General features: G+C 42.6%; 2 protein-coding genes, 1 long non-coding RNA gene and 2 pseudogenes across 13 annotated transcripts in view; 2 read left to right on the forward strand and 3 right to left on the reverse strand.

The window, feature by feature from the left end:
• The window catches only part of RARRES1 (retinoic acid receptor responder 1), a 41,655-nt gene extending 39,970 nt beyond the window's left edge, over positions 1 to 1,685 (reverse strand). Inside the window, exon 1 of one of the 2 annotated variants that reach the window (XM_019946077.3) lies at positions 1,351 to 1,674. In XM_019946077.3, coding sequence (XP_019801636.1) covers positions 1,351 to 1,629 — 279 coding nt within the window. In that variant the 5' untranslated portion in view covers positions 1,630 to 1,674. Of the gene's footprint in view, positions 1 to 1,350 lie in introns of both variants that reach the window. The other variant, XM_033855418.2, reaches the window with a different exon arrangement.
• Positions 1,686 to 18,775: 17,090 nt separating this feature from the next.
• On the reverse strand, positions 18,776 to 66,929 carry LOC141278547 (uncharacterized). Of its 2 annotated transcripts, XR_012331362.1 has the most exons (3): positions 62,901 to 66,909; positions 49,704 to 49,793; positions 18,776 to 19,045 (listed from the first exon to the last, which is right to left on the reverse strand). It is a non-coding gene; the product is annotated as an uncharacterized lncRNA (long non-coding RNA). The 2 variants fall into 2 exon arrangements; XR_012331361.1 differs by lacking the exon at positions 49,704 to 49,793 and having other exon boundaries at positions 62,901 to 66,929.
• LOC101315876 (large ribosomal subunit protein eL33 pseudogene) lies at positions 36,001 to 36,716 on the forward strand (annotated as a pseudogene).
• Positions 66,930 to 66,985: 56 nt separating the features above from the next.
• Positions 66,986 to 90,611, forward strand: MFSD1 (major facilitator superfamily domain containing 1). 9 transcript variants are annotated; one of them, XR_012331359.1, is made up of 16 exons: positions 66,987 to 67,243; positions 69,398 to 69,450; positions 70,389 to 70,501; positions 72,279 to 72,321; positions 72,637 to 72,704; positions 74,172 to 74,280; positions 79,077 to 79,179; positions 81,338 to 81,436; positions 81,956 to 82,067; positions 82,991 to 83,047; positions 83,404 to 83,560; positions 84,848 to 84,945; positions 85,560 to 85,672; positions 86,517 to 87,405; positions 88,668 to 88,725; positions 89,884 to 89,926. XR_012331359.1 is itself a non-coding variant. In XM_033855413.2 (16 exons), exons 1-16 carry the CDS (start codon positions 67,072 to 67,074, stop codon positions 89,885 to 89,887), a joined length of 1,407 nt encoding a protein of 468 aa, XP_033711304.1. In that variant the 5' UTR covers positions 66,987 to 67,071; the 3' UTR covers positions 89,888 to 90,611. The 9 variants fall into 9 exon arrangements, 7 of the variants coding, with proteins under 7 accessions (XP_073659951.1, XP_033711308.1, XP_073659952.1 ...); XR_012331360.1 differs by lacking the exon at positions 89,884 to 89,926 and having other exon boundaries at positions 86,517 to 86,540; positions 87,358 to 87,405; XM_033855413.2 differs by having other exon boundaries at positions 87,358 to 87,405; positions 89,884 to 90,611.
• Positions 90,612 to 101,592: 10,981 nt separating this feature from the next.
• Positions 101,593 to 106,325, reverse strand: LOC117312086 (uncharacterized; annotated as a pseudogene).
• Positions 106,326 to 144,179: the final 37,854 nt, after the last annotated feature.

Consider the following 144,179-nt stretch of genomic DNA (forward strand, 5'->3'; position numbering starts at 1 on the left):
TGCCAAGTATTTTATTTTTTCAATAAGGGGTTAACTAAATGCATGAAAATGCAAATTATTTTATTATTTATTTTTATGGTCTTACAAGCAAGAGAAAAAAATTCCTAGGACCTGAAAAATTCCTGGTGCACTTTAGAAATCGGAGCTTGGTGTTCTGTAGGGAATCCTTGCCACTGATAACCAGGGAGGAAATATTCAGGGGGGCCCCTCTTTGGGCTCTGGAAGGTGGCGACTCACTTACTTTGATAGAAAGTTCTCAAGCTCTGTTCCCTCACTTCTCTGTTGGGCTGGTAAACTGAACTTTTTCCTCCCTGACACAGCAAAGATCTGTTAGAACAGGTGACAAGCACAGGTTGCCTTTTTTTAGGAAAAATTTTATTTCATCATTCAATAAATCTAGACAAGCTGGGTGTAGGGTTAAGTCTTTGAAGAACCAAGGCCGAACTTCCAAATGGCTTTCTCACACCCTTAACACCACGTCTAGAACAGTCTTAAAGAAAAATCCTACAGCCACTCTTTAAAATTCTATTTACACTATTTACTAAACTCTAGATTCCTTAAGGCTGAGTCTACAGGCTTCGTGGAATATTGGAGGATTACTGGAAAAAGCATCGTCACTTTTGGGACAGGCTAAGTGTAGTTCTGTAACTTTCGTAATCTTCTACTTGATGAAGAAAACAACGTAGCTCCACAGGCACAAAATGGTACCTACAGCCAGTGCCTTGAAATCAGCAACCGAACGAGCTGCCACGTTCTTATTCACTCCGTTCACAAAGAAAACAGCCCTGGTTCACTCACTCCCATTAGATTAAAGCAGACGCCAGGATTACGAAGGTTCTCGCCCAGGCCAACGCGTAAATTTGCAATATTATCCTGAAGCCCTTGCAGGATGGCCTGCAATTAACCAGGGAACGTCAGCGGTTCGGCCTGGAAACTGGCTTAGATTTTGGAAATTCCGCCCTGAACTAATGCTCCGTGACCACCCCATAGCAACCAACTCTGGGTAGTCGCATAAAAGATCTAAGCCTTGCCTTTTGGGCCTGCTCCTCAGTTTCCCCATGCACCTCTTTCCCAGGTATGGGAGCTGCCCTGTAAAAAATCTTTATGGCCTCGTAAATGCCAGAAAGAACGAGCCAGCTTTCTACTGACTCCGCGCACTGACTGGCCTTTCCACGCCTAAACAATTCCCAGCGCCGAGGCGCGAGCCGGGATCCCAGCAGGGGCCTGGCGCATCACAGTCTCCCTCGCGGATCCGCCGCCGGGCGCACTGGCGCGCGTACCCAGGCGTCACCACCCACGCGGCTCGCGGCCTGTCCCCGCGCGCGCCCACTGTGTCGCTCTGGTACTCACCCACGCGCGGCCCTCCTGCACCTCAGCCAGCACTCGAAGGGCGCTGGGCGAGCTCGCGCGGAAGTTGAAGAAGTGGAGCGCCGCGCGCGCCGCCTGCGACAGGAGCCCGCGCGGGGGCTCCGCGTCCTGACGCCACCCGGAGTCCTCGGGCTCCCCGGACCCCGCGGGCGCCGCCGCCGCCCCCTGGAGGGCGAGCAGCAGGAGCAGCGCGAGCAGCGGGGCGGCGGGGTACGGGTCCCCCGGCCGTGGCGCGGGAAGCGGTTGCCGGCGGAGCTGCATGGGCGCGAGCTGGCGCGACGCTCGACGGGTCGGGCTTCGAGCGGGCTGCGCCGGCGCTCGAGTCAATAAGGCCGCGCGGGCCCCTCCCCTCCGCCCCCGGGGCGGCGGCTGGAAGGAGTCCGGGTCCCGCTCGGCCGCACCCTCTCGGCGCTTCCCGCAGCCCCTGGGCCCCTCCGCCCCGCCCCACTACGCTTGGGCTCCCAATGCCCCGTCTCCTTACGCGGCGGACGCGGCGGCGCCTCCGCGGCGCGGGGCCCGGGTATCTGGCTGGGGCCGCGCGGGCAAGGGGACGAGGGGAGCAGTGGACGCTCCTCCCCCAAGGGAGAGCGGCCGGGTTGGCGCCACCCCGCGCCCCCAACCCAGCTTGGGGACCTCGTTTCTCTCCCCGGAGGCTGCTGTGATTTCGAAGCCCTTAGGGTTTTAGAGCAAACCTGCTTCAGTTCTCCAAGGCTTGGAGCTCATTTCCCAGAAGATGAAATTGGAAACAGGTGGAGAAGGGGGCGGGACGCAGCCGGCGTTGTTGGGGGTCCTTATAGCACAATGACCTTGGAAGTGGGACAGGTCGCCAGAGAACTGGGGCTGGAGAGGAGGCTGCGGTGGCCAGCAGGGCAGAGCCAGATAAGGCCCCAGAGGCCCCAGTGGACTTAGAAACATTGATAACCCTGGTGCGGCACAGATGGGCGTGGAAGCCAGATTCCAGAGAAGTGAGGCATGGATTGGGCTGTAGGGCAGTGGAAGCAGTGAGGGTTGACGACTCTTTTTAGACGCTTGGCAGTGAAGGGATGAGATGGCCATTGTTTTTAGGCCACAGAGAGAAAGCCCAGGAGAACCAGGAAGTAGATGCATTCCCCTCATCCTTTTTCCTACCTCTCTTTATTTTGTTCAGGGGTCCACCTCTCCCCAACACCCGCTGACCCCAGCCCCACTGTGGAGCTAAAGGAAGTCTCTTCTCCTTGCCAGTGACTGGTTGAGGCCCCACATGTGCGATTCTGGATGAGATATGCCGGGGGAAGCCTGGGGAGGGGGTGATGCGATGGGGTCACCATCTCTGAAAACATCCTCCCTCCCCCACTTCTCCCTCTGGATGTTGTCCAGCTCTTGTCTGTCTTTTCTTCTACAGAAATTTATGGAACACATACTCTGCTAGGCCCTGGGGGAAGTGAAGAGAGGGTAATCAGATAAGCATCTCCGTACCCCTGGAGCACACCTTTTGGGCAAGGGGAGCCCAGACAATCAGAGAGGCAAAGGAATGATGGATGCAGTTACATGCTGGAGAAAAATTAAGCCTGAAAGGGGATGGGGAGTTGGTTGTAATTTTAAATAGTGTGGTCAAGGCAGGCCTCACTGGGAAGGTGATACTTAGGACCTGAAGGAGATGAGGAAGCCGGATGGACATGTATGGGAAGAGCACTGTAGGTGGAGGGAACAGCGAGTGCAGAGGTCCTGAGGCAGGAGTCCACCGGCATGTTTAAAGAAGAGCAAGCAAATGCAGCTGGAGGGAGAGAGCAAGGAGGAAAGTATCAGGATGCGAAGTCTGAGGGATAATGGAGAGGAGGCAGAGCATGCAGGACTTGGTAGACCCTTGTTGTGTCTGGGTGTGCCGCGTGGAAGTATGCCCCTATCTTTTTTTTTTTTGCGGTACACGGGCCTCTCACTCTTGTGGCCTCTCCCGTTGCGGAGCACAGGCTCTTGACGCACAGGCTCAGCGGCCATGGCTCACGGGCCCAGCCGCTCCACGGCATGTGGGATCTTCCCGGACCGGGGCACGAACCCGCGTCCCCTGCACCGGCAGGCGGACTCCGTATGCCCCTATCTTGCTAACAGCCTGGGGATGAAGCCCATCTGAAGAATGGCTGAGCAGAGAGAGGGGAGGAGACTGGGTTCCTGATGACACTGTTGAGCACCCAGATCAGCTGATCCTGGAGCTTATTTATTATGTTCCTTGAAGCTGGAGGTTCTGTTTCTTGCCTTCAGAGGCAGTCTAACGCAGATAATTATCTTCCCAGAACTCAGTCATCTTCCCCTCCAAGGGGTAATAGTAGTAGGTTTCTTGAGAATTATCACCTCTAGGTCTTATAAAGACTAAGTATTCCTTACTCTATTTCAGTGCTTCAGCCCCAGTGGGTGTTGGGCTGCTTTCAGCTGCAAACAACAGGAAAACTGATTAACGTTGTGGACTCTGCAGTGGTGTGGAGTGGGAGGTCTCGGGGATGGCTGGAAGGGTTCAGGCTCTCTCCATCCTTCTACACAGCTCTCCTCAGCTGTTTGGCTTTTTGTCCATAGACTGACCAGTAGTTCCATAATTTTAGAATAGCTGTCACAGCTACAGACACCACATCGTCACATGCTGCAACCAAAGGCAGGTAGCACAGAGTAGGTTGCCGGGGTAGCAAGAGAGCTCTACATCATGCACCTGTTTTGGTTTTTGTTTTGTTTTTTCATCAGAGAAGAAAATTTTTTTTTCTGGAACCTCTTCCCCCCACCCTTCTCCCCACCCGACCTTCTCATACATCTCGTTGGCCAGAACTGGGTCACACTAGCAAACCCTAGCTGCAAGGGAGGCTGGAAAAGCAAGCATCTGCCTTTTTTTTTTTTTTTTTTTTGCGGTACGCGGGCCTCTCACTGTTGTGGCCTCTCCTGCTGCGGAGCACAGGCTCTGGATGCGCAGGCTCAGCGGCCATGGCTCATGGGCCCAGCCACTCCGCAGCATGTGGGATCTTCCCGGACCGGGGCACGAACCCGTGTCCCCTGCATCGGCAGGCGGACCCTCAACCACTGCGCCACCAGGGAAGCTCGCATCTGCCTTTTTTCAGCCTCTATCACAGTGGTCTGGTCTATAAGTTAGGATTTAGGCTTGGCCACATAGGACGAAGAAAACAAATGACATTGGCTTAAACAGGAGAGAAACTTACCTCACATAAAAGAAGTTGTAGGCAATCTGTGGTTAGTTTTGGCAGGTCCATGACATTGTTAGGGGCCCAGGGTTTTTCCAGATCTTTGCTCCCACATCTGAGGGTGTGGCCCCCATCCTCAGAGTACAGGACAAGCTCTAGCCATCAGCAGGAGTGCCCTTTTACAGGCTTCTGAGAAGTCCTATAGGGCACTTCCACTTATATCTCATTGTTAAGAACTTAGTCATAGCCTTAGTTGAGAAGGAGGCTGGGAAAGGTAGCCTTTTTTTGGCAGAAGTTGCATGCCAGAATAAAAAAAAAGAAATCAGGATTTTGTTACTAAGGAAGAAGACTTTGTTTTACATCGCATTTAGAGCCTGCTGCTGGCACACCCAAGGATTATGTGAGAGTGGTTTATGAAGGAAACACTCCTAGGAGAAACCAGTAAGGACCTAGAAAAAGGGTAGCAAGCAAGGATCTCAGACAAAGTTACAAGAAGGGTAACTTCACCTGGTCAGCAGAGGAGCTCCGGAATATGAATTCCTCTCCCCGCAGGGGATCTGGGCTTCCATATCTATGCCTGTGGGTTATTGGCTAGGGGCCACCCTGGTTAACATAATGCAGGCACTCAGGCTCTCTATCTGGGTACAAAGGGGCAGTCGTACAGGACAGCCCTCCTGAGAAGTGTTGCGGGTACCTCAGATTGGAAGCAAAAGCATACTTAGTGGTAGGGGCAGAATCAGGGAAAGGGATCCTGGGGATCTGGGCAGAGCCCCCACGGGGTCCCTGCAGGGAGAGTGGATAGAAGCAGGCAAGTGGGAATCTGTCACCGAGGCCGGGAGGGGAGGGTGGGAATGGCTGATGGCAGCATCAGTGCTTATGAGATGGTGAGTCACAGAAAGTCTTACACAGGAAGAAAGACAGACACAGAAAGGGCCAGGGGAACAAGTGTGGCTGGCTGAGTGCAGAGGACCCCTCTGAGGCCAGCTGTTTTTAATAGTGGTAATGACTACACTTGGGGCAGATTGATGTTAATCAGAAACACACATTTTAAAAGTTTTTAATTAACAGCATTCATTTTATTAGCAGATTTTCTGGAACACAGGAGAACACTTCCTTCGTTGAGAACTGTGTTTGTCCTTTGTCCATTTATCTGTGGGGTTGTTGGAGTTCTAATTGATTTGTAGAAGTTCTTTAAATACTAAGGAAATCAGGCCTAGGTCATAGGTATCACTAATATTTTTTTCCTCAGTTCCTACTGTGTGTGTGTGTGTGTGTGTGTGTGTGTGTGTGTGTGTATTCCTCCTTGTCAGATAGCGTGTGCATGGGCGATTCTGTTAACTGCACACCATGTTCTCCAAAGGGCCTGTCCTCTTGGGTCACATGTACCACCTCCCACCCCCGTGTTTCCTTCTTGGCATTGCAGGAGGCAGGGAGGAAAATCTTAGTCAGCAGTGTCTGGCCCCCCCCACCAAGAGTGTCCCATATGTCATGTTTCCTAGTTCCTTAGCCATTGCTCAAGTGATTGTGAGCATTTTTATATGCAGAATTTAGTTTAAGAAATATAAAAAATTATAGTGACTTTTAATCGCATGAAAATATTCAGAACAGAGAGTGAGAGGAAATTGATACAACATTTTCTTGGGCTATTTGCAATATCTATCAAAATTAGCAATGCATGTACCTTTTCACTCAGCAATTCTACCTCTATAGTTTATAGAAAGGATACATTCACACATGTACACAGAGAATGTTCCTCTCTGTATGTGGATTGTAAATTCCTCAAATATCTTATTTTCTGCTCTCCATCCCTAGAGCAGTGCCTGGCACATCTTGGGCATCAGTACAAACTTTAGGAAAGAATGAAGAGTAAGAGGCTGGAAAAAAATCTAACTCCCACGGCTGAATAATTACGGTACTTCCATCTAGCGGGATACTGTACAACTATTAAGGAGTGAGATCCAGGCGTGTAGATATTGAACTATCTCTAAGGTATAATGTTAACAGACAGCAAGGTGTAGAGTAGGGCAAATTGTGCGCTACTGTTTAAAACGAAACAAATGACATACACATATGAGTACATAAATGTGGAAACGTGCAAAGATGTCTGAAAAGTTTCATAAGAAATTAGCAATTATAAGATGGGAGACAGGGGTGTGAGAAACTTTACTATATACCCTTTCGCAGTATTTTTCTAACGTGCATTACCCATTCTAAATAACTACATAAATGAAATGCTGTGTATGGATGCACTTCGTATCAGTTTCTTCGTCACCATTTCTACAGGGACGTTACAATTCTATCACTCAGCATAGTCTGAGCAAGCCTGACCTCACCTTATACATACAGTTCAGGCTTGTCTTCCTGCCTCTGCACCCCACCCTTCCAACACCCTTCTTTTGCCTCAGGCCCAGTCATGTTTCCCCTTTTGCCTCAGGCCCAGTCATTTTAATAGGGTCCAAGTCTTGAGCCCAAGAGACCTGAGCTCTGATTGAACAGATTGCAGGCACTGGCAGCTCTTCAGTGTGCGAAGTAGAGGCATTTAGCAGCCCTGAGCATCTGCACCTGCCCCTTCCTATGCCTTTGAGTAATAACAGGCCAGAGCGCTGAATGGGAGGGTTTCGAGAGGCATTGACTGTTGGCTTCCCTCCTCCAGGAAGGAGGGGCTGGGATGCATCTTCCCTGGACGTGGCTCAACACAGGCTTGCTGAAGTACCCTCACCAGCGGCCTGACGGGACTCGGTCATGATGTGCAGAGAAAGAAAGGCATGGTGACATGACTGTCATGGCTATTCCCAGCTCTGCTGGCTTTTAGAGAGTGTGGATGAGGACTCAGAGGCCAGTTCCCTGACCTGCAGCCCCATGTTCCTTATCCAAGCCCTGAGAATACACCTGAGAACAGGTGGCGTCGAGTGGGCATTCGGCTCATCTGAGGTTACAGAAGTTGGAAGAGCTGAAAAGTTTATCTCTGCACAGATCCAGCCCAGAGCACTGTCCAGATTCTCCACCCTGGGACTCCTTTGGACAACTGGGGGGGGGGGAGGTCTTGTAAATTAATTTTTTTTTTTTTTTTTTTTTTTGTGCAGTACGCGGGCCTCCCACCGCTGTGGCCTCTCCCGCCGCGGAGCACAGGCTCCGGACACGCAGGCTCAGTGGCCATGGCCCATGGGCCCAGCCGCTCCGCGGCATGTGGGATCCTCCCAGACCGGGGCACGAGCCTGCGTCCCCTGCATCGGCAGGCGGACTCCCAACCACTGTGCCACCAGGGAAGCCCTTGTAAATTAATTTTTGATGAAAGTTTCAGTTTAAGGTTTTTTACCAGCAGTCTCTTGTGGACATATTTGTAAACACTATCATGTTTCTGTGAAAATGCGTTATCAAATAAAATGGGAGGAAAACACCTTTTCTAGCAAAGGAAAGCAAAAGAGCAAAAAAAAAAAAAAAAAAAGCTGGGGCCTCCCAGCAGTGTCCCCTCTTCCTCTGGGTGATGCAGCTCTGATTTTCATCACTGCCTGCCCCTCTCCAATGCTGCTGAATACACCTCACTCCAGGGGCCCTGACTTGGCTCCTCCTCCACCCTTACACCCCTGGTCGTTGTAGGGGGCTTAGGCATAGGCTCGGGACCTATTTGGGCAAGTGTTGGGCTGCACCCAACAGGCCAGCAAGTCTTGGAGTTGCCCAGCCATGAGACGGAAGAAAGAGCCCAGATACAGCTACAGAGACATCAACAGTTTATCAGATAGGGGAAACTTACAAGTCTGAAGCGAAAGGTCCTGGAGTGACACCCCACTGTGTACAGTAGGCAAGACACCGGCTGCAATCTTCACTGCTCTGGGGAGAAGGAGGCTACCGTTTATAGGGGGAATTAACATCAAGTTGACTCATCAGTTACCAGGGAGACCAGTGTCTGGGACAGGAGGCAAGCATGTAGGCAGTTTCTGATTAAGCCCTATAATTAAGAGGACTGGTTGGTGATGTGAGTGAAGCAGGGACTGGTCGAGCAGGGGATGTACAGAGAGCACGAGAACAGCCATCTTGAATGGCCTGACCGTACAGCGAGTGAGTCACGAGGAGCTGTTGGTGGGGTCTTGGAGAGAAGCTCCCTCGCCCTTCTGAGACAGCATGTTCCTCCCTCCCTTGCTGGGACTTTGAGAGGAAGCCGTGGCCCCAGCAGTTGCTGATGCCATCTTGCCGTCCTCGGGGGAGCGGGCCTCAGGATGAAGGCTGAGGTGAGGCACAGAAGGAAGCCAGGTCCTTGGGGATATTACTGACCTGCTGGCTCCCGGCCTACCTGAAGCCTGCCCTATCCAGGCCTTTCCATTATAGGAGCCAATATGCCAACTTTATTGTTTAAGCCAACTGAAGCATGCTTTTGCTGCCCCAGTTGAAAAATTCCTAACGGATTGCTGAGGCAGGTACTACTGCAGGAACCAAAGAGCTATAAGGCTGCCCTTGGGGGTCTGCTTGTGCCAGGGACAGGGAACACCTCCGCTGCCTCTAACCTGAGGAGACCATATTGGCAGCTTCCACCAGCATCAGGCTGAACCAGGTGGTGAAGGGACACCCTTCCCCCAACGACTCCCAGCCTGGCTGTGGACCTTCTCCAGCCACAGGGGCCAAGCCAGGCCGTGAGCCCAGATGCGAAGTGACCTGCCCAGGCTGGAGAGCTGTCAGCTGCACTCGCTCAGGCTCTACTCTAAGAAGAGCAGACTCAGGAGGAGTGCGACGGAGAAAAGACCCTGCTAGAGGAGAAGGAATCCCTAAGATAGAGACTGGAACCCAGGCCATGGCTCAGAGGAGGGTCCAGGGCAGCACCACCGGGGTGGATGGGATCTCTCGCAAAGGCCCGAGTACCCTTATTGACAACGTTTTCTCCCGCCGTGGAGGCTTGGAGAGCAAAGTCTATGTCAGTAACTAGAAAAAAATGAAGACGTCCCCTATTTGTACGCGAGTGAGTTTATGTGCCATTACACGTGATGTAATGCCACAACTTCTCCTTTCTGGATACTGATGTTGGCACAGAACATCTCTAAGAAGGACAGTCAGAAGCTGCTAACAGTGGAAGGGAGCTGGGGGCAGGAGGGGCTAACTCAAACTGTAACTCTTCGGTTCCTTTCTGTTTTCCTTTGCAGATGGCGCAGCGGCTCAGAGCTCAGACTTGGAGCCAGGCTGCCTGGTTTGAAGCGCAGCTGCACCAGTGTGAGCTGAGGCCAGTTGCTTCACCCCCAGCCTGTGCCTTGGGGGTACATCCTCCCTCACAGAGTCGTTGGTGAGGCTCACGTGCCCTAATATCTACACATAAGTAAAGCACTTCACAGTAATGGCTATGACTGAGATTACTGTTATTAACTTTAAAAATTTAGGTGTAATCTTTTTTTTTAAATTCATTTGTTTGGCTGTGCCGGGTCTTAGTTGCAGTATGCGGGATTTTCAGTTGCGGCATGTGGGCTCTTGGTTGTTGCATGCGGACCTAGTTCCCTGACCAGGGATCGAACCTGGGCCCCCTGAATTGGGAGCGCAGAGTCTTAACCACTGGACTGCCAGGGAAGTCCCTGGGTGTTATCCTGAAAGGAATGCAATCAGCTGTGGACTTCTTTTCACAAATGATGAGAAGAGATAGTAGGGACTAAAAACTGCTGGGTCATTATATAAAATCTTAGCTATTACTTTTAGCCTTCTTAATCTCATCTTTTATGGGAGCTATTGGCAAGTCAGAAAATGTGACTCTCTATTGTTTTTTTATTCTTTACCGACCTAGGTGAAGGTCGGTGGAATTGGGAGAATATGGATAATCAATCCTTGACTATTGAAAGCTGCTTAACTGTAGCTCAGGTGTGACGGAGATGATCTTTATCTCCAAGCCGCGGAACTAGAAACGCTTGTGGAGAAAAGCGTTGTGCAGCTCACCTGGTTCTTTGGGTTTGCATCTAGCATGCTCGAAGTGACCTCTTGTCTTCTGTTTTGGTTCACCCTGCAAACCTGCACATTTTCCATGCTGTATCCATGGCCCACAACGTCTCTCCTGAAACCCCTGGAGGGAGACACTTTACTGGTGATGGAAAGAACAGAAGCCCTGCTCACTCCATCTGCTGTCCTAGACATTTGGCTTCTTTATCTCTCCTTTGAGGGTGCTTGGAACTCGTGGGGGAATTCCCCGTGTCCTCAACGCAGGGTCCATAAGCTCCCTGAGGCTCACACTGGCTGCAGCAAGTCCCCAAAGATGGCCTTTTGCTTTGGGAAGACCACCAGTGGAGCTTTCAGTGTCATGCCCACACCCCACCAGATGCTCAAGGGCAAGGCAGAGGCTTCAGTGCCAAGGGCACTAGATGTAGGTCTAGGTTGCGGTGCGACAGCTGACAATTGTTTTCTGAATCTGTGAGGGCCAAGGAGAGAGCATTTCTAGCTGAATCTAGTGAGACTCACACAACTGGAGACAAGGTTCTTTCTAAAAGAGATCTGAGGGACTTCCTTAGCAGTCCAGTGGTTAAGACCTCACTTCCAATGCAGGGGGTGTGGGTTTGATTCCTGGTCAGGGAGTTAAGATCCCACATGCCTCACAGCCAAAAAACCAAAACAGAAGCAGGGGACTTCCCTGGTGGCGCAGTGGTTAAGGATCCGCCTGCCAATGGAGGGGACATGGGTTCGAGACCTGGTCCGGGAAGATCCCACATGCCGCGGAGCAACTAAGCCCGCATGCCACAACTACTGCGCCCGCGCACCTAGAGCCCGTGCTCCGCAACAAAGAGAAGCCACCCCAATGAGAAGCCCGCGCAGCTCAACGAAGAGTAGCCCCCGCTCGCCGCAACTAGAGAAAGCCCGCGCACAGCAACAAAGACCCAACGCAGCCAAAATAAATTAAAAAACAAACAAAAAAACAGAAGCAGTATTGTAACAAATTCAATAAAGACTTTAAACATTTTCCACATCAAAATAAATTTTAAAAAAAGGAGATGTGATAGGAAACAAAGTGGTTGCATTTATTCCTGTTAACCGAGGGAAGATTTTGTAAGGCCAACTGGCCCGAGGCAGGGGAACACAATCAGATTCACAGGTTGCATCAGACCAAAATTCTCCGGACCACCCAGTTCCAGAAACTGCCCTGGAGACATTCCGGACCACCCAGTTCCAGGAACTGACCTGGGGACTTTGAACCCAGCCCAGCCTTCCCGCTTTTCGAGGGGCGGGACTAACGGTCCCCCAGGATACCCGAAGAGACCACCAAATAAGGAATACCCTGCGCCCTCCCAGATTCACCACACCCCTTTCCCTTCTTCCCCTATAAAATCCTGCCCAACCCTTGCCCGGGTGCGACTTCTCTGGCCCCTTTCTCTCGGTCCAGTGAACCTCGCCCAGGAGCGCTCCCTAATAAAGCTCACTTGAAGCTTTCCTCTGTTTCGCGGTGCCGTTTGTTAAGATCCGACCTTACAGATTTCACATGACACAGTTTAGGTAGAGACTGACATGGATGTGTTTGGAAGCCTTGAAATCCAAGTGAATACGGTAACCAGCACAATCCAATAGAACTTTCTGATGAAAATGTTCTACATCCACACAGTCCAACATGGTAGCCACTAGCTACAAGTGACTACTTAATGCTTGAGATCTGGTTAGTGCAAAGAACTGAATCTTAAACCATATTTAATCTTAATTGATTTAAATATACACAGCCACTTGTGGGTAGTGATGATCACGTTAGACACGCAGTTATAGACAACTGACTTTCACTACAATAATGATTTGGGGAAAGAAAGAAAGTAGTATTTTGGGGAGCTGCATTTCAGACACAATGCTGGATACTTTCCGTAACGGAATTATCTCATCTAATCCCCACAATTTAGAGGGGTCAACTGGGGAACAGAGAGAGGTAAGTGACTTGCCAACGGTTGTATCCCTAGAGGGGTCAGGGAAGGGGTTCACACTTAGGTCTGGCCCCTTCTTTCTCCAAGCACCATTTTGTATGTGCCACAACCAGAGAGACTCAGGATGGACTGGAGGGGTTTAGGTTACAGCAACAAAGCTAATTAAGGCCGGAAAATATGACTTTGTGGTTAGGGAAGTTGGGATTATCTTATTTCAAGAGAAGAATACTGAAGGAAGCACTCAATCTTTAGTACTAAATTGAAAGATTTAATTTTTGCAAGAGAGTGGCAGGCTGCCTCTGGCACCACTAGTGAAAGCGGCACTTAATTCTGGTTAACATGGGGGCCATGGGAGAATGTAATAAAGTCTTAGTTGTATTGTGGGGGGCACTCTCTCCACATCTCAATGAGCCTGAGTGGACTTAGGTCCCCGTGGGCCAACTCTGGTGCAGGAGGAACTCGACAGCCTTAGGACACTGTGAGTAGCATTTAGGCTAACCAGAAACTGGTGGCTTCTAAAAGCAGAAGCCTGTACTCAGATTACACGTAGATCTCAACACTGGTGTTAGCAAAAGCACACAGTGTGGACAGCCTCTCTGCTGGGCCACTCTTGATGCGGAGTTATTGCCAAGCTTGAGCAGATGAATAGAACTGTTATGCAATTCTCTGCTCCACTTACCTGTGGGCATGAAACAATTCTTTAAAAATCTACCATGTTTCACATTTGAAACAAAGTAATTTAGATTGTGTAGCTTTGAGGAAAAAAAAAAAAACTCCTTCTCTTGCAAAGATTTGACAAGCCCATTTTGACACACAATTGCCAACAGATAGTTTTATAAAATGTAATGAAATGAACACAGTCAGTATTGCATGTATAGGATTTTGCAATTTTCCAAAGTAAGCCCTCATTTTTGGCATGTCACGCTAGTTAAGAACACAACATCACTGTAGACCAGTTAAACATATTATGGTTAACTTGGCATGGCCTTTTGTTTTTCCATCACTCCCTTAAGACAGGATGTTTGCCATTCTGAGAATGAATTAACATTCTATTCGGCGATCTGTAAACTGTGATGTGAAATAAATTATAAATTGGGACCGTTTTAATTTCCCAAGCAAAAAATATTTAAACTTGAAATTATAAAGTTTACTCCTTCCTATTTGAGAATATGCATTACAGAGTGAAATAAAGGAATTTAAAGTGTTTTTTTCCTGGCAATAATCGTAGAATTTTACAGTCTTCTAAGAAAAATCTCCAGTAGTTGTTAATATTTGTATACCATAAACTTCCTGGAGCAACTGACTTATGAAACTGTTAATGACACTACTGTTCACCAATCAAACTTGCATAGAGTATGTTATCAGGGAAACCAAAACCAACTTCACACACCACAGAGGAAGGCATCTGCCCACATATGGCAGCCTAGATAACACAACAATATGTCAGAAAACCCACATTCCATTCTGCTTTTCTTTCCCTCCTTACCATTCTTTCCACAGGTACATTACAGGGCATGCATCTAATAGTGAGAATAAAGTGCTGATAAGTAAATCATCTGAGTAATACATAGATAACACAATTGCCTAGACAATTTATATACATACAGAGGTTGGTTGTGTTTCTTAGAATGTAATGATGCAGTGGGTGGATCTTCAAGGCAGGAAACTATTCAAGACAGGCTGGATTTGTGGTGGGTTTAGAAGAGACAGCAAGTTGGGAGAATATCAAGGGGCAGGCTGTTTCAGGCAGAAGGGGTTACTGAGCAAGCAAACATGGGGCTGCAGTGAGGCTGGCTGGAGTGGCGCCAGGGGCTACCTGGGGTAAAGCCAAAAGGTGGAAGACCTGGTAGCCCAGAAATGGGATTTGTTCTTAGAGGGTCCTCAGAAGTTCTACACACCTAGGCTGAAAAAAGCATACAAGTTGGATCATAGGAATATTCATTTTTGGAAACAAATGTTTGTGCAAAACAGTTTTCATTGGTAATAGAATTATGACCAGGTTTTAGGATAAGGAGCTGCTACTGCTGGCTAGAGTGAGATTCTTGTCTTTTTATTCTTTTTTTTTTTTAATGTTGAGTCTTCTTTTAATTAATTTATTTTTTTTTAAATTTTTGGCTGTGTTGGGTCTTCGTTTCTGTACGAGGGCTTTCTCTAGTGGCAAGTGGGGGCCACTCTTCATCGCGGTGCGCCGGCCTCTCACTGTTGTGGCCTCTCTTGTCGTGGAGCACAGGCTCCAGACGCGCAGCCTCAGTAATTGTGGCTCACGGGCCTAGTTGCTCCACGGCATGTGGGATCTCCCCAGACCAGGGCTCGAACCCGTGTCCCCTGCATTGGCAGGCGGATTCTCAACCACTGCACCACCAGGGAGGCCCTGTCTTTTGATTCTTAAAGGACAAACAAGTACAGTCTAGTGCAAAGGGCTCTTGTTTGAGAGGCAGGAGGAATGAGGTCTAGTCCCAGCTCAGCCACCCAAACTGGCTTCAGTCTCTTCTGTGTAAAACGCCAGGTGTGGGATGAATGCGATGATAATCAGAGGGAACTGCCAGTTTGGAGCACGTTGGTTGTACCCTCCTTTAGCTGTGCCTACCCAGTGCAGGGAGACTTGCGAAATTGTCTTTTCTTGGGACTAACCTCAGTGACATCTTCCCACCTTCTGTAAGAAGCCCTGTGCCCTCTTACTAGCATGCAAGTATCACGTATTTTAGATTTAAAAAAATCCATTGCCCCCCCATCAATGGTTTAATGGATAGGCCTATCATCTGAATTCAACAAAACAATTGAATGTTTGAGATTGGGTAAATGAGATGACTCAGATCTGAAATGGTGAGTAAACTGATGTAGCGGTCAGGAGAGTCTGGGTTCCCTGCAATAATGAATATGCCAAAATCTCAGGGCTTAAAATAGCAAAAGTTTACTTGCCATTCTCACTGTGAGTCCATTACTGGGTTGGCTGGGGGCCAACCGGGGCCAAGCTGATGGAATAGCTTCCTCAGGAGACTGTTCCCTGCTGTGGCTGAGGGGAAAGAGAGCAGACACAACTGTCCGCAGGCTCGTGAAGTTCCTGCCGGAAGTGATGTCACTTCTGCTCACCTTTTATAGGCCAAAGCACATCACATGACCATGCCTAACTTCTTCAGAGGGTGGGAAGGTACAGTATCATGACGTTCCCCAGGAGGTAGGGAGCCGAAAGTATTTGGAACAGCACAAATGCCTACCACCACATAAGTGCCAGGAGAGGCCCAACTTCATCATGAGTCTTTTGTATAACGTTATTCGTCTGCTAGGCCTGCCCTAACAAAATGCCACAGACTGGGTAGATCACATAGAAAAATTTTTCTCGCAATTCTGAAGGCTAGAAGTCTGAGATCAAGGCTTGGCAGTACTGGTTTCTGCTGAAGCCTCTCTTCTTGGTTTGTGGATGGCCGTTTTCTCCCTGTGTCCTCACATGGCCTTCCCTCTGTGCCTGTCTGTGTCCTAATCTCCTCCTCTTATAAGGACGCCAGTCGTATTGGACTAGGGCCCACCTTAATGACTTCATTGTACCTTGTCACCTCTTTAAAGTCTGGGGGTTAGGACTGAATTTGGGGTGAGGGGTGGGTGGAGCACAATTTATCCCATAACAGATATCATGTTAAAATTGGGGCCTGTCTCGTTAATTGGGGCTATGACAATGCTAGGAGTATGCAGAACTTTTGGATACATCTTATCCCTATACTTGGTGCCAAAACTCTAATGAAATAAACTTCTGCAAACAAATCATTTCTTGCTATGACCTTTAAGACAGATGCTGTGATTAGAATTAAAAAAAAAAATTTTTTTAAGAAATGTAAATTCAATGGCAGGCCCATAGAGAAAGTTTCCCTAATTCATCAAACACCCTAAACTCTTTCTGAACTTATTAGATAGTACTGATTTCACTTTTTACTGGCTTAGTAATTCTCTTGTGATAGCTATATGGTAGAAAACCACAGACCAGTTAACTCTTATTGAATACTTCCCTGCTATTAGACACTGACCTAGGCTAGGGATTCTCAAACTTGCCTGTATATCAGAATCCCAGTAGGTCTGGGATGGGCCTGAGGTTTTGCATTTCTACCGAGTTCCCAGGTGCTGCTGGCGATGCTGCTTTGGGTCCAGGGACCAGGCTTCAAGCAGGGTTGGATTAGGAAGCTGTGGCTGGGGTGATGCAAAACCAGCTTCACGTGCCTTCTCATCTGGGTGCCTGTGTGTGGGGGTGCTGGGAGCTACCAGGTTAATGTAGGTACGCACACTGGCACCTTCCAGGCACTGGCAGACAACAAGCCAGGGAGAACCATCTAACCAGGACTAGCTCTTCTGTGTTTCTTCATCACTGCACAAACCATGTAACTAATCTTCCTCACTCTGCACAAGGCCTGCCTCCTCTTGACTCACTTTTCAGTCATTCTGGTTTTGTTTTCAGAACAGAGGGTCCTGGTAGAACATTCTTTTGAACAGTTATGCCAATTCCACCAGTCTTGAGAAAAAAAAAGACTAACCCAAATCCTTTTACCATTTCCAACCGTGCTGTTGTCACAAACAAAAATTCCCTGGGCCCAGGGTTAACTTCGACCAGTTCTGCTTTGGGTGTCACGGAGCTCCCTGCCGAGACACAGCATGGCAGCCTGTACTCACTCTCTTCTTGACATCCTCGCCCTCCTATTGGGGCTGCAGACTCCAGCCCTGCCATTAGGACTGGTGGTTTTTTAGTTCCCCAAGGAGCAGGGACAGCCAGGGAGGTGACAAGTGTATATGCCCAGAGGTGGCTGAGGCAGACATTGTTCTCTGCCTATCCAATATCCGTTCTCCTTTTCTTCCTTACTAAGCAGATCCCAGTGTCGTGCAGGGTGGCAATGTGTCCCCTAAATGCCGTGGCAATGCCCTTGCAGCCAGCAGTAGCTGTGTGACCCAGTACTGACCAATGACATCCAAGGAATTTCTGCATGGGGCTGCCAGGAATGGCTTTTAAAAGGGGTCTGGCTCAGCTGGGGTGCTCTTATGGCCTTCCCTTTCCCTTTTTTTTTTTTTTTTTGCGGTACGTGGGCCTCTCACTGTTGTGGCCTCTCCCGTTGCGGAGCACAGGCTCCAGACGTGCAGGCTCAGCGGCCATGGCTCACAGGCCCAGCCCCTCCGCGGCATGTGGGATCTTCCCGGACCGGGGCACGAACCCGTGTCCCCTGCATCAGCAGGCGGACTCTCAACCACTGCGCCACCAGGGAAGCCCCCCTTTCCCTTTTTTTCCTTCCTGGAATTCAGGTGCAAGGCTTGGAGTTGCAGCAGCCACTTTGCTACAAGAGCTGCACACTGAGGAAGTTGGAGCAGGAAGAAAGAAGGAGCCTGTCTCTTGAATGACTTCCCTGTAGCTGCTGATCTCCAAACTTCCTCTTCTGTGAGAAAACAAACCCCTTACTCAGCGAGGCCTCTGTCAGGTTTTTGGTTACTCAGTTACCCACGCGGGCTCTGCCTCAGGCAGCATGGTGTCTGGGAAGGAAAAGAAGTGATTGCGAAAGGACATGAGCATGCTCCCTGCCACTGATGATGATGATGATAAGTGGTAACCACCATTTCCCGAGCACTTACTGTAGCTCAAGCACGATGCCAAGCCCAGGACACACAGAACCCTGGAGTTGAAAGGAATCTCAGGCAACATCCAGCCTCACCCTATCCCCTGTGGATGGCAAACTCGGAAGTGGCGAGGGGGTTGGAGGACTTGCATGGGAGCTGGGAGCAGAGCATTCTGTATAGAAAGGTTAAATCATGTCTCCCAGTTTCCAAATGTATCAAGACACTGTTGTGATTAATGTAATAAAATAATATATATAATAGAATAATATATATATTATGTAGAATGATATATAATCTATATTAATATAATAAAAGCATCACTGAATGCAGAGGTTGTGACCATGATGAATTTTCTGGTGCGTGTGTATTTAAAGGGTTTTCATACCCCAGGAGTCATGACCACCTCCTCATGCAGACCTGCCCTGTGCTGTTCCTTCTCCTGAGAAAGTTCCCTGGGAATCTCAGAGTCTTTCTTACCTGGAGTTCAGCTCTGCCTCTGGGTAAGTTCTACCACTGATCTGGTCCACATAAGGGCCGTTGAGAATAAGCCCCTCCAAATATTTGGAAATCAGCAGTCGTATGTCCTGGTACCTCTTACCCCATTGTCACCTCGACCTAGGGTGACAGCTTGTCCTGGTTTGCCTAGGATTATCCCAGCTTTAAAACTGAAAGCTCTGGGACTTCCCTGGTGGGCCAGTGGTTAAGACTTCAGCTTCCAATGCAGGGGATGTGGGTTCGAACCCTGGTCGGGGAGCCAAGATCCTACACGCCTTGTGGTCAAAAACCAAAACATAAAACAGAAGCAATACTGTAACAAATTCAACGAAGACTTTAAAAATGGTCCACATCAAAAAAATCTTTTAAACAGAACAAAACAAAACCCTGAAAGCTCTGTGTCTGGAAACCTTCTCAGTCCTGGGCAAATCAGGATGGTTAAGGGCCTAACCCGTACCTGTCTACCCTTTTTCAGGCTAAGCAATATGTTTCCTAAAATGTTGGTAGTAGAATGAGGTGTCTCCTCCCACCCTGTCCCTCCTCTCTGGCACACTCCAGCTTGTCAACGTCACTCGTAAAATGCAGCACCTGGAACCAGAGACAATAGTGTTGAGTTCAGCAGACCTGTCAATGCAGTCAATCTGTAACCAACTGTACAACCATTGGCTCATAAGTGTACACGTGGTCAATTAAAACCATAGGGCTTATTTCCCTCAAGTCTGGTTTCCCCGCTCTCACCCTGGATTTGGCAATTGGCTTTTTCAAACTAATGGCAGTTTGTTTTTTAATTTATTCTAGTTTAACATTTTGGCTTGGGCCCAGGCATCATTCTTGTCCAGGTGATGTGAATGGTGAGCATGTAGCATCTCTTACTGGTGGTCTCACGCCTGCGTGTGACTTCTGAATATTTGGTAAACACTTCTTCTATGCCCTCATCCAAATTGTTGATTATGTTTGACAAAGAGCCCTGGGGCACACCACCGAGACATCCTTTTAGAGTAACAACAAGCTGTCAGTCAATAATCTGTAGTTTTCTTGTTCAGCCACCTAGGAATCCATCTCACTGTGTTTTGGCCCTTGGGGGTAAACCACAATGACTTTGAGCATATGCTCCTGAAAAATAAAGATACTTTAGGGGCTGAAGCCTTTCCCAAAGAGGTGAGGGTGTCACCAGGTCAACTCCACCTGAATGAGCACAGATAGTTGAGGCACTGACCCTATAATTACGTGGGCGGTTTACTCCCTGCAAAGCCCTAATGGTCAATTGACTCCCTTTGGTCGCTCACAGGTCTCTGAGTCTCCTCCTCTCACCAGAAATTAGTTAGTAAACCCCTGGGGAGTTCAGATCGATTTGCTTAGTATTCCAAGATTTCATTCTGTCACATAAAGAAATTGGTACCGTGGGATATATTATACTTTCAAATGTATCCTCTTAGAACTTGTGTTTTAACTTTTCTATTCCTCTACCTGTTCCTATAACCTCGATTACAGCTGAGCTATGGCCTACGGAGAAACGCCCAGGTCTTCAGTGTGCAGTTCCAAGAGTTTTGACAAAAGTATGCGTCCATATAATGAGCACCCCAATCAAGGTACAGAGCATGTCCATCACCCTAGGAAGGTCCCTCCTTTACCCTTCACACGGTCTAAGGCTCTAACATGGCAACAGATCTTAGACACCATGCAGATATAATTAGGGTGGAGTAAATAAGCTCTAAGAATAAAATTAAGAGATATACATGATTTGAATGTCCCTCCTACATTCAACTGTCCCTCCAGTTTAGAATGTCCCTCCCTCTCCACGGGGCAAGGTAACCAAGTGTTTACTACATTGTTTCCCCACAATTCCCATTGCATAATTTTTTTCAAATACCTCAACATGTCATAACAATTAAAAAGTGTTTCTTCTGTGTTGTAACTTGTAGTATTTAACAAATATGTATATAAAATTGAATCTGTCTGGACATAAGTGTCATTAGGTACGTAAGGACCAATGTCATGGTCATTGGTTGGCAGAATTGACCCATGAAGCCTGCAGCCAGCAGAGGTGCAGGAGTGGGTGCCGGCTGGCCTCCATCACTGGTTTGTGTTGGCTGCTAGTTAAGGAGCCCTGCATTTGCAAATGCATCGCTGACTGCTGTGGCTGACACACCTGCAGGTGTCCGGTGAATGTGAGTGATTGGTGGGGCCTGGCTTTGCAAATAGTGAAGACTTCTTTTGTTGCCAGAGAGGAACTGGACTGGCCCATTCATCATAAGTGGACAGAAGATAACTCTCTGTAATACTACCTCGTAAAGAGTGTGGAAATAGTAAATCGTGAAACATTTATTATGATGGTGACGTTAGGAAAACTCTGGGAAGTTCTTTAAGTCAGATAGCAAATTATGTTTTAGGAATCCTGTCTCAGGTTCAGCTTTGGTGTTTTTGCCCAGCTATGGTTAGGTCCTACTTACATCACTGGGTAGCAATGAAGAAGTATTAGCGGTAACATCAGTAATAACCACCACCATTATGACAGCAATAGCAACCGTTACTGTCTGCTCATGTGCTGGATGCTGTGCTGCGGAGCTTATGTAAGTCATACTAACTAATTCCCACGGCTGCACCATTTATAGATGAAGTAATTGGAGTCAGACAGGTTAAGTAACTTGCCTAACAGGGCTACACCACATTAGCAGCAGCATTTGTACCAGGTTTACTAGTCAGTGTCCCAGGGGAGAACAGATGGCCGACGTAAATTAGGCGATCAGAAGTGAGTATACCTAAGGTGTGGGCAGGGTTTAAGGAAACCATAAGGGCTATTAACAGTGGGGCCCTTGGACCCCTAAGCCAGTGGAGCAGAGGAGAAAGCTGGGGACAGTGAGGCTGTGTGGAGAGGGCTCTTTCAGGAGCTGCGGTCTTTGGTTGAGAGTCACAGTCAGTCATGGGGACATCCACGGATACGGGGAGGATAGATGCTCTGACCTCAGAGCACTTGCCTGCCTCCACTCCACTGGGCTCTCCATTGATAAACCCAGTGGAAGCAAGCGGTGGAGCCCCGTTGACGTAGTCGAGTATGGGTATTGAAAACTTCTTTCAGTCTATGGATTGCTTTTTTCACTTCATGTATGCTGACTTTTGTTCTACATATGTTTTACACTTTAATGTAATCAGAGTTAGATTTTCTTTCATGGTTCGTGCTTTTATCTCATTAAAGAAATTCCTTTCCTACTCAGATGTCGTAAGAATAGGCTCTTATTTTCTTCTACCTGTGTTAAGATGTTGTTTTCTGCATTGGTCCCTAGTATCTATAATTTTGTATGTGCGGGTGAAAAAGTGACTTTTCCCCCCAATAAACAGCCAGTTGTCCCAGCATCATTCACTGGTCTAAACTGTAATGCCACCCTTGCCATGAATGGGGTTTTCACACGTGTGGGGACCTGTATGTAAATGTGTTCCTTGGCTGATTTGTCTATCTGGGCTTGTTATTTTACAGACACCTGGCACTCGTTATTTTAGTGTCTCCTTCTTAGCGAGTTGTATTATCCAGAAGTGTGAGTCCCCATCTCCTTCTCTTCCTCCTCCTTCTTCAATTTTTTTCTTAGCTGTACTTTTCCTTTTGTTACTTGCTATTAATCTGAGAATGAACTTGACAAGTTCCATGAAAAAAATTTGTTGGGGTTTTGTCTGGAATTGCATGGCATTTATTGATTAATTTGGAGAGAAATGACTTATTTAAAATAAGAAGTTTTGGGGAATTCCCTGGTGGTCCAGTGGTTAAGACTTGGCGCTTTCACTGCTGTGGGCCTGGTTTCCATCCCTGGTCGGGGAACTAAGTTCCCACAAGCCGCATGGCCCGGCCAAAAATAACCCAACAGAACAAACAGACAAAAATATTAAGTTTTGCCATTTGTGACTGTGGTACATATGTCTACTTGTTTAGGTGTACTTCATTTTCATGTCCTTCATTATAATTTGATAATTTCCCCTGGATCATGTACTATTTTTGTTAGAATTTTTTTCCTAGTTTAATACCTGGTGGTTTTGTTTTGTTTTGTATTAAGATTGGAAACTTCTTTTTTATTACAATTTTTATTAGTTGACTCTTGTCTAAATACTTTTGTTTTTTCATCTGTTGATCTTTTATATTTAGCAACCTGTTAAAATGTCATATTAGGTATAATAGTTTTAAAGGATCTCTTAGATTTTCTGTGTTGTGGTAGGCAAAAGTCTAAGAAAGTCCTCAAGATTTTCACCTTCTGATATACACCCCCATGTAATCTCCTCCACTGAGTGTGGCAAGATCTGTGAATATGGTGGAATAGTCACTCCCTTGAATAGGTTATTTTACATGGTAAAGATGATGGGATAGTCACTCCCATTACTGTTATATCATACAAGACTCAGTCTTAGCACATGGAAAGGAAAGACTCTCCTGGAGGCTTTGAGTAAGTACACTGTCATAGGGCGGGGCATGTGGCAAGGGACTGCAGGCGGCTTCTGGGAGCTGAGAGCAGCTCCCAGACGATCAAGGAGATGGACACCTCAGTGCTACAACCACAGGAATTTAATTCTGCCAACAACTGCATGAGCTTGGACGAGGACCCTGAGCTCCAACTGAGAATAGAAACAGGGAGCCACTTTGATTTCTGCCTTCTGAGACCTTGAGCAGAGAACAAAATTCTACTGAACTATGAGGTAATAAGTGTGTACTGTTTGAAGCTGCTATACTTGTGATAATTTATTACCCTGAAACAGAAAACAAATACATACATAAACAATTATATTGTCTGCAATTAATGGTAAGATTTTTTTCTTCCTTTCCAACCATTAAACATTTTATATTCACCTCTGGTCTTACTGTGGGTGCTGAAACCTTGGGTTAAATAGAAGAGCTGATATTGAAAATCCTTGAATTTTTCTTGATTGTGAGGAAACACTTCCAATGTTTCATCATTTGGTATAATGTTTGCTGTGATTTCTTGGAGGACATCTTTTATGAGGTCATGAGCTTTCCCTTCTATTCCTACTTTGCTAAGAGTTTATTTTCTAATTATAAATGGGTTTTAAGTTGTTAAATGAGTTTTCCAGATCTATGGAAATAATTATGTATTTTTCCTTTTTTAACATGCTAACTGGCCCCTACATTGATAGATTTTCTGAAACTAAACCACTGTTTCATTCTGGCAATGAACCTCACTTTATTTTTTATTTTTTAGGTTTTAATACATTGCTGGATTTAGTTTGCTAAAATCTTATTTAAGATTTTTGTTATCTTTCTTCAAATATTTGGAAAACTATCAAGGATTGTTGCTTTTTTTTCTTTTCTTTTTTTTTTTGAGTTTAGAACTCAAACTTTTATTCATGCTGGAAAGGGGAAGAAAAATGATTAGCAGTCACATACATGGTGTAACAAGACTGATTCTTCCCATACAGAGCAACATAAAAGTACTTTTTCCTCCTATTTTTACAGTTTCAATTTCACAACAGCTTACCATCTCCCCATACATGCATGACTAGTATTCTTTAAATACCAATGACAGTTACTGCATCATGCCCAAATCACAGGTTAAGAACTGAACTATCATGTCAACATATTTTTAAACATTAAAAAGAGAACCTAGAAAGATCCCAAGTGTATAAATATTGGAGATTTAAAATTTTCAAAGTGAAGTTCAATGGGAAGAGGGACATGATAAAAAAGCCACTGGTATTACTTTATCACAAAGGATTCCGATCTTTCCCTGAATTTTCACAAACACACCATAATCTAGTAATAAAGCACCTCCCCATCCCCAGTTTTGCTTATTTTCCAAACTGATTTTGGCTGATAGCTTCCTCTCTAATACGGTTATCACTTAAAAAACACAAACATTCAAACTAAAGATACAGTGGATTACTAACTGGAACCTTAGCAAGCCTACATGGATTGTTTGCTCCCAAATATTACAGTAATTTTACAGTGATCACAAAAAGTCATTAGGTTCTCCTTGTTACAATGACGACGAAAAGTAAAAACTCTTGCTGTTTCTAATACTCATCACAAAGAAGAGATGTGCTTATAAGGCAGGAAGTAACACAAAATTCCTTTAGAAATCATTGCATTTTCACTTTGCTCAAGTTTTCAACTGCAAAACCTCAGTGGAAAAAAATGTTGCAAACCCATAAGAGTACATCTCACCCTCTTAAGTGCACTCCAAAATCTCAAGCTTACTTTAAAAGCCCACAATATGGGTATTTAAAGTCTTTTCGAAGACCTCTCCCAAATACCACACATCTCCAGATAAACCATGTAAGAAGCTTGAAAGCAGTGAAGGATGTTAACCTGCTGATGCAAGTTTCGGACACCAATCTTTCAAGCCACCAATAACCAGGTCTTCAGTTATCTTTTCAGTCTTCCCCATCTTGCAGCAAAGCAATTTTGCTTTTTCCCCTGCACTTAGCAGAGTTCTAAGCATTTTAGAAAGTTTCCAAGCAACTTTTTTTGTGTGCTTCCAAGCGATAATTTAACTAGCATTAACAATTTACTATTAACTAGTACTTTATTTGCCCATGAGCTCTATATAATTCCCCAGAGCTCTGCCTACTGATCTTTTCTCCAGAGAATTCCCTTCAACCCACATTCCCTACCACTCCCACCCTCTACAACCCACACCTAACCACAACCCTCCCCCCTTCTCCCTTTCTTCAGGCCCACCCCTCCCACCCCTCCCAGCACCTGCCGCAGGCTTTTCCCTCCCCACCACCCCTCACCTCAGGGTCCTCTCATTTGAACACTAAGATTGCTCTGAAATCTGATCAAGTAAAATCGAAGTTAAAAAACACATAGAGCAAGATGAATCAAAGATCACTATCGGTACCCTGACCACTCCCTTCTTAGTAGGAATGCCCAAACTAGACCTGCCATTTCTATCACAATTTGGGCATGACCAACTCGTACCTCCAGCACAGTACAATGACCCCCTCAATTTGCCAGTTGCTCATTTAAGTATTTGCCTAAGACATTTCAATCTTGAACACTTTCCCAACACACAGATTATATCATCACACTAAGAATTCCTCCGACCAATGCACAGGAAGGCGGGCGGGTAGATGAGAGGGTCACGGAGATGCATCTGCAAGCTCCGCCTACAAGGCAGCACTCTGCGTTGTGGCATCGCGTTAAAACGTTCTACAGCTTCAGAGTCCTCTGGGAGCAAGGTGCGTAGCACAGAACTAGTACAACAGGAGGCTGAATTTAGAAGATGCAGCATCTGAAAACCTCCACCCCGGAACAGGACAGGTGCCTGCTGGCATTCACGTGCCCAGAGATCGCTGCTCCCGGATTACACACTCAAAGCAACACATCTGATGAAGGCCCCGGATGCATCTGCTTTGGACTTTTAAAGATTGCCCCCTCATAAGCTCATCGGAAAACCTTAAAGGATGGTCTCCTGAATGAATACAGGGCTTCCTGAGCAAGGCCTGGAAACAGGACATTGAAGAACTCCTCCTCCTAAGCCTCTGGAAATTCAATCTGTAGACATCAATTTTGGCGGGCTCTCTCCTTCTCCAGGGTCTCCCCTCCTGCACTGCTACGACTCACACTGGCCAGGGGCTCCATTTCTCCTGGTGCCACCAGCTTGCCATGATGAACACTACAGTAACAAACCACGGTCTACGAAGCATTTTTGTAGCTTTCAGCTGGTACCATCGCTGTGGGCCCACCCAAGGGTGCACCTTCAATCCCCACCCTCTCCACCGGCAAGCAAGACCAACCCGCCCACCCAGAGTCTCCGCTGGGGACGCCTCTCCTCCTTCGGGATTACCGACGATACCGACTCCGGCAGGGACTCCAGCAACTTTCCCGGCTTACCAGATTACCAGAAGCAACGTTTTAAGTGAAGGAGTAACCTCGAGAGAGTTAGAGGGAGGAGGAGGGGCAGAGTGAGGTCACAGAAGAGGTAAGCATGGGACCTAGAGGAAAAGTCCAAAGGGGTGCACTGCCACCTGGAAAATAAAGTGGGCGTCAATTTTGTCTGCCTACAGCTCCCGCCTGTCAGATACACCAGGTGCCATATCAGTAACCGCTCAGGGTGGCACCTGACCTCCATCACTCCCTAGACCACCCTCACACCCAGACCTGGGTTCCACCCAGCTGGGCCTGGCTGGACCCTGTCCCAGGCCGAGCCAGAATTACATACCGCCCTGGGCCAGAACTGTCAGCCCCGCGAAGCTAAGTTCAGTTTCCACAACGCCAGGCGGGTTCACAACCCTCTGTCTGGAAAAAAGGGGGCTGCTGGTATTGACAAGTTCAAGTTCTGCCCTCCCTGCCCATCTGCATCCCTGTACCCCACTGCCTTCCTTCCTGCAAATTTAGAGGGCGTCGACTGCCCAAGTGTGTCTCCAGCAAGGGCCGCGAGACCATCAGCCTCTTCCTCCTGTCTCTCTGCCTTCCTCCTTCCATACAAACCAGGGCACTGGGGGCCGCTCAGCCTACACAGGAGCGGCGCCCTCCTAGAGGTCAGGCTCCCCTTCTCCAGCAGGCAGCTGCGACAGCCAGGACTGGGGTGTTGTCCTCCCCACGGGTTACTGTGGGCACTTCCGACGCAGCTCTTCCCAGCACAGTTCCCCCAACATCAAGTCTCTCCTTCAACCTTCCTTCTCCTGGCACCCCCACCCCCCCAGTCCCATCGAACTCTGCCATCTCCCCCACCTGTCTCCTGAGACCCTAAACTGGCCACCTCCTCCCCCAAAACTAAGCCCAGACCCCCTGCCCTCCCTGTCGCTAGCTCCTCGCTTTTTTTTCTTTTTAAATAGAATTTTTCTTTAAGAGCAGTTTTACATTCACAGCCAAGTTGAACAGAAAGTACAGAGTGTTCTCATAAACTCCATCTCTCCCCAGGCTCCCAGACTCCCTCGTTATCAACATCCTTCACAGAGTGGTACATTTGTTAACAACTGATGAATCTACGTTGACACATCCTTATCACCAAAAGTCCATAGTTCACATTAGGTTTCACTCTTGGTGTTGTACATTCTATGGGTTTTAACAAATGCATAAGGACACGTATCCACCATTATAGTATCATACAGAGTACTTTTACTGCTCTACAGATCCTCTGCAATCTGCTAATTCATCCCTCCCTCCCTCCAACCCCTGGCAACCAATGAACAGTTTATCTGTTCACCTACTGAAGGGCATCTTGGTTGCTTCCAGGTTTTCGTAATTATGAATAAAGCTGCTATAAACATCCATGTGCAGGTTTTTGTGTGGACATAAGTTTTCAAGTCCTTTGGGTAAATACTAAGGAGTGTGATTGCTGGATCATAGGTAAGAGTATGTTTAGTTTTGCAAGAGACTGCCAAATTGTCTTCCCAAGTTGCTGAACCATTTTGAAAGATCATTGCCATTTTTTAGCTGTTGAATTTTTTTTTATTACTGATTTGACTTATTTTTTAAAGTTTATAGATCTTTTCAGGCTTTTAAAGTTCTTGTTTGATTTTTTAATGTTTTTCTAGAAAATTGTCTACTGCATCTAATTATTAATTGTTCTATTGTTCACAGCTTTCATGAAATTAAAAAATTTTTTCCCATATCAATATTTAATTTTCATATTTAGTATTATTTATTTGTGCCTTTTCTTGTTTATTACTGACTAATTTTGGAGAGTTTTATCCATTTTACAGGTCTGTAAAGAGTCAGCTTTTGATTTTTATTAAACCTAGTTAGTTAGCTTCCCATTCACTTCTGTTCTTACATTTATTAGTTTCTACTTTGTTTTACTATTATTTTTATGTCTTCAACTGAATGCTTTAGAGCATTAGCTTTTAATTCTTCTTTTCTATTGTACCTAAGTTCTTCTCTAAGCACTGTTGCCTTCCACATGTAGAATGGTACCCATTTCTAAATATTTTGTAATCTTTATAATGGTTTATTCTTTAACACATGAAATACTTAGAAAACTATTTCTTATTGTTCAAATACATTTGATTCATTTAAAAAATCTGTTTTTGATTGTATTTTCTTGGTGGTACTGAGTTTTTGTACTTACTGAGATTCTTTTTGTTGTTGTTCAGGGATCAATTTTTGTAAATATTCAACTTTGATAAATGTTTTAAGTGTGACAGGAAAAAAAATATGTTCCTAACATTGGGCACATGGTCAGATTATTCCAAATTTTTGAAACACTAATTCTTTCTGGTATCCTTACAGGGTAGTCTGCCTTTTCTTAGATCGAAGGGCTTTTGGAGTCCCAGGCTAGCTCTCAGTTTAATTTTTTGTTTTTTTGTGTGTTTTTGGTTTTTTTGAACATCTTTATTTTTTTATACAGCAGGTTCTCATTTGTTATCTATTTTATACATATTAGTGTATATATGTCAATCCCAATCTCCCAATTCATCATCCCCCCCCAATATTCCCCCTTGGTGTCCATACGTTTGTTCTCTACATCCATGTCTCTATTTCTGCCTTGCACTGTTTAATTTTTTGGATTAGGATTCCTGTGCTCTGGGAATAACGTACACGTGGCTCCTATTTCTGTGAGTGAGTAAGCCTGGGGATTTGATTTCATGTGAAAGACTTACTCTTCTTTATCCATAGCAGCAGACAGATGACAAACTCGCTGGACACCCATAGTCCTGGGGGAATCACTTATATTTATGTGTATAGTTTTTCTAGCCCCCTTTTCATGGAAGGGTTCACAGAGAGTTACAAAACTTGTGCTACATTTATTAGAAATTTGAGAGGTGACTCTCTCAATGAACACTTGATCAAATGATACAGAAGTGCCAATTACAAGGGGAAAAAATATATAACAGTATAAGCTTAGGTTTTCATTGTAGTGTTTATTCTAGCATGTATTTCCAACACTACTTTTGAGCTTGATAGAAAGACTTCAGTCATATATAATATTTTAAAATTATCTTTTTAAAACTTCTACTGAGTTGGCTGAAGCTACTAATTAGGTTGCTCAGCTATCTTAGCCAACTTATTCTGTATTTGAGAAATTAGGAACTAAAAGGAATTATTTATTATCTATTTGTACCACTGTCTACAGAAAATGAGATCAGCTTTGACTAAGATTTGCTGTGTACCAGTGGTTTGAGGACTTTCCTTCTGCTTTTACACAAAATAACTTTTATAATATGTGGGACAGGGACTTTCCAAATTTCTCACCTACTTATTACTACATCCTACTGAGCTGATTACAGTATTTTTGATCCAGCAGCCCTACAGATGGAAGGCCACTGAAGACTTTAGTAGACCCCCATTTGGGACTATAATCACTCTGAATGAAGAAACCTAAGTTTTCTTTTTAGACTGTGGTATTCACATTTTATTTTTTATTTTTTTAATTAAAAAATTTTTTTAACATCTTTATTGGAGTATAATTGCTTTACAGTGGTGTGTTAGTTTCTGCTTTATAACAAAGTGAATCAGTTATACATATACATATGTCCCCATATCTCTTCCCTCTTGCATCTCCCTCCCTCCCACTCTCCCTATCCCACCCCTCTAGGCGGTCACAAAGCACCGAACTGATCTCCCTGTGCTATGCGGCTGCTTCCCACTAGCTATCTATTTAACGTTTGGTAGTGTATATATGTCCATGCCACTCTCTCACTTTGTCCCAGCTTACCCTTCCCCCTCCCCCTATCCTCAAGTCCATTCTCTAGTAGGTCTTCATCTTTATTCCTGTCTTGCCCCTAGGTTCTTCATGACCATTTTTTTTTTTTAGATTCCATATATATGTATTAGCATACGGTATTTGTTTTTCTCTTTCTGACTTACTTCACTCTGCATGACAGACTCTAGGTCCATCCACCTCACTACAAATAACTCAATTTCGAAGAAACCTAAGTATTAATAACTAAAGTATTAGTTATACTTTAGTGTGACATATTTGGAGAAAGTAGGATTGGGGTGAGATAAAGTCTTTTTTAGGTCTAAAAACAAGATTGCCCTTTGACTTCTTGATGAAGGCAAGACATCTTAAATGCTTAAACCACCTGACTTAATATTTAATAAAGATGTACCTTTAGTCTATGTTAATCCACCACAGTTCTGAGCTCAGTTATTTTTGACTCATTTATTTTTCTCAGGCTGTGAAAGAGGACGGGTGGAAGGGTACCACTGAAGCATGGCAAGTGTCTCCCATCACTCTGAGCTGGCTCACCCCCACCTGCTGCCAGCCCGTCTTCTTCCTCTGACTCAAAACAGCACCTTGTGACTTTTATAAACATTTTTATCAGCAACATTAATTCTTGAAATCATTATTTTAATTATGTGATAGGCAGGATTGTTTTGTTTATACTAACCCCCAGACTGAATCATAATACTGTACATATTGTAGGTGTTCCAAAAGCTGGTTGGTTCAGAAAGAAGTAACTCTACTAATGGTCGATAATATTTTTTGAGCACTTGCTCTATGCCAGGTGCTGGGATAAGAGCTTTAAATGGGCTGATTTTTGATCATCAGGCCAATTGTATAAGGAGGAAGCAAGTCGTTTATTGTGAAATTTAGGGCTCAGCGAGATTTGAATCCTCATTAACTATCCTTCTGCTGGCTTGCACTGTCCAGGTTATTTCTTTTGTTGTTCATGTATACTCTACTCTTTATCCTGACCTTGACCTTGAAACATAAGGTAATTTTATCGCCTTGAGAGAATAGTTCTTAAAGGTATAAAAATAATTTTAAAAAGAACTCTTTCTCATTTTGATGAAATCACAGGAACCGTTTTTTCTCTTCCTCATTGGTAGTGTGTCCAGAATGGATCACCTTATAACACTTGACAGAGGATGGAGAAAGAAGACAAGTCCTAAGCTATATGGAAGGACTGATTGATGGAATAAATGAACAAAGGACTAGGACCATAGCTTCTGGTTCACAAAGTGCTGTGTAACAGAGAGAATATGAGCTTTAGGATTCGACCAGGTTTGAAATACCGTCTGCTGCTTACTGATGATGTCACCTGGGACCCATTACATAAGCTCTCTCAGCCACAGTTGCCTTGAGGAAAGAAAGAGTAGAAAAGAAAATAACGTGGTGGTGAATGAATCTCACACTATAAGTAGGTTACAAACCATAATTCAAAAAGACACATGCACCTCAGTGTTCACTGCAGCATTATTTACAATAGCCAGGTCACGGAAGCAATCTAAATGCCCATTGACAGACAAATGGATAAAGAAGATGTGGTACATATATACAATGGAATATTACACAGCCCTAAAAAGGAACAAAACTGGGTCATTTGTAGAAATATGGATGGTCCTAGAGACTGTCATATAGAGTGAAGTAAGTCAGAAGGAGAAAAACAAATATCATATATTAACGCATATATGTGGAATCTAGAAAAATGGTACAGATGAACAGGTTTGCAAGGCAGAAATAGAGGCACAGACATAGAGAACAAAAGTATGGACACCAAGTGGGGAAAGGGAGGGTGGGATGAACTGGGAGATTGGGATTGACATATATACACTAATATGTATAAAACAGATAACTAATGAGAACCTGTTGTATAGCACAGGGAACTCTATTCAGTGCTCTGTGGTGACCTAAATGTGAAGGAAGTCCAAAGAAGAGGGGATATATGTATACATATGACTGATTCACTTTGCTGTACAGTAAAAACTAACAAAATATTTTAAAACAACTGTACTCCAATTAAAAAAATAATAAATGGTAACAATTACAAGACAGAAAAAGAAAAGAGAAAAGTGGGTTACAACAATATCTGTTAAATCAGAGCACCTTATTGTAATGCAAATCCTTAAAGACACTTCCTGCTAGCACTCCTAATGATGGAGAAAAGCAGTGGAGGCACTTTTCCCCACACTCACTCTCTTGTGCACCCCTCTACCCAGAATTGGTCTCTACAAGGAAACAGGACTCCCAGAGGGTAGCTGAGTCCATGTCCAGGGCAGAGAAACCCTCAGGATATATGTGGAGCAAAGCAAGAATGATTTCCAGGACTTCCAGAGTTGTGCTGGAAGGACACAGGAATTGACCTGGGGAGGTTCCCACCTGCCTTTGACCATCACAAAGGGAATGGTAATTATAGTTGGAATTGTTGTATTTGTACAAAGTTAATAACATTTAAAAGAAAAGTTAGGGCTTCCCTGGTGGCGCAGTGGTTGAGAGTCCGCCTGCCGATGCAGGGGACGTGGGTTCGTGCCCCGGTCCGGGAAGATCCCACATGCCGCGGAGCGGCTGCGCCCGTGAGCCATGGCCGCTGAGCCTGAGCGTCCGGAGCCTGTGCTCCGCAACGGGAGAGGCCACAACAGTGAGAGGCCCGCGTACCGAAAAAAAAAAAAAAAAAAAAGAAAATATAAGATGAATGAAGAGGAGGTCATAGTAGAAGAATGAATGCGATGACACGTGTTTAACTTTGGGTTGATTGTAACAAGTAGAACAGTAACACACACCCACTTATTTCTTCTGTTGGGCCATGATTACAGCTGGCTTTCCAAAAACAGTGGGTTCAACAAATCTTGGACCAAAATTTCCATAATACTAGAAAGGTATTGTAGTAAATAGTACTAGATTTTGTATAACTTAGAGAAGGCTTAGAAAGTATAGAAAAAATTAGGAAATGAATTGGGTTGATAATTTAGAGTAGTTTGAAGGGTTCCGTAGTCATTGTGTTCGTGTGTGAAGTGTTCAAAAATGAGTCATGCTAAAATTTTAATTGTAGCTTAGGTAATTTATGGTAATATAAGTATATGATCATTGCTTGAATGTATAAGAAAATTTGACTTTCAAAGTTTTATTAAAATTGAAGGTTTAGTAAATTGAACATTAAACAAAATACAAATTACAATGAGTGTTCTTTCCAAGGGGAGTTTTTTAAATATAAAAAAATGTAATCACTTTTTTGTGTGTGTATGTTGGAGATATTTGTGAGTATTAAATGGATTATAGTCTGAAAAGCAGAATATAAACTTTCTCTTTAAATGAATATTCAACTTTCATTGTCTTTTTCTTTGTGGATGGTAGAGCTTGGTCCATTCTGGGTGTGAGGTCCAATTTCTCTAGGGCTGAGAGGTAACACCTCTCTTCTCTCCTTGGAGTAAAGATGAGACTTATCAGGTGTGATGAAGAATGGGCACCACTTGCCCTTGAGGATTGATTGTCAGTTTATGACAAGTGGGGCTTATCACTGAAAGGGCAATTGAGGGTCTTCCCAATAAGCTAACCGCAGATATTGTAAGGGAAGAGAAGAGAGCAGGGCTTTCACTCAGAGGATAAAAGGGATAGCGACCGGAAAACAAGCGAGGCCGGGAAAGCCAGGAGAAGCTAGGCACTCTCAGGCTGAAACTGTGATCCTTAAGTGGGTGCCTTGGCCTAGAGGTAGCCTCAAGTGGGTCAAGTGGGGAACCCCCTGAGGAGCCATGAGGGATCACAGCCCTGGCCAGCACTGTCCGGGATTTCCAGCGCTTTAGTTACTCTGGTGCCCGAAGGACATGGCTACTGAAGCAGAAATCCTGGCGCTCATCTCATCAGTTATCGTAGCCTTATAATGTATTTAATATTTGGCAGAGCTGGTTCCTCCTTACAATTCTTTCCAAAGTTGCCTTTTCCATGGCACCTACACAGAAGTTAAGAAGAAAAACCACTTTAAATAAAGGAATGAAGCTAGAAATGTTTCAGAGAACGGAGGGCATAGCATCCGTCAGCTACTCAGAGAGCTCATGAAGGATGAGGAAGATGCTGCAACTACATCTGGTTGATCTTCCCTTCCCAGACCATCAGTCAGAGGGAGGGTACATGAAAAGCAAAGAGAAATTTTCCTTGTCTATTAGGGTGCATGAAGATTTAAGTGGCATTTGACTAGACTTCCAGGGCAGGAGATAATCTCTAACAGTAGAAAAATTTAGGAAGCTCAGTTAACTAGACTAGACTGCTTAACATTTGCCTAATATTTAAACTACCCAGTCAAAATAACGATGTCCCCTTCACCGTTATGAGTCTGTCATTTTCTTTGTCTTTAAAGGACAGAGATACACGAATTGAAGTAATCAAAATACAATTAAATCCTAGAGGATAAGATACGAGGCAACCTTCACTGTATTTGTGATAGAAATTTGCATGCTGATTATACCCTGTGCTGGAGTGCTGGGGAGTGAACCCCAATCTTACATTTATAAAGGATGGGACAGCACTCTACCATTTATTCATGCATGAAGCATTTATTGAGAGCCTATGAGGTACCTGTGCCAGGCATTAGGAAATAACATGGTGAGCGAAACAGACATGGGCCTTGACCTTGTGGAGATCACTGCCTAAGTGGAGGAGGAAGACATAAAATAATCATGCACATGCCTGCATAATTGCATATTGTGATAAATCCTTTTTTTTAAATAAATAAATTTATTTATTTTTGGCTGCATTGGGTCTTCGTTGCCGCATGCGGGCTTTCTCAGTTGCAGTGAGCGGGGGCTACTCTTCGTTATGGTGCGTGGGCCTCTCACTGCAGTGGCTTCTCTTGTCGCGGAGCACAGGCTCTTGGCGCGCGGGCTTCAGTAGTTGTGGCTCGCGGTCTCTAGAGCACAGGCTCAGTAGCTGTGGCACACAGGCTTAGTTGCTCCATGGCATGTGGGATCTTCCTGGAGCAGGGCTCGAACCAGTGTCCCCTGCATTGGCAGGCAGATTCTTAACCACTGCACCACAAGGGAAGTCCTATTGTGATAAATTCTTGAGGGAAAGACACTTGGTGCTGGGAGAGGCAATCTAGCCTGGGGCAGGAAGTTTATGGAGGAACTGACTTTTAGGCTGAGATCTGAAGCACAAGTGTGAGACAAGGCAGAGGAAAGGCGAGGGGAGAGAGTTCCCGGCAGAGGGAACAGCCTGTACAGAGCTCCAGGGCAGCAAAATGCCCTCATGGAATGCTTGAGGAGCTTACAGAAGGCTGGTGCGTGGGAGCAGGAAGTAGACGATGAAGGTGGAGAGGCGGGCCTGAAGACCCTAGGAGGATGTGGTCCTTGTTCTAAGAGTGACATGAGGCCTGAATGTTTAAGCAGAGGCCTGACACGATCAGAAGTGTCTGGAAAGGGTCACTCTGGCTGCCCTGCTGTGAACATACAGGAACAGGCACAGGAGGATGCTGGCAGCTCAGTGAAGAGGGTGTTACTGTAACACCCACTCAGTGTTGGCGTCTCCTTCCCCCCAGTCTGTCCACCAAGACCTCAGGTTACACAATATTTGTAGCGGTGACCTTTCTCAGCAACTCGGTGCCCTGGGCCTACGGTGGGGCTTTGAGGAGCTTCTAAGGTTTCAAAAGCACCCCAGGAGGGCTAAATATTTTTGTCGCTGACCCAACGGGCCTGAGGCTTCCTAAATCATAACTGCCGCATCCTGCTAGACCCCAGGGTGCTTTTTGGTGGTGTCCTGCTTGTGTTCTCTCCTACCCCAACCCCACTTTGCCTGAGGACACCATCCTACAGAGCCTGAGAGGGCATGGCTTCAGGCCATAGTTGGAGCAATCGTAATTCTTAATGAAATTCATTTCTATTTTCCTCCTTACTGACCTGCAAAACTTTCACTTACATCATTTGAGGATTAATTATGAATTTTGAGGCAATGTCCGTGTAAACTGATATGCTGTCTTTCAAATCTTAAAAAAGTGAAGTGAGTTTTCTCTGGCAGAACTATTAATGGAGCTATTACATTTTTGTAGTGTTAATTTTTTGACACAAAATAATAAATGGTACCAACAAAATAATATGGTATCAACCTTCTGGAAATTAAAGCTGGTTTTAGGGAATCTGAGTAAGATTTAGGACTACATGTATCACTGCATCTTGGATTCAGCAATCAAAATAGTTTATTTTGCGACAAATTACATTTAAAAGGTACTTTGTTCTTCTCTAATTAGAACAGAGGGATTCTTACCCTATCAAAAGAGATCAAATCCACTCTGTTCACCATCCTGGCACCTGTGGAAGCCTGCCAGCAACGGGACTTCTACAGCAGTAACCGCTGGGGAGGCTGGGGCCTAGGGCCACTTCTGCTGGCTCTAAGTGAGGTCTCTGCAACCAGGAGCACACAGCTCTTCTTAAAACTGAAAGTGTTTATGCCCCCAGATGAAACCGAACTCTATTTGGGCAAGAGGCGTGTGCATAAAGCGCAACAGAGTGACTTCTGGCGGCAAACCAAACAAAACCAGAGGAATCTGGAGAAAGGTAACTCGTGCCCATGGAAACAGTGGCAGTTCCTGCCGAACTGCTAAGAACGGTCTTCCTGCTAGGGCCATTGCACGTAGAATCTGTGCAATGCTGTACCCCCTCAAGGTTTAAACTTATTGAAAAGTAACTAAATAAAATCACGGATTGGTTCTCTTGAAAAACAAAAGATATCCAATTCTGACATGTTGCAAGGGCCAAGCAATGGAATGTCGAATTTTGAAATGAGGGCAACACCTAGGGTCCTTCCACCCGACCTGCCCTTGAGGCGTGCAGGCAGCCATCCACTCCTCGAGTCACTGACGGGCTGCTCTCCCCTCCCCAAGGGGCCTTTCGTGGGACCTCAGGGGTGTCCTCTCTAAGGTGATCACCCTAGCAAAGGTCAGAGCCATTCTTGGAGAGAAAACTAATTAGACAAAAATGTTAAGCAGCTTAAGGTCAGGACAGTGAGAGTAGATCATGAATTTTACGAAGATTCATTAAAAGAGCTGCCATCAGAAACTAACACAACACTGTAAAGCAATTATACTCCAATAGGGATGTTAAAAAAAAAAAAAAAAGATCTGCCATCTACAAGCTGGAGACCCAGGAGAGCTGGTAGTGTGGTTCCAGTCCAAGTATTCAAGAAGATGGATGTTCTAGCTGAAGACAGGCAGAGGGAGCAAATTCTCTCTTACCTCACACTTTGTTCTGCACAGGCCTCCAATGGACTGGATGAGGCCCACCCACACTGGGGAGGGCAATCTGCTTGACTCAGTCAACAGATTCGAATGCTAATCTCATCCAGAAACACCTTCACAGGCACACCCAGAAATAATGTCTAACCAAATATCTGGGCACCCCGTGGCCCAGTCAAGTTGGCACATAAAATTAACCCATCACACTGTGATACCTTTAAAAGGTTAAAAAAAAAAAGTAAGTGTATCTTACTGTATCTTACTTATACAGAAAGCATATGAGGTAAGCTTTCATTTGTGTAAAATATATACATAGGTTCATATAGACACACCCCACAGGTGAACGCACTAGCTCTTATTAGCTGAGAGCCCACGACATGGGGGGGAGATCACAACGTAGGAGTGAACTGTGCGTATTCACACATACACATATATATTTTTAAAATACAAAATTTATGAGATTTATTGTGTCTTCCTGATCAGTTTGCAGGTGGTATAAAATAGGGTGTGTGAGGAAGTGAATAGAAAATTTCCATGAGGATACACAGGTCAACTGTGTTTCTCTCCTGATGGTAGAATTCTGGGGATTGAGAAGCAGTGGAAAGAGATTTACTTTTCACTTTATATACTTCTATACTGTTTGAACGTTTTAACCGTGGTCACATTCCTCTTTTAAATGATAACTTCTTTAAAACGTGTGTGTGTGTGTGTGTGTGTGTGTGTGGTTTTGCTGGCCACTAGTGTAATAGGTCCCTTTAGAGTGATGGGCTGCAGCAAACCCTACTGACAGCTTAAGCTCAGGTAACCCTGGACTGGTCAGCTTTGTGGTCAGTTTTGGATGGACATATTTACACTAGAGTATTCCAAAAAAGTGCCAGGAGAAACACCTCACGCCCATTAGGATGGCTACTATCAAAAAGATAGGAAACAACAAGTGTTGGTGAGGATGTGGAGAAATTGGAACACTTGTGCACTGTTGGTGGGAATGTAAAATGGTGCGGCCACTATGGAAAACAGTATGGAGGTTCCTCAAAAAATTAAAAATAAAATTACTATATGACCCAGCAATTCCACTTCTGGGTACATACCCAAAAGAATTGAAAGCAGGGTCTTGAAGAGATATTTGTATACCCGTGTTCATAGCAACATTATTTACAATAGCTAAAAAGTGGAAGCAACCCAAGTGTCCATCAGTGGGTGAATGGATAAGCAAAATGTGGTCTATACATACAGTGGGATATTATTCAGTCTTAAAGAGTACAGAAATTCTGCAATATGCTAGAACATAGATGAACCTTGAAGATATCACACTATGTGAAATAAGACAGTCACAAAAAGACAAATACTGTATGCTTCCACTTATATGGAGTAGTCATAATCATAAAGATGGAAAGTATAATGATGGTTGCCAGGGGCTGGGGGAGGAGAGAATGAGAAGTTATTGTTGACTGGTATAGCTGCAGTATTACAAGATGAAAAGAGTTACGGGGATAGATGGTGGTGATGGCTACACAACAAGATGAATATATTTAATACCACTGAACTGTATACTTAAAAATGGTTAAGATGGTAAATTTTTATGTTATGTGTATTTTTTTTTTCTTTTTTGCAGTACACGGGCCTCCCACTGTTGTGGCCTCTCCCGTTGCGGAGCACAGGCTCTGGACGCGCAGGCCCAGCGGCCATGGCTCACAGGCCCAGCCGCTCCGCGGCATGTGGGATCTTCTCGGACCGGGGGACGAACCCGTGTACCCTGCATCCGCAGGCAGAGTCTCAACCACTGCGCCACCAGGGAAGCCCTATGTTATGTGTATTTCAACACAACAAAAAAAAAAAAAAAAAAGGAAAGAAAAAAGATGCAGTCAAACATGGCTGTATCTTAAAAAATGAAAAGCAACAAATACATCCATTTTAATAACAGCAGCAAAAAACAGTACCAGTAGAATGGTTAAAGAAAAGTAACCCATTTCATCCTTTCTAGCACCAGAGACAGTGCCTGGAAATTCTAGGAAGGACAATCCAAGCTGCTGACACAGAGGTCCTTCCCTGGGACTCCCATGGCTCAGCTTCACTCCTGGCCCCTAGGAGAGGGGCCCCTGCTCAGCTGGCAGGAAGTTCATCTCCACTATCAGGCCTCCTGACCATAAAAGTCATACCATCGGTCAGGTTCTACTGCCTGGTCTCAAATCTCAAAGTCCATAGCAAAAGGGAGAGCCAAGGAGACTCTCTCTCCTGGAGCACAAGCCAGGCTGTGTCCAGCTGTGCCTGGTCTGAGCCAGCATATCTTTCTTTCTTTTTTTTTAAACATCTTTATTGGAGTATAATTGCTTTACATTGTTGTGCTAGTTCCTGCTGTATAAGAAGTGAATCAGCTATACATATACATATATCCTTATATCCCCTCCCTCTTGTGTCTCCCTCCCACCCTCCCTATCCCACCCCTCTAGGTGGTCACAAAGCACCGAGCTGATCTCCCTGTGCTATGCAGCTGCTTCCCACTAGCTATCTATTTTACATTGGGTAGTGTATATATGTCAATGCTACTCTCTCACTTCGTCTCAGCTTACCCTTCCCCCTCCATGTGTCCTCAAGTCCATTCTCTACGTCTGCGTCTTTATTCCTGTCCTGCCCCTAGGTTCTTCAGAACCATATATTTTTTTTTAGATTCCATATATAGGTGCTAGTATATGGTATTTGTTTTTCTCTTTCTGACTTACTTCACTCTGTATGACAGTCTCTAGGTCCATCCACCTCACTACAAATAACTCAATTTCGTTTCTTTTCATGGCTGAGTAATATTCCATTGAATATATGTGCCACATCTTCTTTATCATCTGTTGATGGACACTTAGGTTGCTTCCATGTCCTGGCTATTGTAAATAGGAGCATATCTTTCTTGAATGACAAGTGGCTTGGGATCGACATACATTCTCTTGCTGACCCTCCCCTATTCATTTAAGCTGTACCATGTGACATGGTGGAGTCTGCGCCAGCTCTTCACTTGACGATAGTATAAATTCTGGGGCAGCACTGACCAGCATTGACCATTGTGACGATGGAAATGTTCTATATCCTCTGTGCTGCCTAATATGCCATATGCGGCCATTGAGCACCTGAAAGGTGGCAAGTGTGACTGAGGAACTGAATTTTAAATTTTATTCAATTGTAATTAATTTAAATTGCAATAAGTACGTGCTGCCAGCGGCTGCTCTATTGGAGAGTGCCACTCTAGAACCCTGACCTGAATGGGTGTTAGCTTGGTCTTGGTTAAATTCTAGCCTTGGAATGTTAAAAGTGACCTAGAGGGGTGGGATTAAGGAGGGTGGGAGGGAGATGCAAGAGGGAGGGGATATGGGCATATACATATGCATATAGCTGATTCACTTTGTTATACAGCAGAAACTAACACAACACCGTAAAGCAATTATACTCCAATAAAGATGTTAAAAAAATACCATTTACACTAGCACAACATATACTTTTTAGAAATAAAATTTATAAAACATGTAAAAAACAAAGTGACCTTCTTGAAATGAATCTTCAGTGGCAGAGCTATTAATAACTAGCTGTTTCACTTTTAAACCAACTAACTAATCCAGCAACTAACTAGTCAACTCCCCTCCATTGACCCCACAGCTTCCTCCGGGTACCATCTGTGTCTTCTCCTTCCCTTCACAGACAGGGTTTGGGAAAACATTTTCTACGATCGTTGACATGTCCTCATTCCTGCTCACTCCTCACTCCCTGCCACCTGGCTTCCCCTCATGCTGCTTTCAAAGCTGCCTCTCTTGTCAAAGTCACCACTACTGCTGAGTTAGTCTTCGAGGGCTGCCACCACAAAGTGCCACAGACTGGGTGGCTTACACAACAGAAATTCATTTTCTCACAGTTCTGGAGGTTGGAAGTCTGAGATCAAGGTGTCAGATGGATGGTTTCTTCTGAGGCCTCTCTCCTTGGCTTGTAGATGGCTGCCTTCTCCCTGTGTCTTCACATGCTCTTCTCTCTGTGTGGTCTGTGTCCTAATATCTTCTTTTTATAAGGATACCAGTCATGTTGGATTAGGGTCCACCCATATGTCCTCACTTTAACTTAATTACTTTTATTTTTTCCTTTGGCTGCACGGCATGTGGGACTTTAGTTCCCAGACCAGGGACCGAACCCGTGGCCCCTGCAGTGGAAGTGCAGTCTTAACCACTGGACCGCCAGGGAAGTCCCTTAATTATTTCTTTAAAGATTCTATTTCCAAATATAGTCACATTCTGAAGTACTGGGGGTTAAGACTTCCACATATGAATTTGGAATGGGGGACACAATTCAACTCAAAACATCTGCTTTGCTGCTAAATCCAACATACGCTTTTCCACCCTTGTTTTGCTTAATCCTTCAGCATCACTGGACAAAGATATCCACCTCCCCCTACAACTCTCTCCTCTCTTCCTTCCCTGTCTCCATACTCCTGGTTTTTCTCCCATCTCTCTGGCTGCTTCCCCTCAGTCTCCGCCACAGACTCCTCTTCGTTTGTCTTGCCTTTAAATGTTGGGGCTCCTCAAGGCTTTGTCCTTGTTTTCTCTTCTTCTCTGACACACTCTCATCCACTTCCACGGCTTTCCTTACCATCTTTGTGCTGATGCTATCTAAGTCCCTGTTTTCAGCCCAGCTTCTCTGCTGAGCTCTAGACCCAAATACACAGTGTCCATCTAATGGACATTTATCTATGCTTGGATTTCCTGCAGGTAAGTCAAATTCAACAGGTTAAAACTGAATCAGCTGTCTTCCCACCTTCTCCAAACCTGCTTTTCCTCTGTGGGCTCTAGCTCAGGGAATGGCGCCTCGTTCACCCACTTGCTTATTTTAGAAGCCTGCAGCTTCATCTTGACTTCTCCTCCTCCGTCATCCCCCATATCCTTTTCCCTCCTACATATAAATTCTGTCTCCTAAAAGACTCTTAATATTCTGCTGCTTCTCTTCATCTCCATTGTCACTCTGCTTGTTCAAATCACCATCTGATATTTCTAAAATGCAAATGTGATTATGCCCCCCTTGCCCTGCACTTAAGATACTTCAGTGACTTCCCATTTCTCTCAGGATAAAGCCCAAATCTCCTAATATGATGCCTCTGTGATCCTCCCCCTGTTTCCCTCACCCTCCCTCATCTGCAGCTTCTTGCACTCTGTGCATTCTCTGTTCCAGGTTTAGCCCAAATATATCGCAGCATCTCTCACCTACGGGCTGTTCCCCTGCTGGGAACTCTCCTTGCCCACCTGCTCTGGCCTGGTTTCAGCTCTTAGAGATCACTCTCTGGGTATCTGGGCCATGTGTCCCTTTATGTAGCCTTATAAGACTCTACAACTTCCAGCTCCTCCACGAGACTTCGAGTTCCCTGAAAGCAGAAACGTGTCTGTCTTGTTTACCACTGACACGTAGTAGGTGCTCAGCACCCCCAAGAGAACCATTAAATGGAGCACGGTCAGGACACAGAGTATGGGGACCTTCTTCCTATGCCTTCTAAGGGGAGACCTGCTTTCTGTCCACACAGATTTTCCTACACCATAAACCACTCTAGAGAGCCTGTGTGATTCATGGAAAATGGCAGATTGAGCCCCAGCCTCCAGGAGCTGGACTCACAAAGGAGATGATTTGAAAAGAGCCAGGAGAGAGGCCTTTTCCTCTACATTTGAGCCATAGAACCACTAGATTAATCAGCATACATGGGCTTCCAGGCCAGCCTCAAACAAAATTGGTAGAGTCTATGGAAGCTCACAGGATAGACAAGTGGATTTGAAAAGAACACAAAAGAGAACTCTCTGACACTCTCTTGTGTGGTAGAAAAAGCTTACGGCTATCAGATGCAAGGTTTTTATTTTTCATTCACCTACAAATCTTTATGGAGGGACTTCTCTAAGCAAGGCTCTGTTCTGGACACACATGGTTAGAACTGAGCACTCCAACACACACATACAAGAAACCAGATCCCCGGAAGTGACCAACCTATAGAGTTCAAGAGCCTTTTAAGATTGTACACCTGTTGTAGTTATCTTATTTCCCAAAGTCAGGGATGTTTAAATGTCAAGGGCATGCCTCTTGCTAAAAAGGAATATTTACAAAACTGAGAGTATTGCTCTCCAGATATTTTTACAAGAGTAAATAGAAGCAAAGGAACTGGAGCTAAAGAAATAAAGACACTATACTTGGAAGTCTGAACAAGTGGAATGTGAGACCAAGAATTCTCCTCCACTGGGACATTCCTCCTAGAATGTGGAAGGGGCTGTTCTGATGTGAACTGGTGTGTCTGGCATTGTACCCAGTAAATTCCTGAGGACACAGAAGTGGAGACACAGAATTGCAGAATTAGAAAACACCAAAAGTAGGGGCCTAGACCAGTGAAAGTTCTCTTAGCTACTCCTGGATAATGGTTTAATGCTTGTTCCAGTGGGAAGAAATACACAAATGGAGGAAATCAACTGATATCTGGAGTCAAGGAGTGAGCAGAGCAGGCAGCTGCCTAGCACTCCTCCCACGGCCCTCCCGGCAGGAAGGAAAGACTGGTGAGATTTCATCACCAGAGAAACTTATTTCTCTGACTTAGAGTGAAAGCCTTAAGGTAAACATGAGAATGCTTGCGGGAAGCCAACCAAATTTGCACTTTGTTGACTTTTGTCTTCCCTTCTTTCCATCCTCAGTGTGAACAAAATACTTGGGAAAGAATAGAGGGACTCTGCAGCCAGTGTCGGGAAAGTCAGTCCTCCCTGCGCCACACCCTCACTCAGCTTATGGGTTCAAGTCCCATAGTAACTTCTTCCTTTGCACCCACTGCTCAACTGCCCACGGCCATAAGCTTAAATTTTCCTTTGTTCACATTTTGCCCCCCCAAACAGATAGTAATATATTTGAAGGCAGGAGTGTCCCTTGCACATTAGAGATGCACACTTCATATATATCAAAACACACAATGGACCAGTAAATCTCTGAGCGAGTCAGAAAGAAGCGCTAGAGGCAAACAGTGTTGGTCCTAAAATTTGTTAAGCGTTCACGATGTATGAAAAATAGTAGGGTTTTCTTTCGCTTTCATTCATTCATTCAAACCTGTGCCTGTACGTTGGGTGACGACACTCATGGGTCTCCATGTTGACAAGAGGCTCAGGGAATAGAGCCTCTGCACAGACACCCCCAGCTATCCGTGTGGCTCTGGCGCCTTCCCTAGTTGTTATGATGCTTTTGGCTTAGAAAAAAAAGGATGAAACAAAGTTCAATTGAAGTTCATTGTGTGTGTTTGTATGTTTCCTTAGAGCTTACACTTGGCAATCCTCAAGGGAGGACTTTGGCTGAACCCTGTGAACTAGGGGGAAAGAATTACAAAAGTCTGGGACTAGTTGACCAGAAAAGTCCCTGTGGTCTGACAGATTACCATTTCCCACATGTTCCTCTTCATCGGAGAAATGAGTCTCAATTTCAACTGGCTCCGCTGCTTCTTCTGGATCTTTCCTCCATGTGTCTAAATCATATGCTTCTGTATTGATTTTTCAGATTTATATATAAACTCTTGACTTCCTGCTGTGAAAGATGAGGATTTGGCACTCTAGTTCTGCCCATTCTTCCAATGTAACTGTCTCATAATTTTTTTTATTAAATCAATAGTCAAGGTTAACACTGTGGTGATTATTGTAAATATTTTTCCCAGCTCAGGCGAACTGATAATGTTTCCTTTGTAATGCAACATTTATTTTTCTCCCTGGAGTTCAAAATTATCTTGTGATTTATAACTATTCCGGATGTTCTTTCAACTCTTTGCCAGAATTGTTAATCTCCTCATAACAGTCAAAGGTGTCAGGTAACCTGTTGATGTTTTACTTTTAACACAGCCCCTCTGGAGCCCACTGGCCTCCTGCTCTGATGTGTCATCCAACTCTCCTGTGTTGAATCCCTGTTTCTTGAAACCTACGTCTTCTCTTTCCCTGGTTTACTCCCTCCTTTGGGTGGAACACATCCTCCAGTAGCTTCCCAATAAAGCCTGCTTGGATTCTATTGATTTTTTTTTTCTGTCTTTATATTTTTTTAAAACTGAGAACTCATTTTTATTCTATAAGTAGTATTTTTTCATTGGTGCAATTATCTTCCATTACCTCTCTGAAGATATTAATTATGATTTTCCTGAAAGTTTATGCTGTTCTTTGGGCTGCCTTAATTTCCTCTGAATTCCTGTGTTTGATTAGGATTCCCAACAATCATGGTCTATAAGTCTTTTCTTTGAGCTCAGTTACCCTAAAGAAGAACTTTCCAACCTGTAGCTGGTGGTTCTCACCATTCATTCAGCATGCCAACTTGCCTTTAAGCTCCTTCTCCAGCATGTTTTCTGTTGGATGAAGTAGATGCCTCACTGGTGGGGTGGAGAAGTGATCCAGGGGTCCCCCTGCATTTAGTACAGCCTCTTAGCCCACACCCCACCTCCTGAGAGGTTCCTGGTGTCTCCAATCCCTTGCCTTTCAGGGGCTCTATGGGGCCAATCTGTTAGCTTCCTGCCCCCTATCTGCAACTCATGCCTGGTCTCTAAGTCACTTCTTACTTGCTATCTGCTTTCCAGTTTCCAACATTTTGTTCACATCTCTCTCTCCATTCTTATCGCCTTTTCTTTTAGCTTTATCCTTGAGGATTTTGTTGCCTTTAACAAAATCTTTATATCGTAATGAGGTTTTGAGACAGAATGGAGGCAAAAGAGGGTGTTTAATCCACCATGTTTACTTGGAAGGTTACCCCATCTTTCAATGGAAAAAAAGTACTTAAAATAGATTCTATGACAATTCTACCTAGTTTGAGAAAGTTGTTAAATCATCGCATCTATAGGTCTAGTTCATGACCCTCGCTCAGCTGTCTGCCATGTAAAAGGTGAGCAGTTACTGCTGGTTGACTATTTGAATGAATAAATGAATCAGGTGTTTACTGGTAGTGCTGTTGGCTCCTTTGGAAGCTAAAGGACTCTGGAAACTCAGAAGGGGGGAGAGCACAGTAGGTTCAGTGAGCTCAGGAACAGTGGCTCCACATCTGGTTGGGTCACTTGGGAAGCTTCTAAAATTACAGATCCTCGAAGGTTATTCCAGAACTAATTGAATCTGGTCCTCAGGAACTGGGTCCTGAAATGCAGTTGTCTTCTTGTTACATTAGAAAAAGAAACCTCTGGTGCCTAAGGCACTGCAAATCATATACTTTTTTTGTTGTTTGCAACTGAAAGCATTCCTAACAGATACATGGGGCTTGTGAGAGTCCTGAAACGTGGAAGTGGGGAGGGTGTCCAATCAGAGGAGTGTGGAAAGGGCTTAGCAAACATCTCCAGGGGTATGCTGCCCCCAAAAGCCTCCCAGGAGGAAGGGTGCTGATGGGGAGCCCTCTCAGGTGCTCTCCAGGTTCCTGATGCTGACCTGTTCCTCCCCTTGCCCAGCCCAGCAGACCTACTCTGGCCTCCCTGGGAGGCACTGGGGTGCAGTTGCCTGGCAATTCCTCTAGTCTCTCTCCTTGTTCTGTTTCTCTCCATGCTTCATGCCCTAAGCCTCACTTTTTGCTTTTCTAAAGCTGCTTTGGAGTCACAAATCTCAACATTAACTATTTCTGGCTCTTTTCAATCACCTTCTATCAACTTTACTCTCCCATGAGGTCACTTGGTCACTGTATAAGGAAGCAGGGAAAGAAAAATCCACAGACTAATATCTCAAGGTAACATCTCACCATGTTTGTTAATAATAACCTACTCATTGTTGAATTCACCCCTCCAGCCACCCTCAGCAAGAGAGGCTGGGTTTACTTCCTGAACTGCTGGAGGTGGATTATGTGGGATCCTGCAGAGATGGCAGAAATACAGGGAGTTCTGGGGAGAAGGCAGTGGCTGGAATCCCAGGAAGTTCTCCCAGCACTAAAGAAGAGTAAGGGGGTCTTTTCTCCTGGAGGAAGAGGAAGTGGGTGAACTCTAGGGCCAAAGCCCTATGTCAGGGAGAGGGGACACCTCAAAAGAATGGTGCACGTTCTTTGATGGTTAAATGTAGTAGAGTAATATCCTGTTCCTAGAGACAGGGATTCTAATGCAGAGATTGCGACCTCTGACCTGAGATTGTGCCCTGAGTAGGCAGTGTGTGTTACGGTGGCAGGCAGCAGGTGACTCTACAGACTCGATGGAGAGAGTTAAATGATCCTCATGTAACAATAGCTCTTGGGGCAGAAATTAGTCATGACACAGGGAACCGAACGATGTGCTCCTTGCTGGGGAGGAAACCAGCATTTTAAAATCCTCTACATATTTACCATCCTTTGGACCATATTCCTGGAGCGCTTCACTGTTCTAAGTGTCTGAGGAGGGCTCCTGAGGGACCCGGTACCCGGTCCTTTGACAACAAGACTAGAAGCTAGAGGATCCCAAGGCAGGACAGGGCCCTGGTGATCTGCTGACATTAGAATTCATTTAGAAAAATGCAGATGGAATGCAACTGTCTCACTTAATGATGTAATAAACACACAGTGTTTTACTTGAAGTGCCTGGAGATGTTTCCTTGAGGTCTCACTAAGCAAGAGATCTAGTGGGATGGATGCAGCTCACTGTCCAGCTGCTGCCCCTTCCTGACTGTCCCTGAGGCAACTTCAAGGCCAATGGTGCTCAAGAAAGTCAGGTGGTTTGCAATAATGAGTTCAGAGTTAGAAGTGAGTCACTCTTCAGATCAGTTTTGAACTTGATCCGTGACTTCCCTCAGTGGATTTCAGATCTGTCAATTTTTTACTTTTTGTACTTTTAAGTTAAAGCTAAGTTATTGTGTGTGTAAGCACTTGAGATTGCGTTATTTTTCTGGTGGATTGACCTCTGGTCATTATAAAGTGTCCCGCTTCCTGCTGGGTGATGCTTCTTGCCTCACAATTTACTGTCTGATGTTAGGAGAGCTACCCCAGCTCCTTGTGGTAAACATTTGCATGAGAACTCATTCTCTCAATTTCAATCTTTCTGTGTTCCTATATTTCAAATGTGTCTTATTTTTTTATACAGTATTACAGTTTTAGCTTTTTACTTGGCTTAATTTATATTAGTTCTTGATATAGTTGGGTTTATAGTGACTATCTTACTATTTGTTTTCTAATTAACCCGCCTGCTTTATGTTCCATTTAAAATTTTTCCTTCCTTCTCTTGAATGACTGAAACATTTTTTTATCATTCCATATTACCCCTTCATTAACATGTCATAGATTTCTTTACTTAGTGTTTTCATGTCTTCAGTGCTGATCTCTGGCTACATACTAAGGTATTACTTTCAGTTCCAGGTTTCATAGGTTGAAGAAGAAAAGTAGCAAACTTTCTGAGTGCTAAGAGGTGGGCAATAGATGGTTTAAGCTTAGAAATTAATGGTTGGATGGATAAATAAAAATGGAAGGCTGAACTAGGTAATTCTTTGAAGGAATCCATGAGATACATGGTTTTACATGGAAGGGACTACATTTGCAACAAAGGAAAACACCATCAGTGGTGTTTACAACAGTTAACTCCTTTTAATTTGCCTTCTGGTTTTGATCCAATAACCAATTGCTATTGGAAATTTATACTGGATTACCCATGAGTATCTCAAATTCAGTGTATCCTCCCTCTCTGCCCTGGCTCGCTTCTCTGTACTCTATCTCAGCAATAGCACCACCATCGACCAGGTTGCCAAGCCTAGAACCTGGGCATCATCTTTGACTTCCCCCCTCTTTCTCATCTCTTTTTATCACCAAATCTGACCGCCTCTATATATTAAAGGTCCCTCACATCCATCCACATCCTCCATACTCTTTCTTACTGCCTCTACCCAGTCTTTTCTATTGCTAAACCACAGAACAGTGTTTAATGACTCAATTTGCTAAATGAATGCTCACAGAAACAAACATTTTAAGACAAACAAGACTACCCTCTTGCCATATCAATTAGCTTCTTTTCAGATACTAAAGGCCCACAAGGGGTTGGGGGTAGGGGAGACCTGATACAACAGGAAGGACTAGTAACAAAGAGCATTACAAAGGATACAATGATTTAACTCTCAGTGGGTCCTACACTAGCCTCTGCTTCTCTCCTCATGTTAGGAAACATAAAATGCTCTCCTTGGAGGTCATAATAACCGAAGTGAGTAAAACTCTGAAAGCCAATTTTCAGTTCCCAAGTGTACTGGCTATCGAGAATTTTCAGTGGACCTGATGGATCAAAGTAATGCAAAAAAGCGGGACCTCCAGCCTCAGGGTTTTATAGCATCTATAAAACACGTTTTATAGTTTCTGCTCAATTTTATGCTGTTAAGCTAAACATTTGATATCATACGGCACTTTAAGCACATTGATTTATGGTAAGTCAGCAATTGCATCTGTAATAAAAAGCCCCAAGTATGGGTTTTTTAAGTAATCTACTGTATTTATTATTGACATAAATGGTTACCTGCAGTCCTCTTGATCATCATCTTAGATTTAACTCATGTATTAAAGATATTATGTTTCCCACTCAGCAAGGTCATCACCAAGGTGAAAACTATACATGGTTGGAAATGAAAAAGATTAAATGTGTAATGATATTTTTCAAATAAATGATATATAGGATTTCACCTTTCTACATTTCTGATTAATAATCATATTCTGTTTATTTTTTATACCCGCCTCCTTCGCCCAGTCCCCAACTCCGGCAGCCACTAATCTTTTCTTCATTTCTATAATTTTTTTATTTCAAGAATGCTGTATAAATGAAATCAGTTTGTAAACTTTTGAGATTGGCTTTTTTTTTTCCATTCAAATATAATTCCCTTGAGGTCTGTTTAGTTTTATGTGGATTGTCTCATGCTTATTTTGCCAGCATGGATACAACTACGCTGGCATAATTAAATTAAGAACTACTTCAGTACAAACCAAAGTAAAGAGAGTCTAAATTCAAAGTAATTTCATAACAGGGAAACATTATTTATAATGTATAACTCAATTATTTATAACTCAATTATTTATAATTGAGTCCATTTTAATGAGAGAAAAATGTTTAAACAAGTGTTAAACAAGTTTGGACAAAAATGCATTTAGTTCATCTAAGAGGTGGTTGGCAGCATAATGAAAAAAAACACCCAATATCCCTAATGCTAATTTAAGAGATGTTTTAAACATTTGAAAGAAATTATGAAAAATTTGGAGAAGATTCCATTTTCATTTGCAGAATGCATATTTTTAGTATGTAAGCATTTATTGAGTTCAGCCTATGTGTATACAGTAAGGCCAAAAGGAAGGGAAAAAGAAAATTTGCATGGGCCAAAGGCACAGATTTGTATTGCTTTCCTCTGACTAGCTTGTGTGTTCCTTGCTATTGTTCTCAAGATATTGTATGTGGGCTTATTTTTGTTTTCATAAATAAATTGAAAGTTTGACAAAGGCTCTTTCTTTTCAAATACTTCAACAAAGGGAGGTGTACAATTTCATTTCAGGGAGTGTTGGCAGGCCATGTCATGAGGTCCCAGGTTTAATGATTTTCTAGGAGGACTCAAAGGACGCAAGGTAAGTTGTAGTCGTGATTTATTATAGAGAAAAGATACAAAGCAAAATCAGCAAAAGGAAAAGGTGGATGAGGTGAAGTCTGGCATAAGCTTCTAAGAGTCCTCTCCCAGAGGAGTCACAGAGGGCACTGAATTACTCCAGCAGCAAGCTGTGACAATACATACGGAATGTTGCCAACCGGGAAAGTCCATTAGAGATGCAGTGCCTAGAGGTTTCCCTGGAGACTGATCACACAGCACTCTATCTAGCACATATCCCAATTCCAGGCTCCCAGAAGGAAAGCACGTGTTTACCATAAACTACACTATTTGTACAAACGGTTTGGCACAGTGAGCCTCATTTATCAGTTAATGGATGGGAACCCTCTTGAAATCTAAGTTCCCAGATGCCAGCCAACGGCCAACCTTGCAAGCGTTTTCAAGTTAAGCAGGGCAGACCTGCTATGTTAACTCTTCTCTGTACATAAGGCCCTTTAGTGTAACACCTATCAATTTGATCTCCATCTCTGACTGTGTCTTGGAACACACATGGGTAACAGATAAGGGTTATTTGTTGACTCTCAGCTAAATAACAAGGCAGGGACAAATGAAGAAGAAAGTGACTAGCAGACATGCCTCTTTCTCCTAGCAGGAGAAAAAAAACATAGCTACAACAAACAACAATAAAAATCAACACACAAAACTTTAAGATTAAAAATACTATAAAAAATGGATTCACATTCACTATCCTTATTGACAAAATCTATATTGTGGCTTGAGATAGTGATAATGATATATAGAGCATCCCAGTTATCAAAATATCTAAAATATTATTTCATTTTAAACTCTCATCTTTTAAAATGTGTGTGTGTGTGTGTTCATTACTATAAGGTACTAGTACTGTGATACATGCATACATTTTGAAACTAAATAAATATGCATATGTGAGGACTGTGCACTCAAACAGGCGGTTAGCAACTACAGTCGTCCCTCAGTATCCATAGGGGATTGGTTCCAGGACCGGCCATGAATACCAAAATCCATGGATGCTCAAGACCTGCAGTTGGCCCTTCATACCTGTGGATGTGGAATGCGCAGATATGGAGGGCTGACTGTACTGCCTTTGGGTCATAAAATTTTAAAACTGGAAAAAATCACATAGACTCAGCTAAATTTCCTCATTTTATATTGCAGCATTATTCACATTAGGAATATATGGAAGCAACACAAGTGTTGAGATGAATGGACAACAAAATGTGTGGTATATAAAATGGAATATTATTCAGCCATAAAAAGAAGGAAATCCTGCCATGTGCTACAGCATGGATAAGGCTGGAGGATGTTATGTTAAGTGAACTAGCCAGACACAGAAAGACAAATGTCACATGATCTCACTTATATGTGGAATTTTTTAAGAAGTGGAACTTATAGTAGCAGAGGGTAGAAAGGTGGTTGGGTACCACAGGCAGGGGTGGGAGTGGAAGAAAATGGGAGATATTGACCAAAGGGGATAAACTTTCAGTTTCAAGATGAATAATTTCTGAAGACCTAATGTACAGCACAGTGACTACAGTTAATAACAAAGTACTAACAGAAATTTGCTAAAAAGGTAGATCTCAAGTGTTTTAACAACACACACAAAATATGATAACTATGTGAGTTGATGGATATGATAATTAGCTTGATTATAGTAATAATTTCACAGTGGATACATATATCAAAACATCACATTGTATACCTTAAGTAAATACAATTTTAATTTGTCAATTATATCGCTATTAAGCTGGGCGGGGGGGGCGGGAAAAAGTAAGAAAATTGAAGCCCAGGGAGATGAAGTGGACTTGTCCAAGGTGATAGAGAAGTTAGTGGTAGGGCCAGGCTAGAACCTGGATCATCCTTGAGCCAAGCAGGAATGTTTGACAAGATCCAGGATCTTTTGGAGGAAGGAAGGAATGAACTACCTGTCTCCTTGTCCCTGTTTCCCATGTGTCATCTTGCCTTGGCATCTTCTTTTCCATATTATTCTTTCTCAGGGGGACTGGGCTGCCATAGCTTGCCTCATCTGGAGAGAGGGGAGGGGGATTTATGCCCAGTTCCTTCTCTGATAGGTGACTTCACCTTAGAGTATACATGAGACATTGCTGGTTAGACGTTGGCCAGGATTACAATTGCTCAGAACTGTGGCATTAGTACATTATTAGACATTATTTTACTCCTTTCCCAGTTAGTTGGCTGGAATTGGTGAGAACTTAAGTTAGCCTGGAGCATCAGTAGTAATAATCCCTTATGTTTTCACAAGGCTTCCCCAGCTATAAAGTATTTTCCTCCACGTAGTATCAATTGGTTATTGCTTAAACCACTACATTTTGGGTAGTCTATATAACCAGAAAAGAATGGATAGAACTATTCATTCTGTCCAATAATAAAAAGACAATCCAATTAAAAATGGGCAAAGGATCTGAATAGGCATTTCTCTAGAGAAGATCTATGAAGTCTAATCAGCACATGAGAAGATTCCCAATATCATTAGCCATCAGGAAATGCAAAGCAAAGAAATATGACTTCACACCCACTAGGATGGCTATAATAAAAAAAGACAAGACAATAACAAGTATTGACAAGGATGTGGAGAAGCTGAAACCCTTATACATTACTAGTGAGAACTGAAACATATATCCACAAAAACTTGTATAAGAATGTTCATAGCAGCTGCATTCAATATAGCCAAAAAGTGGAAACAATTCAAATGTCCGTCAAGTGATGAACAGATAAAGAAAATGTTGTATATTCACACAATGGACTAATATTTGGCAATTACAAGGAATGAAGTACTGATATATGCTACAACACAGATGAAACTTGAAAACATTTTATAAGATGAAAGGAGCTAATCATAATATACCACACATATGACTCCATTTGTATGAAATGTTCCAAACAGGCAAATCTATAGAGACAGAAAACAGATTAGTGGTTCCTGAGGCCTGGGTGGGTAGGGGACAGTAAGGGGAAATGGAGAGTGAATGCTAATGGGTAAAGGGTTTCCTTCTGGAGTGTGGAAATGTTATAAAATTAGATTGTGGTGATGGCTGCGCAACTCTGTAGGGATACCAAAATCGATGGAATTGCACACATTAAATGGTTGAATTGTATGGTATGTTAGTGGTATCTCAATAAAGTTATTTTAAAAGACCTCATTGAGAAAATAAAAATGCAAGCCACAGACTGGGAAACAATATTTACAAAATATAATCTGATTAGAGAACTTACATCCCAAATATATAAAAAAAACTTTTACAACTAAATATTGGGAACACAAACAACTCAATTTTGAAAAAATGGGGGAGAGATTTGAATAGACAATTAACCAAAGAAGATATATAAATGCTAAATAAACACATGAAAAGTTGTTCACTCAACATCGTTAGTCATCAGGGAAATATAAAGTAAAACTACCAAGGGCTATTACTACATATCCTTTAGAATGGCTAAAATCAAAGAAAAAACCTTACAATACATAGTGTGCATGAGCACGTGGTGTTGCTGGGTCTCTCATACATTTCCGTTGGGGATGCTGAAAGGCACACCCAGTTTGCATAGCAGTTTGGCAGTTTCTTAAAAACTTAAGTATACGCTTACCATTCAACTGACCAATCCTACTCACAGTTATTCACTCAAGAGAAATAAAAATCTGTGTTTTTACAAAGACGTATGCATGACTGTCCTTAACAATTTTATTCATAATAGCTTAAACTGGAAGGAACTCAAGATTTCATCAAAGGTGGTTGGATAGACAAACCATTCTATATCCCTTCAAAGGAATAAAAGGAATAAACTGCTGGTGCACACAACAATATGGATGAATCGCAAATGGCTTATGTTAAGTGAAAGAAGACAGACAACGACGACTACATACTCTATGATTCTGCTTATATAAAAATCTAGAAAAGGCAAACTGTAATGAAGGGAACCAGATCAGTGGATGTATAGGGACAGGAGTAGAGGAAAGGATCAACTGTAATGGGCCGTGAAGGACTTTTGGGGGGTGATGTTTTGATGTGGGTGGTGGTTACATAATGGAATACATTTGTCATGAGTCATTGACTTGTACAGTGACAAGGTATACATTTTACTGAATGTAAGTTATGCCTTAATAAAAGTGATTAAAATTTTTAGACAAAAATCAAAGAAATGTGGGGTTTATGGAGGTAGTGAATTACTACAGACTGAAGGTTTGTTTTCCCCCTAAAATTCAATGTTAAACCCTAAGCCCCAATGTGATGGTATTAGAAGGTGGTGCCTTTGGGAGGTGGGATCAGTGCCCTTATAACAAAGAAGCCAGAGAGCTTCCTTGTTCCTTCTGCCATGTAAGCATGAAGTGAAAAGAACCAGGAAGCAGACTCTCACCAGATACTGTCCCTGCCGGCACCCTGATCCTGGACTTGCCAGCCTCCAGAACTGTGAGAAATAAATTTCTGTCATTCATAAGCTACTCAGTCTATGGCATTCTGTTTTATTCAATAGTAGCCTGAATGGACTAAAACTGGAATTAACAAGGGATTATTGGTGGTAACAAACTGCAATTCACCAATGTGAGCCAGTCCTTATGTGAGGTACATATGGATGAGAAGTTAAGACCCCTGTGACTCCCAGAGCATGTTCAGTTCTTTTTAGTTTGTATAGTATCACTTTATACAAATCCAAAGCATTGTGAAAATGAGTGAAACATGAAGGAGTTATTATTATTTTTTTTTTTGCGGTACGCGGGCCTCTCACTGTTGTGGCCTCTCCCGTTGTGGAGCACAGGCTCCGGACGCGCAGGCTCAGCAGCCATGGCTCACGGGCCCAGCTGCTCCGTGGCATGTGGGATCTTCCTGGACCGGGGCACGAACCCACGTCCCCTGCATCGGCAGGCGGACTCTCAACCACTGCGCCACCAGGGAAGTCCATGAAGGAGTTTTAAAAGCAAATATGTTGAGTTATGACACAGTTACTGGACAGTACCCTCAGAGGCAGGGCATGCTCCAGGATTAGCCTGGGTTAAGTGAACCCTGAGACAGGGACCTGAGAGGTAGAGAAAAGCATTAACATGCAGGCTTGAGACTGCTATCCTGAGGCCCTTGGTGGTCATCTGAGAACTTGGATTTGGGGAAGGATCCCAAAACCCTTATAAGAATGGTTCACTGTGCCTAAACTGTGCCAATAATGTGGTTTGTGCTAAACACATGCTTTCCTTTCGGGAGCCTGGGATTTGGGCACAGGCCAGGCAGAGGGTGTCTATGTGACCACGTCTCATGAAAGACATTGGACTGTGAGCTTCTCAAGAGCTTCCCTGGCAAGACAGCATTTCACACACAGCATGTCACAACTTGTTGCTGGGGGAATGAAGCACATCCTGTGTGATTTACTGGGAGAGAAGTCTTGGAAGCTTGTTCCTGGTCTTCTGGACTTCACCCCATGCACCTTTTCCCTTTGCTGAGTTTGCTGTGTGTCCTCTAGCTGTAATCTATCAAAACCACGAGTACTAATATATTCTGAGTTGTGTGAGTCCTTCTACATAATCATTGAACCTAGGGGTGATCTTGGAGACCTCAACACAGGAGGTGATCCCAGGAGACACTAAGAAGGGAAGGGATGATGGCCTTAAGGGTATATATTGTCAAATAAGTTACCAGAGTGGGTGAATGGGACAAAATTCTTCTGGGGAATTTGGAACGATTGTAGAACATGCACTTATGTGGCAAGGGGGGATGTAATATTTATCCACCAACTCCTCAGTTGGTATTAATTACCTGGAACTTCCAGTCTACCCTGTGCATGGGCCCAGTGGGCTCTGGTGGCCACAGCCAGCCCTGAAGCCAAGAGCTGCAGCTGGAAGCATGCCATGTGCCTGTGGAGGATACGGTGGGGCACTTCTGCTGCAGCCCCTAAAAGGCATGAAATCAAACATGAAGTAGGACCATTGCCCAGTCTTTCCCAAGGTGCTCATCACCTGCCTTAGTAACACAGGGAAGATGGATTACTTGTGCTTCATTCCCACCAGAGAGGCCCTTCCTCCCAGGAGAGGGCGCTGTAAGCTGCAGCCTCGCCCGGGGCACCATGAGCACAAGGGAGAGGTTGCCTTATCTATTCGAGACAGAGATGTGGTCCTTCTTCTTCCCTCTCCACCCTCAAGTCCTGGGCACAGGAATCCCTGCTTTGGTTTACTGTTTCTTGTTTCACCTCTTTACTAGCTCAGTCTAATGAGTAGGTCAATGGGAGGCTTCCTCTCCCACAGAAGGGGCACCTAGGCAGACGGAGCCTCCTCCATCAGGCTACACACTGAGCGATAGTCTCCCTGTCTGGGTGCTGTGTGTGTCCACTGGGGCTGATCCACCTTGTCTGCTCTTGGTAGAGTTCCCACACTCCCCAGAACTCTCTGGCTTACTTACAGTTTCCTCATTCTGCCTTTTCCTACTTACGTAGCTAGAAATTCATCATCCATCACATGGGGATATTAAGAGTACCTACCTCAGAGAGCTGCCATGAGGATTATGGCAGATAATACAAGTGCCTAAAACAGTGCTTGGCACACAGTAAGCACTCAATAGAGTTAACTATTATTATTAGGTATTTATAACTAGTTGGCAGATGTGTATTTATTAGAAGAATAGAATGCCCAGATTGCTTCAACTTGCTCCTTGCAACGCATCAGCAGACTAGCATGGTAATGGATTCTTCAAGAACCCTCAGCCAATTTCCAATTTCAGCTTTTCCAAAATTGTCAGAAGTTCTAGGTAAAATACTATTCCTCTCAAACAGCTGTGAGTGATTTACATGTTCAACTCCTAAAATCAAGGTTGCTAGGAAGACTCAGTGACATTCTTGCTCAAGGAATGGAAGGTAATAAAATGGTAACTCTCCTAAGTTCACTGTCACCCTCTACTATCCATACAGTTTAATCTTCTCTTTTTTTAAAAAAAGTCCAATATTTACAGAACAGATTTGAAAACTCCTCCCCCTCCAAAACCACCTGTGGGGAGAAGAGAGAGGCCACGGCCAAAAAATTCAGAGTGCTCACATGAGAAACACACAGAAGCCACAGGGCCTCACAGGCACCGTGAGACAGCCAGTCCTGTGGTCACACGTGATGAACAACGAACGCTTAGCAAGCACAGCCGAAGGAAGAGGGTGCGCCTGAGAACTCCCTTGTGAAGATTGCACTTCAGGTGATCTTGGAACAAGAGCACAAGCAAGAACCTCAGGCAGCCTGGCAACTGGAACAAAGGCCCAAACAGGACTGAGCCAGCAGGTGACGATGTGTGGCAAGACTTCCCCAGTGTGGAGGGACAGATTCAGAATGGAGATGACCTCTCGGCCACACCTGCCTGAGGGCTGTCATCCGGAGGGATTTACCTGTTTATACCAGAACTCAGTGTGTATCACTGTTGTCAGTTTACTAATCATGGTTATGTTTACTGAATACTGAGCTTATACCAGAATGGGGAGTGGGGCTATCCCAACTAACGTTTTGTGGTCTTTAAGATTCTTCGAACCTTTTTTGATGTATCCTAATTTGAATATGCTATCATTTTTCTGCTGGGAGTCTCCTGATAAAATATCTGTTTAAAAATAACAACTATATTTAATTAATTTTGATAACAAATATGCTGGATTGATGACAAACAACACAGCTCTAATCCCTGAATTTAACCTTTTCTTTCTCTCGGATTTGAAAATTACCTGCTTTTTGAAGTAAACAATAATGAATCCTAAAGAGCAACAATAATGAATATTTAACTGCCCTAGATTGGCTAAGATTTCTCTTTCCCTTTAATGCACAAAGTAACTAATTCAAGGATTCCCCAGCCCTTAAGATCGACCTTGCCAATTTAAAAAAAATGTATAAATGCTTCAGGAATTCATTTAAAGATCAATTTTACGAAGGTAGTGTTAGGAGAGGGACTGCAAGAGCTAAGCTAAAAGATTTGCATTTCGTGTTTGTATACTGTCCTAAGTAAAAAAGCCAGTGCCCTCGGCTGGAGAGGGGTCTGTAGAAGTGCAGGGAAACCCTCTCCATCTAGTTCTCTGAAACTGTACAGGACATTTCATCAAGGACAAAAATGCCAAGCTTTTAATATTTACGTACATCAAAGAGCTACATGATCATGGTTTAGTTCTCACTGCTTATGAAGTTTGTTCTTAATTTAGCTGATTTTAGGTATCAGCTCAAACCTACTACACAGCTTAAATCAGAACATGCTGAATTTAGCCCTTCAAAAAGCTCCCGCTCACTCCTGTTAAGCATGATAGTCTTGGGCTTTTCAAAAAAAAAAAAGAAACTCTTGCCTACTTTATCTAATGAACACATGGGGTGGATTTTTAAAGAGGGTCATTGTCCTAAAATATACGAACTGAGAGGGTTGTACTAGAATCTATCCCTTAAAGTAGCACAAAAGTGACATCCACTGGCCAAACAGCTTTCGTGACTATGGGGGAGAGAGCTCACCTCTGAGGAGTGACAAAGAAAGAGAACATTCGAAGACAGATGCTCTACATAGCTGAACACATCTATCCAAAAGCAAATGATTTCCACCTTTAAAAATTTATATCCACTATTGCATACACTTCTTCACATTATTTTTACAAATCTATGCGGCATATGCCAATCCACATTGGCAAAAATTCAAAGGCTTGACAATATACTCTCTTGGTCAGGCTGTGGGAAAACAGGTATTTTCACAACACAAAATGTTACAACCCCTCTAAAGGGAAATTTTTCAATATCCAACAAAACCACATATGCATTTATTCTTTGACCCAGCAAGCGCACTTTGACCCTGAGAAAATTCCGACAATATAAAAATACATATGCACAAAATTATTTATTGCAGCTTGATTTATAATTGCAAAATACTGAAAACTTAATAAATGCCTCAATATAGGAAAGTGGTTGAAAAAACTATGGTACATACATACAATACAGTACTATGTAGGTAAGAGAAAGAAAAGAAAGAGTAAGATCTATATGAACTGATATGGGGGGCTTTTCAGGATAGATCATTAGGCAGAGAGAAACCACTTTTAATGACTGACATTGGTAACAATACTTTTTTTTTTTTTACGTAATCCAGGAGATAATTTAAATTTTTAGTGCTAGAAATTTGTGGTGAATCAGGCATGGTAAAGACGGATGAGAAAAGCATTTCAAGCCAGGTATGATACCTGTGATACCTGTCTTTGTCTTTCATGGGCCAGCCCTCTTGATACACTCACTAATGCAATCTATCAGGGATAGTCATTCTATAGATAGATAGATAGATACATACATACATACATATATACATAGGTAGATAGATACATACATACCTACACACGTAGATATATCTGCTTCAGATAGATATCTGAAGCAGATAATAAAAATGTCTGGGTTTAGGTATATGAATTGAATCACACATTGATTCTGCCATTTGCAGTATTTACAGACAAATCACACTTGAACAGATGACAGCAGGTGGACCAGAGTCTAGTAAGACTGTTTACTTCAAGATTTTACACTGATCTGTTTGACATGGGTGTGTGTTGACTCAAATTTCAAGCTTAGAGTAGGGAAGACATTACTGCTTCCCAGACTGTGAAATCTGCCATGCTTCTGTAGAGGTATGCTCATATGTCCCTTTCTATCATTGTTCTTCCAGCAGGCTGGTCATTTAAATTAAATTATAGTTAATTTAATCTAATTTAGTGTAATTTTTTCTCATCCTTTTTTCTCTTAGAATTTCAGAGGTATCTTTATTGTATAGTTTTGTAACAGTACTAATTTTATAGTACTATATTTCTTTCTTCTATTAAGCTGTGGTTTTCTTAATATTTTTCCTTAAAAAAAACACAAAAAACACCTGTGCTGCAGGAACTGGGTGCTGGTGAGCCTGTGCACTCAGAAGCCCAAGAAGGAGCATAGGAGAGCTGGGGGCGAAACCCTTTCCGTCTGAGATGTCTCTCCTGCGCCATCTACTGACAAAGCTCAACTGGTGCCAGTTGGAGAAGGAAGCATATTTAAATTGTCACAGAATAGGTGAAAAGGATGAACTGGAGCTCAGACAGTAAAACCATAACCTGCATAAGGAGTGTCCATATATACTTCCTATGGCTGTTCCTCTAACAGCTTAATTCTTTCTTAAAATATTTGCTCATCCTTTGTCTTTCTCTTCTTCAATATGTAATTCATAAGCGTGTGCACATATTTTTTATTGCTTATATTCATATATACACATACATATTTATACGTGTATATATTTTTTTATTTTACCAAGAGAGAGAGTTCCTTTAGATTTTTTCCAATTAGAAAATGTAATATTACCTATTCTTTCCTGACTCCCTTCACCTGTTATGAAGGAGGAAAAATATGGTGAGCTTATTTTTGTAATTAGACTGTAAAACAGACTTCCACAACTATAGTAGACAAATAGGCAGATAAGTGTATAGGCATATGAATGAATGCATAGCTGGACACATACAGAAAGAGAAAAACAGAAATAGTTTGAAAGAAGAATGCATACACAGATAACGCTCATAGTAAGAGAGATATAACTATTAAAAATTGAAGTCTGTAGGACATAAATTTAATCATTGGTGTTAGAAATCTGGGGCAATTTTGGATGGCATTTTATCATAGGCATTGTACCTATCTTTGTGCCCCATAAGCCAGACTTTTCTCCTCTTCATCCTGACATATTCACCAACTTAGTATTTTTGGGAGCAGGTCCCTTAGTTTTTTGGGTTTTTTTTTTGCGGTACACGGGCCTCTCACTGTTGTGGCCTCTCCCGCTGCAGAGCACAGCCTCCGGACGCACAGGCTCAGCGGCCATGGCTCACGGGCCCAGCCGCTCCGCGGCATGTGGGATCTTCCCGGACTGGGGCACGAACCCGTGTCCCCTGCATCGACAGGCGGACTCTCAACCACTGCGCCACCAGGGAAGCCCCCTTAGTTTTTAATTAGTTTTCAAAACACATAATAATGTGCCCGTCTGTATAAATGGAAACACACGTATGTATTTACTCTTAGACTTCACACGCATGTACTTACAGCTCTAACAGTCATGCTGGCAACTGAGGGTCAGAGGCTCTGAGCTCTGAGGTGTAAGTTTTCCCCTTCCCAATTTTTATTCTTCCCAGTGGGAAACCTCATATGCTGCTGTACCAGCACACTCATATTTACTTTCTAAGGCTGCTTTTACAAGGTGCTGGTTTTGGTGTTAGTCTTTTCTTATCTTTTCTTCTTCATTTTGTAATTCTGTATTACATATCTCTTTATTATTGTTTGGTCATATTGCTTCACATATTTCCAATACTTCCATAGATTTTTGCATTTTTAATGAATTTTTTCATTCAGTGGAATAGTCATATATATATAAATAAATAATGTAATATCTTTTGCAATCCTTTTCCTTCTTTTAACCAGTGGTTTGAAGTAAGTTATACAGTACTTTACTTTTAATCTTCATTCACTCACTAATTTGTATTGCAACAAATTCTGCTCCTTCGGGACTCGAGTTTGCCATAAACAAATGAGGAAAACAGAATTATTCCATGGGAAGTGTGTAAAATAGATCTAAATGATTCTTATGTATTCTGCTATATAATAAAAAGCATTATTTACTGAGCATGTAAACATTCTTTCAGACCTTTAAAAAAAAAGTTTGGCTGCAGAGGCTGTGATCCACAAAGACTACTCTTTGGCTTTAATTATTTTAGATTCAAGACTTTGTACCCAAAAGACATTAAGATTAGTATTTATTGTTCATATTTTTCCACATGAGGACATGGACAGGCTTAAAAATCCCACTATCACTTTGGCATCCCAGTGAGTTATGCAGGTCACAAATATGATTCTTACTGATAGGAAAATTAAAATCTGAAATGAGCCCAAATCATATAGTGAATATCTTGTTTTACTGAAAAAAGCACTTCTATTTCAAGCAACTTTTAAAATTATGCTTTATGAGGACATCATTTCAATTTTATGTTATGCTATAGTTCCTTATAAAGACTGAATTTTCTATTCTGGACAAAGGAAGTAGATATCCAGAGTGGACTTCCTTGCAAATGTATTGCTGAGAGAAATGTTAATGAATGAACAGGAACATTACCTGAGTCCCAGAGCTGAGAGGTGAAGGAAGAGCTTTCTCCATACCAGGGACAGTCAAAGGCAAGGTAACAGGCAAAATGTGTGAAAGACACAGGTTCTCAGGTCACGGATGGTAATGTTAAAAAAGAAAAGAAAAGAATGATTAGTAGGTGAATTAGCTAAGGCTCCCCAGACCTCCTAGTGGATGCCTTTTCATGATCTGGTCCACGAGTTTTGCCAATTAAACTCTAAAGTATAAAGGCAATCTTATACTACTAAACCACATATTTTTCTTTTAAAAATTGGTACCTCATTCAAATAAGGATCTACAAAATTTTCATTCTGATCGTATAAACTTGACCAGAGACCTATAAAATATTTGTTATGAGTTGATAAATGGAAAAACCAGACTTAAATTCTAGTTCCAGGACTTAAATCAACATAAAAATTATTTATATTATATCCAAAGCTTTCCTTGGCACATATTCCACACAGAATTGGATGAAGCTGATATGTCAGTTGATGTGCTTTTGAATATCTTTCTAAGCCTTTGCATATGATGTCGCTTTTGCCTGAAATACCTTCAATCTCTTCTTCCTCCTCCCTCAGTCTTCTCTGTTCTTTGAGATCAAGCTCACTTATTACTGCTTGTCCCACATTAGAAACTCACACTGCTGGTGGGGAGAGGTGGGTTTGGGGCAGACCCAGGAGGGAAAGAAGACACTGACAAGGACTATATGGTTTCCAGCTTGGCTTCCGAATAGGATGGGTTTAGGGGAATGTCTTGACCCACACAGCCCTCAGGATGAGTGGTAGGAAGCAAAGGCAGGTGAAGGCTGAATCTAGAACTCAGATTTTTGAGAGAACCCTACCCTCTTCTCTGCCTGTGGGGCTAACTTTGCTCCAGAGGCTACAGCCATCCCCGCACCAATGAAACCAGCTGATCAATCTAATGGCCTTGTGTCCTGGCCAGATGATAAAATCTACACCTATACCCTCATTCCTATTTTTCCATCACTCGGTAATTTTAAGTGTGACTTGCTTGACTCAAAAAAGGTCGATGAAGGTAGAATAAGCATGCTTATTGTATAGGCAGGAATGGGCTTTTCCATGGCAGTATGCTTTCCTTATTACACCATGAGCTGGTGCAACTCTCCCCGGATTGAAGAGCCTCATCCATCCACTTCAGCATTTTTTCAAGCTGGGTCCTGTGCAAGGTGTTTGAAATACAAAGATGCACAAGGCTCTCATGAGGTTAAAGTCTGGTGGACATAATTTCAGACCTACATAAAAGTTGTAAGACTAGTACAAAGATTCCCATATATCCTGTACCCAGATCCCTTAAATGTTAACACTTTACATTTGATTTCTTTCCCTCCCTCTGCATACATACACACATATACATACATGTATGCATACACACACACATTTTTTGGAACTGTTTGAAAGTAAGCTTCAGGTAAGTTGGTACTAAATATCTCAGTGTGTGTTTTCTAAAAGGAAGTATTCTCTCTTTCATAACCACAGTGTGATAGTCAAAATAAGGAAATGACATTGATAGAGTATAAATTATCTAATCATAGGCCTTATTCGGATTTTGTCAACTGACCCAATAATGCTTCTTACAACTAAAGAAATTCTGGATCACATGTTGTAGTCAGTGGTCATGCCCCGTTAGTCTGCTTTAATCAGGAACAGTTCCTTAGTCTTTTATGACATTGACTTTTTTAAGGAGTACAGGGCAGTTATTTTGTAGAATGTCCCTCGATTTGGGTTTGTCTGATGTTTCCTCATGGTTAGATTTAGGCATGAGCTTTTGGTAGGTCTACTACAGAGGGCTGTGTCCATTTCAGTGCATAATATCAGGAGGCACATGATGTCAGTTTACCTCAGTACTGGTCATATTACCTTTGATCACCTGGTTCAGGTGGTGTGTGTGCCAGGTTTTTCCATTTTTTTTTTTTTTATAATTAATAAGTGTCTTGTGAAGAGATACTTTGAGACTATATATGTATCTTACCCCTCCTCAAAATTTCACCCACTAATTTCAGCAAACATTGATGATTCTTGCCTGAATCAGTACTATGATGGTTGCTAAATTGTGATGTTTTACCTCCATCGTTCCTTCTACATTTGTTAGTTGGGTCTCCACTGTAAGGAAGAGCGTTCCCGTCTCCCCCTTTTTTGTTTGTTTAGTATTTACCCAGGTCCAAGGTAAGAATGTGCACTATTTCCACTGCTATCTAACGCTGAACTGGAGGTATTAGCCAGTGCAGTTAGACAGATGACGCCCAACCCTTTGCCTCCTAAATGTACCTGTCTCTGAACTCTGTACTTCCTGTAAATCCTATACAGGATCCACGGCCTGCTCTGCTTGGTGACACTGTGCATACCCACACAGCTCTCCCTTACAAGAGTACGCAGTAACTCCAGTTTTGTCTTTTTTAATTTACATGTTGGACGGTTGTCTCATCACCCTTTGACAAACCAAACCCCAAAACTAACCGAAAAAATCATTCTGATTCGCTGTGTGGGCAACATATCACAGAAATGCAACAGTGGAAGTAGGAAACCCAATTAAGGCTGCTGAAAATCTTGTGTGGGAAGCAAATCCCTGGAGTTCTAAAAAAAAAACCATTTACGCTAAAAAACTATATGGAAAAATATACCGTAAACATAGTCAAAAGAAATTACCTCACATCACTGACAAAGCCAATTTCATCAGTAAGAGAAAGCAAACGACTCACCTGAAAACATAAGCAAAGGATATGAAAAGAATTCCTAGAAAATAAAATGACTCATCTGAAAACATAAGCAAAGGATATGAAGAGAATTCCTAGAAAATAAACTTGTCACATGTGGTGATGGCTACCTATTGGATAGTACAGAACAGTGATGATATTTAAAGCTATGGGGCTGGATGAGTGGAAGAGAGCCCAGGACTGGATTTTGGAGCCCTTGAACATTTAGAGTTCAGGTAGAAGAGGAGGAGATGACAAATGAGACAGCAAATGAGAGCCCAGTAAACTAGGAAGAAAACAAGGCAAGTGTAGTGTCAAGGAGGCCATGAGAAGGGGGCTGTCAACTGCATCAACTGATGCTGCGAAGTGGAGTAAGATGAGGACAGAGAAGTGACCACTGTGATTGGGAAGATGGAGTTGTTAGTCATCTAACAAAAGTCAGCTTTATTAGACCGGGGGCTCCTCCTTTGGAGCTGAAGAGACCATGGGAGGTGGAAAGTGGAGTCCTCTTGTGCAGACATCTCAAAGGCAACACATTCCAAACTGATCTAACTTCTCTGGCATCCTCCCCCACTCTCTTCTCTTCCTATATTCTGATCTACATTGGGGAGCCCACACTAGAAATCTGGGAGATGTTCTCAAATCCTGCCTTTCTCTCAGACCTCACAAGCTATTACTCACAACGTCATCCATTTCACCTGAGAAATACTTAATCTGTTTCCACTCCTCACCCACCCCCCGCCGCCACGTTACCCCCAAAGCTAGTTAAACTGTACACTTACTCTCCCTTTCCCGAACGCCTTTCCCAGGCATTCCTATGGAATTCAGTGCTCATTTCAGCCGCTGTTCTCACTACATTCATCCATTAACCAAACTGGTCTTTAAAGTATCAGTTTCTGTCGATCTCTCCAACTAAACCGTGAACTCTTTGAGGTCCAAGAGCTTGTCACACTCCATTTTGTATTCCCAGTACCTGGCACGTAACTTGATACATCATAAGGTGCTCAATCAACTGTGTGTTATTAAGAAAAGCCAAACAGGCTGCGGAGAGCAACGCTGCGAGAAGGGCGGCGGGCGTTTTCGCTTCCTTCGCGGTGGGATCACGCCTGGCGTCGGGCCGGAGGGGAGGCCCGCACTTTCTCCGAAGGAGCGGCGCGGGGACGGCAACGAGAGCAGGGCAAGAAACGAGAGGACAGCGCGGTCGACGGTGGAAGGCCGGAGTTCAGCGCCTAGACCGCTGCTGAAGTAAACGAACATCGCCGCCTCCCCTTTTTCCCTGCCGGCCCTGCCCACCACGTGCTCACGCCCACTCACGTGAGCGTAACCCTGCTTGACCTGCCGCGGCGTCACATGACTAACTGCGGTCACGTGAGCACTGTTTTCGCCGGGCTCTGGCAGCGGCTTCCTCCCGGAGTTGCAGTCGCTGTCGTCTCTCGGTCTCCCGTTAGCCCGATGGAGGAGGAGGAGGAGGAAGTGAGGGCGCTGCTGCCCGGCGGCCCCGACAAGGCCGGCAGAGGCGCCCCCGTTACACCCCCTGCCCCCGGGGCGCTGCCGGCCCTCTGCGACCCCAGTCGCCTGGCGCACCGGCTTTTGGTGCTGTTGCTGATGTGCTTCCTTGGTTTCGGTGAGCCGGCTGGCCTGGTGGGGTGGGGTTGATAATAAGGAATTCCCGACTTTCTCTCGGAGCTGCACTGAGCTCCTAGGTGCCACGTGGCCTCAGGGAAGCTTTTTGCTTCAGCTCCTGGGCTTCCCTTCTTTAACTTTCGCGACCCCATCCAAGCCTGTGGACATTGCTAGCTATTCAGCGTCCCGAAGGTGCGGGTCAGGGGACTGAGCTGGGCGAGTTTCGTCCCACTCCTTTGCTTCCAAGAAGTCCCAAAGGCTAGCAGCTTGGGCCCTGGGGCCACAGATACGAAGAAATTCCTAGATCGTTAGGGTTCCTCTCATGACACTATTTTTAATCCTTTTTTTAAAAAAAAAATTTATTGGAGTGTAGTTGCTTTACAATGTTGTAGTCGTTTCTGCCGTACAGAGAAGTGAAATCAGTTATACGTATGCATATATCCACTCTTTTTAAGATTTCCTTCCCGTTTAGGTCACGACAGATCATTGAGTAGAGTTCCCTGTGCTATACTGTAGGTTCTCATTAGTTATCTCTTTTATTCATAGTAGTGTATATGTGTCAATCCCAATCTCCCAGTTCGTCCCACTCCCCGCTTCCCCCCTTGGTAACCCTCTCATGACACTTTGTTCAGAAGGAATTCAGAAAGATTTAACTGGCCCCGTCCCCCCAAAGAAACCCCATACATACTTTAAAATTTTCGATTGAATAATTCGTTGGCAGTTATTTATATGTTTCTCGCCCTCTTTGGTAAAACGTATGAGTGTGTCTTGATAGCTTCAGTGAGTAGATGTGTACTTGTACTCCCGCTCTGCCAATGTGAAGCAGTCATAACTGGATTGGACTTGTGGTGTTTGGTTTCAGTCATGAAATTTGGTGACTCTGAAAGCAGTTTCTGGAGATAATTTTTAAAGTATCTCTCTATTATATTTTAGCAACTAATTTATTCAGCAATATTCTAATGTCAATATCAGTTTGGTATGAAAGTAGTAATGTGTTTTTCACGGGCTGGCTGGAATTGGTGGAATCAACAGATTTAGGAACATGATGGTGGATTGCTTTATGCTCCTGCTGGAATATATAAGTAGGCATGCAGGATGCTTTGGGCTTTAGTTTCTTTGCATCTCTTTTTGTTCCCCCTCTTCTCACTTTGTGGAAAGATGGTGCCCATTCATTAGCTTTAAAGCCTGAGATTGGTATCCCTGACAGTGATTAAAGCAGGAATCATAAATTGCTGAGTTGAGGAACAAAAAACAAGAACAACACGAAACACTTAAAATACCACGTACTTAAGCAATTTATTTTTAGTAAATTATGGTTACCTGGATGGGTTTCAGAAGCCAGAGTCATACCTTTCTAATGACAGTTTTCTTTCTTTTGAACTGGTGGCTTCTAATGTATACTTCTAGACGGAGTTGGTGAAGAAATGGAGGCAGCATTATCCTGTGCCTATAAAAAAATCTGTCGGTTTTATTACTGTAAAAATAACTCTGCGTGAATGTCCAACCTCTCTCCACTTCTCTTTCTTACCCTTCAAAAGACGTTATTATTATGTTTTAATTTAACCCTTTAGAATTCTTGTTTTATTTTTCTTCATTCCTGGCACTGTATTTGCTAAATTATTTGATCTTGGGTATGCTGTTTGTAGAATTAAGAGTTCTTGTTTTAAAAACAGGTTTAATCAGAATAGTTAAACTCCATTCCTCTGCTCTCAAGATAAGTGGTGGCTTTAGGTAACGTTACTAGGAAACTGCTGAGGATGTTTTTGAAATTTTTAGTGTATGTGTGTTTTGGTAGCTTTAAGGAAAATACAACTGTTTCATGAAGGCGCTAATAAAACAATAGACATACAAAACATGATGAAAGTAAGGTGGAAGAACAATTAGTTGTTGATTAACTTCTTAATCCAGGTTCCCAGTATTTGCTGTGTATGCAGGCTCATAATTTGTAAATAACTTGGCATGTTTTCTGTGGATTATTTGGCTGCAATTTAGAGAATATTGGTGGACAAGGAAGTGGTCTACAAAAGGTTCCAGTGTCAGTCTTCGAACCCCTAGTATAGACATTTAAAATCAGCATTTGAGTAGTAATTGCAGCTTGAAACTTTTATATGGAAAGTATTACTACTTAGAAGAAAATTGCTTTTTCTTTTTCTAGGCAGCTATTTTTGCTATGATAATCCTGCTGCCCTTCAGACTCAGGTTAAACGGGTAAGTTGACTTTTCACCTTTGTTTCTTTTGTTGGCTCTGGAACAGGTATACTGTTGAGGCATCATCAGCTCTCAGGTTGCCCGGTCTGAAACATTGTCTAATGAATCCATTTTAATATCCATTGTCACCAAATTTGTGTGGGCAAGGAGTATTCTTGAGTTGGAATGAATGGCCACAAAAAATTCATTCATAGCACTTGTGACTTGATATCGTTTCACATCTTAGATAAGTAATTGCTATTTCTACAGTATTGCCAAAAAGTATTTTGGCAGTTTTTTGTTTGCATTTCTCTCATTGTGTAATCATTGGAATGACAAATGATTTGGTAGGATGGCATTTTGCTTTCTTAAATATGTTTTTGTTGTTATTTCATTTTTAAAATGCGGCTACTGATTCCAGAGGATTGTCCATGTCAGTATTTTTAGTCTGGCTTTATAAAAATATATTTGACATTTACAGTTTCTTGTGTATTTAGATTTTTTTTTCCTTTGTAAGTTTTTTCACCTTTGGATAGGAAGAAATACATAGATTGGCCCTTCACATTCTAGAATGAGAGGGAAGGAAGATAGGAATTAGTGGAGGGGAGGGAAGGGATAAGCTAAGATGGCCCTTTTTCCTGTGGGTATAGAACCCCACAGCAGGTTGTACATGGTGAATAAAATGTAGAAGATACAGGCAGATGCAGACAGAAGTGGTCCCAGTAGTGAAAGAGCTGATTGATCCTGAACTCCATGAAGCCTCTGAAATGACTGCATACTCAGGAAGTTCCTCGGTGTGACCATTTTTCTGGGGTAGCGGCCATAGATGTCATGAGAGTCTCAAAGCACTTAGCAACTGCAAATGATTAAGAAATGCCTGCCCTTCCAGAAAGAATGTTTTGATTTGTTAGTTGCTAAACTTAACTGGAAAAAAATAGTTTTGTTTTCTTTCCGTATAGGATATGCAGGTGAATACCACGAAATTCATGCTGCTGTATGCCTGGTATTCTTGGCCCAATGTAGTTTTGTGTTTCTTTGGTGGCTTTTTGGTAGACCGCGTATTTGGAATACGGTAAGCTTGGGAAAAATCTCACTTATGGGTAAATATGATTATTAAGAAAACACAGAACTAGATTAAGTATTTCTGGAAAGAACTGAATAAACTTGTGTATTGACTGTGATAATCTGCATTAGTTTTTGTGTGTGTGTGATTTTTATATCTCCGGAATTTTTAAAAAAAATAAATTTATTTATTTTTGGCTGCGTTGGGTCTTTGTTGCTGCGTGGGCTTTCTAGTTGTGGCCAGCGGGGGCTACTCTTCGTTGTGGTGTGTGGGCTTCTCATTGCGGTGGCTTCTCTTGTTGCTGAGCATGGGCTCTAGGCACGTGGGCTTCAGTAGTTGTGGCGCACGGGCTTAGTTGCTCCGCGGCATGTGGGATCTTCCCCGACCATGGATCAAACCCATGTTCCCTGCATTTGCAGGTGGATTCTTAACGACTGCACCACCAGGGAAGCCCCTGGAATTGGCTTTTGAAACTTGGTTGGTATTTCAGTTAAGGTAAATGCTGCTCAGGGAATATGGTAGCTCAGTTATCTAAAGGTAAATTATGCCCTCACTTGGAATCAGCAAACCAGAGTCTGAATCCTTTTGCTGCCACTTACTCAACTTCCTAGCTCTTTTGAGCTGTTCCTAGCTTCCTGATCTTCAGTTTCCTCATTGATAAAATATGGATAGTACTTCCTGTCTTGCAAGGTGGTTATAAGGATTGAGAGAGATGGAAGGACAGTATTTGGCACGTAGTTAGTGTTTACCTCTCCCAGCCCTAATGAGATTTTCTCTTTTGGCTTTCTTTAGGCATCAAACTTTTTGTGGCCACTCCTCTTAGCTGAGGAAGGCATACATTATAAGCTCTGTCAGTTTTCATCCTAATGATTGGTTGTGTGTGCGCTGTTAGTGGAGACTTTCGCAGGGAGGTAGTCTGGGAATATTTTCGGAAGGCAGAGGGCAAAATGACGAGGGGTTTTCCAACCATGTTTGGTGGAAAAGAATTGAAGAAACTATAAGTGTTTAAATTTGGGGACTAACTTTTAAACATTTTGAAGAGTGTATAAAGGAGGACTTAAATTTAATTTGCTTTGTCTAAAGGGGTAGAATAAGTTTGAAATTCAGGGAGCCAGATTCCACTTAGTATGATGGAAACTTTGCTTGATCAGGGTGACAGGTGGGGCTGCCTTGGGACCACAGTGAGTTTTCCAGTGCTAGAGAACATTCAGGAGACTCTGGTATGACCGTTTCACAAGGATCTTTGGAGGGATTTGAGTTTCAGAAGAATGGTTTACTCATATGATCTTTAAGAACTCTCCTGGTACTGGTATTTTATTACTCTGGGGAAACATTAATGAGCTATTCAGAGTGTGGGATACTAGAGTAGGCAGATTTATAAGTGTATTAGCATGGTGGCTATTTTTCCTTTTAAAGATAGTTTTTAGTTATCAAGAATTATAACCACTTAAAATTACTTAATCTAGGATTCCTTGGAGTCAATCCTAAACTCAATAAAAATTTTATAAAGAATGTCCATTTTTAAATGGGAACCCTGGGAACTTCTTGAAGATTATTTAATACGTTGTGTTTAAGATATGATAATGGCTTAAACAAGCATATGCCATCACTAAAGCCTCTGGAATCTCCTTGGAAGTCAAGACTTCTGTAGGTCACCATGCAGCCTAGGAAGGCTGCTGACTTCAGAGGCCGACCCCTTTCTCTGGAGGGAATGCAGAGGGGTCAGAGAAACCCAAGAAGGACTCGGTGATATACTCTTCCTTCATTCTCTCTCTTTCTCTAACAGATGGGGCACCATTATTTTTAGTTGCTTTGTTTGCGTTGGACAGGTAAGAAAAGACAAAACGTTCATTGATTCATTGTGACAGTGACTCTTGAATTCTTGTCTCATTCCACCGGCAAAGATGTGTTTAGTGAATGCCTGACTTAATTAAGCAGGGCTCACAAATGCCCGTGTAACGTAATGCATAGTAATGCATTTTAAGCCTTGAGACAGATGAACCTTGATACTTAAATTTCACAGATTTACTAAGAAGGAATATTAAAATCATTGTAGAGGTTGTGTTTCATCATAAGTCACTTATTTCTCTTAGATTCCTTGAATTTACTTTTTCTTTGATCTTACGTTATATTCTACATTACAGGTTGTTTTTGCTCTGGGTGGAATATTTAATGCTTTTTGGCTGATGGAATTTGGAAGGTTTGTGTTTGGGTAAGTTATGCATGATTTCACTTGTCCTAACATATTACTGTTTTAGTGTTCATCTGTCAATTTATTAAAGATTTACAAAAAGATATATTATTATATCTTCTGGAGAATTACTTCAAATCCTTGAAATCTAGCTATATTTGTAAGATTGTTCAATGGTTGTCTTAATTTTCCCTTAAAGTAAGCAACAATTTTGAGGGGTCATAGTTAACTCTGTGTAGGGTTTGAATATTAAATAGTTCTCCAGAAATGATATTTTTCTTAAGTGTTTTGCTTTTCTGTAGTATTGAAGACTGTGATTTAAACCTCATTTAGAAAAGCATAGACCATCATTTTCTAGGTTGGTGATTAATGGACATTTTGCTGCTTCTTAGCGGGTATGTGTAGGTCCTTTTGAACCGTGTTGAAGAGGCTTGAAGGAGTAAATTACCAGAAGACAAACTGCTCTTAATGAATTTCAGTGTCTGTTCAGTAAGCCCATTCTGAGTTCAGCCTTGGGCTTCCTGCCCAGAGGGATGCAGATGACATAACTTACTCATGCTTTTTACAGGTACCAGCGACATGTAGACATAGGTGACACACCCCCAAAAGTGCTGTAAGTGAGAGAGAAGGAAATAAAAAGTATATAAACATATGAAAGGGATTCAGAGATGAAAGTGTGGTCAGAAATGGCCTCGTGGATGAAGTGGGCTTTGACATCAGTATATTATTTGGATTAGTAGAAGAGGGGAGATATTTTTGGACGAGGACAGTGATGAGGAGGACTCAGTGTTAGGATGCAGGGGAGAGGAAGCTCCTACGTAAAGGTCAATGTGCAGAACTTACAGAAGGAGAATTAAAATCCGGGAAGTAGGAGAATGTCGACTATGGACGGTACTGGCCTGAAAAGTGTGAATTTTTGTGTTTTCACAAGTACGGACCGCTCTCCCCACATGAGCATTTTATATAGCATAGATGGTGATGTGGTAGCTGAAACTCCTTTTATTGCTGGTCGTGGTTGTCATTGCAGTGTATTAAATTACCCACACTGAGTATAAAACATCCCTTACCTTGTGGGCTTTGTGGGTCAGGAATTTGGACAGGGTACAGTGTGCACAGTGTGTCTGGAGCCTGAGCTGGGATGACTTGAAGGCTGGCACTGCTGGCTGGAGCACCTAAACAGGGCCTCTCTTGGCTTTCACATAGTGTGGCGAACTCAGGGTAGTTGGACTTCTTACAAGGTGGCTCAGGGTTCTAAGTGTGAATGTTTGAATGGAAAGGCAGATCTCACCTTTTATAACCTAGCCTTGGGATCACACAACCCTGCCTCCACCACATTCTACTGGTTGAAGCAATCACAAGCCCACTTAGATTCAGGGGACGGGACATAGACCCCACCTCTTGACGGGAGGGGTGTCAAAATTTTACACCTGCTGCTTTGTTAACTGGCGTATTTCTTTAAAAACTGTGACTTTTCTTTCCTTATTCTAGGATTGGTGGGGAGTCCTTAGCAGTTGCCCAGAATACATATGCTGTGAGTTGGTTTAAAGGCAAAGAATTAAACTTGGTGTTTGGACTCCAGCTTAGCATGGCTAGAATTGTAAGTATGACACAGATAATGAAGCCAAATGGGAAGCAAAAGATTGAATGTTGTTGTTATCTCTTAAAGATTACAGGGTGAAATGTGTTTGTGTATAAGTTAGGTATTGATTTTTTATATATTTTTCTAGACCATAGTATACCATTTACCTGACCTTTTTAAAAAAATATATATATATTTATTTATTTATTTTTGGCTGTGTTGGGTCTTCATTTCTGTGCGAGGGCTTTCTCTAGTTGTGGCAAGCGGGCACCACTCTTCATTGCAGCGCGCGGGCCTCTCACTATCGCGGCCTCCCTTGTTGGGGAGCACAGGCTCCGGACGCGCAGGCTCAGCGTCCATGGCTCACGGGCGCAGTCGCTCCGCGGCATGTGGGATCTTCCCGGACCAGGGCTTGAACCCGAGTCTCCTGCATTGGCAGGCAGATTCTCAACCACTGTGCCACCAGGGAAACCCCCATTTACCTGACTTTAATTAAGGCATTTCTAACCTTATTTCACTTAGGAAACAGTCTAAAATGGCTAATTGAGCATTTGTTAGTTCAGAGAACCTGAGCATGGGGATGGATCGTATAGATTTTGTTGTCTAATTTCTTTACCCATTTTCGGCGTTCCTGCAATGAAAGTCTTTACATATGGTCATCCAGGTTCTGCTCGCACATTTCTAGCGATTAGAAGCTCGCTGTGTGATGGGACAGCTCATCTACTGCAATTAACTCTGTGAAGCTCAGTCTCCCGTAGAGATGAGATCTGCCTGTACAAGTAGCTTTTAGTGATTGTTCCGACTTTTGCCCTCTAGTGAGTTTATTTTCTCTGCTGTGCAGCAGCACTTTGCTTATGAAGACAACTCTGAAGGTCTTGGTCAGACATGCTCATTTCCTGTGCTTGTCTAAGCCATGTGGCATGGGTTTCAGCTCCCTGACCATGGTGCTCCCGCCTCTCTGGACTTCATCACAGGTGGCCAGTACTCCTCAGCAGCATTTGGAACCTGGAAGTGATCGTGGTGTTTCATGATAGGGGATCTGGTAGAGGGTACGCAGGGGAACAACATTATGCTATTATAAATGCAACCTGGAAGGTGTTTTGGCCATCCCAAACCCTGTTAGGTTTTTTCCTTCATGAGCTCCTGTGAATAGAGGTTTTTAAAAAGATCCTTGCCATTAAAAATCAAGGTTTTAAAGACTGTAAGTGGCATGAAAATGCTTGGAACATAGTCTTGAGGGAAGAAATCCAATACAAAAAAACCCAGTACAAATGAAATATTTTAAAGTAATATTTCATCTTATGAAATATATAACACGTACATATGTCATACATATATAACATTTCTATATTTTTGTACATGTAGGCTCTTTCTAATTTTCCAGTATTATAAATAGAGCTGTTGTGCAACACTCCAGAACTTGTCTGCATCTCTGATTATTTCCTGAGGCTAGCTTGCTAGGAATGGAATTATCACTGAGTCAGAGGGTTTGTTAGGGTTTTTTAAGACTGTTGAGACATATTTCCACGTTTTCCTCTCAGAGATGTTTACATCTCCATCTGTGAGATATGAGAGGATCCTTTTTATTGTAGCTTTGATAGTACTTTAAAAAAGTCATTTTGGGCTTCCCTGGTGGCGCAGTGGTTGAGAGTCCACCTGCTGATGCAGGGGACACGGGTTCGTGCCCCAGTCCGGGAAGATCCCACATGCCGCGGAGTGGCTGGGCCCGTGAGCCATGGCCGCTGAGCCTGCGCGTCCGCAGCCTGTGCTCCGCAGCAGGAGAGGCCACAACAGTGAGAGGCCCGCGTACCGCACAAAAAAAAAAAAAGTCATTTTATCAATTTGATAGGAAACACCTAAACATTATTTTAATTTGTAATTCTTTGATAACTAGTGTGGTTTTCCACATTTTCTAAATTTTATCCATAAGGACATTCCTGGTACTTCCTTATGTATCTTGTGCAAGTCAAGACATGTCTGTGGCAGCTGGTGGATCTCATCGTCTAATAACTTCTAAAAGAAGGAAATAGGAGCAGTTGAGCAAGACTCATTCTCAGTGACGCCATTGTGGTTACTAACGATCTTCACGTTCTTTTCTGTGTGGTCACAAACTAGTTATAATCCATTCAACTGCGTCCCCAGGAGCCCTAAGTTTCTAGAACGGAATCTCAGGGGCTTCTAGGATGTGGGGTGGAGGTTATGGGAATGGTGGGGGGGCCTGAGGAGGAGGTGGCAGGAGCCAGATCTCAGGCAGCCACCTCTCCGTCAGCCAGGGTGGCTCGGCTCTGATCTGGTTGGTGTATTGAGGGTCCTTGTGAGAGGCACGCAGGAGACCAAAGGACTCCATTACAGAGTTGCTGGGGTAGATGGAGGTTCAGTCTTTTTTGTGCTTCTCTTGGCCCTGCACATACTCAGAATGATCATAGAGGTTTTGGCTTTACCTTGCCGTGATTTTTTTGTCGGCTGAACTGTGAGTTTGTCTGATTTTAGACCCTTGGACTGTTATCATTCAGGCAGTGGACTTTTCACTTTTCTTATTATTCCTGTCTTAGCTGGAGGTTGGAAGTCCAGCACTCTTTTGATTTTCCTCTGTAATTTGTTACTTTTAAAAACTCCTTATTTCAACAAATATTTATTGAGTACTTGCTAAGCCAGGTCATGTTAGGCATTTTAGAATTAAAGGGTTATTGAGACAATATGTCTTTGAGGGGCTTGTATTTTTGCTGATGTTGAGGAACGTTTCCAGCAGTTCTCCATTTATAACCTTATTCAGAGGAGCATCTGAATAATGCCACTGGCTAACATTTTGTGAGAAATAGCCACATGCGATTTGCTGCTGTATTTGCTGTGGGAACGTGGTTGAGGACATGTTTATTTCTCAGTCCCCTTATCAGTAGCGTTAGCACAGTTGACACTCCCCTTTCCTTGATTTCTTCTCTTGGCTTCTAGGACTCCACAGTCTCATAGTTTTCCTCTTGCCCTTCTGTCTGCTCCTTCTACCTCTTTTGCTGGTTCCACCTCAGTCTTCTCAACCTGTAAATGTGGGTTTGGTCATTGGACACCCTCTCATTTCTTTTGACGCTCACTTCCTTGGTAATCTTATCTAGTTTTGAAGTTTTAAATAGCGTGTCTTTGCTCCTGAAGTTATATCGTCCAGGCCTTTCCGCCGAATTCCACAGCCGTACGTGCAGCTTCCTCCTTGACATTTCCACTTGGATGTCTAGTAGGCACATCAAACTCAACACAGCCAAAGCCCAGCCCTTAATGTTTCACCTACTGTCCTCCAAACCAGCTCATGCTGAAGTTTTCTCATCTTCAGTTATGAGCAACTCTGTTCTTCCAGGTGCTCGGGCAAAAACTTTGATGTCACCCTGAACCACTCCATACCCCCATCCCTAACCCCACACTCTCCACGTATTTTCCGTTGGCAAATCCTGGTAGCTCTACCACCGGAGTGTGTCCGTATTCCGACCACTTCCCACTGTGCCCACTGCCAGTCTCCCCAGTCCAAGACCTATCGTTTCTGTTCTGCATTATTGCAGCCGCCCCCAGCCGATGTCCTTGCTTCTGCACCGTCCTCACTTACAGTCTGCTTTGGATATAGCAGCCAGAGTGAGTCTCTTAAAACGTAAGGGATTGTGCCACTTCTCTGCTCAGAACCCCAATGGCTTCCCGTCTCACGCAGAGTAAAAGCCAGAAGTCCTTATTACCAATAGCTAGCTTTCCCATCAGTTCCTCTCTGGGGACCTCGTCTCATCCTCTCCCTTCTTCATTGACACTGTTCTAGTCTCTACGCTCCTTGCCTTGAGCACGCCGGGCAGCCTCCCTCTCGGGGCCTGTGCCCTGGCTATTCCTTCTGCCTGGAGTGCTGTGCTGTTCTTCTGGGTAGCCTCCCAGCTTCCTTCAAGTTCTTAACCCAGAGTCACATTCTCAGCAAGGTCTCAACCCCTTTTTATTCTCCTTCTATGCTTTATTTTTATTTATTTATTTTTTTGCGGTACGCGGGCCTCTCACTGTTGTGGCCTCTCCCACCGCGGAGCACGGGCTGCGGACGCGCAGGCTCAGCGGCCGTGGCTCACGCGCCCAGCCGCTCCGCGGCATGTGGGATCTTCCCGGACCGGGGCACGAACCCGTGTCCCCTGCATCGGCAGGCGGACTCTCAACCACTGTGCCACCAGGGAAGCCCCTATGCTTTATCTTTTTTCCTTATTTTTTAGAAGCACTCATTGCTGTTTCATATACTGTATATTTTACCTTTTCTACCCCACTAAAATGGGGTTGCTCTCTATGAGAGCTGGAAATTTTTCTGTTCTTTATTTTATTCCCAGTAACTAGAACAGTGACAGGCATGTAATCAGGGTTCAATAACTGCTGAATGAAAGAATAAATGAATGAGGGTAGTACTATTACTGTCTTCTAAAGGATGATCAGAGGATGAATTTTTTTTTTCAGATGTCAGGATCAGGAAAAGCTGTGCTTTTTATGAGCCAAAGTTTATTTTTGTCTTGGGTACCCTGTGAATTTTATAACTTGTGTTTCATTTTTGTTTAGGCTACTAGGAAGATCTAGATGTACTGTGCTGTTTTGAATGCTAGCATTTTCTATAAATTGGCATTTTTGTGTGGTAATCTTATCTGTGGCTTTATCCTAGGTTGTTAGCTCTTTCCTTGTAGTGTTTTTTTTTAAAAATTATCTGTTGTTTAATCTGAACCCTATTAAACCTATTTCTCTAAGCTAACTGACATTCTTTTTTTCTGAGCAAGACAGATAGAAATGAAAATTATGTTGATTTTTTTTTTTTCCTTTTCTTTCAGGGAAGTACAGTAAACATGAACCTCATGGGATGGCTGTATTCTAAGGTTGAAGCTTCGTTGGGTTCTGCTGGTCACACAACCCTTGGGGTCACACTTATTATCGGTTAGTGAATCCTGAAGTCCCACCTTTTATCTGTCCTGAAAGCTTGTCATAGGAAATGGTGTGACAGGGAGGAAAGAACACAGGAATTGGGCTTAGATCACTTGGTTATAGTTTTGCCTGTACAGTTCACTAGTTCTTGGACCTAATTAGACACAGTGAACATATTGGCAATCATTCACCCCATTTGTATTTTTATTTCCACTTTCTTAAAATAACGATCTTGTACCACCACGTGTGTTCAGGTTTTTTTTTTTTTTCTAAATAAGGATAGATTTTTAAAAATATTTATTTATTTTATTCTTGGCCGCGTCGGGTCTTAGTTGTGGTGCGTGGGCTTCTCTCTAGTTGTGGTGGGTTCCAGAGCATGCAAGCTCAGTAGTTGTGGCACATGGGCTCTCTAGTCATGGCACGTGGGTTACAGAGCGCATGAGCTTTGTAGTTGTGGCACATGGCCTCCAGAGCGTGTGGGCTCTTTAGTTGTGACGCACGGGCTCGGTAGTTGCTGCGCACGGGCTTAGTTGCCCTGCCAGGGATTGAACCTGAGTCCCTTGCATTGGAAAGTGGATGCTTAACCACTGGACCACCAGGGAAGTCCCTGTGCTTTGGTTTTGTTGTGATGAGCAAATGAGAGTGTATGTGAGAACTCTGAAAACAGTCAGGGAGTTTGTACCTCTAAGGTGTTCATTAATAGGCTGTAGCAGAAGGGAGGATTGTTTCCTTTTGATCAAATTCATTTCATGCGCTTATGGAGCTTAGATTTTATAGAAGTCAGAGGTGATAGGATGTGATGGGAAATCCACCAAGTTGGGAGTCGGGAGTCTAGGTTCTGGTCCTGGCTCATTTTGGACAGGAAGTTAACCTCTGTGTCTCTTCTCTGTAAAACTGTTTTCTTCTCTGTAAAACTGTGGGTGTTGGACTAAAACTGTATAGGCTCCTTCTGACCCTAAGTTCTCTTGGCTAAAGCTGGGTTCTGCTGGTTGCTGGGTGGGTCACTGAGAAGCGCATGATGCTCTCTGGGTTTACCACCTGTGCTTCTTCTCTGAGCAGTGAATTTGTCTAACTGAGCCCCACAGGATGTGGAGAACTGCTTGCAGAGCCCTAGGGAGACCTGTGGGTGCTGGGTTGAAGGTTCTGTGCCATCTTTTATTCCTTGTATTCCCTGGTACAGGCTCCTAAAGGGAGGACAGTGAGAGGTAATCCTAGATGGGCAACTTGTGTCTAGAGACCCCTTCTTTCTCCCCCTCCCTATTAAATCCTTTGCCACTTATAACCTCTTTCTTACTTTCAGATTCTCTTCAGTATTCCTTCCAGTTCTCTCCACAGTGGAGAATTTGAGAATTTTAGAGAATTTCAGAGCCAGAAAAGATCTGTGCCATCAGATCAAAGCCTCTGATTTTACACTTGGGAAAATTGAAGCCCAGAGAGGTTAAATTCCTTGCCCAAGATCAATCAGCTTGTTACTGCCAGACGTAGAACCCACGTCTACCGACTCTTTGCCGTTTTTCATTATTATGTCAGCCAATTAAAGATGTCATTTACTTTACTAAGCTGCTTTTTATTAAAAATTTTGAGAAGTGTACACTTTATTCACTATTTATCCTGATTCACTGTAATGATATGACGTCAGCATTAGTGAGTAATGCTGGATACCTGAAGGAGAGTGAGCGGGCTGTGCTGTGGGAGGATTGGGGCTGCCACAGGGTAGGAGCAAGAGTCAGACTTGGGAAGGAATCAGAGGGAACATGAGGTGATCACAGAATCAGACTTTGCTTTTGTGGTTTGTTCCCCCTGGCATCCATCAATAATTGGTGCTTAGACTGAATTAAGAAATTAGGACTAATTTGCTAGCTGGTCATCAGCTTTCTTCAGTCTATATTCTGATATAAGACTAGACTAGTTTGTTCTAGTCTTTCTCCTCTAATCTCCAACCTTCTACTGGGAAATAATATACAATAGTAATAGCGACTGCTGTTCGTTGAGTGCTTCCCAATGCACTTCCTTTCCTTCTGTCCTGATTTAGTAATTGTAGGCTTTTCATGTATGTGTCTAGATGCCATCCCTTTAAGTTGCTAAGTATTTTGCTGTTAATGTAATGTGCTACCTTTTAGGAACCTTCATTTTGGTTCTCTTTTAAAAATCTCTCTTTTTTTTATTATAGGGGGTATAACATGTATTCTTTCACTAGTCTGTGCCTTGGCCCTTGCTTACTTGGATCAGAGAGCAGAACGAATCCTTCATAAAGAACAAGGAAAAACAGGTTAGTCTAAATGCAAGAAAAAGTTAGGCTTTTAGGAATTATGGCCTTTTTGAGATAATTTACAATGAGGTAAATTCCTAATGTAGTGTTGTAAACCCAGTGAGGCTTAATACTTGTTTATTAAATCTTTTTTTTCCACTTTAAAATTTTTTTTAATTTTATATGGGCATATAGTTTATTTAAATCTTTTATTTCCTAATCTATTTCCATTTGTCTAAATTTTTGGATACTTTTTTTTTCCCCCTTAAGCGGTTTTGGCAGAATTTACATTCTTGATTGTACTTTGTATATTTGCAAAGTGATGAGTGTTTCTGGAAGAAAGAAAGAAGGTAGATGCTAATCTTAGGTTTTGCATTTTCTGTTGTCTTTTTAGTTTATCCAAGAAACTATGTTCTAGTGATTTACTGAGACAAGTATTTTTTCACTGAATTGCAAAGGTTAATCACATGATAAAAGAAAAATAATCTTGACTTAGAAATGCAAAATTACACTGACAGCATCTTCCCTTTCTTCTGTAAGGTGAAGTTATCAAGTTAACTGACGTGAAGGACTTCTCCTTCCCCCTGTGGCTCATATTCATCATCTGCGTCGGCTATTATGTTGCTGTGTTCCCTTTCATTGGACTTGGGAAGTGAGTCTTCTCTAGCATTCCGTTTTTGTTGGCTAAATTATAATGAGAATTCAGTCACATAAATGTAATTTTTTTAAGGTATAAATTTTGCCTCTCTGTTACGGTTGATACTTTCACAGGAATTGTTTTACATCCTGGGACACAACTGATTTTCTTAGCTTAAGGTTTAGTGTTGCTTTAATACTTGTATTAGGTTTTTGAAGAAATACCTGAAACAGTTTTTGATACATAATATTGATTTACTTTAATGCTTGATTTTGGATTTGTATTCTTTTTTCATTTCCTCTTTATTTCTTTGTTAGGAAGCCTCTTATTGAGAATGGAGACAGTGCGTTAGCTTGTAGTGACAAGGCATATCTCCATTTGTTAGGACTGCGTTTCTGCAGACTCAAATTCAGGGTTTAAATCAAATTCTTCTTTGCTTTATCTTCTACCTTCTCTCCGTTTTCACGGGCAGCTACTTAAACAGAGCAGTGTGTGAGTGTGAGTGTGTTTGTTGAGATGCATCTCTGTAATTATAACCTTTAAATTCAGGCTGTCATTTTACAGTTTGAGACAAGAACCTTATGCATTATTTAGCAAAGAACCCGTCCAGTATTGCTTTTAAGGAAAAGAAGCCATATTAATTCCTTGTAGTAATACATTTGGGTTTCTGAAAATTTGTGTGTATTGTTTGCTGTACACATAAAAGAGGAAAGAATAGGTATCGATATATTTTATTTAGCTGGTGAAGTACTTACGTAAATACTAAACCTTTAGCCAGTTGCTTGAAGATGGATACCAAATAAGGTGGGAAAACAGTATAAAGAAGGGAAAGTTGACTAAACTTATTTTTATTCAGTTTTATTTTGCCTTTATTTTTTAAAAAACAGAATAGTTCTTTCTAAAGTGTCTGTTTTTTGTCCTCTCTCTTTTTATTTTAGAGTTTTCTTTACAGAGAAATTTGGATTTTCCTCCCAGGCAGCGAGTGCTATTAACAGGTATTCCATTAATTCTGTAAGTGCTTACTGTGTGCTTATTGTGGGTCTTTAATTATAACCCGATGTTATAAGAGACAGAAAAGACGTATGTGAACTAACATCTACAGTGTGAAACAAAGTCTGTCTTGGGTCTTGATCCTGAATGGCCATCTTTGCATTAAGGGAAAACCAAAGAAGTCTTGGACCACTGTTTATATCTTTATATTTCTATTTACTGCTGACCATTTTAGAAGGATGTTAAATTAAATGAGCTAGGGTTTGCTTTACCTAATCATTGTAGGATTTAGGACTTTCTGGATTTTTAATTCTTTTGTCCTGTGATATATTATTAAATATCTTTTATATTTTCTGGACAGTATTGTATATGTAATATCAGCTCCCATGTCCCCAATATTTGGGCTTCTGGTGGATAAAACAGGAAAGAACATCATCTGGGTTCTGTGTGCAGTGGTGACCGCTCTTGCTTCCCACATGATGCTGGCCTTCACTCTGTGGAACCCTTGGATTGCTATGGTAAAGTCGCTGCAAACAGCTGGGGGGCTCAGGGCTTCAGGGAGGACTCTGTACAGCACGTATCAGAAGCCAACGCTCAGCTCTTCCGATAGTAGTGCTTGTGACAGTGGGAAAAACAATGACAATTTCAGTTTCTACAGATTAGCTATTTTTAAAGTATATAAATATTAATCATTAATGCATAAGATGTTTTTGATTTCATTTGGCCTATATAATGGTACCCTCAATGCTGCTATAGAATTTGAAATAAAATAGTCTTATAAAAGCCCAATGCTTATTAGTTCCATTTATTTTTCAGTACTTCATTAAAAGAAGTCATTCCATCATAGGTGGCAAAAACATCTGTCAACCCAGTATCCATGATTTTGCGTTCTTTTGTCTTTGACTTTTAGTAGGTCAAAAAGTAATAATGAATTCATCAAGTTTTTGTAATTGTTCTTCAGAATGTCATTTTTAAGACCATAGGCCCAAGTGCTGGCATTTCTTACCTGTTAATAAAAGAATATCTTGAACATATATATTTGTGCACTTCGTTAGAATTCTCTAGGACAGACTCCTAGAAGTAGAAATGCTAGAGCAGAGGCTTTGCACAGTTCACATTTTGATAGATACTGTGAAACCTCTCCTCTAATAACTTTCTACCCATTTATAGCTTTACCAATAATACATGAATGTGTTTGTTTTTTAGTATCCTTGCCATTGTTAGACGTTGGCATTATTTTAATTGTTCCCAATCTGATAAATGATCTTATTTTAACTTAAATCATAAGGTTTCTTCTTTAATTGAAGAAAAAGTTAGCATTAGGTGATGTTTATCAAGCAGTGGTTGTTGTTGGTCCTCTGCTTGGCTCTCCAGTTGGGTGGTGATGACCCAGAAGTAAGATAATGGACTGTTGGCATGATGTTACTTTGATTGCTTAATTTGTAATTGTTAATGAATACTGGGAAATTAGCTTGCCTGAAACATTGGTAAAGACATTTTGCAAATTAGCTTTATTTTCTTGTTTGGTCTTTGACTGCACCCTGGGCCCAGCCAGTTATGTATTCATATAATATAAAATGGTTAAGACAGTGTTATGTGTATCTTGTCCCTAGAGGGATACTGTTAGAGAGGCCCAAGACCATTTTGTGTTGAATATGAGTTTTTAGCCTAATTATTTTGCAACACAATTTGCATGGATATTCATATATTAGTTATTATGTCACTCTTCCTAATCTGCATCGAAAGAAAATCACCTTTTGGTAAATATAAGACTTCTTTACCCTTTTCCGTATTGATTTCAATAGTGTCTCCTGGGACTCTCCTACTCATTGCTTGCCTGTGCATTGTGGCCAATGGTGGCGTTTGTAGTTCCCGAACATCAACTGGGAACTGCATATGGCTTGTAAGTGTTTGCGCTGTGGATCATATAATGTCTCTCTCTGCTGTGTCAATTTAATTATCTTATAAAACTCCAGGTCTCCTGAATCTAGTCGTCTTCAGGCTTTTGGGACAGCTCTGAACCTGGAAATAACCAGAAAATCAGTTAATCTATTTGTATTATTATTGTGGCAAAAAAAATGCTCCGAGCCTCCAGCAAGAGAGCTGGAGATAAGCTACCCCATGAGAGGTCATTGCTGACGTGACCATTCCACCGCCCGTTTATCTGAGGGCCTCTCAGTGAGAAGTTGAGTTCCAATCTCTAGCACAAAAGGCCGAACAGGGAAACCACATCTTTGGTTGGTATTCACTTAGCCCTTGGATTCATTCCGCAGGAAGGCGTTGAGTTCAGACTGTACTTGCTAAGGCAAACTCCCTTGCCTTTGAGCCTAAAGTTAAGCAGTGGAAACAGTCATGGGATTAAAGAAACAAATCTAATCAGGTCATTCCTGGTTGAAAACCCTCTTAACACTGATAGTATGTGGTTTATAGATACTAATATTTATAGTGAATTGGTACTCTGTGTGTGAAGACTTTAGAATTGAAATGTTTGGTCTTTTTTAATTTCTTAAATTGTAGCATGCAGTCCATTCAGAATCTTGGGTTGGCAGTCATTTCCATCATTGCTGGCATGATATTGGATACTTGGGGATATCTGTTTTTAGAAGTTTTCTTCATTGCCTGTGTTTCTTGTAAGTGCGCCACCTGGCAACATTTAGTTTCTTTTAATATGCAGCAGAATGTTCTCATTTATACTTTTAGGTTTTTGTTGCTATTGTTCTTTTTTCTCCTTTTTTAAACCAAATCCCTAAGATGTATCATTCAGATTTGCCTAATTCTTAGCCTGTGCATCAGTTTCTCAGCTGGTGACTTTTTAGTTTTCTGAAGATTCACAGGAATTTTTCAGGAGATTCCTGTTCTTAAAGGCAGGAATGGAATCTGCTCTATATTCTGTTTTAAATATTTATGTTTTTTTAATGGTAAATGTCATGTTATGTATTTTTAATTATAATAGAAAAAAGAATGTAGTATGGATACATGTTACAATATCAGTGAACATTAAAAACATCCTTAGTGAAAAAAGCCATACAGAACAGGCCACCCAGATCCCATACTCATCTTGTCTGTTTCATAAATATTTATGGTTGTTAAAAAACACTTTCCTCTTTAGAGTGGAACCATTTGAAGGGTCCTGAGTATGTCCCTGGTGTGAATGTGTGGACATTAGTGTGGCTTAGGTGTGAGCGCTCATTGTTTATTCATTAGTCTGTTTTGAATTGGTTTTATTCTTAGTTCTGTAATTTAATTTTTACCTGTAATGATTCATTGGTTAAAAATAGGAAGCATTAGGAAACTGCCGAAAACTACAAAAATAAATCAGTATTTTTCCACTGTGTTCTCCTTACACATCAATTGTGTTCATCTGAAAAAAAAAATGTTCACATAACATATCAGATGTCTTTCATGCTTCGATAAATTGTGTTTAAAATGGCAAGCCCGAATAATGATTTTATCTGATTTCATTTTCATTTACAGGAATAAAGACTGTCTATACTTGAGGTGTGGTATTTGCAGATGATTTCTTATGAATAATAGCCTGAATGCATTTTATTATATCATAATTTTAGAAATTAGCACATCAAATTTTAAAAATATATTCTTAAATAGTGGGCCATATATGAATTCATAGTACTAGGTTGTGAAAATGTTTTTGTCTATTTTTGATGCTGCAACGTGTGGTTTAATCTCAGTCAACGGTTCCTTATAAATTTGGTTCTCAAACCAAACACCACTCCATTTAAAAAAGTTTTTGTTGAGGTATTAAAGTAAGTTAAGTGTGCCACACTTGTTAAAGTGAAAAGCCAAGTACCTGACTTTCTGAGGCCTTTACTGGTCTGGGTTCCTGGGAGTTTAATGACCACATTTTAATATTTGGTTAATTTGTAAAATGAACATGGTGTTTTCAGACCTAAAACCCCCAAAGGATTACTTCTATTTGGCTCTCTGTAAAAACATAAACAGTCTAGCAGCTGGCAGGGTTTTGGAAAAGTGCTGGGAACTACCAGCATTACAAAGAGAGAGGAAAGAGAAATCATCTGTGGGTGGGTTGGCCCCTTCTCCTGGGGGCAGAGGGGTCTCAGTTTCTCTTTTTCTGTCCCTGCCATCCCTGGGCTCAGGTTTTAAAAATATATTTCTCATGGAGAAAATGGTGTGTAACTTAGTGCTTTTTGGAAAATAATATGAAGAGTGTTTTCATTTTTAAATGCTAGTTAATAAAGATTTGATTTTCTAAGCTTTACTTTGTAATTATGATTACATAGGAATCATTGGGAAAAAGTACATGTTTTTAAGGACCTTATGTTTTTTTCATTTCCAGTCTCACTTTTATCTGTGCTCTTACTCTACTTGGTGAATCGTGCCCAAGGTAAGTAGAAGTTCAGGTATTTTCTTCTTAAACCACAGTGGATCATCATTTTTTTTAATTTAATTTAATTTAATTTATTTTTGGCTGCATTGGGTCTTTGCTGCTGCACGCAGGCTTTCTCTAGTTGCGGCGAGCGGGGGCTACTCTTTGTTGTGGTGTGTGGGCTTCTCATTGTGGTGGCTTCTCTTGTTGTGGAGCATGGACTCTAGGTGTGTGGGCTTCAGTAGTTGCAGCACACAGGCTCAGTAGCTGTGGCTCGTGGGCTCTAGAGTGCAGGCTCAGTAGTTGTGGCACACGGGCATAGTTGCCCCATGGCATGTGGGATCTTCCTGGACCAAGGCTCAAACCTGTGTCCCCTGCATTGGCAGGCAGATTCTTAACCTCTGCGCCACCAGGGAAGCCCACAATGGATCATCCTGTGGGGCTCCTGGATTGTCTCCATCCAGGAGAGGCTTTATTTCATGTAATAACATTCTGTTCATAGTGATGAAACACATTTTACTTCATAGCATATAATTATGTATTTTGGACCTTCCCATATATTAAAATCATTGTCATGTTCTTTCTGGCCAGTTCAATTTAAGTTTTGTAATATAACATTTTAGATGTTCTTTTTATATTAGCAGAAGGTCATATTTGTATGACTTCTAAAAAAATAACCTAAAGCCCTTCCTGTGTTATCGTCTTATATTTTTAAAAAATGAGAAGTAAACATATTTATAGCTGCAGTTTGCATTTTAAGGTTGAAAGTGTTTAATATAGAATGAGAAATTATAGATTTTTTTCATTTGCTAATATCTACTACATTTATTTTTGCTTTTTTTGTTATTTATAAGATTTTGATATTACCTTTATTAATTTTTCTAAACTGGCTTGGCCCTAAGGGTTGTCATGTATTTAGAAGAATGAATACATATGCTGTTTAAATAATTTTAGGTCATTTACTTTAATGCCTCTTAATTTTCACTATTATTGAATATTGATACAGTGTCCCAAAGAACAAAACCTCGAGCAATACATAAGTCCAAAATTTTTTTAAAAATGCTAACATTAAGGAGTGATTATTTGTATCATATAATGATTCTTAAGAAACATTTTTTCCCCCTTGGGAAGTTTCCAGGAGATAAACTATTTCTTTCTCACCTTCCATAGCCTCTTCTGTTACTTAAAGGCATTTGTATGTGTGTGTGTACACATGTGCATGTTTGAATTTTACTTACGATAGTTGTGTTGAAAAGATTCAATGCTTATTTGTATTTTAGGTGGGAACCTAAATTATTCTGCAAGACAAAGGGAAGAAATAAAACTTTCTCATGCAGAGTAAGTATTGAAAGAAAGAAAATTTGTCTTTATTATGAAAATCTTAAAACAGTAGCATTTTATTTCAAGATATTGGGTTTAGACATTTAAGAAATTAGTCTTTTTCTTAAGTTTTGAGAGCCAGCAATTATCTCCGGAACTATTGTAACATAATTTTTCTTTGTGTTAGAAAAATTTTAAAGGGAGGATATCAAAGGTTAAAATGAAGGGGATAAAGAACAAATTGGGCTTTAACTTGCCTTCTGAGAGGAGAGAGAGAGAGACCTGCAGTATTTGTAATTTATTGGAGGAAAGGTCTTTGTCCTGACTTCCTGTGCTGGGCTCACCCTTCCATTCTTTCTCGTATTTTCTTTTTCTTAACTAGTTGAGATAATCTTTTATTTTCTCCTGGTACTAACATGCCATTATGTGTTCTCTGACTCACTTGGAACAGATTAAAGTGTCTAGTGTGGGGTTTAAGTTAAATTAATTTTTTCCATGAGTGCATGCTAAAGCATAGTAGTGATTCTATTTCTTTCGTTATTTCTAGTTTTTTAGACCTTGTATTTTTTATGATTTAAAAAATTTATTTGTAAATATATACCACCTGACTGTAAGTTTTATGAATTTTGAGTAGGTTAAAATCTGGTAGAACAAGGCTGTGTTTTCTGGGGCTTGATTCTTGGCCATCTCAAATTCCCTTTTCACATAGTAATTCTACTATAAACAAATGTTGTTAAAATCATGTTTAAGAAGGATTTGTGAAGTCAGAGATACTCAACATGCCATGTGTTAAGTAAACAAAAGGTAAAAATGCAAATACAATATCCCAATTTTATTCAAGAAAAAGTATGTAGGTATGTATATTTCTTAAATCCATTACTTATATATAATAGAAAAAATGCTGAAAGAAAAATCCCCAATATTAACAATTCCATTTGAATGGTAGGGTTAGAAGAGTTTATTTTTTTCTTGGCGTTTCTATATTTTCCAAATTTTCTAAGTCGATCCTCTATTACTTTTATGATCAAGAGGAATGAAAAGATTATCCAGCAAAATGTGTAACTTAATATTTGGCACTGCATGTTTTATAGTGGTTATGATTTTCATTTTGTAATAATGGGGTTTCATGGTTTTTTCCCTCCCTTTTTTGATAATGTATTGCATTGTGTTTTGCAGGTGAGAAGTTTAAATGACCATGTCATGCGAATGGGCTGCACACATCATTGGTTTGAAAACCTCCATTTTGTTTTTTCTTTTAATTTAGAGTTTAGTCGTTAGGAAAAATAATGGTCTGGAGAATTATTATATTTATATTTTGAATATATCTATTTTAAAGTATAGCTGTGAGGACTATTTTAGCCTGTGTCTTTTGTATTGCTGAAGAATTCTGCTTTGGAATAGGCTCATCAATGATGAAGTTTAGAAAATTGCATCTGGTACATGCAGGTGATTTTGAGTAAGGACAGTAAATAATGGAAATCTTTGGATCTTGTATTGAGATAATTTTCACAAAGTGTATCTTAGGGATATGGCCTTTAATCTTAAAGCAAAAAAAAAAGTTTTGGGGGATTAGAAAGGATATTTTATATAGAATAAACAATGGCATTTTAATAGGCATTCCCTTTTGTAATGGGGAATATTTGAAAGGTATTTTTATGAAGTCTCATTTCCACAAATAGCAGATTGTGTTCTGCTCTCTTTAGTTACCAGAGGTTGCTGAGCAGTGACCCTTTTGAACTTCTTTATTTCTCTGTTACTGAGAACCCTGATCCCTTAGGGACATAATTTTGTGGTACAAACTTTCTGTACGGTTTTTCTTATAGTCCAATTAATTACTAAAAAATGTCCTGTAAATTATGATAATTGCATATCTACAAGGATAAATAAAAACACTGCAAAAGGAATACTTGATGTCTTTTAACTTTTTATTTAAAAAAATATTAAAACACTGATTTTAACTCTTATTTATGTGGAAAATTATCTCTATAAGAAAATCTAAGTTGGAATAAAGAGAATTTGACTAATTACAGTCATTGAAAGATTATGGGAGTAGTTTTTTTCTCCAGACTAGGATCTTGAGTAACATTTATGTTTTTTGCATTAAATAAAATACAGATATGAAATTTTTCTGACAAACTTAAACACTTTTTAGTTGACTTAGTCTTGTCATATTACGTATTAAAGTCAAGGAATTTATGTGTTTTGCTTTCTGTGGACATGCAGATACTTTAGACAGCAACTATTTTATGTATTTAGCTGATTATAGTGTTTGAAAGTACGTGGCCTAACATTGTAAGTTTAAAAGTTCTAGAGCAGCTTGAAAGTGCATTCCTTATTCAGCGTAAGTTGATTTACATCCATTTTTCTGGTTTAGAGTTTATTGTGTCATTATTCAGTTGTTAGTTCTCTAGGCTTTGACTGCCGTATGACTGTTCTGGCCCATGGCTATTGAAATTTGGCCTTACCAGCTGGGAAAAGTTTGCTGCTGTGGAGGGCTTGTGTGGTCTGGCCCTGCCTTACTCTTTTCACTATCTCTCTGTGCCTCAGCTACAGTGAGCTGCTTACATTTTTTCAAATTGGTCATGTTCCTTCCCTTCTCACGGGCTTTGTCCATGCTGCTCCCTTTGCTTAGAATATTTTATCCAGGGTTCTCTACAACCTGGTTTCACAGGATTTACAACAGAAAACTTTAGGTCCAACTCAGAACCATTCTTCCTGTGGAAGCTCTTCCGGACCCTTCAGGCTCTATCAGGTTCTTCTAAAATTCCTGTGATCTTCGAAAAACCCTGAACTTTTCCTTCTAAGCTTACCTCTGCTTATAATGAAGAATTTGTGATGAGGTATGTGGGGTCTCTGTCTCTTCCTTTAAGTTGTAAGCTCCATGAGGGCAGGAACTGTGTCTGTCATGTTGATAATGATTGTGTTGAGAGCCTAGTGCAAATTAGGCACAAAATAAATATTTTTTGAATGATGGATAAATAAAATGGAGAGTAATTTGGAATAAGCTTTTTGGAGGATAAATTGGCACTATGAATAAAAAGACCTAAAAAGCAGGATGGTGGTGGGCCGCATGTCTTTTGACTTAGCACTTCCATTTCTAATAATTTAAGGAAACCATCAGACAAATAATACACATAAATATATTTTAAGGCAGTATCTTCATTGCAAGGTTGTTCGTAACAGCCTAAAATAGGAAACGACCATTTGTTAGGTATGTTGTATGATTTGCTTAAAGTGGAAGATTGAGCAGTCTTTACGTGGTTTCATTAGAGAGCATATTGACGTGGAATGGTGGCATTATTATGTGGAAGATTCAGAGTGCTGTTGTTTTTGTAAAAACAAACACAAACATGTCTGAAGGATATGTACCTAAATGTCTCTGGGTGCTGACTTTTGTTTTGCTTATTTGTATTTTCTAATTTTTCAACAGTAAATACTTACTGTATAATAAGAGTTTAAAAAAACTCACAAAGAACCAAATTCAACAGAAATTTAAGTGCTACTGTTTGAAGAAAGTGGTAGTGTTCAGAAGGGACGGAGGTAACAGGTAGTGTTTTCCAAAGAAATTTTGGAATGTAGGTGAGAGTTAAACAGACCCTGAGTGAGAAACGGAATTTGCATTGACAGGAAGGAAATTGAATGTGAAGGGAACCACAGGTGAAAAAAACAATAGAAAATGGGGGATAAAGGCACTTATATTTTGGACCCAGTGGTAGCAGAGAGCAGCTTCAAGTTGTCTGCAAGCTGTCCATGATTTCTGGAATGACTTGGCCTCAGCCTCAGCCCCCTTGGCTTCTGCCATTTGCAGGTTCTTGGAGCTCTGAGCAGAGATTTGCTGCCTTGAAGGCAATGGGGAAAACTTCGGTGTTTTGTAAGAAATACTGAAAAGTTCTTGACATCATACAGGCAGGACAGACAGCCAGACTTACTACAAAATCATTAGTACTTATACCCTTGAGGTGTTCTTATATATGGTCATGCACTGAAGTGAACGTGGCCTCTTCTTGGTGAATCTTTATCAGTCCCACTTCTTGGCAGCGACCCTGCCCAACTTACTCTGCTCCCTGGACTGATTTTTTTTCCCGCATAAGTTTGACTGCAAATCAGTTGTGTAATGAAAATCAGTGGACTTATGAGGTATTCCATTTGGGATTTGCATCTACTTTTTAGGAGTTTGTCTTTTTTGGTTTTTTGAAGGGGATTGCTTTCGGTGCTGTCTCCAAAGATTTAGTAGGGTACTAGCTTTCTGTGCTTCCATTTCCTGATTAGCAAAATGGAATATCACTAGAGTTCCTTCTGCCACTCATGTTCTTAATTTATGAATCATATAAGTATGGTTAATTGCCATATGTTAGATATGTATTCATTGAGGGATGACCTAAAACATTGTCTAGAGAAATAGCTATCCATTCCTTGCATTCAGTTGATGGCTTGGTCAGGATGGGCCCTCTTAGGATCACGTTCAGATTCCTTTGGGCCTTGGCAAGCAAATGAAGCATGCTCGGACATTTCTAGGATACAGTGGGTTGTTCAGGAACAGCCAAAATTGTGGGCTGGTGAGAGTTTCAAGCTTCTTGCCAGGCTCATTCCAACCCCCTCCCCCCTGCTCCTCCCCAAATATTGAGGCTGGTTCAGTTTCCCAAGGAAAATCTGATTATTTCCAGGGTCTGTGTCTTATCACGTTCAGGTAGTTTTTAACCACTCAAAGCAGACCCTATCTGCCCTGAGTGAATGAAAGTATCAGGACAAGAGGCGAATCCCTCTCCCGCTTCCCCACCCCAATGGAGCCCAGATTTTGCGGGCTACAGTGGACAAGAGGTGGTCAAACGGTTGATGGAGTGAGGTAGGAAGAGGATGAGAGGGAGAGGAGAGAGGGTGGGTTTGAGCTGGCAGCAGCAGGGCTGGGAGAGCTGGGATGAGACAATCAGCTACAAGGGGAACAGGGCCTATATGAGCAGCAGGAAGCCTGGCCTGGGACTTGGAGGTGGTGGGGAGGTGGACCTGGAGGTGGGCCATCAATGGAGAAAAGACAGCCTCTTCAATAAGTGGTGCTGGGAAAACTGGACAGCTACATGGAAAAGAATGAAACTAGAGCACTGCCTAACTCCATACACAAAAATAAACTCCAGATGGATTAGAGACCTAACTGTAAGGCCAGACACTATAAAACTCTTAGAGGAAAACATAGGCAGAATGCATAAATCACAGCAAGATCCTTTTTGACCCACCTCCTAGAGAAAGGGAAATAAAAACAAAAATAAACAAATGGGACCTAATGAAACTTAAAAGCTTTTGCACAGCAAAGGAAACCATAAACAAGACAAAAAGACAACCCTCAGAATGGGAGAAAATATTTGCAAATGAAGCAACTGACAAAGCATTAATCTCCAAAATATACAGGCATGCAGCTCAATATCTAAAAAACAACCCACCAAAAATGGGCAGAGACCTAAATAGACATTTCTCCTAAGAAGATATACAGATTGCCAACAAACACATGAAAGGATGCTCAACATCATTAATCATTAGAGAAATGCAAGTCAAAACCACAATGAGGTATCACCTCACACGGTCGGAATGGCCATCATCAAAAAATCTACAAACAATAAATGCTGGAGAGGGTGTGGAGAAAAGGGAACCCTCTTGCACTGTTGGTGGGAATGTAAATTGATGCAGCCATTGTGGAGAACAGTATGGAGGTTCCTTAAAAAACTAAAAATAGAACTACCATACGACCCAGCAATCCCACTCCTGGGCATACACCCTGAGAAAACCATAATTCAAAAAGAGTCATGTACTACAATGTTCATTGCAGCACGATTTACAATCGCCAGGACACGGAAGCAACCTAAGTGTCCAACAACAGATGAGTGGATACAGAAGATGTGGCACATATATACAATGGAATATTACTCAGCCATAAAAAGAAATGATATTGAGTTATTTGTAGTGAGGTGGATAGACCTAGAGTCTGTCATACAGAGTGAAGCAAGTCAGAAAGAGGAAAACAAATACCATATGCTAACACATATATATGGAATCTAAAAAAAAAAAAAAACAGTTCTGAAAAACCTAGGGGCAGGACAGGAATAAAGATGCAGACGTAGAAAATGGACTTGAGGACACAGGGAGAGGGAAGGGTAAGCTGGGACGAAGTGAGAGTAGCATGGGCATATATACACTATCAAATGTAAAATAGATAGCTAGTGGGAAGCAGCTGCACGGCACAGGGAGATCAGCTCGGTGCTTTGTGACCACCTAGAGGGGTGGGATAGGGAGGGTGGGAGGGAGGGAGACGCAAGAGGGAAGAGATATGGGTACATATGTATATGTATAGCTGCTTCACTTTGTTATACAGCAGAAAGTAACACACCATTGTAAAGCAATTATACTCCAATAGAGATGTTCAAAAAAAAGAAATCAGGTTTGGGAGGAAGGTGATTTCAGTTTTGGCGTTGTGGAACTTTCAGTGCCCAAGGGACTGCTGTATGGACAGAAGCATGGGTTTGAAATGCAAGAGGATTTCCCTGGAGAGAGGTTTGGGAGTCATCAGTGGGTCCATCAGGGAGTCAGTGAGATCGCCCAGGAGGAGTGTGAGGATAGAGTAGAGAGTGCCAAGGACAGAGCTCTGGGCCCACCCAACCACACTTAACGGGGCTGGAGTAGAAAGAGGTGTGAAGAGAAGCAGGAGAGTGCATTCTATGGAAGCAAGAGTTTAAGAAGGGAGTGGGTGACAGTGACAAATGCCATGGAAGCTCAAGCAGGATAGGCCCTGACAGTTCAATTTGTAACTGGAAAGCCATTGGTGTGTTGTTGAGAGCAATTTCAATGGAGTGGGATGGTGGGATGGGCAGCAGCCGGCTCATAATGATTTGGCATATGAATTCAAGGTAGAAATTGCAATAAAAAATGTAGCCTATTCTCACAAGAAACTAGGCTATAAAAGAAGAGAGAACATAAGGAGTGTTCAGCGGCTGTGTCTTTGATTGTTGGGTTAAGGCTTTCTAAAGGTGTTGTGGCTAATGTGTTTTTCTGCTTGCAGAATGGAGCATTCTCAGACTCTGATTCTTTAATTTTCTAAGTGGCACTTTTTGCTTTTTGTTCGTGATTTAACCGCTATAAAAATGCCCAGCTACAGCTTGCTGCAGGAACATAAGTTCTGCTTATCATGGAATTGTTTTTGAGGTGGTTACCTTTGAAGTTGTTTGGTACATTAAAAACAAACGAACAAAAAACCTCAACAAAACAAGTTGAGAAATTGCAAGAGATTTGGTTTGTTTACAAGAAAGTAAAAGACAATGGGAATACATAACTTTATAAGCTTAGGTTATGTTTAATTGCAAACGACTTTGTGAAAAATTTTCCGTCTTTACTGTCCTTGAAATATGGGCTAAAAAGTGAGAATGCTTACAGGTGTTGTGTGTTCTGGAATTGCTTTGAATTGCAGTTGGTGAGTGTGAGAACAAATAAATCCCAAATGATTTGTGATTTAGTTTTATAGGCACACATTCATAAACTGGGTTCAGGCAGTAATTCCAGAAAAGCATACGCAGGAGTACAGGAGTACTCCACAGAAATTTAGCGAGTACCCATATATTCAAGCCTCTGTTAGATCCTGCAGGAGGGGAAATAAGGGGACTTAAATAATGCTGCTCATACTTGGTAGAAGGGAGATGTGCCTTAATAGATGTGGATGAAGGGTCAGAGAAGGAAAGAGCCTTCTTATGGGTGTTCAGGGTAGGCTTCTTGGAAGAGGTGGCATTTGAGCTGTTTGCTGAGAGAAAGCTGTTCATTCTTCTTCGACTAGTCTGTTTCATGTGATACCCTTGACTACTCTCTTTCTTAAAACTGTGCCCTCGTTTGATTTTCCAATGCTCTGTTATCCAGCACTACCTCCTGTCCCTGTGTTCCCTGGAAGGACTTTTTTTTATGGTTCCTGTATCTCCTAGGTCCTCTGTTCTTTCTCTTCCTTAGAGATGTAATTTCCATCTGCAGCTTTGAATAGTTGCCTGGACAGATAACTCTAAACCCAGGACTTGAGCCTAAGCTGTCTCTGAACCTCCATCCTACATTTCCAACTTGAGGCCTCACTAGCAGCTCACGTTTAACTTGCCTGAACTGTCCCTCATGATACACAGGCTCGTCACCTCCCTCCTTCCTTCCTTTTTCTTTCCCCAGTAACTGTTGAGTGCCCATCGCGTGCTAGGTGCTAGTTGATCATTCTTTTTGATTCCTCTGGCTTGGAGTCTCAGAGTCATTTTTGTTCTGTCTCCCTTACCACCCATGTCTCAATAATTTATTTCATTTCTCTTCATTCTTTGTTTCTATGACCACATTTTATTTTTAATTTTTATTGGAGTATAGTTGCTTTACACTGTTGTGTTAGTTTCTACTGTACAGCAAAGTGAATCAGCTATACGTATACATACATCCCCTCTTTTTTGGATTTCCTTCCCATTTAGGTCTTCATTCTTTCCAATATGTTTTAAAATCTTTTTAGTTCTACTCATGCCCATTATCTGTACACTTGGATCACTGCAGTGGTCCCCTGTAAATGGTAATCACCTTCCTCTTCCCCCTCTTTATTGTCAGCATCACCATTGCTTACGGAGTGTCCACCATGTTCAGAATGTTGCTAGGATGCCATAGTCTATAGATTGATAAATGGAGTAGAAGGGGAGACAAAATAGACCTGAATGATAAAGGAGCCCATTGTCAACTCCAAGGTGATAGGCCCAGTGGGTGAGTCAGCAGTGCACTGTGAGATCAGAGGAAGTAGAGCCCAAGATCTGGGAAAGATGAGTCCCTAGGCATGTGGAGAAGGTTTGGGGGAGGGTGTTGAGTGGTAAATGGTGGCCCCATGGTAAACATGTGAGAGGTGGAAGTCCACATGGTATGGTGGGAGACCTGTGAGTTGAAAAGTTTAGCTGGAACTGGACTGTGATGGATCTGGTAGACCAGCATGAGAAATCTGGGCTTTATCCTATTAGAAGTAAGGATATAGGGAGAGGGAATGGACAGAAATAGGGAGAGTGTGATCTATGAAAAATGTCCTTTAAAAGAAAAGCTGTAGGTGGTGTGTAGGCTGGTTTTGAAGGGAAGGAGGGCTAATTAGGAGATCTCACAGAAGCCTGCTGTGACATTTTGTTTCTCTTCTCTAAACACAATGGCTGCCAGATTAAGTTTCTAAGTCACAGCTTTGATCCCATCACCCTCCTGCCCAAATGCCCCTGGGGGTTCCCGTGCCTTGAGGAGCGGTTCTTTGGCCAGCTTTGGGGCGGCGCTTCGTGATCACACTCCAGCCCACCTCCCAGCATTGTCTCCACCTCCTACCCTTCAGGAACCAACCATTGGTCCCCACACAAATTTTCCGTTCTCTCCAGTGCTTGGGAAATTCTAATAATTGCAGTTTCACCCAGCCTTCAGCATACTCATGACGCCGTTCATGGTCCCCACAGCCTCTGCCCCCTGCCGAAACTTCCCTCATACTGACGGTGTGGTTTGTTTTTGATTAATCAACAACTGACATGATTTTTTTTCTGTAGCTGCTGAAGTTGTTAATTAGCGCTCATACCGTTGTTTGTATGTTTTGGGTTTTTTTCTCCAACAGTCTGTAACCTCCTCACGGGCTGGCACTGTGCCTGACACTTGTAGGTGGCTATAGCCATTATATTTGCATCCAGTACTGCCCCAGTCATGGTATTTCGAACATGATATTTGCTGACCTTCCATTTTGTTTTAACCTGTCCGAGCAGCCAGGCAGCTTATGCGAGATGCTCGGGGCCCAGGGTGACAACACAGTTGAGGATGCTGGCTTTCACCAGGGTGGTGGGCATTGAGTGGGGAGATTCAGGAAGAACTTTTTTCTTAAAGTCTCCTTGTCCCATTGTGTAGGTAGCTTTTGGATAACCACAAGGGAGTCAGGAGTATCCCCTTGACTTTTGTTGGGCAGTGGGTTCCCAGCTCCCCTTTCAATAAGGCCCTTTCTTCAAAGGGAATAGGCTGCTTTGATTCTTGTCTCTTGCGATAGCTATCCCTGAAAACCAGGATACGATGACAACTAAGTTAAACTTTTTTGATACCAACTATCGAGAAATAAGTTAAAAGTGGATGCTTATACTTTGCTGTTAAGTAGGTCAGAAGATTCTGCAGAAGCAAAATGAGCATTATGTGGATCAGAGAAATAATTGCAAGCACATAGGTTAACAAGGACTGAAGGCTGGAAAACTCTGGCCAGGGGTTGAAAGCGCTTGCTTTTTAGATAAAGGTGATGCATCCTGAAGAGTCTGGATTAATTTTCTTTCCATTTCTAGGGTCGGCAGGCTGGTGGGCATAAGAGGTAATGGCTCAGTGGCACGTGGAATGGCTTTCAGCTTTTACTGGGGAGCCTATGTACCAGTTCTCCAGGAATGTTAAACCTTGCTAACTTGTAAGGGGTGGTACTTAGGACTGGAGGTCAGCTGAATCTTCCCTGTGTATTGATGAGAAGAAAGGGACAAAAATTAATAATATAAGCAAGACAACTGAGAGAATATTCAAAAGAGCAAACAGTTTTAAGTTCTCTCAGCTACTATAGAAGCACTTACTTATGTAGAAACAGCTGACCTGCTAATTAGAAAACATCCTTGCCTATTCATTAAACTAATTATCCTGAGGAATTCCGCTAGGCAACACTTAGTCTACTTCTAATTATTGTGTGCCCTTGCAAGCAATAAACTGCACGTTTAGAATAAAATTTTACAATTTAGATATGTACGTGGTTTACTCTGACAGTTCCTGTAAATAGAGTGGGGTGGTAATGAGGGGTTTCCCTTTGGTTTTTAAGAAGAAGGCTTATCTACCACTTCACAGGGAGATTATAATGAATTATTAATGTATGTTTAGATCTGAGAACTCCTTGGAGATCATTATTGTTTAAATATGAGAGGTGTTTTTTTAAGGGGTCTTTTTGGATTACCTTGGATTTTTTTTTTTTAAGAGGATGAACATTACATTATGACTTAAGACAGTGGTAAAACGTTTCTGTCATGAACTGAGACATTATGTTCAAATAAGATTAAGGTGGATCGTTACCCACACAGCCACTTTACCCTGCAGAGCTTTTTCTGACCTTAACCAGAACACTGGTTAAGAAGTGTAGGAAAAGAGCACTTACTGCATACCCAGTGGTCTGCTGGTAACAGCAGTTATGTAAACAAGTGAGCTGGTGCTGTCAAGGAAAACTCGGCCAGCTCTTTTTTAAAAATTTTATTTTATTTTTTTTTGCGGTATGCGGGCCTCTCACTGTTGTGGCCTCTCCCGTTGCGGAGCACAGGCTTCGGACGCGCAGGCTCAGCGGCCATGGCTCACGGGCCCAGCCGCTCCGCGGCATGTGGGATCTTCCCGGACCAGGACACGAACCCATGTCCCCTGCATCGGCAGGCGGACTCTCAACCACTGCACCACCAGGGAAGCCCTAAATTTTATTTTTTAACATCTTGGTTGGAATATAATTGCTTTACAATGCTGTGTTTCTGCTGTACAACAGAGTGAATCAGCTATACATATACATATATCCCCATATCCCCTCCTTCTTGCGTCTCCCTCCCACCCTCCCTATCCCACCCCTCTAGGCGGTCACAAAGCACCGAGCTGATCTCCCTGTGCTATGCGGCTGCTTCCCACTAGCTATGTATTTTACATTTGGTACTGTGTATATATGTCCATGCCACTCTCTCACTTCGTCCCAGCTTACCCTTCCTCCTCCCCGTGTCCTCAAGTCCATTCTCTATGTCTGCATCTTTATTCCTGTCCTGCCCCTAGGTTCTTCAGAACCATTTGTTTTGTTTTGTTTAGATTCCATATATATGTGTTAGCATATGGTATTTGTTTTCCTCTTTCTGACTTACTTCCCTCTGTATGACAGACTCTAGGTCTATCCACTTCATTACGAATAGCTCAATTTCGTTTCTTTTTATGGCTGAGTAATATTCCATTGTGTATATGTGCCACATCTTCTGTATCCATTCATCCGATGATGGGCACTTAGGTTGTTTCCATCTCCGGGCTATTGTAAATAGAGCTGCAATGAACATTTTCTACATGACTCTTTTTGAATTATGGTTTTCTCAGGGTATATGCCCAGTAGTGGGATTGCTGGGTCATATGGTAGTTCTATTTTTAGTATTTTAAGGAACCTCCATACTGTTCTCCATAGTGTCAGCCAGCTCTTGATCAGTGTTTGGATTGGGCCATCTGCTTCAGTCTTAGGGGTGTGTGCTTCAGAGCCAGTGCCTGGGTTCAAGGCTTCCATCCAACACTATGATCTGAGCATTCTCCAGCTGGGTGACCTTTGACAAGCTACTTAAAGCTTTGTGCTTCAGTTTCCTGATCTGTAAATGGGGCTAACAGTAGCTTCTGTCTCCAAGGGCTGTTGTGAGGATTAAATGAGTTACTTCTCATAAAGTGCTCTTACATATCAAGGGCTCCATCCATGCCTCCATCCACCCACTCACTCAGCCCCTGTCTGTTGCACACTCACCATGTGCTGGGCCCTGCTGTGGAGGCTGGTGTTAGGGGTACAGCACTCAGACAGAAGAGGTCCCTGTCCTATTGGAGGCTACATTTTAGGGGGAAGAGACCATAAAAAAAAAATGAACACGTCTAGGTACTAGTAAGTGTTACAAAGACAATAAATAGGGAAATAGAGAGTGACTGGGCTAGGGGGAGAGAGGCCAACATTGGCTAGGGTGGCAGGAGTGGATTTGGACGAGGTGATGTTTGAGCTGAGATCTGAATGACAAGAGATAAATGTCAGCTCTCATTAAATTAAGAAAGTTTTCCTTTGTGTTGGTGACTCTTTCAAACATTCTTATTTAAAAATCTTTCATCAATATAAAATCCTTTCTAGCAGGACACCACTAGGAGATCCTGAGCCCCTGTCCCATAGCACATGACTGTGTTCAAACAAGTCATTGTCAACGTCTTGGAGCTTTCCCCCTGAACTTCATCTTGACAGTACCCAGATGTGCCCACCCCTGGGTCTCTCTCCCTTGGCTCCAGCTGGGTGCTCACCCACCTTGTTACGCCTCAGTTCCTGGAAGAGCCTGACTCTGTTGTTCCCACCTGACAGCAAGTACAGGACTGGGTTGAGGCAGCTGCTCAGGCTCACCAGAGGCCTCCGTATCTTGTAGGCCAGGCTGGCCACCGTCAAGAGCTGGCAGTTCTGTGAAGGTAGGAAGCGGAGCGTGACGTAGAGGGAGCGTGTGATGCGGAAGGGCACGAAACAGAGGCCGCACACCAGCAGGGTGGTCCGGAGGGACTTGGCCCGGGCCGTGCTGCCCACCCTCATGAGGGTCTCCCTTGGCTTGGTCAGGCTCCTGACCATCAGCGAATAGCACACCAAGATGACCAAGGAGGGAAAGACAAACAGGACAACATCAGGACCATGCCATAGGTGGAAAACTGATCAAAATGCTCTGGGCTGGTCATGTCGTGGCAGACCATCTGGCCGTTGATGTAGTCCGTTTGGGAGAAGACCAGCGTGGGCAGCAGCTAGAGAGCCACCAGGGCTCACGTGGCGGCGGTGCCCAGCAGGACATGCCGGCGGGTCCGGTAGGGCAGCAAACGTAGCGGGTGGCACACGCCCAGGAAGCGGTGCACCGAGATGCAGGTCAGCAGCAGGAAGCTGCTGTAGAGGTTGGTGTAGAACAGGAAGCACACCAGCTTGCAGAGCAGCTCCCCGAAGGGCCATCTGTCCCGCAGGGAGCAGGTGATGATGAAGAGGGCAGTGTCAGCACATAAAGCAGGTCGGCTACCATCAGGTTCACCAGATCGATGGTGGCACAGCTCCAGCGCTGGGTTTGGTGCCAGGAGAGTCACAGAACAGTGCCATTCAGGGGGAGGCCTAGCACGAAGATGATACTGTAGGTCGGGGGAGGTAGATTTGCTTGTAGTCCTCCGAGAAATAGCAGAATCTTTCTGCCTTTGAGATGTTGGTATCCAGCTTCTCCATCTCCTGGGAGGCCCCCTTCTGGGAGCACAGCTGTTCCTGCTTCTCCTTCCCCTGGGGAGAAACAGAGTGGATGGCAGAGCATCATGACCTCAGCTGGGCGTTAGTGTCTGCCTTGATGTGGCATCCAATTCCCAAAGTCTGGGCAGAGTCCTTGTTTGAGAGAGACCAGCTCCAGAAAAAAAAAAGAGTTAACCCCAAGGGCAAAGCAGTCTTCAAAAGCAGGGCTTCTAGACTTACCAGGTCCACAGGGCTGCCCTTACCCTGACTTGTATGCTCTTGGCTCCAGGCTGGGTTGGTAGGAAGCTCAGATATAAATGGTGGCAGGAAGATGCTGCTGTCGTTGGAACAGGACACACCATCTCCAGCGCTGTGACCTGTTCTCTGGCTAGGCTACTCTGCATAGAGTTAGGAAACCTCCAAGAGGACCTTCTGCAGCCCGAGATGCTGGTACGTTCCTAGGGGGTTAGTATTGCCTACAGTCTGGCCCTAACCCCACGTGCCACGGTGGAGTAGAAAGTGATCCTTGGGGGCTAGGGAGGATTAGGGAAAGCACAGGTTTTGCCTGCAGGCTCTGCGGGAGGATTTTGATTTGTATCTCTTTCAGGATTTATTAACTGCGTATCTGAATCCTGAGGCTGATGTGCTTATTAACCATCTCAGCATCCCGGACATCCAAGAAAACAGATCTGAGCCATGAAGCCAGGTGCATCTTCTTTCCTACCCCTGTCCCTGCTGGCAAAACAGATCCAACAGGCGGACCCACAGAGCTGAGGCAGCTGTGCGTGGAGCCTGCAGTTTCTGGTGCGTTGGGAAATCAGTGGGCCAGTCGGCATGGAGCCTACAAGGGTGGAATGAAGTTGATTTCTAGGGGTTAACCTTCAGAAAGATGAGTTAATACGGGGCAAGAGAGAAAAGTTTAAGTTGGGTAATTTTGGGGTAAGTTGAGTGTTGGCTGTAAACTGTACCGTATAGATGTTTATTCACAACAGAAGGAACAGAGACCTCATGCATTCTATCAGTCAACAAACACTTACGGAGCATCTATTGGTCAGGCACTAGGGATGAAAGATAAATAAAGCACGGTCCTCGCTCTCCAGGCTCTCACAGTCCGGTGGGGAAGACAAGCAGATACAGATGATTGCCCTGCAATATGGGAAATGGTCAACCAAATGCTGGGAAAACCAGCAGGGTGCTGAGGGAGTCGAGTGAAGGCTTCTTAGACTAGTGCCATGGGAGCTGCTTGGGGGAACAAAGGGGAGCTTGCTGGGAAAGAAAGGTGAGGGGCATTTGGGGCAGGGTTGGGGGCATAGCACATGCAAGGAGACAGAGCCAAAGGGTCCTGGGATGGCAGGATTACCCGTGTGGAGGGTGAAAACTGAGGATGCATAAGGAGGATGATGGATGTGCTTAAGCAGGACAGTGACGGGATGAGGCTGTGTGGCAGGAAGACACCTGGCAGCAGCACGGAACCAAGGCTGGAACAGTCAGACTGTAAGGGGGCCGGAGCAGTGCATGCGGGTGAGAGATGCTCGGGACCCCAAGTGAGGCCATACAGGGTTGACGAGGAGAGAGGACTTGACCCCAGAGGCACTGCTGAGGCAGGAGCAACAGGACAGATTGCATGTGGGGCGTGAGCCAGAGGAGGTGTTGAGGGTGTCCCTGAGACCGGACAGGTGGTGAGGCCAGTGCCTGAGCTGAAGCCTGAAGCTTGAAGGCTGGGGCCAATGCTCTGAGGTGGTGGGGACAGTGGCCGTCTGTGCTGCAGCCTGCCAAGGGGCTCGCCACCTCGTCGCCTGACTTGAAGATCTGCCTGACTGGGAGGGCAAAGCTTTTTGGCTGGGTGGGTAAAAAGAATCTCGTTTTCATTCATTTTGTCCCATCACCTTCCACGTGGAGGGCTGACAAATGCTTAGTTATTTCCAGCGAAGCTGCCTTCCCAGCTCAGTGTGGGCTCTCAGACGGAGGTTGAGGAGGGGAACCAGCCTGGTTCAATGCAGACTCGGGCCTGCCACGTCACACCGTGATTTTGTTCAGTCCTCAGAACAACCGTGTGGATGCAGCATTAGCTCCATTTTACTGTGAGGAAATTGCGGGTCAGAGAAGACACCCTGGTGGGGCTCGCTAGGCCCTCCAGTCTGGGGGGTTTGCCCCTGATGGGGGCTGTGGGCTTCTGCCCCCTCACACCTGTGGTGAAAAGCACTCAAATCCCAGCTCTGCCGGGGACCATGAGTACAGTCTGAAGAAGCAAGTCACCTTATCTCTCTCAGCGACAGTCTCCCCAGTTGTAAGATGGGACAGTGTGTCTGGTGAGGTTGCTGTGAGAATTAGCTGGAAGAAAGGCACACTCACAAGGGAGTGACCCAACATGATTTGGTTCTCTTCCCTCCCCTCATCCCTCTTCTGCTAGAGACCATGGTGCCCTGGAAGCCTGAGCTCTTTGGTTTATGTGGAAGGATGGGAGGACGAGTGTGACTTTACTGCCTCATAACTGACAAGGTCACTTTTCTTCCTGGCTATGACTTTCTGCTGTGGTCTGAATTGTGTCACCTACGAATTCATGTATTGAACCCCTAACCTGTAGTGTGACTACATTTGGAGTAAGGGAGTAATTAAAGTCAAATAAGGTCATAAGAATGGGGGCCTCCATATACCTGGAGAAAACCATAATTCAAAAAGAGTCACGCACCACAATGTTCATTGCAGCTCTATTTACAATAGCCAGGGCATGGAAGCAACCTCGGTGCCCATCGACAGATGCATGGATAAAGGAGATGTGGCACATATATACAACGGAATATTACTCAGCCATAAAAAGAAACGAAATTGAGTTATTTGTAGTGAGGTGGATGGACCTAGAGTCTGTCATACAGAGTGAAGTAAGTCAGAAAGAGGAAAACAAATACCATATGCTAACACATATATATGGAATAAAAGAAAAATGGTTCTGAAGAACCTAGGAGAAGGACAGGAATAAAGACTCAGACGTAGTGAATGGACTTGAGGACACAGGGAGGGGGAAGGGTAAGTTGGGACAAAGTGAGAGAGAGGCATGGACATATATACACTACCAAAAGTAAAATAGATAGCTAGTGGGAAGCAGCCGCATAGCACAGGGAGATCAGCTCGGTGCTTTGTGACCGCCTAGAGGGGTGGGATAGGGAGGGTGGGAGGGAGATGCAAGAGGGAGGAGATATGAGGATATATGTATATGTATAGCTGATTCACTTTGTTATACAGCAGAAACTAACACACCATTGTAAAGCAACTATACTCCAATAACGATGTTAAAAAAAGAAAAAAGAGTGGGGCCCTAATCCAGTAGGATTAGTGTCTTAATAAAGGACAGCGGAGAGCTTTCTCTCTCTCGTGAGAACGTAGCAAGAAGGTGGACTGTAAACCAGGATGAGCGCTTTCATCAGGAACCAAACCCTGCAGTTCTTGAGACTTTGGACTTCCCAGTTTCCATAACAGTGAGAAATACATTTCTGTTGTTTTAAACCACCCAGTCTGTGGCATTTTGTTCCAGCAGTTTGAGAAGACTCAGATATCTTCCATGCATTTCCAGGCCTACCCAGTCTGGAGGGACAGCTTTTGGTGAGAGATTGACCATCCTTAGTCGAGACATCGTGTAAGAGAACTACACAATGTTTGGAACAGTGCATTATTGAGGCTGCTATTATGGAGAAAGGAAGAGGGAGAAAAACTCAGGCCATAAGGGGTTAATTCACTTGCCAAAAGCTGTGATGATGTTGACCACCTCCTCCTTGAAGCCTCTTTTCTACCCTCTGCAATCCCCTGACTTTTCTCCTGTCTCCCTAGAACTCCTAGCTTCTTCCATTCATTGGGATGCAGCCTTGAGGGGCTATTAGCTATTCACAGAACAAAGGAAAAGACTCAGTGGAAGAGAAGCAGGCTGGGGTTTTACAATAGAAGAGAAGTTGGGGGACAGTTGCTGTGATGAATGGAATTCTCAGGAGAGAGATGTCCTCACTTCTAGAAAGTGAGTGTATGTTGTAACATGTAGTTTCCCCTCTTTTTTTTTTTTTTAACAAGATGTTGGGGGTAGGAGTTAAAATTTATTTATTTTTGCTGTGTTGGGTCTTCGTTTCTGTGCGAGGGCTTTCTCTAGTTGTGGCAAGCGGGGGCCACTTTTCATCGCGGTGCGCGGGCCTCTCACTATCGCGGCCTCTCTTGTTGCGGAGCACAGGCTCCAGACGCGCAGGCTCACGGGCCCGTAGTTGTGGCTCACGGGCCCGTAGTTGTGGCTCACGGGCCTAGTTGCTCCGCGGTATGTGGGATCCTCCCAGACCAGGCCCGAACCCGTGTCCCCTGCATTAGCAGGCAGATTCTCAACCACTGCGCCACCAGGGAAGCCCCTGTAGTTTCCCCTCTTTGTCACCATTTATTCACAAGCTTTCAAAAAGACTGACATGGTTTAGAGTTGGAATTTGTTTCACTGTTGGACTCAGTGGGGATTTGGGCCTGAGAAAATAATGAAGTGAGAATCCTGAATGTGGGTTAAATGGGTACCATGACTTCCAATCTTCAGCCTAGAGTTCTTCCCACTGTGGGTCTCCAAGAGCCTGGCTCCCTGCTAAGCAGGGGTCTCAGCTAGTCATCTTCGGAGCAGCAATGACCTCTGAGTACCATGGTGTACATCTTCCCAAGGGGACAGGGAAGTCTTTATCATTTTCATGGTTTGAAATAGTTATTACTACCCAGAGAAATGACTCAGCTAAGATGAAGGAAGAGGTGTTCTCTCTCCTTTAACAAGTATTTGTAAGATACATATTTCAAGAGTTCAGAAAAGGGAAAAGTTATGAATAAATTTGAGTAGCAACAAAATGTTAACTGCCTTTCAGTTGTGGAGGAGTGGTTGTTGAGAAAATAGGATCCCCTTTAAAAAAGATTTTGGGTCAAAGGAGTGGGCATTGCTTATTTTCATTTTTAAAATGCCACTATTGTATTATAAATGTGTTTAAATCTATAAATTGATTTTAATATTTTACTTGTATCTAGAGACCTTTCTTAGAGAAATGGAGCTATTTAATGGAGTCTCATAAATGCCTTCAGACAGTAAATTTGTTTTTACAAGTTATTCCTTAAAACTGTTTATAAATATATGCATTTCTTTAATACTTTTACCTTTAATTTTTAATACAAATTTTAACTTTATTTTTATTTATTTGTTTTTTTTGCCGTACGCGGGCCTCTCGCTGTTGTGGCCTCTCCCGTTGCGGAGCACAGGCTCCGGACACGCAGGCTCTGTGGCCATGGCTCACGGGCCCAGCCGTTCCACGGCATGTGGGATCTTCCCGGACCGGGGCACGAACCCGTGTCCCCTGCTTCGGCAGGCGGACTCTCAACCACTGCGCCACCAGGGAAGCCCTTTAATACAAATTTTAAAGGTTACACTCCATTAACAGTTATTACAAAATATTGGCTATATTCTCCGTGTTGTATAATACATCCCTGAGCCTCTCTTACACCCAAAAGCTTGTACCTCCCACTTCCCCACCCCTATATGCCCTTCCCACAGTGGTGTGGAAAACAGTATGGAGGTTTCTCAAAAAGCCACTGTAATATATGCATTTCTTAATTTCCAGAGATGAATTAGAAATTATTATTGATACTCATATTCACAATGTAATTATTCTATTTTTCGATAAGTTTTAACAATTGGGGCCCCAAGGTAATTAGGTGGTGGATGACAGTAGTCGGTGGTTTACTTTGAATTACTTTTCCTAAGTGTTTCAAATCCACTAGATAGTTTGGTGTTATTTGGCCAATAGACCACTGGGTGGCGATAAAGACTGACAGACAGGTTACAATTTTTTCCTCCACAAGGAAGCAGAAATTGGGATTGGGCTCAGGTCCAGCCATAGCAGCTGTAGATAAGATATAATTCATTGAGGACATACAGAAAATCACACCAACCAAACCACCTCCTGTCCAAAGTTACTATTTAGGTTCACACAATGAAATGGTGTTGCAATCAGTTGAAAGCAGCCTTTCTGCGATTGATTTTTAAAAAGATCTTGTGAGATAGGCATGGCTGGCATTATTTCCCCCATTATACAGCTGAGCAAACTGAGGTTCAGTGGAAGTCTTATCTGCAATGATTTGGGAAAAGCCTGGGCTTCTTTCACAAAGCAGAGACTCAGCAAATTTCCAGATTTCCAGGGAATTTTTTTTTTTTTAGCTACCTTCCCCCTTCTCACCCCCCCTAATCACATAAGAAAGAAAGAAAACAGGGAAATAAAAGAGCAGGTCATCCCAGAAGTCACTAGATGTAGTGCCTTTGTTATAGATAACTGAACCCTAGCTCAAAAAGCATGGTCTAGAGATAATAGTAAAGAGAAAGAGGACAAAACAGAGTTTAAAAAAACTGTCAAGAACGAGATCTACATAGCAACCCAGTTGTTTTTTTTTAATTAATTAATTTATGGCGGCGTTGGGTCTTCATTGCTGCATGTGGGCTTTCTCTAGTTGCGGTGAGCAGGGGCTACTCTTCGTTGCGATGGGCAGGCTTCTCATTGCGGTGGCTTCTCTTGTTGCGGAGCACGGGCTCTAGATGCGCGGGCTTTGGTAGTTGCGGTGCATGGGCTCAGTAGTTGTGGCTCGCAGGCTCAGTAGTTGTGGCTCACGGGCTTAGTTGCTCTGCGGCATGTGGGATTTTCCCGGATGAGGGCTCAAACCCGTGTCCCCTGCATTGGCAGGTGGATTCTTAACCACTGTGCCACCAGGGAACTCCAGCAACCCTGTTTTAAACTGTACCTTGAGTCTTAAGATAAAAGGCACTTGTTAGCCTTTTAATGATTTTGTATTATATTTTTCCAGTGTGGGCTTACGCCTGCTGTGTACCTAGATCCCTCTTCCATGTCTGAATTGTCCCCAAACCTAAGAGCCCAAGGGCTTTTATTTTTCACAAGGGAAAGCAAGTTGGATCCTTTAAATAATTAAAAGACTGTCGAGAGACAGTGAGTACTTAATTTCAATAATTAATTTAGCAGCTTGTACATTTTTGTTTTCTGTTGACAAGGATCTGACATAATTGGCAGCTTCAAATTAGTATAAACACAGGGAGGGATTGGGAAACATCACTCTGACATTGTATTGTCACAACAGAGAAGGTGGCTGCCCTGAAACTGATGTTATTCTGTCTGGAAAAATAATCACTACTGAAAAAATTATATTTTTACTTCATCTATACAAATGTGTAACACCATCCCTCCACTGACTTTGAAATCAGAATTTTTAACATTAATGGTGCAGTAAAAATAATCTTGGCTGCAACATCCTGTGGCTCTGGAAGTCCATCATTGCCTCTAGGCTCACGACCCTGAAAGGAGATCTTTATGAAACTTTTTCCTTTTCCTTTCTTTTGTCATCAAAGATATCTAAACACGTCACGACTGAGTCTTTGCCTGTGTGCCCTGTGCAGAAATGTAGAAAGCTGGTTTGGTTTGGGGCAAGAGAGGAGATCAGTGGTAGAGTCTGGGGCTTGAGGACTAATGGTAAAGTTGCCCAAGGCATCTGCAGAGTAGAGGGCTTGTATCTTAGGACCCTGTTTTCATCCACTCTTCCCCTTAGGCATCAGGTTCCACCCACAGTTTCCCTAAAATGCCCTTTACAGCAGTAACACGCTGATGGATGTGCGGTCCACTGTCAGAGTCTTTCCTGTTGCTAGGGTGTTGCTAGGGTCTGGGGGAGGAATCCACGATGGCTTCAGACATTCAGCACAGTGGGTGAGAGGGAGTAGGGTGTGCTACCATCGTGTTTGGGAGTGCAATCCCAGGGAGCAGGGTGAGGGGCAAGGGGAGTGACCGGCGAAGGAGGGACCCTGCCTTCATCCACTCTTACCCTCAGGCATCAGGCTTTCTCACCAAACCCCAGGGTTTTTTTGCCCTGTGAGGTGTTCCCCCTTCCTCCCCACACACTTCTGTGCTGCTTCTACGTGGGAGATGAGGGGCTTCTGCTGTATCTGGACCGGGATCCTTTTGTATGAAGTGATTCTTCTAGTTTCTTCTTGCTCATTTTTTCTATTGAGTTGTCTGTCTTTTTGTTATTGAGTTTTAGGAGATCTTTACATATTTTCAATAAAAATATTTTCTGTTACTCATGTTACAACTATTTGTTTTCCTACTCTGGCTTTCCCTGACTTAACTGCATATATATATATATATATATATATATATATATATATATATAGTTTTTTTTTTTAAGGAATGAAGTTTTTAATTTTAACATAGTTGAAATGATCAGTATTCCTTGTTTGTACTTTTTGTATCTGGTTTAAGACTTTCTCTGCCCTGAGGTCATAAGGATATTCTTCTGGATTAGCATATGAAAGCCTTTCCCATTTAGATCTATTTGATTTTTCCTACTAAAGGGTTTAATGTGTGTGTGTGTGTGTGTGTGTGTGTGTGTGTGTGCATCTAAGAAACAGAGAGAAAGATGATTAGATTAAATGCTGTGTGGAGAGCGCAGAGCATTGGAAACAGGTGAGGGAGCATTTTGCTGTAGTCTAGAAGAGACATCATGGTAGCTTTGACCTGAGTGGTGAGGGTGGGAACAGAGAGAAATGGGTATATTCAGTGGACATTTAGGAGGGAAATGAGTGTGACTTGGTGTGAATTGCATATGGGGGAGGGGCTGAGGACTACCCCTAGTGAACCCTTTTTCTGCTGCTCTAACCAATACACTCACCCTTTTCTTTTTTTTCTCGATTTCATTGCTTCTCCATTCAGGTTGTGCTTCCTCCTTGCTTCTCCTGACTCGGCTTTCCCTCTGGGCTTCCTTTGACTTCCAGCACTGCTGCAGATGGCTAACTCTGCCCACAGAGCCATAGAAAATTTCCCAAGAGGCTCTGATTGACCCAGGTATTCACCATCATTCCTGTTTGGATAGGACTGCCGCAGCCAGGCCTCTGGCATGCTGTGGGTCTGCACACACATGGGCTGCCTGGGTGGCCCCTTCATTATGGCCAGGGGCTGCTGTGATGGGATCACAGAGTTAGGAGCAGGGCCACACTTGACGGATGAGCACTAAGGGTTGCTCTTTCTGTGGAGGTTTTGAGAAAGACAGCTCCCCTCAGCGGAGGGCTGTGAGCAGCTGGCCCTCGGTGTGTTCTGTGAGCGCAGCAGAGCGTTAGAAAGAGAAGATACACCTAAGAGAATGGATTTTCTTTTTCACTAAACCCGCTTTTTCTTTAATGATGTCTATACTATGAACTTGCTTTCTAAAACACATATTTATATTAGAAACTTCTCATGACCCTTAAAACGGTTGTAGATAGCAAACATAATATTTGAAGATGGTCTCCAACGCAGTTTCATTTATTAATAGTATACCAATCAGAGCTTTGACTGTGAGATATTTTGTTCATGCATAAACCATACATTTGAATTGACAGTCCTATTAATGAAGGAGTGCAGTTATGTATGTTTATGGTAAAAGAACCAACTGGATATTTTTTGAACCTCATTATATGCAAGACATATTAAAAACAGGAGTTGTAGAGAGTGAAAACAGGCCTTGATGTCATGTTCAGTAAAACACGTCAGAGGTGAAGTCTCAGAAAGCACTATGGTGAAATACGAGGGGAAGGTGTGGAGTCTCAAGGGGTTTCATTTAAACACAAGCCTCATGTATTAATATCTTCATTGATTTATTTTTATGCCAATATGTTCTGACATAAATATGGTGATCTATAATGTATCGACCATAAAAGTCAACATTATTTTTAAAGCTGACTCAGGGAAATAAAACCTCATTGTTAGTGCTGATATATACGGTATGTTACTCTGTGGAAAAATTAACCTCTCCTGTCCTGTTCCTGACTGAGCTAAGTAAGAGGGATTCATTTTAATAGTCACTGACCTTTGGTGCATGTTTTGCTTCCTGGCCAATGTCCAGTTTGCGATGGGATTGGCCCATGGTGTGAAGTAAAGAGCAGGGCATAGTCAACATTCCAGAAAAGACTCTGCCAAGCATGGAAGCCAGTCAGCAAATATCTTTGCCTTTTAGAAGGTCAGAAGGCCTGTGAAACTCTCCTGGTCAGGTATTGTGGAGCCATAACTTGTGTCTTCTGTATGAGAGCAACAATGAGAGCGGAAGTGGCATGGAGACCCCAAAACAGAGAGGACACGTGCGGACAGTGTCAGCCTTGGATGGTCACAGAGAAGAGACTCCGTCTGGAATGCCAGAGGCAGGGAGCACACTCCAGTGCTCTGCTCAAGCCAGTCACATTAGTGCTGTGGACTTCAGTGAAATGATTCTATGAAGTGAAAACCAAGCCGAGGAGAATTTAATTTAGCAGCATAGTAGAGAATGCTCATGGGACTGGGGCCAATTTGGACGACTTCCACTTCCACTAAATTTCAGAACAGAACAAGTTTGCTGAAAATAACAAAATGCTGAGAATTTTAGAGCTAGAGGGCCCCTGGGTACAAGGCAGGGGTAATCACTTGATAGATGAGGCAGCTGTTAAACCCCAAGAGATTAAGTGAGCAGTTTGCCCAGGGAGACACAGCTGGTTAGTGGCTGCACTGTATCTGAGGTCCAGATCTCCCTGTTCTCTATGCAGGGCTCTTTCTGCTCCATTTTATCAATTAGGAGCCGTGACTGATAATACACATGCTTGGAGGATATTCCACAGAACCACCTGAATCTGGTTGCAAACCTACCAGTGCACTGAACTGGTCTTTTCAAGGTTCCCTATGGTCCCCATGCTGCCAAATTCTCTGCATACTTTTCTGACTCAATTTAAACTTCTAAGCAGTGTACTGCAGTTGAGCACTCCTTGAAGCATCTCTTCTCTTGCTTTCTCCATGAGTTAAGATTCGTTGCTGGTGAGAGAAACCCATGCCAAAAGTGACAAAACTAAACGATAATTGATTCGCTCATGTAATCACTGTCCTGGGGAGGCTGGCTTTAGGCACGGTCTGATGCAGGAGCTCAGATAGGGTTACTAAGACTGCTTTCTTTATATATATTTCTTGGCTCTATTTTCTCCAAATTGGCTCCATTCTCATACATACGCTCCCCTCATAGTGACAAGACGGCTGCCATGAACTCCACTCTTTCATTTAATTATATACAAATCCAGCAGGAAAAATTATGCCTCAACCAGAAAGTCCTGGGATTAGCGATGGTTGGTCCTGTTGTCTTGTCCTAAGCTCAGTGTCCATCCCTGAACCAACCACTATGGCCAGGGCATGGGATGCACTGATTGGCCCAGGCCTTGGTTAAATGTTCCACCCCTAGGACCTAAGGGAGAATTGGCTTCACCCAAATCACATGTATTAAAGTGAGGAAAGGGTGGTTCCCCTAAAGCATATTTGGGGTCCTGTTACCACAAGAAAGGGACTGAATACTGGACAGCAAAAATAAAAAATGCCCAGAGCAATTTCTCTGATACCACACTTTCCTAATATGCCTAATACTTCTCTCTTTTCAGTCTCACTCATTGTGTCACTCACTTCAACTTGATCTCTCATGTTGGATATCCCCAGGGCCCTGCTCCAGAGCTTCTAACCTTCCATGACTATACTTGTTCTCAAAGCAATTTCATCAAGTTCAAGAAGATGGACATAGCCCAAGGCACTTTGAGTCAACCTTGGCTCACATGGTAGTTGAGACTGTAGGCCATGGAATTTAATGAGAAACGGTATTTAAATGGGAAATCTTAAGAGGAAGGAAGACTGTTGACACAAGTGTATCTGAGAAAGCAAAGCACTGAGCTACTCCTTATCCTTTGCTCCAAAGATAAGGGATAAGGTTGGAGAATATTTACAAGTAGTTACCATAAAGGCACAAAACATAAAGTGTACTAGCCAGGTGGGTTAAAAGTCTTGTTAAGGTTAGATCTATAAATACTTGCTCTTCTTCTTGTGAAATTGAATTTCTGGCGTGTTTGCTGAGAAGGTAAAGAACTCTCCTGGGATATTTCCCTCCCTTATTATAGAGGTTTATTGTAATCATCTATGGACTACAATCTTTAACCTTGAGGCTATAGTAACTGCAAAGCTTGTTTTACATATTTGTTGTGGGGAATTGCATTTATTCACTATCTGTCTGGTATAAGAAATTGTATATATTAGAATATGTCTGGGTAGGAGATGGTTTATGACTTCACTAACTGTCCCATAACTCTATTTCTACATAAATTCATAAACCCAGTTTCTAGCAGGAACTGTTAAGCCCCTTTGTCTTGACTTCCTTGTTATAGGGTTTATGTGAAAAAAATATATTTGTGATTCTAGAAGAATAATTTCTAAACAGTATGTGAAGCTTGTTTTCTTCACACCATCTGTGTCTTGATAACTCCCTAATCCATACCCGCAGCTCTGTTCTGTGCCCTGAGCTCCAGACTTGTATATCCAATTGCCCACTTGGAACTGCCTGCATAGTTTGCAGATTTCACCAACCTAATGTTGCCAAGAGTGAACTCCTAATATCCTCATTTTTCTCCAACCAAATCTGTCTCTCTGCTCAACATTCTTTATCATTTCAGTAAATGGCACTGTTACAGATCCAGTCGTTCAAGCAAAGATCCCAGAAATCATTCTCCATTCTTCTCTTTTCCCTTCTCCCATATCAGTCCATCACCAAGTCTTATCAAATATCTGTCACACCATCCACTACTGCTAATTCACTTCCACCACCCTAGTGTTTGCACTGTAATCTTTTGCCCACTTCAGCTGTACCCCTCACTGGTCTCCATGCCTCCTACCTGCTCCATGCACAGCAGCCAGGGTGATCTGTATGAGGCATAAGTCAGACTCTGTGCCCATCTGAAGGCATTCTGTTGCCTTCCTATTGTCCTTCAGAATAAACCCCAAATGTCTTCCCATGGACTATAAGGTGCTCTGTGGTCTTATCCCTGCTCCACACTCCAACCTCGTCTCATCTTCTCTATCCCCTAGTTACGGGGCTGTAGCCACACCAACCACCACCTGCAATGTGTCAGGTGGGTTATGGGTTAGCAACAGGCAATCTCTCTCTCATACACACAAACACACACACACACACACACACACACACACACACACACACACACCCTGATTGGTGGAGTCAAGGCCCAGAAACTTTTCAGAAAAAGTGTGGCCACAGAGGACAGGAGCAGATGCAATCTATTCTGGTTGGGCTTTTCCTCTTTACTAGTTCCCCCATGGCATGTCCACACAGAACACGATAGGGGCCTGCTGTTTCTAAGTAAACGGCCAGATTTTTGCTGTACCACAAGTCTTTTATCTTCACATCAAGACTTAGCCTAACCTTCTGTATATGGTGCCCTTAGATTTTCCAGGTTTGAACCAAATCCAGCATCAGCAAAGCCACATTATCAGTGGAGGAGAGTCAATATTCAGTTAAGCCTGAGAAATATGTCTGCCTGTAGCTTTTAAGCATTCTAGAAAACCTGTTTCCCCATAGTCCGTTCCTTGACTCTCATTCAGTCTGTATTATTCTCATGCCGAATTTGGTTCCAGGACCCAAATCACAAGTCCATTTCCCTGAAGGCCTATCTGTCCCCTGAACACATCATGCTCATTCATGCCCCAGAGTCCTTGTTATTCCTGCTCCCAACTGCTTGGAGCACACTTTCCCCAGCTTTTTCTCTGTATGATCGTATTCATCTTATCCTTCAGATAGAAATATGTTCCGAGAGGGCTTTTTACTATCTAAAACAATTTGTGCTATAATTCCTTCCTATGGATTTTATTTACTTTCCATATTTTAATGAAATCTGTTTATTATTTTGCTTTTTTTTTCTGTTAAATATAATTTAATTGAGGTCAGAGACCTTGTCTCTCTTGTTCTTTTTTATATCCTTGGGCCTAACAGCACTTTGCAATTAGTTGGCACTCAACAGATCTTAGCTGAATGATGGAGTGCCCTGTTTAATGTCCCAGAGGGAGGGAGACAAGTGTGTTGCTCCGTTGAGGGTCATGCTGCCTTTCTTATCCCAGCAGGGTGGACTTTATTGCTGGATTCATACAGACAATTACAGGCTAGCCTCTGAGACAATGGTTGTTGGGTAACCACCATCATGGATGGACACAGGAAGGTACCTTCAGCCTTCAGCCCCCAAAGTCTTGACCTTTGGTGTGTTGAATTTCTTTATGGCCCCTGCTCTTCAGTCCCCTCTCTAGAAGCCATAGATGATGAGGTAGAACATTACAATTTCATGCTCTCAGGTCTTGATTCCCTTAATATGAGATGTGTGTTCTTGAGGATAAGTGAGAAGAACCTATTGGGTTGGCCAAAAAGTGCCTTCGGTTTTTTTTTTTTAAACATTTTATTTTATATGCAATTGTAAAAAATTTTTTTGTGTTCCTCTTTCTTTTAATTTTCTTTTTTTTGTTGTTTCTTAGTGTGTGTGTGTGTGTGTGTGTGTTTTAAACATCTTTATTAGAGTATAATTGCTTTACAATGGTGTGTTAGTTTCTGCTTTATAACAAAGTGAATCAGTAATACATATACATATGTTCCCATATCTCTTCCCTCTTGCGTCTCCCTCCTTCCCACCCTCCCTATCCCACCCCTCCAGGCGGTCACATAGCACCTAGCCGATATCCCTGTGCCATGTAGCTGCTTCCCACTAGCTATCTACCTTACGTTTGTTAGTGTGTATATGTCCATGACTCTCTCTCGCCCTGTTACAGCTCACCCTTCCCCCTCCCCATATCCTCAAGTCCGTTCTCCAGTAGGTCTGTGTCTTTATTTCTGTCTTACCCCTGGGTTCTTCGTGACATTTTTTTTTCTTCTTAAATTCCATATATATGTGTTAGCATATGGTATTTGTCTTTTTCTTTCTGACTTACTTCATTCTGTATGACAGACTCTAGGTCTATCCACCTCATTACAAATAGCTCAATTTCATTTCTTTTTATGACTGAGTAATATACCATTGTATATATGTGCCACATCTTCTTTATCCATTCATCCGATGATGGGCACTTAGGTTGTTTCCATCTCCGGGCTATTGTAAATAGAGCTGCAATGAACATTTTGGTACATGACTCTTTTTGGATTTTGGTTTTCTCAGGGTATGTGCCCAGCAGTGGATTGCTGGGTCATATGGTAGTTCTATTTGTAGTTTTTTAAGGAACCTCCATACTGTTCTCCATAGTGGCTGAACCAATTCACATTCCCACCAGCAGTGCAAGAGTGTTCCCTTTTCTCCACACCCTCTCCAGCATTTATTGTTTCTAGATTTTTTGATGATGGCCGTTCTGACTGGTGTGAGATGATATCTCATTGTAGTTTTGATTTGCATTTCTCTAATGATTAATGATGTTGAGCATTCTTTCATGTGTTTGTTGGCAGTCTGTATATCTTCTTTGGAGAAATGTCTATTTAGGTCTTCTGCCCATTTTTGGATTGGGTTGTTTGTTTTTTTGTTATTGAGCTGCATGAGCTGCTTGTAAATTTTGGAGATTAATCCTTTGTCAGTTGCTTCATTTGCAAATATTTTCTCCCATTCTGAGGGTTGTCTTTTGGTCTTGTTTATGGTTTCCTTTGCTGTGCAAAAGCTTTGAAGTTTCATTAGGTCCCATTTGTTTATTTTTGTTTTTATTTCCATTACTCTAGGAGGTGGGTCAGAAAGGATCTTGCTGTGATTTATGTCATAGAGTGTTCTGCCTATGTTTTCCTCTAAGAGTTTGATAGTTTCTGGCCTTACATTTAGGTCTTTAATCCATTTTGAGCTTTTTTTTGTGTATGGTGTTAGGGAGTGATCTAATGTCATACTTTTACATGTACCTGTCCAGTTTTCCCAGCACCACTTATTGAAGAGGCTGTCCTTTCTCCACTGTACATTCCTGCCACCTTTATCAAAGATAAGGTGACCATATGTGCGTGGGTTTATCTCTGGGCTTTCTATCCTGTTCCATTGATCTATCTTTCTGTTTTTGTGCCAGTCTTGATTACTGTAGCTTTGTAGTATAGTCTGAAGTCAGGGAGCCTGATTCCTCCAGCTCCTTTTTTCGTTCTCAAGATTGCTTTGGCTATTCGGGGTCTTTTGTGTTTCCATACAAATTGTGAAATTTTTTGTTCTAGTTCTGTGAAAAATGCCAGTGGTAGTTTGATAGGGATTGCATTGAATCTATAGATTGCTTTGGGCAGTAGAGTCATTTTCACAATGTTGATTCTTCCAATCCAAGAACATGGTATATCTCTCCATCTATCTGTATCATCTTTAATTTCTTTCATCAGTGTCTTATAATTTTCTGCATACAGGTCTTTTGTCTCCTTAGGTAGGTTTATTCCTAGATATTTTATTTATTTTTTTTGTTGCAATGGTAAATGGGAGTGTTTTCTTGATTTCCATTTCAGATTTTTCATCATTAGTATATAGGAATGCGAGAGATTTCTGTGCATTAATTTTGTATCCTGCTACTTTACCAAATTCACTGATTAGCTCTAGTAGTTTTCTGGTAGCATCTTTAGGATTCTCTATGTATACTATCATGTCATCTGCAAACAGTGACAGCTTTACTTCTTCTTTTCCAATTTGGATTCCTTTTATTTCCTTTTCTTATCTGATTGCTGTGGCTAAAACTTTCAAAACTATGTTGAATAAGAGTGGTGAGAGTGGGCAACCTTGTCTTGTTCCTGATCTTACTGGAAATGCTTTCAGTTTTTCACCATTGAGGATGATGTTGGCTGTGGGTTTGTCATATATGGCCTTTATTATGTTGAGGAAAGTTCCCTCTATGCCTACTTTCTGCAGGGTTTTTATCATAAATGGGTGTTGAATTTTGTCAAAAGCTTTCTCTGCATCTATTGAGATGATCATATGGTTTTTCTCCTTCAATTTGTTAATATGGTTTATCACATTGATTGATTTGCGTATATTGAAGAATCCTTGCATTCCTGGGATAAGCCCCACTTGATCATGGTGTATGATCCTTTTAATGTGCTGTTGGATTCTGTTTGCTAGTATTTTGTTGAGGATTTTTGCATCTATGTTCATCAGTGATATTGGCCTGTAGTTTTCTTTCTTTGTGACATCCTTGTCTGGTTTTGGTATCAAGGTGATGGTGGCCTCGTAGAAGGAATTTGGGAGTGTTCCTCCGTCTGCTATATTTTGGAAGAGTTTGAGAAGGACAGGTGTTAGCTCTTCTCTAAATGTTTGATAGAATTCGCCTGTGAAGCCATCTGGTCCTGGGCTCTTGTTTGTTGGAAGATTTTTAATCACAGTTTCAATTTCAGTGCTTGTGATTGGTCTGTTCATATTTTCTATTCCCTCCTGATTCAATCTTGGCAGGTTGTTCATTTCTAAGAATTTGTCCATTTCTTCCAGATTGTCCATTTTATTGGCATAGAGTTGCTTGTATTAATCTCTCATGATCTTTTGTATTTCTGCAGTGTCTGTTGTTACTTCTCCTTTTTCATTTCTAATTCAATTGATTTGAGTCTTCTCCCTTTTTTTCTTGATGAGTCTGGCTAGTGGTTTATCTGTTTTGTTTATCTTCTCAAGGAACCAGCTTTTAGTTTTATTGATCTTTGCTATTGTTTCCTTCATTTCTTTTTCATTTATTTCTGATCTGATTTTTATGATTTCTTTCCTTCTGCTAGCTTTGGGGTTTTTTTGTTCTTCTTTCTCTAATTGCTTTTGGTGCAAGTTTAGGTTGTTTATTCGAGATGTTTCCTGCTTCTTAAGGTGGGCTTGTATTGCTATAAACTTCCCTCTTAGAACTGCTTTTGCTGCATCCCATAGGTTTTGGGTCGTTGTGTCTCCATTGTCATTTGTTTCTAGGTATTTTTTGATTTCCTCTTTGATTTCTTCAGTGATCACTTCATTATTAAGTAGTGTATTGTTTAGCCTCCATGCGTTTGTATTTTTTACAGATCTTTTCCTGTAATTGATATCTAGTCTCATGGCGTTGTGGTCAGAAAAGATACTTGATACAATTTCAATTTTCTTAAATTTACCAAGGCTTGATTTGTGACCCAAGATATGATCTATCCTGGAGAATGTTCCATGAGCGCTTGAGAAAAATGTGTATTCTGTTGTTTTTGGATGGAGTGTCCTATAAATATCAATGAAGTCCATCTTGTTTAATGTATCATTTAAAGCTTGTGTTTCCTTATTGATTTTCATTTTGGATGATCTGTCCATGGGTGAAAGTGGGGTGTTAAAGTCCCCTACTATGAATGTGTTACTGTCGATTTCCCCTTTTATGGCTGTTAGTATTTGCCTTATGTATTGAGGTGCTCCTATATTGGGTGCATAAATATTTACAATTGTTATATCTTCTTCTTGGATCAATCCCTTGATCATTATGTAGTGTCCTTCTTTGTCTCTTCTAGTAGTCCTTATTTTAAAGTCTATTTTGTCTGATATGAGAATTGCTACTCAAGCTTTCTTTTGGTTTCCATTTGCATGGAATATCTTTTTCCATCCCCTTACTTTCAGTTTGTAGGTTATCTCTAGGTCTGAAGTGGGTCTCTTGTAGACAGCATATGTAAGGGTCTTGTTTTTGTATCCATTCAGCCAATCTGTGTCTTTTGGTGGGAGCATTTAGTCCATTTACATTTAAGGTAATTATTGATATGTATGTTCCTATTCCCATTTTCTAAATTGTTTTGGGTTCGTTATTATAGGTCTGTTCCTTCTCTTGTGTTTCTTGTCTAGAGAAGTTCCTTTAGCATTTGTTGTAAAGCTGGTTTGGTGGTGCTGAACTCTTTTAGCTTTTGCTTGTCTGTAAAGGTTTTAATTTCTCCAAATCTGAATGAGATCCTTGCTGGGTAGAGTAATCTTGGTTGCAGGTTTTTCTCCTTCATCACTTTCAGTATGTCCTGCCACTCCCTTCTGGCTTGTAGGGTTTCTGCTGGGAGATCAGCTGTTAACCTTATGGGGATTCCCTTGTGTGTTATTTGTTGTTTTTCCCTTGCTGCTTTTAATATGCTTTCTTTGTATTTAATTTTTTTTTTTTTTTTGTGGTACACGGAGCTCTCACTGTTGTGGCCTCTCCCGTTGCAGAGCACAGGCTCTGGACACGCAGACTCAGCAGCCATGGCTCACGGGCCCAACCGCTCTGCGGCATGTGGGATCTTCCCAGACCGGGGCACGAACCCATGTCCCCTGCATTGGCAGACGGACTCTCAACCACTGCACCACCAGGGAAGCCCCTGTATTTAATTTTTGACAGTTTGATTAATATGTGTCTTGGCGTATTTCTCCTTGGATTTATCCTGTATGGGACTCTCTGTGCTTCCTGGACTTGATTAACTATTTCCTTTCCCATATTAGGGAAGTTTTCAACTATAATCTCTTCAAATATTTTCTCAGTCCCTTTCTTTTTCTCTTCTTTTTCTGGAACCCCTATAATTCGAATGTTGGTGCGTTTAATATTGTCCCAGAGGTCTCTGAGACTGTCCCCAGTTCTTTTCATTCTTTTTTATTCTGCTCTGCAGTAGTTATTTCCACTATTTTATCTTCCAGGTCACTTATCTGTTCTTCTGCCTCAGTTACTCTGCTATTGATCCCTTATAGAGAATTTTTAATTTCAATTATTGTGTTGTTCATCACTGCTTGTTTGCCCTTTAGTTCTTCTAGGTCCTTGTTAAACGTTTCTTGTATTTTCTCCATTCTATTTCCAAGATTTTGGATCATCTTTACTATCATTATTCTGAATTCTTTTTCAGGTAGAGTGCCTATTTCCTCTTCATTGGTTAGGTCTGGTGGGTTTTTGCCTTGCTCCTTCATCTGCTGTGTGTTTTTCTGTCTTCTCATTTTGCTTATCTTACTGTGTTTGGGGTCTCCTTTTTGCAGTCTGCAGGTTAGTAGTTTCTGTTGTTTTTGGTGTCTGTCCCCAGTGGTTAAGGTTGGTTCAGTGTGTTGTGTAGGCTTCCTGGTTGAGGGGACTAGTCCCTGTGTTCTGGTGGATGAGGCTGGATGTTGTCTTTCTGGTGGGCAGGTCCACGTCTGGTGGAGTGTTTTGGGATGTCTGTGGCCTTATTATGATTTTAGGCAGCCTCTGTGCTAATGGATGGCATTGTGTTCCTGTCTTGCTAGTTGTTTGGCATAGGGTGTCCTGCACTCTAGCTTGCTGGTCATTGAGTGGAGCTGGGTTTTGGTGTTGAGATGGAGATCCCTGGGACATTTTCACCGTTTGACATTACATGGAGCTGCGAGGTCTCTTGTGGACCAGTGTCCTGAACTTGGCTCTCCCACCTCAGTGGCACACCCCTGATGCCTGGCTGGAGCACCAAGATCCTGTCCTCCACACGGCTCAGAATAAAAGGGAGAAAAAAAAAGAAGGAAAGACAGAAGATAAAATAAAATAAAAGTAAAATAAAATAAAGTTTTTAAAATAAAAAATAAAAGATAACTATTAAGAAAAAAAGTTTTTTAAGTAAAGAACAAACAAAAAAAGGACAGACAGAGCCCTAGGACAAATGGTAAAAGCAAAGCTATACAGACAAAATCACACACAGAAGCATACACATACACACTCACAAAAAGAAAAAAAGGGGAAAAAAATATATATCCTTGCTTCCAAAGTCCACCTCCTTAATTTGAGATGACTCGTTGTCTATTCATGTATTCCACAGATGCTGGGTACATCAAGTTGATTGTGGAGCTTTAATCCGCTGCTCCTGAGGCTGCTGGGAGAAGTTTCCCTTTCTCTTCTTTGTTCGCACAGCTCCTGGGGTTCAACTTTGGATTTGGACCCGCCTTTGCGTGTCGGTCACCTGAGGGCGTCTCTTCTTCGCTCAGAAGGGATGGGGTTAAAGGAGCAGCTGCTTCCGGGGCTCTGACTCACTCAGGGCGGGGCAGAGGGAGGGGCACGGAGTGCGGGGCGGGCCTGCGGCGGCAGAGGCCCGCGTGACATTGCACCAGCCTGAGGCGCGCTGTGCGTTCTCCCGGGGGAGTTGTCCCTGGATCCCGGGACCCTGGCAGTGGCGGGCTGCACAGGCTCCCCGGAAGTGGGGTGTGGATAGTGACCTGTGCTCGCACACAGGCTTCTTGGTGGCGGCAGCAACAGCCTTAGCGTCTTATGCCTGTCTCTGGGGTTCGCGCTTTTAGCCGCGGCTCGCGCCCGTCTCTGTAGCTCCTTTAAGCAGCGCTCTTAATCCCCTCTCCTCGCCCACCAGGAAACAAAGAGGGAAGAAAAAGTCTCTTGTCTTTTCGGCAGCTCCAGACTTTTCCCGGAGTCCTTCCTGGCTAGCTATGATGCACTAGCCCCCTTCAGGCTGTGTTCACGTTGCCAACTCCAGTCCTCTCCCTGCCCTCCAACCGAAGCCCGAGCCTCAGCTCCCAGCCCCGCCCGCCCCGGCGGGTGAGCAGACAAGCCTCTCGGGCTGGTGAGTGCCGGTTAGCACCGATCCTCTGTGCGGGAACCTCTCCGCTTTGCCCTCCGCACCCCTGCTGCTGTGCGCTCCTCCGCGGCTCTGAAGCTTCCCCTCCGCCACCCGCAGTCTCCGCCCGCGAAGGGGCTTCTAGTGTGTGGAAACCTCTCCTCCTTCACGGCTCCCTCCCACTGGTGCAGATCCCATCCCTATCCTTTTGTCTCTGTTTATTCTTTTTTCTTTTGCCCTACCCAGGTACGTGGGGAGTTTCTTGGAGGTCTGAGGTCTTCTGTCAGCGTTCAGTAGGTGTTCTGTAGGGGTTGTTCCACATGTAGATGTATTTCTGATGTATCTATGGGGAGAAAGGTGATCTCCGCGTCTTACTCTTCCTCCATCTTGAAGCTCCTTCTGTGTTTCTTTGTTGTTTGTTTGGTGGTCCACACAGGCTGACCTTCAATTCATCGCCTGGTGACATGGTGTACAGACTCCAAGTCTATTTCTTGTAAGATTTTAAGGATCCCAGGGAGCAATCTCATGCACGTACTGAGCTTAAGCTTAGGTTGCTGTCTCTCTCTGGAGTTTTTGCTGAGGACGCAGTGGGGTTTGATGCACTGAGATTTGAGGTAGATTTTACAAAAATTTTCACTGTCTTGCCTTGTCCTGTTAGTGTTGGAGGGTCTCCTGCAGAGGTGGGGGTGGCTGTGGCTCACTGTGAGGACAAAGACACTGGCAGCAGAAGTTCTGGGCAGTACTCCTTGGTGTGAGCCCTCCCAGAGTCTGCCATTAACCCCACCTGGCCTGTAGGCTCCAGTGCTGAGCCCTCCCAGAGTCTGCCATTAACCCCACTGGCCTGTAGGCTCCAGTGCTGAGTTGCTTCAGGCCAAACAACCTCAGTTTTTAAGTAAAAATAAAAGACACATTTTTCATTTTCACCAAGAACTTTATTGAACAACGTATTCTCCCTTTTTTCCACTACCTTCTGCCATTTTTCAGGCAACTTCATAATTCCATCTTCCCAAAACTTTTTATCTTTTTGACCAAAAAACTGTTCCAGGTGCCTTTTACAGTCTTCCAGGGAATTGAAATTTTTTCCGTTAAGAGAATTTTGTAAAGATCAAAATAAATGGAAATCTGAAGGTGCAATGTCTGATGAATATGGTGGATGAATCAGAACTTCCCAGCCAAGCTGTAACAGTTTTTGCCTGGTCATCAAAGAAACATGTGGTCTTGCGTTATCCTGATGGAAGATTATGCGTTTTCTGTTGACTAATTCTGGATGCTTTTCATCGAGAATTAGTTGCTTTCAGTTAGTCTAATTGGGAGCAGTACTTGTTGGAATTAATCGTTTGGTTTTCTGGAGGGAACTCATAATAGAGGACTCCCTTCCAATCCCACCATATACACAACATTACCTTCTTTGGATGAAGACCGGCCTTTGTTGTGGTTGGTGGTGGTTCATTTCACTTGCCCCATGGTCTCTTTCATTCCACATTATTGTACAGTATCCACTTTTCATCGCCCATCTCAATTTGTTTTAAAAATGGAATTTTTCATTATGTTTAAGTAGAGAATCGAATGGGGAAATATAGTCAAGAAGGTATTTTTCGCTTAACTTATGTGGAACCCAAACATCAAAGTGGTTAACATAACCAAGCTGGTGCAAATGATTTTCAACGCTTGATTTGGATATTTTGAGTATGCCGGCTATCTCCTGTGTGGTATAACGACTCTTCTCAACAATGTCTCGATTTCATTGCTATCAACTTCAACTGGTCTACCCATCCAGTGAGAAATCTCCAGCACGAAACTTCACAGACCACTTTTGACACGTTTGATCAGTCACAGCACCTTCTCCATACACTGCACAAATCCTTTTTTGAGTTTCAGTTGCATTTTTACCTTTCTTGAAATAATAAAGCATAATATGCTGAAAATGTTGCTTTTTTTCTTCCATCCTCAATATTAAATTGGCTACACAGAAATTCACCAATTTTGATCTTTTTTTAAATGCACGCTGATATGACAGCTGTCACATACAATCTAAGAAAATTGTTTTAAATGAAGTTAAAGATAACCAAGTGCTACTAGAGCCATCTTACAGAAAAAACAGAATGAACCTTTTGGCTAATCCAATATTAATGATTCCATAGCCAACTTTTCACTCTGCTCTTGGAAAAGAAGTTCTGTACAATGTGAAAGTGAATAGATAAAAGAAAGAAGAATGAATTATGACTTGTCTTCATCTTCAAAAATAACGTATTAGGTTGGTCTCTCTACTCACATTTTTAAAAAAAAATAATTTTATTTATTTATTTATTGGCTGCATTGGGTTTTCGTTACTGTGCATGGGCTTTCTCTAGTTGCCGAGAGCGGGGGCTACTCTTTGTTGTGGTGTACGGGCTTCTCATTGTGGTGGCTTCTCTTGTTGCAGGCTTCAGTAGTTGCAGCCCGCAGTCTCAGTAGTTGTACTCACAATTTTATATGAGTTGTTTTGTGATGACTGACCAAGCATTTTTGTGGTTTTTGCTGTTTGTTGGTAACTGTATCAGTCAGCTTTTATTAGGTTATGCTGCAATAACAAAGAACCCTCAACTCTTAATGGCTTAAAACAGCAAAGGTTTGTTTCCCATTCCCAATGTGCCAATGTGAGTGAGGGTCAGCTCTTTTCCATTCTCTTCTTCATCTTAGGATCCAGGCTGAGGGAATGGTCCCTGTCTGGGACATGTTTGCCTTATAGCAGAGGGAAAAAAGAGAGAGGAAATATGCAATGCCTTTTAAAGCTTCTGCTTAGAAAGGCATACTTCACTTCTGCTTGCATGTCATTGGGACAGTTTAATTCTCTCATAGGGAGGCAGAGCAAATGATTGAGAATGTTAATATAATATTCCACAGGAAGTTTCTAATGATCTAAAAGTACTGCTGCTGAAAAGTTTTGGCAACTTCTAATGAATGAAAATTTAATAAAGAATGAATATTTTAAATTGTCATGATATATCAGCAGTATGTGCAAGCCACATAATGCAGGACAAAGAGCATGATATGGGGAATTTGGAGTCTTTGTATGCCGATAGTTTACTGAGTGAGCCTGGGCAAGACATTTAGTATCACTGGGCTCCCATTTCTGCAAAACAAGGGGTTTAAATTAGAGGATCTCCAAGTTCATTGTAATAAAAACATCTATGTTCCTCTGATTCCAGGTACATGCTGTGTGGTGTGTCTGGGTGACAGTAGTGGTAGTATTGAGGGCACGTCTCCAAGTTCATTGTAAAAAAAAAAATCTATGTTCCTCTGATTCCAGGTACATGCTGTGTGATGTGTCTGGGTGACAGTAGTGGTAGTATTGAGGGCGCATCTCCAAGTTTATTGTAATAAAAAACATCTATGTTCCTCTGATTCCAGGTACATGCTGTGTGGTGTGTCTGGGTAACAGTAGTGGTAGTATTGAGGGCGTGATTTGTGGGGCCTCTTTGGGCTGTTAGAAAGCATTGCTCTGCACTTTGTAGGCAGGTGGGGAGATGTAAGGCTTTCACCCTTAGCCAGCCTTAGAGCGGATGAATCCTCTACTTAATTTCTTCCCACTGAAGCCTTGCCACTTGCCCACATGGGACTGCTGTTCAGTTTAGAAGGATTTTTCATTCTCAATTCACTTAGCCAAAGGGCAAGTTCTGACAAGGTGGTTGTTTGAGTTTTGTTGATGAGTGATGATGAAAAAAGCAGCAGTAGGATGTGAATGGAAATCCTGACTCCAGCCTGGCCCTAAATTGTTAGTTTTGGGAAAGAAAAAAAATCAGAAAAGAAAAAATCAGACTTTGAAAATCTCATTGATCTATAGCTAATTCAGTATAATTCTTTGTGTTGGATGAGCCTCAGGGGTTTGGGAAACTTATTCAGTGAGAAGCTAACCTGAACATGTCAAGATTTTTTTCTCTCAGTACATCTATTTCCTTTTTTCCTTGCTATTTAGGTGTACTTGTCATATATCTTAAATTAGAAATGCTCAGCTCTTTCAACCAGAGTTTCAGCTTAGATCAGACCCTGCAGAGCTTCAGCCACTGGATTAAAAACTTGACCAAGTTCTAGTTGACCTCTAAATGCCCATTCTTTATCTCTACAAAAGTGATTTCGTTTATTTTTGAATACGTGTCCTGAAAATGGTGGCTTTGAACCATTCCCTGTAACCAAAATATATCACTGTCATTGTCATCACTGCTAGCAATTAGAATATTAGTTCAATTTAGTGGACTACCTTCCTGTAATGTGTTAAAACATTTTACATAAACATTGTCTCTCAGAGGAGCTCTCACACATGTGCATCAGGAGATAGGAAATGCAAGGATGTTCACTGCAGTTATTGTTTGAGATCAGGAAAAAAAAAGAATGCCTAAATAACCACCAATAGGAGAATTGATAAATATATTGTGCTATAATCATACAGTATTCATGCAGCAGTTAAAATGAATGAACTAGAACTAAATGTATCAATATGAAAATATCTCAAAAATGTTGGGTGAAAAAAAGCAAGTGGCACAATTATACATATAGTATGAAACCACTTAAAGTTTAAAAACGTACAGGACTCCGTATTATATATAGGTATACACATTTATAATTAAAGTAAAATGTAGAAGAAGGATACACAAGAATTTCAGAATGGTCACCTTTGGGGAAATTAGTTTATGTCTGTAATGTTTTATTTCTCAAAAAAAAACACCCATAAAAACAGAAAACAAACAAAAAAAACCCCAAATATTATAAGACGTTAACCTTGGCTAAATCTTGCTGGTGGGCATGGGGGTATCTATTATTTTTTTTATGCTTTTTGGTATATGGGAAATACTTAATAAAATGGTCATTCCCCTTTCCCTTTTCCCCCCCTTTTCCTCATATCAACTTCAGAGAGATGTTGTAGCATTGCATGTGGAAAACAACCTCTAGAAGACTGGGTTACCTTCATGTGGTTTTGAGAAGGTGATCTCTTCTTTCTTTTTAATTTAAAAACATTACCTCAAACTCAGATTCAAGATACATTTTGAAAAAGAGCTGGACTCTCAGGGCCTTTTCGTTCATAATGATTATTTTTTCAGGAGTCCCTGAGGTCCTTCCCCTGCTTCTGCCACTCCCATGGTCAAAACCCTCCCGTGGCCCCCTGCTGTCCTCAGAATGAAGTCCAGGTGGCCTGCAGCCTGCAGCATCCGGCCCCAGGTACCTCCCCTGCCTCTTGGACTTTGGTCTCCTACCACGTTCCCCCTTCTCTCCCACCAGGTCTTCACAGGGCAGTGGCCTCTGCCTGCCTTACTGTTGTCCCTCATCCTCCTTCAGCCCTAACCTCCAGGTGCTTCTCCAAGGACGTCTTCCCTGAGCCCCTCACTGGGGTCTGTGTTGGTCTCGTTTTCTGTTGGATCCCCAGTGCTGAGCAGATGATCTAAACATATTTATTAACTCTCACTAACTAACCTGAAATGAGAATTGTAGAGATTAAATGAATCAGGTCACGCTCTAACACCCTCTTATCCCTCTTTATGAATGGAGATATGTCTATTTATTCTTGCTTCGTTTTTGCTACACATAAGACAACAATAGGTGTAAAGTTAATTATCTTACCAGATTAATAGAAATTCCTACCATGTTTTTTACATATATCTAAATTTAATATTATTTAGTATTAGTGACAGCTAATATAAAGGGAATATTGCCTCATGAATTAAGTATTAGTAGTTATTTTTAAGTCAGTTACCTCTAAAATAGATGATCTGTCCTCCAATTCAGTAGCATGTGTTGGTAATAAAGATTCCTAAGATTTTCTGTTGAGTTTACTAGCAGTATTGGCAAGCACTATGCATGGGAAGAAAGTCACTGAAACACATTCCATGTAAGGCAGGCTTGTTTTAAACCAAAGACTTTAATTATTGAAGTAAGGGTAATTTTTTTGATAGTTTCATTGTATTAGGCAGTTCCTTGGAAAGGATTCATGGGGTGGTGTTATAGTCAGAATCCTCTGAGCTTAATAACACAAGTGAAAATTTACATAGTGTCTTTCTTGACTTTGTGTAAGGGGCTGAAAGTCTGCAGATCTTAATAGGGTATGTCTAATAACATGTTAGTAACTCACAAATTGTCAGCTTTGGACTACAGACCTGGAGTGAAAGGGCCTTCATAAATTATACATGTCTGACAAACAGGCGATACATTTTTCAAATCACATAAGCTCTTCAGAATCAAGTCTGCTCTGTGGAGATAATTAAAGAAAATCAATGTGTGTCGATTGATAGATATCTGACTTGAAAACACATTCTCCACGCTGCCTCAGACAGTGGGGCGCCTGAGCTTGAAGACCACTGTTCTCTGAAGATGGCGCGAGGCGGCGGGGTCCAAGGCTTGAGTGTGCTGGGTGTGGTCCTCATGATGCCACATGCCAGGTTCTCACCTTGGTGCTGGCCCTGACCCTCCCCCCCACAGAGCTGAGGGCACCTGACTTGACCTCCTATCTCTGTCTCCTTCCCTGAGTGAAAGAGTATGACTGTCTTTTTGTCTCACTAGGACCGTGGGAGGCTTAATTCATCAATGTTGGTAAAGTGCTAGGAAGATGAGAAGTGCTGTGTCCATTCTAAGCAACATTATTGATTCCATTTTTCCCTTGTGGTTAACATAAAGTTCTCCACATATCAGATAATGGCTCAGCATTGCATAAACAGCCAAGAATTGCTGGCAGGAGAGATGTGGCCTGTGTTTTCCCCTAGGAAAATTGATGTCTGTAAAATGCCTTCTCTTTCTCTGAAAGGACATTATTACTTGATTTAAACTGATTAAATTGTTACTGGATTTTTATTTGCCTATCAGAGTATTTTCTTTTTGTTTGTTTTGCTTTGCTTTTCAGCAACTATCAGTGGTAATATTTTTTTTTTTTTTTTACCACAAAATATGTATTTATGTAAATGATTCTACATGTATATTCCTATGTCTGTATACACATGCAAAGACATACATAAGTGAATACACAAAGCATAATCAATTTTTTCTGCCACTACCCACCCCCTCAATACTCCAGAGACCCAGTAGGGCGAAAGAGGCGGTTCTCTAGGGTAATAGGAGAGTTCGTACACACCTACAGACTTGGTGAGGCTTGGTGCTTTTAAAAGTCTAAACAGTATAGAATTTTATTTTTCCTCTGAAATTACTTTTGGCTTTAAAGATGACTACTTGTACAAATTATTATTATTTTTTTTTTTAACATCTTTATTGGGGTACAATTGCTTCACAATGGTGTGTTAGTTTCTGCTTTATAACAAAGTGAATCAGTCATACATAAACATATGTTCCCATATGTCTTCCCTGTTGCGTCTCCCTCCCTCCCACCCTCCCCATCCCACCCCTCCAGGCTGTCACAAAGCACCGAGCCAATATCCCTGTGCCATGCGGCTGCTTCCCACTAGCTATCTACCTTACTGCGTTTGTTACTATGTATATGCCCATGACTTGAGCCCAGTAAATGCTTTATATTATGGAAGGCCTAGATTGGTAAACATTTTGCTTACCCATTTTATTTATTTATTTTTAACATTTTATTTATTTATTTATTTTGGCTGCATTGGGTGTTCGTTGCTGTGCGTGGGCTTTCTCTAGTTGCGGTGAGCCGGGGCTACCCTTCGTTGTGGTGTGCAGGCTTCTTATTGCGGTGGCTTCTCTTGTTGTGGAGCACAGGCTCTAGGTGTGTGGACTTCAGTAGTTGCGGCACACAGGCTCTAGGTGCACAGGCTTCAGTAGTTGTGGCACATGGGCTTAGTAGTTGTGGCTCACAGGCTCTAGAGCACAGGCTCAGTAGTTGTGGCACATAGGATTAGTTACTCCGTGGCATGTGGGATCTTCCCGGACCAGGGATAGAACCCATATCCCCTGCATTGGCAGGCGGATTCTTAACCACTGCGCCAGCAGGGAAGTCCCTGCTTATCCATTTTAGATAATCCTGTTCATCAAATAATAGGGAGGATACATACATACCTACATACACAAATGTGTGTTCATATATGTGTGTGTGGGTCTATCTATCTTTATATGTAGTGTTTGTGTATACATACATAGAAATATAAAATGGTAATTTGCATTATCCATAATGTGTAATCCTGTTCATTAAATAACAGGATGTATGTATGTATGTATGTATACATAATACATATGCATGATATACATATATTATGCTAATATGCTTATATATGTCTGTATTATTATTCTACAAAAATAATGTAGCATGGTAAGTAACTACTAATTATGACATTTAGTTAATTCAGCATTCTTGAAAAGATTTTACGAATTGCACTCCTGAACTTAGTTTCCACAGGGATTTTAAAAGTGTATGAGGGGGCTTCCCTGGTGGCGCAGTGGTTGAGAGTCCGCCTGCCGATGCAGGGGACACGGGTTCATGCCCCGGTCGGGGAAGATCTCACATGCCGCGGAGTGGCTAGGCCCGTGAGCCATGGCCGCTGAGCCTGCGCGTCCGGGGCCTGTGCTCTGCAACGGGAGAGGCCACAACAGTGAGAGGCCCGCATACTGCAAAAAAAAAAAAAAAAAAAAAGTGTATGAGGAATCTAGACTAGTTACTTTATCATCATAATTAAAAAACACTGAAATGGTGTGATATAGCTGGATCATCTAGCTTATTATTCATCAGACTTGGTTCTGGATCACTTTTCCAAATTCCAAACACATCCTAACAAGATAGAAGGTTCAACACTGTTGGTTACTGTGAAAGAGAAAGTGCAGTGGGCTGTGCAGATTGCATTGAAGGTGAAGACTCTTCTTTGTTACATAGGGTCTGGTTTGTTTGTTAAAAAAATTTCTGTTTCTAATGGTATTATGATCATGGCTTTTAAAAAGTCCTTATCTTTCCATGATACATACTGGAAAAAGAAATCGGTTCTATTATCTTATGGTCACACTATTTGTGTGTAGCTCAGCTGTGAAAATAGACAGTCTCCATAAACACTACCAAGATTTTCAGAATTTACTTGTTTCATTTGTCATTCATCAATTCTTTTCCTACATCATTTATTGGATGCTTGGTATGTGCTAGATGCCATGTAACACATTCAAGAGCAGAAGGTAGTCCTTACTCTTAAGGAAGTTGTGATCTGGTTGAGTCAAAGAAAATGTTCTAGAAACAGGAGATTAAATAAATTTTTATGGACAGAGGCTGGTAGGTGTCCTCCAACATCTATTCTCCCCTTCTTCCTCAGTAACGGAATTCCAGGTTTTAGCTGGGCACATGGCCGCCCAGAGTAAAAACGCATCTCTCAGCCTCCCTTGCAGGTAAGTTGTGGCCAGTGCCACGTCTGGATGATCCTGTATAGGAGGAACTGATCTGTGGCAGCTTCCGGAAGCTCCCTTATATGTCAGTTATGTCTCCTTTGGCCCTTCTTTTTCATGTTTTCTTCTTGTTCATTGGATGTGGATGTAATTGCTGGAGTGCCTATGACCATGCTGGATCACACAGATGAGGGCCTCACCCAGGAATGGTGGAATGGAGTCCAGGAGCGGCTGGGGGCCCTGCATTTGTGGGACTGCCATACGGCCATGGGGCAGCTACACCTGGGCTTCTCCACGAAAGATCAGCAAACTGCCATCTGTGTTATTTTGGGTGGCTGATACTTTCAGCTAAATGTAATCCTGACAGGCACTTCCTACAAAGCGTGCATTTTAAATGTGGAGGGGACAATACACAGAGCAGTGATCAGAATGGGACTTGCCATGAGGGAAGGCTTCTTGGAAGAATATGCTATCCTGGCATGATTTTTTTTTTTTTTTTGGTATGATTCTTCTCTCACCTGCTCATTATTTCTTCTATCTCACCATTTCCTGAACATGATAACACTTTCTCTCTTCCTTACCTTTGCTCATGCTTTTCCTTCTGCAACGCTTTCTCTACATACCTTCCTTCCCATCTAATTTTATAATTATATTAAATTATATAATCCACATAAGCACTTAACACAGTTAATTAAACTGTGTAAACACGCAGTACATTTAGCTGTTATCCCCATTGTCATTACTGGCCAGCTCAAATCTGGCTTCTGTTCTGAAACCAATCTCAAGCCTCCCCCACTTTTATCAGAAACAACTGTCCCCTTAGTGCCCTAATACCAGGCACTGAGCAGTACTCAGGGAATTGTACTGTTTGGGGAAAGCGGCTGGCTAGTTATTTGTGGAGTTACTGCTCAAGAGGAATGGAGCGACAGGAGGAATGTTGCTCTCCCACGTTCCTTCTTTGCCTTCTGGCTGCTTGTTTGCCATTGTGGGCTCCCCATCCCCAGGCCGCCGTTTCTGTGGCCACTTCTTCGTGTTCCATAGCAACACAGCTTCAGCAACACAGTTTCAGCTCTGCTTTAGATTTGCCAACTTGAATTCTAACCTCTGCCATTTGGAGGGTCAGGGACATGGTGGCAAACAGATCAGAGTGCGGGGCCGAGGGCAGGCAAACTGTGCTTGCAAGATTACCCCACCTCCTTTTTGATAACTACAGGACTGGCATTGTAGGACCAACGATGCTGTGCCGCTCTTTGATTTCCAGGCGTTACTGCTCAGATGGGATTGCTATGCCAACACAACAGATTTGTGGGGTTGCGTCTCAGACACACCCGCACTCAGCTGTGCTTAGGCGTCCTCCTGGCACTTTCCCCCCTCCAGCCTGTCCTGTGGGCTGGGGGCACAGTCACGCAGGTGTCTGTGCAGCTGACCGTGGGTTGGGCTTGTACAGAGACTTCTTGCTTGGTCTTTGGGAGTTCAGACGCACACACACAAAATTCCCCTGTCAGGAATAATGAGGGCCTTGACGCTGATGGGATGAGGCAGATTTCACTCCAGATGGTGGTCTTTGGAAAAAGAAAGTGGTGCTGTCGGATTTGAGGTGTTCAGTCACTGAAAAAGAAGGACTGATTTCGAGGGTCATTTGCACAGTCCCTCCCTGTTTCTTGGCCTTGTCGGTTTAGAGAACTAAGTGAAGAGGTCCGGCCAGCTTCCTCCTGTTGTTGCTGCCATACCTATATTGGCTGGGTTTTTGTACCACATTTCACAGTGGCATGTCCCTAAGGCCGGCATACATGGGGGCCATATTTCATTGTAATTGCCAATTTCATTGAGGCCCTTTTACTCTTGGCTAATTTACCCAGTAGGGAAAATTCTTACTTCCTTATTCAAAAGCTTTCTCCTGATAACAGGTGATTACAATATGGCCCTTCTTCTAAGCCCATCCACCTGTGATTCCCAAAGAGCAAAGTTCCCCAGGTGAATATTTGCTATCTTTTTATTAAAAACATTCTTTAAAAATAAAGAGATTGGGAAGATTGAGCTCTAATATTTCTTTCAGTGCTATTGTTTTCTCAGTCTTGTTTTATTGAGTTAATGGCATTTTTTTAAAATACAGTTAATCCAGGCCTCCAGTATGAAAAACTGCATAACTTTGCTTTAGTAAAAAGTACCAATTGAAAAGGAGAACTTAAAGTGTTTCTGGAATTGTTAAACTAGAAAATACCCTTAAAGAAATCCACAGCATACAATGGGTAAGGAACCACCTAATAGCTGAAATATAAACTAAGGGTATCTGATGTTTTCTTCTGGGTTTTTCAAAAAACCCGGATTAAGTAGGATTTACAGATGGGGGCAAATCTGGCCTCCAAATACTGGGGAAAATGCTTTTGAGTTTCATCGCTTACATCTCATTGCTTTGCACGGGAGGAATTTCATGATTTTCCAAACATCTCTACTGTTTCATCAGGACAGAGTACGAAGAATGCTTCTCCCTTTTTTATTTACTGAAATACAGAAATGAGGGGAACTAACTATAATATTTCTCCTTGCTGAGAGAAGGCCGCTCCGCGCGTCGTTGCAACCCTGCGGCTCAGCCGCCTTTGCGGACCCTGCGACGCGCAAAGCATTGTGGGAGCGACGGAGGCAGGGCCTGGAGATCCGGCAGCGGCGCGCGAACCCGGCCAAAGAGCACCCCGAAATCCGGTGACATCAGCTGCCTTGGGAGAAGTTACAGGCTTTAGCGCTTCTCCAGGATGAAAAGGCAGGTGATTTAAGTTTCTGTTCAGAAATGTGGGGTCCCCTCCGAGTAGATGTGGTGTTGGGGTCAGGTGTGCCGTGAATGTGGTATTCTCAGGACCGTTCTTTGTTGGATTGAGGAGCCCCCCAAATTGCATTGCAGTGCAATTTGGAGAGCAAGACTCGAAGCTGCCCGGGTTAGCTTTGCCTGCACAGCAGTAACCTCTGGAGATGATTGCGTTTGCGCTGCCCGTGCTCATCTTTAATGAGACCTGCACCCCAAGGGTTGAGGGGAAGGCTGGGAAATGGCAGAAGAGCTGTCAGTTCTCTGTTAGGAAGCCAGGTGACTGAGGCTTATGTATGCCGCTGTCAGAGGTTTGTCATCCTGCCTCAAAATCCAGGGACCTGGAGGCTGGAGTAACGGTACCGCGTTGGACAGCTAAAGACAAAACACTGGTCGAGTGCTTTTTCAGAGGGTTGAAAACTCGTGTTCTGGCCGGTCTTCTCAGCGTTCCTGCAAGGGAGTTGTTAGTTCTGGTTTACAAGCCAGCTGTCTTGCGTGCGCGCGCGCGCGCGTGTGTGTGTGTGTGTGTGTGTGTGTGTGTGTGTGTGTGTGTGTGTGTGTGTGTGTGTGTATGACATGGGAAAATGGCTAAAAAATGGCCTTCTTAGCATGATTTGCTTTTTCTCCACCCTCCTCCCGGGTAGATACAGCAAAGCTTGCAAAATGGCAGCTGTAGGATGGCATGTGGCCCACAGACTTATGTTATTTGGCTTGCAGAGGATTTAACATTTTTGCGGGGGGGATTAGTTCCTAGTTAGTAAGTGGGAGAGTTCACATAAAAATGACTCCCACCTTCTCCTGAAGAGTCGATTTTTGTTTGATGATAGTCAGCTGGCGCTGGGCAATGGCTGCCTCTCTGAGCTGAGGCATCGGCTCCCCAGTTCACCATGGCCCACATTTGTCCAGGCTTGTTCATTATCTGTTTGGCTCTAGAAGGCATTTGAGTTTGAGACCCTTGACACAGCCTTGCTCCCAGCTCCCACACATTTTAGTGGCCCCTGTGCTACCCCTGCTGTCACAGGAGCTCCCTCAATGAGCCTGTCTTCCTGTGCCACCAGTGCGGATCCTGTATCGTAGCCCTTGGTTCTCTTCCAGAGCTCTGGGCTTTATTGCTCTATAGACTTCATCACAGGTCAGAGAGCTGGGAAGTTGAGTGCTGATGCCCTGTAACTATTGGGAACCTATTGGCAGATCCCAGCCTGCTGGGTGCAGGTGCTGGTTCTGAGTACAGTGGCACATGGGTCTGGCCCTGCAGTCCTTTATTCTGAACTCCCTGGAGGTGAACTTGACTGCAGTCTAAAATGAGGGACAGAGAAGTATGTTTTGTTTTTTTTTTTAAATCCTTTTGGAGAACTGTGGGGCTTCTCCATAATAAAGGTTATAATAGTAACACAATTATATATGTATATATATACACATGTAATGTATATGTATAAATGCCTCCTTGTAAATCATTCCTTTCCACTCAACCATGACCTGCTAAAAGTAGGGATTATTATTGCCCCTGTTTTGCATATAAGCTCCAGAGAAGGCTCAGAGCACCTGCCGCAGATCTCAGTCACTCAGCCCAGTAGGGCCTTAGAAGCCTATGTTGTGTTTTGTTTTGTTTTTTTAATCTGCACAGTGCAGGGCCACAATTTTAAGCTTGAATGTTTCTATATATATATAAATGTCTGTAGTCGCAGTTTAGCACACAGAAACATCAGAGTTTCTACTCACATTCACTCTGTCACTGAGTAGGCCATTAAGGGAACTCGAGGAGGAAAAATCCCCAATACTACTTACACCTGTAAATTTCTCAATTTAAGCTTTCTGCATCCTAAACTATTAGATATTAAAAATAAATACATTTTTAGTAACAGAAAAAGTCTTGGCATTTCTAAATATTCAGAAATTTGCAAGCCCACCAGCACCCTTTTTACTATATCTACATACTATTACATTCTTTAAAGTTTTTAAAAATTTTAATTTTATTGGAGTATAGTTGATTTACAATGTTGTGTTAGTTTCAGATGTACAGCACAGTGAATCAGTTATACCTATATATATATATAATCATTCATTTTTAGATTCTTTTCTCATATAGGTTAGGATCGTACTGTTCTTAAAAAAAATTAAATTTAAATTTACACATTAAAAATATCAACTTAAATTTGAATTAAAAATTTTAAAGAATCTAATAGTCACATCTTAATAATAAAAATATGAGTTTGATGTGCTGGTTGTATTTTTAAATGTCTATGAAAATAATTATGACCTACTAATTTCATTTTAAAGTTTGTCCAGGTATTGGTTAAAATTATGGCACATTTGCCACCCTTTGGGAAACCCTGATTCTGAGGAAAACACCAAGTAAATTGCAGCTTTTTGTATTTGTGTCACTAGCAAGCTTCCCTGGCTCAGTGTTGGAAATGTATAATATATAATACAACAGACATGAAACAAGTTGGGGGACTTGGCCATATCTGTGCAGTTGTCACAATCTGTTGGGTCTTCCTAGGATTTTGTGTGGTGATGGGCAAAGCCAGTGCTTTGGTGGATATGAGATGTGCTGGGCACATGTGATGACACATGTCCTTATGCTGAGCCTGCCCCAAAGGCTGGTGAGCTGCATTCTTCACCTGGCTTTGTGGAGAATCTGAGTTCATCCCTGGTTGATCATGTCTGTCTCCAAGAGCTCACATTAGGAATTGTTATATGAATATTTAATTTCTCTAATCCAGGATGTTAACTTGATTTGAGAGATGGTAGGAAAATATCCTTCATGTCTTGAGTATTGAGTTTAAATGCACTTTAGAGTTATAGCGCTGATTCATTTATTTTGTATACTTAGACTTTGAGCCTTTTGAACTCAAGCAAATTTGTGCACATCATAAGCTAGTTATTGATTTGAACAAAAGGTCCTGATCTTTTTTAAAAAAGATTTCAACTACTGGAGAAAAAATGAGAAAATTTTTATGTAATTATTTTAAAATATCTGAACACTGAAAGCAACACTGAAACCAACAATAATTCTTGTAGTTAATGTGCTAGAAATTCACCATGCTTGGATCTCACTGTCTTCCCCGGCACTGACTTTACTGAGTTATCCATGTGGTTCATATTGGTAGTAGAAGGTGGGGCCATCTTACAAGATTCAGATCCAAGAAAATAAGAGCCTGGTAGGTGCCCTCTGGGCTACTTGGAGAAAAGAAGACTCTGATAGCTCAAATTGTGGTATATATTAGCTTGACCCTTTGAAGACCAACAAAACAATCATTGCAAACATTTCTTAATACAGTTTTTGAAAAGCTTATATTGTTATTTAAATATGTTACCCATTATAATAGCCATTGTGGTCTTCTAAAAATAATTCGTGGGCTTCCCTGGTGGCGCAGTGGTTGAGAGTCCGCCTGCTGATGCAGGGGACATGGGTTCGTGCCCCGGTCTGGGAGGATCCCACATGCCGCGGAACGGCTGGGCCCGTGGGCCATGGCCACTGAGCCTGCGCGTCCGGAGCCTGTGCTCCGCAACGGGAGATGCCACAGCAGTGAGAGGCCCGCGTACCGCCAAAAAAAAGAAAAAAAATTCGTAATTTGGAATTTGGAAGTCATTATATTTTTAAAATGTATGCATTCACTTCAGAATAGCTCTCAGAGGATGTGCTGCACATATAAATACCAGGCTACAGACAGGGCTTGGATTAATGGACCATGGAGGGCTATTTTTATGGAGGGTTTAAGTGCATATTATTGTTATCTCTAAATTGTATTAATAATATCCTACACATGTCCAGCATGTGTATGACATTTTACTGATCTACAGAGGGCCATTGCTTGTGTCATCTCATTTGTTTCTCACAACAATCCTGGGAGGGAAGTGGGATGTTTTCAAGTGTTGATACTGAAGTCCTTTGCTTGAGATAAAGTCCTGGTAATGCGTGGGAAGAAAAAGATGGTATAGAAACGCAAACATTCTTTCTACTCTATTTTGGACCAGTGTGGTAGCAGGTGTTCAGATTGGCTTTGGACATGTCAGTCTCCAGGGACTGATCCTGTCTCATCATTTCTTCCACATGGTAGGAGGAAAAAAGAGCAAAATATATGAGTACTTTCTTGGAGGAAAAACTACAAGATTAAAGGAGAAAACTACCTTCTACTTCACAGAAATTAGCAGTGAACCCTTGGATTCCCTATTGAATACTTATATATATCCTTCTTGTTTAAAAACACTTTTTTGTATCCTTCTTGTGTCATTCGTGGTGAAACCTGGAGAATCAAGTATGTAGAGATTGTCTGAGGAAACAAACCATTTTGTTATTATAGTCAATAGTGATTCAATCTGGACTTAAGTATTATTTATGGAATATTTTGGGCTTTCCTGTTTACCAACAGCGGCATGGGAACTCAGAGACAGCGAGCTGCATGGTATAGTGATAGCCAAGCAGCAATATTGAACCCAGGACGGGGGAATCCTGGAACCTGTGTGGAGAAATATTTAAATAATTTATCATAATGATTATTTCTATAGGATACAACCTCAGGATTAAATGCTAATTTTATTTGACTTACATAAAGGGGAATTATTACTGCAGTTACTTTTAAAGAGCTCCCTGGGTTTGCAGGGAGTATCTGAATTAACAGTAAATTGAGCACCATTACTTATTAATGGGGTCAAGCTGATTTATTGGTGGTCTGTCTGGCAATTAGCCATTCTGCATAGTGTCTTCTGTTTGGCCATTACTTTTTCAGTATTGAGTGCAAGCTCAGGGATGAGCACCTTGAACCAATGGGGAAGTCTGCCTGTCAACCTAATGGGGCCTTGCATCATCTTAATGGTGAGTTATGATCTGTCTTGAAGGATATTTGGACACACTTAATATCTTCTGGATGACAACCATTGGAGGCATAAATGAAAGTACGTGTTGTCATTGAACCACTAAAAATCTTTACTCAGTCACCAGATAGCCATTACATTATATGAATCTCTTTGGCTATTTCTTTTATTTTTAAAAATTATACAGTTGCTTTTCACTTCTGTGGCACTTATAGAATGAATTGCTGTGAGCGAACTGTAGCACAGCAAGTAATGGCCAACAGTATTTATTTGCAAGTGTCACTTTGGGGTGCCTAATTTGTCCTCAGGAGAAATATTTTTTGCTCAATCTGCAAAATGTTGTAATAAAAATTCGTGATTGATGTTGATTATAAGATTAAATGGCTGGGCCACAGTGGCCAGCGTCGTAAATCAAAGCAGCCCGAAGTTGTGATTGGCCACTAGAGAAGGTTCTAAGTGGGAGCGTTTTTTTAATGAATCAGTATATTTCAAGTCTTTATAGTATTGACTTCTAAAGTTTATTGAAACTGCATTTAAAACAGTTTTACAGTGTTTTTAATAAGTTTCTAATACAGTTTGGTTTTGCTTATCTAAGCATGCAGTAGTGGAAGAAAATACATGAAAATTCTCTTCTTAGCAGGAAAGCAGTTTAAGAATTAGTGAGGGTGTGGGAGTTGCTAAACCCAAGTTTAATCACATGATCCTTTGATTGGAGAGTTTTGTATTTGGTTGCTCAGAATTAATTTCTCTTTCCTAACAAATTCTTTGGGGGATGGACCCCTGCCCTATTGTCTGTAGTCTGATGCTATCCTTCAGTGTCCAAGGGGCCAGCCCCTTATCTGACATAGCTCCTCTCTGGAATTGGACTCTTCAGTAGAGGCAAAAACACTGGAAAAGTTTGGAGTCCTTTATTTCCAGTATGATCAGAATGTTCTGGTCACTCCCCTTTTCTGGCCATCAGAGTGACAATTGTTTTCCAAGTCTGTTTCTCCTATCTTTGACAAATCTGGGAGCTCCATGATAGCATCCGGATAAATCCCCCTTTGTTTAACTAAACCAGAAATGGTTTCTCTTGAATGAAACAAAAAAACCTTAATATATAAACTGGGCATCTGTGAGCCCACAGGAAACAGGATTTCTGACTGAGACTGTGAATATACACTCATTCACCAAATATTTATTGAGTACCTACTGTGTGTTAGGCACTCTTCTCAACACTTGGGAAACAGTAGTGAATAAAGCAAAAATCTGTGTTTTCATGAAATTTGCATTCTAATGAAGGGAGATATACAATAAGCAAGATAAGTTAAATATGTAATGTGTATGTTATAGTGATAAGTGCTATGCATATGTAAAATATTTCTCTTCTTAGTGCTTTCCTTGTTAACATTCCTTGAATCAGATAAGCCTGTTCAGATGTGGGTGAAGATCTGGAATGACCTGGACTGAGGCTCTGTCACTCTCTTGTACTTTGCTCCAACCTATTTCTGCATATCTCTCAAAGGGGTTTCAGTTGGGGTCTGAGCCAAGGCAGAGGAAATTTCCAGCTGAGTGAGAATGAGTGTATGCAGAAAGCAGAGAGCTGGAGAGAGGGGGAATTGGGTTAGTTGTCGAAGTGGCAGGAGTTGAGCAAGGGCTATAGTCTTGAGGGAGAAATTCTTCCTTCTGGGACCCTGTCTGGACTGGGGCACTAAGATTGAATCAAGAAAACTAGGCTGGGACTTGGGCAGGTGGCCTGGAGCAAGGATACATACTGATATGTGTGGGGAAGGGGAGTCCGGTCAGAGATGGGAGGAAGCATCATAGGATTGTGTGAGTCAAAGCAGGGTAGCAGCTCTCAGAACCCATCAGGGATGGTGCAGGGGATGGGCACCTGCCACCATTAAAGAAGGGGATCCCATAAAGAATGAAGCCCAGAAAAGAGATCAGACTCCATTGAGAGGACTGAGGAGATTGGAAGAAGTGTTTGTCTTCCTGCCTGGGATGAACCCTAGTGAGGTGAGAGTAAACCCTAAGCTGATGTCTATACTTGAAAGTGAAGAGGCTTGGAAAGTGGGGCTGTACGTGAGCTTGTGAGAGAGAAGGAAAAGCAGGGAGACGGTAGTTATGCTAAGGTGGGAGCGATCAAAATCAGCACCAGGGGTTTGGAAAGCAGAAGATGGGACAGAGGAGACAGATGAGGCAAGAGACTCCTGATGGGTGTTGGTCACCTACAGAGGGGAGCTGGATGTTTGGGGGAAGAGTATATGCCAACCAGGAAGAGTCCTAGGCTTTGCCAGCCACCTGTCACTGGCCCGGAATGAAAAGTTGTGGTGTTGCTGATTTCCTGTTAATGGGGAGGCAGGAACAGAGCAAGCTGAACAGGTTCAATTGGGAAACAGGTACACAATCCTGGAAAACAGGATTGTTTTCTGAAAAATACTCACCCACTCCTGGTAATTTTTTTGCGGGGACAAATGACACAGAAGAGAACTTGGAAATGCCTTTGAGGTTTATGGAAACTTGGGCATTTGAAGTAAGTACATGGAATGTTGTTCTGGTTATCCATTGCTGCATAACGAGCCACTCCAAAACTTAGTGGTTTAAAATAACAAATGATTATTATCTCTTCCAATTATGGAGTCACCTTGGTTCTTGCTTGCAGGCAGATTGTGGTTAGGGCTGTAGCCATCTGAAGGTTCAGCTGGGCTGGAAGACGTATTTTAAAGATGGCTTTTTCCCTCAAACATCTAGGGCATCTGCAACAGCTTGAGGCTGGCCAGGCATTCGTCTTTCCACATAGTCTCTGCATGGTTATCTTGAGGTTCCTCACAGATGAGGATCTCAGTATAGTTGGACTTCTTACATAGTGGGTGGTTTTTCTCAGAAGAAATGTTCCTCAAGAGCAAGAAGGAAGCTGTGAGCCTTCTTATGACCTAGCCTCGGAAGGCACACAGCATTACTTCTACCACATTCTATTGGTTACACAGGACCAGGCCAAATTCACTTTGGGAATGAACTATACAACAGTGTGATGCTCAGAGGCGTGATGCATTGTGTGTGTGCATGCACATGTGTACATATGCACACGTGTGCCCATATGGAGTCTGCTACCACAAGCCTGGTGTTTTTTCTACTTGACATCTATTTTGACATTGGAAGAGAGAGAAGATCTTTGGGTAAACCGTTGGCCTTGGATTTCTACAATAGGATTTAATATTCCTTAGTGGCAGACTGTTGGAGAAGTATCAAGGTCACACTACTCAAATGAAAAGGAATCTGTTT

This window comes from Tursiops truncatus, chromosome 4, assembly GCF_011762595.2.
Source record: "Tursiops truncatus isolate mTurTru1 chromosome 4, mTurTru1.mat.Y, whole genome shotgun sequence".
Taxonomy (NCBI): domain Eukaryota; kingdom Metazoa; phylum Chordata; class Mammalia; order Artiodactyla; family Delphinidae; genus Tursiops; species Tursiops truncatus.

Bases quoted from the DNA above. Each gene is read 5' to 3' on its own strand.
- MFSD1 (XM_073803850.1), top strand. From the start codon at position 67,072: ATGGAGGAGGAGGAGGAGGAAGTGAGGGCGCTGCTGCCCGGCGGCCCC. The intron at 81,437-81,955 runs GTTAGTCTAAAT...TTCTTCTGTAAG, and splicing joins TAAAGAACAAGGAAAAACAG to GTGAAGTTATCAAGTTAACT. The intron at 82,068-82,990 runs GTGAGTCTTCTC...TTTTTATTTTAG, and splicing joins CCTTTCATTGGACTTGGGAA to AGTTTTCTTTACAGAGAAAT.